Below are 144,179 nucleotides of genomic sequence, written 5' to 3' on the forward strand. Positions count from 1 at the left end.
AGGTCGGTGTTTTCTATGAAGCTTTTCAAGGAAAACTAAAATATTCACAATAAATTAGTATGTCACATATGCACGTATTTAATAAGTCAATATTGACTATAAGAAAGTGCGAGAACGGGTTGCACAGACCCGCCGCGCTTGACCTCCCTCCTGCCGCAGTGTATGGCAGCTGCCGCAGTGTATGGCAGCTGCCGCAGTGTATGGCAGCTGCCACAGTGTATGGCAGCAGGGTTGGCGTGTGTGTGTGTGGCAGCGGGTGGGCCACCACGGGTATATGGTCTCGTACTTTGGTCAGGAATTGAAACCTCGATGCACCGCGGGCTTCCTGTGCCCCCGTACCACAGCCGGATGTACCCATACCCATCCATACCAGATAGCCATAGGCATGGAAATGATGGAGTCAGGCTAGGTTTGAGCCCGAAACGCTGCGCGTACTAGTGGCTTTACAAGATTGTAAATACTATGCTATGTATTCTCACAAACCCACTGTACCTTCTTGTATAAAAATATAAATAAAAAAAATAAATTAAAAACAAGTGACCGCGGAGCGCCTCCAGTGTGACCGCCCGCCCGCACGCACGCACGCACGCACGCACGCACGCACGCACGCACGCACGCACGCACGCACACACACACACACGCACACACACACACACACACACACACACACACACACACACACACACACACACACACACACACACACACACACACACACACACACACACACTGTTGATCACTACGTTCAAAATAGTAACAGGAATCGATAAAATTGATAGGGAAGAAATCCTCAGACCCGGAACTTCAAGAACAAGAGGTCATAGATTTAAACTAACGAAACAAAGCTGCCGGAGAAATATAAGAAAATTCACTTTTGTAAACAGAGTGGTAGACGGTTGGAACAAGTTAGGGGAGAAGGTGGTGGAGGCCAAGACCGTCAGTAGTTTCAAAGCGTTATACGACAAAGAGTACTGGGAAGACGGGACACCACGAGCGTAGCTCTCATCCTGTAACTACACTTATGTAATTACACTTGGTGTGACCGGGAGTGTGGGAAGGTTAGCTCGTAAAAGTAATCAGGTGTTCGTGTGAGTCATTTCCGAATCCTGGAGGTCCTCTCACTCGTCATTTTACTTTCTTTACGACTAAACAGTACAAGGACGCTCCATTTACATTCATGTTACCTGAAGAAACGATTTTAAGTTGTGTTGTTAGTGAGCTCACATATATTGTCATTATCGCCGTGTTTTCTAATTGCATGATGTGGATATGTATGAGTATACATGTACTTATACATGCACACACGCAATAGGCAGGCGATGAGTCACAATAACGTGGCTAAAGTAATTTGACCAGACCACACACTAGAAGGTGAAGGGACGACGACGTTTCGGTCCGTCCTGGACCATTCTCACAATCGACTTGAGAATGGTCCAGGACGGACCGAAACGTCGTCGTCCCTTCACCTTCTAGTGTGTGGTCTGGTCAAAACACAGGCAATAGTTTACAGCAGGAGAAACAGAGAGGAGGTGTCAAATTAACGTGATGGAAAAGACAAGACAAAACAAGCAGGTTGAATATATGGAGAGAGAAAAAAAGGCATTTATAACACAACACAAACATGGATTTAGGAAGAGCAAATCTCGCTTTACGAATTTTGTGACCAGTTGACAAGATTGAGAACGGTCGGCTGACTTCATATTTGTGGATGGTCATAAAGTCTTGGACATGGGCGACGATTTCTTCAAGACTCGGTACTACACTTAATTGGGTCGATACTCTTCGTAAAATCTGTTAACTACCTATTGGAAGGGGCGAGTTTGTGCTTATCATGAAGAGTATTACAGAAAGGCACTGAAAAATCTCAGGGGTGGGAATTAAATGGCTGCTAGACCTCAACTCAGTAAGTGTAAGGCAATGAACACTGGACGAGAGCAAAGGAGGCTGGAAGGGAGCTACACTACGAGAAGTAAACCACGACCAAAGAGCCAGGTAGCCTCGGGAAGGTCAGCCGATTACTATTGACCTCGCTCGAGGCCATTAATCCTCGATACCCTTAACCCCTATCGGTACCTCGATAACCCTGATAGACTAACTATCCCCGATAATGGGATACCATAATACCAGCACTAACGAGGGAAGCGCACATGAACAAGATCACATCAATACCAACTGTAACATGGTTGGTTCCAGAGTTGGGCACAGATCGGACAAAAGTAATTTTTAATGATGGTATCAACAACCACTTCGTGTGGAGTCTGTCTTGTTGGCCTTCAAAGGCATAACATTACTGATGAACTAATTAAAGCATATGCTTTCAAAGTTGATAACGGCTATGATTATAACCTTTAGATGGCCAATATGCAACCTAAAAAACAAAAATACGGTAAGGTACACCAAGAACTTCCATAATGATACATTCCCTTCCCCCCGTCCCATCCTAAATCCTTATCCTGACCCATTCCTTGTGCTATATAGTCGTGATGGATTGGCTCTTTCCCCTGGTAGTTCCCCGTCCCCCTTCCATAATGATATAAAGTGGTCTAAATTTACTATTCCATCTATCATACTACCATGCAAGAAAAACAACATTCTTAGGTTTAGCTATAGGTTTAGCTTAGGTTTGCTGTTTTAATGTAATTTTCTGTAATAATTTGTAATTGTATTTGTGCTGTTTTTCAACAATGTTCCCCCTCTTTTACCTCTATTTTTATTTGTACTCAACGCATTTTTTTCTTTTTACCCATTAGTTTTAAGCTTTAGTCAGTAGTGTTTTTTCCCGCCCGAAACGCTTTGCGTAATAGTGGCTTTAGGCATTGTATGTACTAGCTCTTATCTATAAAGCCAACAAACTTTGTAAAATCTCTTTATGTATGTACCTTTGCCTAAATAAAAATTATTATTATTATTATTATTATTATTATTATTATTATTATAAGTATATTTAAGAGTTTTGCAACACTTGTGGAATGTGGATTTGGGTAAATGTAACGGTGCCAGCAAAATTATTCCCACGCCTAGTAATTGAATGATAAAAAATAAAATGCAATAAATGTCTAGATATTTGAACCAAATTCTGAAACAGTCGGGTTCGTTCTAGACTCGCGATTGGGAATTCCGGATCAAATCCAGAGCGGGACAGGACTGGTTGAGCGCGCCTATCACATAATGCTCCTGTTCACCTAACAGTAACTAGGTACCCAGGAGTTAGTCAGCTTGATGTAGGGCTGCATCCTGGGAAGGGAGCCGGTCGGCCGAGCGGACAGCACGCTGGACTTGTGATCCTGTGGTCCCGGGTTCGACCCCGGGCGCCGGCAAGAAACAATGGGCAGAGTTTCTTTCACCCTATGCCTCTGTTACCTAGCAGTAAAATAGGTACCTGGGTGTTAATCAGCTGTCACGGGCTGCTTCCTGGGTGGGGGGTGGAGGCCTGGTCGAGGACCGGCGCGGGGACACTAAAAAGCCCCGAAATCATCTCAAGATAACTCAAGATAACAGGGTCAATAATTAAGACCCTTGGGGGGGGGGGCTCAATATAAGCCTAACATGTATTGTGACTCAAGCCTAACAAAACGTGACTAACATGTGTTAGTCACGTTTTGTGACTAACCTTTCTGACATCAACCATAGAATGATTATTTTTTTCCATAACAAACTAATCAATCTACATTAACAGCTGAAATGAACGTATCTGATACATGTGACGTTGTGAACAGGTACTATTGAACAACGCATCCACCACCTCAACGAACTGGTAAGCGCGGCTGAGAGGCGGCGAGAGGATCTCGACTCGAAGCTCTCTGGGGGCGCGCCGCACGGGCGGGAAACAGAGCGCCAACGGGACCTCTGGGACAGACGGGTTAAGATGCTGCGCAACATGAAGATGGGGTTGGAACAAATGAGTAAGTTTAAATTCTAAATTCTTCTTTCTTCTTCTTTTTGATAGTAGGTGCAGTTTGCATGAAGGGATTCTAAATTCTAAATTTAGAATTTTGCAACATAAGTACTGTAAGAAATGGCCAATTTCCTAATGCTTTGTTTGTTAGCTTGTCATTAGGTTCTCACCATATTGATTGGGAGAAGGCTCTATAATAACGAATTGTCAAAGCATTTTCACTAGAAACATTATTGGATCTGCTTTAACATTAATAGTGGTTTGTATAATTTAGATCCATTTTTTATTGATCAGCTAATCAAAGCAAAATTTATTAGCTGATCTTGAGGAAATTCCTGTTTCAATCCTTGCTTTGTGGTCTTACATTGTCATTAATCACGAAAATAAACACGTGATTAAAAATGTGACAATGTCAGACCACGGAGGAAGAATTGAAACTGGCATTTCCGTAAGTACTTTCGTATATTAATACATCTTCATTCCTTCTGAAGATATATTAATATACGAATGTACTTAAGGAAATTCCTGTTTCAATTCTTCCTCCGTGATTTGACACTCACATTTTTATCGCATGTTAATTTTCGTGATTTACACACACACACACACACACACACACACACACACACACACACACACACACACACACACACACACACACACACACACACACACACACACACACACACACACACACACATATAGTGAACATATAGTATAGTTGGTAGTGAACTCGCAAGGGCTCATTGTAGATACTATAGGTATAATTTTCTCAAATCAATTTGAATATTTTTGAACATGGAATTTTATCTTGACAGAGCCACCAGGTCCTCCCAGCAGTGCGACGGTAGAGGTCATCGACAGCACACGAGTCAGAGTCACATACAGGGAACCTGAGCCACAAAACTATGCTATTACGACAAAAATCAAAGGTATTGTTAAAAGTCAGCGTAAGGTTAGCCAGATGTGTTTCTTGCTTACAAAGAAACTGATGTGGTCACACATACGTTTTCTATGTTTTGTTTTTAATTACAGTACTCTAATTTTGTTTCCAAAATTTGTATATTGGAGGGGGGTGGGGAACTGGGCTGTCACAGGGTCTCTTACCCCTGCCCCTTTCACACTGCCCCTCTCTCTTAATCTGCCCTTCTCTCACCTCTCTTTCTTATGGGCTATTCATGCCCGTGCCACTTTTTGGGTGGCTTAATCTTTATCAATCATCAAACTTTCCCTATCCCCCTTCCACTTACCATCTTCCTCCTTAAATTTAAATTTTGCCCCGAGGGGTGAGTTTATTGGGCAGCGCCACTCATCTTGTGAGTGGACATACCGCCATAGCAGCATGTACAACACTCCCCAATAGGAAGAAAACCCGCTGGGTTGTTTATCCTTCCTCCTCTCTCAACCTTCTCCTCACCCACTTCCCCTTCCCTCTCTGCCACTCTTCCACCCTCTCCTCCATTCTCCTCTCTCTCACTTCTTGCCCCTCTCTATCTTCACAACCAATCACCCATTGTCTCCTCCCCTCTCCACCTGTCTCCCCCCTCCCCTCTCTTCAAACATCACCCTCTCTTCCTCCTTTTTCTCTCCCTATCTGTGTCTGTATCTCTTTTGTCTCTTGTCTCTCATAAAATAATAGTCTACCATTGACATGTAAGTCGTCGGCCAGTGGGAGTAACCTAGAGGCATGAAATATTAAAGATACAATATTTACCTGTTTACTTTCAGACATGGGCAGGGCTTGGAAAGCCTTTGAAGCTGTGGGAGGATTGTCTGTTTTATGCTACTATGCCCAAAGTATGAATAGCAGAAACGTTATGTTAATTTACCATAGATCAGTGAATAATGGTGTATTATTCACTGATCTTGGGGAAAAAAAGTATTAGAAGAATATTTTTTTTCTTTAAAATATTCAGCTAGGTGTAGCCAGCAGGCAGTGCCAAATATGGCCATTGGGGGTCAGAATATGACCCTGGTACACTGTTGTCTCCTAAATTCTGGCAACCCTGATTAGCCTATGTCCATCCCATACCCCAGACTATTCCCCCTGCAAAGATGGGCAAGGCTAGCCTCGAGCATCTGGCTACCTTGTGGTGGTTTCAGGAATCAAAGGCCCTGTGGCCCAGTCTCCCAGTCCTCCCAGTTGGTCATCTGGTCAACCATGCTGTTGGACGCAGCTGCTCACAGCCTGATGTATGAATCATAGCCTGGTTGATCAGGTATTCTTTGGAGGTATTTGTCGAGTTCTCTCTTGAACACTAAGAGGCCCGCCAGTTATGCCCCTTATGTGTAATAGGAGAGTGTTGAAAAGTCTTGGGCCCTTTATATTGATAGAGTTCTCTCTCAGCGTACCTTTTGCACCTTTGCTTTTCAACGGGGGTATTCTGCACATCTTGCCATTCCTGCTGGTTTCATGCGATGTTATTTCTATGTTCAGATTTGGAACCAGCCCCTCTGATATTTTCTACGTGTAAATTATTATCTCTCTCGCCTAAACTCAGGCGAATACAGATGTGTGTGTGTATATGTATATGTGTATACACACACACACACACACACACACACACACACACACACACACACACACACACACACACACACACACACACACACACACACACACACACACACACACACACACGTGTTCTTACATTCTTGTAATATTATTCTAATTATTCTAATTATAATGTTTAATGTAATTATAATACATGTTGAACCCAGAATATTTAATTAATTTTCACTGTCACTTACAGTTGAATGGAGCATGGATGAATGGGCAACTATTGGAGGGAGTCTCGAAATTCACGACTTGCGTCGTATGTCTGTATTCGTGGATGGTTTATCACAAGGAAAAAGACATCATTTTAGAGTGAGTGCAGGAAACCTGAAGGATTATGGCCCCCCTGCAACAACTACCCCTCCAGCTGCAATACCTTCCAGTGAGTTACTTTTACCAATTCCTTAGAGTCTTCAGGACTTTTAAATGAGCATGCTAAATAAAGGAAATTTTATGCTGTATATATCTTGAAAAATTAACTGTACTCATTAGTTGAATTCCTTGGGTACACACTGTATCGCTTTATTCACCTTATATTTCATGGTCTTAAAATAAACATTTTAGGTTGGCGAGATGCAGACTCCCAGAAACCTCGGCTAGATGGACAAGTAAGCGAATTGGATAACCTTTTCAACCAAGTTTGTAACTCAAGACCACAGCATGCAGCAGAAATTAAAGCAATAGAACCAGGCCAAGAAACACCGCTCAATCTTAGAAAAGCACAAAAAAAGAAAAGTATAAAAAATCTCTTCACTCCTGCACCAAAATTTCATAGAAATTTAAAAAAGTATGATTTTGTTTTTAATGTTGTGTATGTTCCATTATTTTATATGTTACTTAATTTAACTTATAACATTTTCCAATGTACACATCAATTATTAGATAATTTTTAGAACCTATATATTGTACACTACTACAATATGTGCCTAAATGTACATTATACATTTACGTGGTTCTCTTCATTGAGTGATGTTCTTTTTTTTTTAGAATTCTTACTAACATACTTTTTCCTTCTAATTGATTTTACCCGTCACAACTCATCGTCACACTCAATTATTCATATACTGTATATATATTTTCAGGGGTTCGTATCTAGCATGCATTGTATACTGTGAAGACAAAGTGCTTGTAACAACAGAAGAGTTTCCTCCAGTTGTTGAAGTTGATGATGACTATATGGGGCAAGCAAGATCTCATTTTCATTGGCTTCTGAAGGTAAAAGCTTTTGTATGAAGTTGGTAATTACATTGCAGTAGAGTAATACTTCGTGGCATATTCACTTCATTAGTAAATAATAGATTGACTAATCATGTAGAAACATTATTGTGGCAAAAGTTGATGCATAATATAACCATACAGCTATACAACAAGGGGGATAGAAATAGCCTAAGCTACTCTATCCCTTTGAGATGTATTTCTTTCTTGTCTCAATAAACATACTTGAACTTGAACTATACAACTCTAGAGTTACAAACAACACAGCTACAGCATTCTTCCCACCATAGTCTCCTTGTTTATTCCCGCAAATGATGTTTTCAGGTAGCTACAACATGGGAAGATGTCAAATCTCTCAGACAAGACATGGATCGAGCAGGGTCAGCTTCTAATGTACCCTTCAGAATAAAACTGCTACAAGCTGCAGCCAATATGCAGGTATGAACAAAATGTGCTGGAGTGTTATCATTTCAATATACTGTACAGTATTAACTACACATTAGGTCTAAGTTGCTTTATTAAACAAAAAATCATCCAGTGAAGATAGATATAGATTGACAGATATAGATATAGATAGATTAATAGATATCCAATTAAAGGACAAATAAAAAATATTAAGGTACGTATTGACATTTAAAGGGTGCATAGTTAAACACAAATAGTAATTTGTCTACTCTGTGATACATTGCTATATATATAGTGCGATTGTTTCACTTAATGTTCTGTCTATGAAAATCATTAAAAATATGATTGGGGCCATATTAAGAGTTACAATTCATGGTGTAATATTTCCCATAGTGTGAGCAAAATTCACAGAACAAAATTGACCAATCATATGATGGGCAACTACCACAAGAACGTTTTTGTAAAGAGATTTCACCACTTCTAGAATATTTCCCACATCCTAGCTTTGGAACCTCATTTTCAAAGGAAGAAGGGCCCAAATTTAAGTAAATGAAAACTGTGGCAACACAAAATGAAAATGAAACATAGAATTTATTTTTAAATATGATCAATAGCTTCTCCAAGGCTACAACAACTTCCTCAAATGTTGCATCCATCTACAAAAATCATTGAAAAATGTAATTGGAGACATATTAAGAATTACCATTCATTCCATACATTTCCCATGCATTTTACATACATATGAGGGATAACTTCTACAGGTCTGTGAACTCTGGCCCTACTTCCTAAGTAAAGCTACACATCCCTCATTTTGCCAAATCTCCAAACACTTGTTCGGGGAAAATGGTCCCAAACATCCTTGTCCTGTTGTGGGAATTAAATCTGGGACCTTTTGGTTGTGAATCAACTGCTGACTACTGTATTACAGCACCGTGTCCTCCTCTGTGTGTCACTGCTATAGACAAAAGCTTTAATTCGTTTTATTCCAATATAGGTCAGCTTATTGCTGCCTCCCCTGTACAATAACCTCCCTTCTGACCATTCACTCCCACTCCCCACCCTCAACACACCTTATATTGCCCTGAACATATTTCTGCCACCCCCCCTCCCTATCTCCCTTGCTTTCAGCACACTCATGCTCTCAACATTCTCGTATCCTCCCTACCATTAGTATACTCCTACCCATAACATATTGCTCCTTCCCACAAATACACTCCCATCCTCCCCTGCCCTCAACATATTCTCTTCCACCTTCTAACTTCAAAACAAACTCTCCACCCTCTCCTGCCCTATGCACTCCTTGCCTATCCAACACACCCCAGTTGAGAGTTTATTCAATTTTACCCAATATAAAAGGTAAATTTTGCCACCCCTTAAAATGTTGCCGCAGGCATCCAGAGCCTCATAGAAAATATAGACATCCTATGCTGCAATCCAAGTAGGAAGACAGTTAAAGATACCGTGTGGGGTGCAACAGCCCATCACCTGAAGAGTGCCACCATTTATTTCCATTAATTGTTTTGTTTTTATAAATTTGGTGCCCATCAACTTTTGTTAAATTAAGGAAAGAGATGCACTTAAAAAAAATAACTGGTATACCAAGTATTATATACAGTACAGTATACAGTACTATTATATACTGTACTGTTTAATTGTACAGGTACTTAAAGTTATATTCATAAGAAATGTATAACAGAATGGCAGAGATAATTTTGACATATAGAAAAGTAATTTTTATGAAGTAGCAATTCTACTTGACACATTTTATTCAGGTACTGTATTTAATTTAATTGCTGAATAACACATATAATAATCGCATACTGCATATGCGATTATTATATGGTAGAAATAATCGCATACTGCGTATAATAGTTTATGCACTATATAATCTTCTGAACTATCGTCTGTTATAGTATCTAAATATTTTTTTGGTTTACTCTGTTCATTGTATGTGCACTTTTGCTTATTTCAGACAACACTTGGCATCCAAGATTTGGGTCAGTTTTATCATAAGCCCATTGTTGGCAGTAATGGAACGCTGGTGTTTTGTACAATACGACACGTAAAAAGCACAAAAGTCATATCGGCTATGAATGTTAAATGGATTCCACTTTCTAAACTAAAGGAGAAGAAAACTATAGCTTCAGGTGAGTTTACAAACGTTCTTCAAATATCTATTTAATATAATTCCCCACTGTTTTCCTGATTTACATGATATCCACCGTCTCCAGTGGTTGTGAGGGAACTGCCAGCTTGTGACAGATACCCCCATTCTTTATGAGGATTTTTTCTGAAAAACATTTTTGAAATGTAGTATTCCTCTTCTAGATCTTTGATGGATAGTTGGGTTCATGGGTATATTGTCAAATGGGTGAAAAAACATCTCTTATTATGTGGCCTACATTGAGTCTTGGCATACTTGACAGTGAGTCACATCATAATGTTTACAAAAACATGGTCTAAAATAATGTCTTTAACCTCAGTATTTTTAAGATGAGCTCTGTTATGTCTTATTTGTTGAATTGTTAGTCCTGAGGCCATCAGCCTTTCTGTTATGAGTATTGACTTACTTTAAGATGATTTTCATTGCTCTGCACTGAACTTTTTGCAGATAAAAAAAAAATAGCCTTTTTGTAGATTAGTTTTCTATTATCGGATACAGTCTTGGATGGGGTGCACAAGGGATCTATCTGTACAGCAGGATGACAGCATCCTTCCCTTAATTTGAAATTTAAGGGTCATTCAATTATTCTTAGGATTTGGTTGGCTATTTTTGTAGCAGCCCCTATTTGCTGAGCCATTTTCAATGATCAGTGGACTATTACTCTGAGGTCCTTTCATTTCTCACTGTGTTACAAGATCATTTTGTCACTATGTAAGGTTTTTCATTTTGTCATACGGAAGAAATATTTTAGTCACAAAACACATCATAAAATTTTTGGATGGTACATAGATTTGAAAAACTCAGCAGTGAAAATTATATTACAACCTTCCAAAACTATCTACACAAATTTAATAAATGGTCAGTTTTGAAAGTTTGTGTAGATACTTTGCAAAGGCTGTAATGTAATTTTCGTTTCTCAAGTTTTCAGATCTTTGTAACATCCAAAAATTTTATGATGTGTTTTGTGATATTTTCATCTGTGTTATGTAGAATACAGTAGGGATTAGCCCAAAAATAAATCTCTGCAGTATTCTGCTCACAATGTTTTTCCAGTCTGATTATATTCCATTATGGAACACTTCTTTTCGAGTTTTAGCAGTTACTTTATCCATTCCAGCATTTTGAATGATTCCATGTGCTTGTAGTTACACAGGCTAGTCTTTTGTGTATTGCTTCATCAAATGCTTAAAAGTGAACACCATGTTGACAAGGACTGAGTGCTCTATGTTGTTGGTTACTGTTTCCAGAAATGCGAGCAGGTTTGTTTAGGCAGGGTTTGCTCATCACAAAACCATGTTAGATTTTACCAGAATTGTGCATGAAGCCTGAATATCATAAAACATGGTTGCTAATAATAATACAGTAATAATAATAATGAAATGCAAAATAATAATAAAGCAGTAAAAGCAATACAGTAATTGAAACTTAAATAATATCCAGTTTCTCATCCACTAATTATTTAGTTTCTCATCCACTATTTCTTAAATAAAACTACTTGAATAATAATTTTTTTTGTATAGTTATTATTGATTCCAAAAGTAAATAAAATTACTTTCAAATATTACAGGGCAAAGTTCAACTCACAGCGACCCAGGAACATCAGCTGGTGACATTTTGTTGTCATCAATACAAGACCAGATTTTGTATGATAAAGTGAGTCGTGTACCCTTACGCAGAGGGCTGTATTTGGGTTACCTCAAATTACAAAGTTCTGTGGATGTTTTGCAGGTGTTAGTGCCAGAGAAAACACCCAATATGTTCCCTCATGTTAAAATCAGGGACAATCCACACGTGTCAAGGTTTGTAGTTTGGTTTCTTCTGTTATGCAGTATTTTGTAAATATTTTATCATGACAAGTATAATAATAATCATGGATGATTATATATGTATGCAGTAGAGAAAGTAAATTGAGCAATCAGTTGTCTAGATTTGCTAATTTGTTTAAAACACATGTTAAATTATGATTGTTTTTCAGAGAGGAGTGGGAGTGGGTGCAGAGCTTAGAGTTAGCAAGCACAGAGCAATGGCATCTAAATACTGGAGCTGAGGCTGGAGAAAATGAAAGTGAAAGAAGTTCTCCTCTTCCCAATGTTCCATCGCCAGCACAGCATGTGTGGCATTCTCAGCTTTGCCAAGCATCACAGAAGTTATTAAAGCAATTGCAGGTTGAAGATGATGCTCAGCAGCAACACAGACTTTACTGTAGAGAAGTGTTAGAGTTGAGCTCCGATGTGGCTCTTCTCCTTGTTATGCCACCTGTGGATGCTGTGTGTTCTGCTCCAGGACAGGAAGATGCACTTTTTTCTCAACCTAATCTTGCAACCTTGCCTCTCCAAATATTTGAAATGATACATATGGGCACATACCAAAGGGAGTTAATTGGAAGATATGCTAGACTCTCATACATCCTAGAGATGGATACACTGATGGCACAACATGCCAGTCGAGAGGCCTTCAGTCAGGACGAGATTAACTGCTCACGGTACCGTCTGTGGCAGCTTCAAACCTTTCAGGAACAACTTGATGCTACGTGGCGAGGCCTTCGGTGGGTTATGGATGCTATTAGCTATGCTCGTGATAAGGCAGCATCTGGTGCCCCCTTAACGAACTTGCTCTCTTGTTCATTCCCCTCTACAACACCTCAGCCAGCAGTGCAGCAGTCTACCTCACACATGCCTGCTTCAACTTCACCTTTACAGGATACTCATAGTTCTAGTGAGTCCCTTCAGCATGGTGCGGATAGTAAAAGATTAAGAAAAGATGATGACTTAAATTTTAGTGTAAAAAAGTCAGAAACACCAAGAATGCTAAAATCTAATACCTCAGAAAACATACGGGCTGCAGTCAAGTGTGAGACAAGGTTTCACAAATCAAAAACAGCAGAATGTTTAGTTCATAGTAGTGGATGTGTTCATAGTTGTATCAAATCCTATAACTCTCTAAATGATTGTTTATTAGACAGTGGAGAACAAAATGAAAATGTTCCATTGCTCTCATGGACACATGAAAAAATGGAATATAGTGGTGAGAGAAAAATGTACAGTAAAGACCTACCAACTTCTAGAAGTGAAAATCAGTTGCAACATTGTGTAGATAATGGTTATCCCCCTAGAAAGGCCAGTGCTCCTGCATTTTATGATACTCATGAGGTATGCCTAAAATCCCAGTGTTGTACTAGTGAACCAAAAATAAATCAGAGCATTTCATCATTAGAGTCTGTAGAACAAGGTAAGAGGAAAAAAAATAGTGTTGATCTCGAATATGAAGAGACTATGGCATGTAGTAAATCACCGACAAGTAGTTGCTTTGATTTACACCATCGTTATAGTAGCAACCTAAATGTTGAAATGCAGAGGGCAGGGAGTAGTCTGAGTCACGATTCCGAAGCCTCGTTCTCTAGTATGACAGCTAGTTTGCGGTCCTTGTCTTCAAATGAAACAGAAACAGACAATTTAAGTCTCATGTGCTCAGAGAGTGGGCGAAGTGAAGCAAAGAGTACAGAAGGTGAGGAGTTAGTTGAAGGAGCTGCTCGTAATGAGGATTTTACCATAATACGGGTGTATGCTGCATATCAGACTGGTATGGCATCTGGTACCTCGGTTAAAATACACATTACACCCAGAACAACAGCACGAGAAGTGATAGACTTGGTAGTGAAACAACTTAATGTAGCTGTTGTGCTAAAAGGAAAAAGTGGCCCTACCTATGGAAATGATAAGCTCAAAGATTTCTGTTTGGTGGCTGTGATTGGTATGCGTGAAAGATGTTTACGTGAAGACTTTAGGCCACTTCAGCTACAAAACCCATGGAAGCGGGGCAAACTTTATGTTCGACTGAAACAAGATGTTCTGGCTGCTCTTGAGCAGAGTAATTCACGTCACTCAGCATACCTGTAAAATCAACCTTCACTGTACATTCCACCACATTATACATTATCATTCTGTAATTTCAAATTATTTATATGTAAGAATGGATGGCTATATTCCTTCTTCGAGAAATTTCAATTCTTGTTATGTCTACCTTAACCGAATGCAGTACTGGAAAATTTTGGATTCGTACTTGGGTACAACAGTGTTATTAGTCATTTAGATGTTTTGTGCAATTTTTTTCAGTGCTTTACAAAAACCAAAAGTATTAAGTTGCTTTCAGGTTCTAAACACTCTTCTCTATGTGTTACCAAATTTTTTGGTACCCGTGTACAGCTCCTGCCTCAATGCATTATTGCAACAAGCCTGGGAATTAAGGGCATTTGAAGTTAAGCATAGTTTATGAAATAAAACAGCTATAAGTAACATTGGGGCTTACTTCAAGTAAGCATGAAGAATGTTTCAATACCCATGAAACTGACAGTTAATTTTGATTTCTTATAAGGCGGACTATGTATGCATTCACGATCGATAAAATTGGCAGTGTAGTTTGTCGAGGCACAGTCTGTGAACTTTGATATAACAAACAGTATTTCTAGTTATTAGTGTCACCCCTTTATTAAGAAAAACTAAAGGAAATAAGAGAGAAACCCAGTAGATATTCACCATAAATCTAAAATATGTAGTGACTTTAAAGCAACGATTTGTTAGCCAAAGGAAGGGGTAACTGACTGCACATCGATTTATATAGTAGCATTCAGTTCAGGTGGTAAGTTTTTTTTTACTTATTTAAACATCTATTTATGTGACCCCTAGTATATATGAAGTAGTTTTGTTTGTTAAGTGCATAAACATAACATTCCCTGTTGTTGCAAGTTTTATCCAAGTGTGACATGTTTCTTGCCTATCATAACATATTACCAGAAACCTACTTTTTTATATATATATACACCAAATGAATGTTGCTTCATTTCTTAAGAGTAAATGGAGCTGTCAAATTATTGAATTATTCTGATACAGTATCTAAGATTCTCTTGAGAGTGTTCTTACAGTACTGCCTTTTGTTTATAGTATTTTTGTAGTTGCAAGAATATATAATTTTATTATTTTTATGTAGACTATATTCACAACAGAAAATATATTTGAAATCAAACTGAAGAATAATTGTAATGTTATGACATTTTGAGAAATGAAATGACGTACAGTAATTGCTTCCTATTACTCTTGCTTCCTATATGATGTGTCATTCATTAAACATACCTAATCAATCCACAACTTAAAAGATCAGTAAAATTAATTTATATATATATATATATATATATATATATATATATATATATATATATATATATATATATATATATATATATATATATATATATATATATAATATATATAATATATATGATGGCAAAATACATTAACAGAAATCTGGTTTTATACAAAATTACATTATTGCAAATATAAAGCCAACACTTGGTGCAGCATTGTCAACTGTGCCTTACTTGCAAGATGTTTGCACTTTCTTCTAATAATTACTTTCTTCCATGATCAGACCTCATTCTTGAGCAAATAATAGACAAAAATTTAATTATTTGGCAAAGGCATTAAATTAAGATTTACTTGAATAACTTATACTCTACTTTGTTATACAAAACATAATTATTTTCTTGGTAAATTTTTTTTTATGAAGGCTATACAGGAGGCTAGCTTATGTTTTTTCATATTGACATTTGAGATTTTATAACAGCATATATGTTTTAATTTTGTATTAAATATACAGATTGCCAGAATTTCTGGTGAATACATTATACAGTGGGGCCTCGACTTACGACCCGTCTATGGGAATGGATTAAATTCGTAAGTCGAAAATTCATAAGTCGAAACAAATTTTCCCATAGGAAATAACGTAAATTGAATTAATCCGTTCCACATCCCCAAAAATATTAGTTTAAAAATACATTTTATACCGAATACCAGTCTTCTTGTACTAGCTATAATACAGTATGTACTGTATATCTTACCTTTATTGAGGACTCTTGTTGGCATATGGAAAATGGTGAGGAGGGAAGGAGGAGGAGAGGTGTTACTGTTTGGAAAGGGAATCCCCTTCCATTATAACATCAGGTAGTGATGACTTCTCTGGGGTACTCTCTCTCCTACGTTTTGCAGGCATACCACTAGGACCTGGTTGTGGCTCACTGCTTGCTTGTCTTACTAAGAATCTGTATAAAGACACTTGTTTTTCCCTACATTTTAACACTTGTCTTTAGTGAGACATCACATTGTCATTTAAAAGGTCAAGGAAATGGCCTGCTACAGCTTTATCTGGGTGATTTTTTTTTAACAAAACTTTGCAGTTCTTCCCATACTTCACACATTTTCTTAATGAGGAAGGAACATCCTCTACTGCCTCTACTCACAGCTATTTTCTTAGGTTGAACCTTACCACCATCTTTCTTGGGTTCCATGGCATGATATATAATAATTACTTTTATCATCATAAAACAAAAAAGCACAAAAACAATTAAATTCTTTACGAGCTCGATCGTCACTAAGCGGGCAGCTTTGGTAAACTGAGGTCGGGTCGGCCCCTGCCACAAGAACCACGCACTCGGTTGACCCAAACGTGCATCAACAAAGTCTCTAGTCGAGGCAAAGGTACTAAGTCAAGTCGCATTTTCCAACGAAATTTGTCGTAACTCGAAAAATTCGTAAGTAGGGGCAGTCGTAAGTCTAGGTGCTACTGTACTGTAAATTGCATTTTACAGATTACTTTATTCCCATGAGTATCTTGCAGTTACGGCAAGAAGAAATTTAACATGTGCAAATTAAGACTAGCTAACTGTGATTGATCAGTGTTTGTCATAATGCTGAATACGAACAGTACTGTATATCATTAGGTTTTCCTGAACTTTACCAGATTACAAAATGATCGTTTTGTATAACATTTGTATTAATTTCACAATTTTTTTTTCTGAAACAAATTAAACGGCTGTTACATCTACTATTGTATGTAATAATTTTCAAATCGAAAACATTTCCTCATTGCCTCATTTAGCCTGCAAAAAAATAATTATTATAGTGATAATATTTAAGACAATAGAAAGACAAAATTAGAAATGAAAGAAACGTTTCCCAGAGGAACTCGTGTGAAAAATTTAATTTAGAAAGATTTCAATTATACCAATTACTATGTTAACCTTTTCTGTAACCTATTTAATTTATGGTTTAGAATACAAAGAATTAATTTCAGTTGAGCTCTACCATATGAAGATCCATTAAATGTCATTGAAATCAAACATAATAGGCCTACTGTAGCTTGAATGATTTATTATAAAGGTATATATGTTGTTGTTAAAGTGAACTTAGTTTCACTAGTTATATTATTTAATGAATTAATTTTTGTTATTGAATACAAATGATGTTTATTGTACAGCAATTCTACATAATTTTTATATTTAACAAAGTTATAAACTTTGTCCTTGCAGACTTTAATTATAATAGTTTTGAAACAATGTAGTGTTCTGCCCAAGGCTAATAGCAAAACATTTTTTCCCATACATTCACCTACAGTTAAAAGCCAAGCTAACACCAGTAATATTGTCCCATGGAACATTTTGCACAGGTATCATCACTATTTATAGACCTTTATAACCTCTCTGTAATTATAACTTGTCTACAAACTTTTCTGGTGTTCATTACCTAACAAATATTTTTTTTATGGTAAACCTTATGAATGACCAAGGAATCCTTGTAAGTTTCTACTCTAATTTACATTCCTCATCTGGTCACCTATTTATTCCCATCCATTTGTGAATATATTACATATGTGAAAACTATTTCAGTGATTTTTGCACTTGGAATGGTTAATAATAATGCAATGTATTGCCCCCTACAGATGTAGCAAAAAAAAATGTCATTAAATATATAATCCATGGCACCACACAATTTTCATTGGTCTCATTTTTATGTATTTATAAGAGTAAAATAAATTTATACTAGAATTATTTTGTATTTATAGTGTACAGATTAGACATGCTATTTTAGTAGATGAACTATTTAATGTGATGTCCAGTGGACCAAAGTATGGTACAGTATATTGCGAGGCTGGTGTGGTGCCAGGGTCCCACCTCACCCTCACATCGCATTACCCTTTGGCTTTCATAGCACACTACCTGAATTTGTTCTCGGCTTGAAAAGACGAAGTGCTGTTATCTAATTTGCTATGTTGTGTAAATTATACATACGTACCTTGTAAATGGCATACCAAATTATGTAAATACTAAATAGTACAAGTATATTTGATGTTGAAATAAAATAATTTATCTGAAGAACTTTGTTTAATTCTTAAAAAAAAAAAAAAAAATAAAGTACTGTACTGTACTTGCAAAAATATCTGCATTTTCTTGGGAATAATAAAAGCTTAAGGGAAGGGCAATTGATAACACAATACTGTACAGTACAGTACTTGGGTCTCGAGGTTCATTAAAGAAATATATTCTTTCAAATTAAAACAGTTGAATAGGGGCTCATACAATATTTTTTTTTTTTTTTATAATATTACTGTTTCAGTCCAACCTGGACAATGATAATGGTCCAGCTCGAAACATCGTAGCTTTTCCATCTTCTGATGTGTGGCTTAGTCATCATATCTTCAGCTGCGTTATTGTGACTCATCATCTACATGTTACTGTTGTTTGAGTGTGGGTGTGAATGTGACTACTTGGAGCATCACTACTGTGTCATGGGTGCCTGCTAATATTTTAGCAGTGAAAGCTTGAGGTTTCTAATATTTGGACAGTAGAAACTGTTGGTACTGGAGGCTGCCAGTGTTCTATTAAGGCCAATGGACAGGCCATTGGCCAGGCCAATGTTGATGGCTCTGGCATGGGGTGTCAGAGCCATCAACATTGTTGTTGATTTGCCATTCTGAATTAGCAGGCACTCTGGGCACAATGGCATCACTTGCAGCCTTACTACAGGTGGGTGTCTAGCAGAGTGCATGCCTTGTTTCTTAATGTTCCAAAATTCTGCCACTCTTACTGGTTGCCTTCATGGGGGTTACAGTTCACCCTTGGAAGACAAGTAGGTACAGTACTGTACTTAGCAACTACCTAAGTGATGAGAGCTACACTCATGGTGTCCCATCTTCTCACCTGTTCCAACTGTCTGCAAAATCAGAACTTTCTATTGCAGCAGCTTTGTTTCCTTAGCTTGAGTCTATGACCTCTTGTTCTTGAGTTAGTTTAGTTCATTTATTATGCACCCCATACCCATGTTGTGGGCGGTAATGGAAAGGGTTCAAGAATTCAGTTCCTGTTACTATTTTCCTGGTCATATACCTTTTATTCTAATATCTTCTAGCTTTGGTATATTTAACGCCTCTAGCCTTTCTTTATACCTCGTTTTTCAGTAACAGAAGCCATTATCTGATCAGGGAGAGAAAGATACTGACAGTATGGGGCTTAAATTTTATTGATAAAATAAATTCTGCAGAACATGTAGATATATAAAGTAAGAATTAACAAAAGTAACAATTCCAAGTCCGAGGACTAGTATCTAACTTAAAAGGTACACCCGTAGTAAGTATGAGATAAGCTTAGCCTAGTGACATGGCAAACGAATTCTGCAGAAACCTAATAGCTTAACTGGTACTAGAATTAAGGCCGTGGGCAAATGTGTAGTAATTATATAACACTAGGATATAACAGGCAGGACACAAAGAGTAACTAATAAGTGAGCGACCACATAACACATAATGGACCCGACCAAGAGGCCGTAAAGACCTAATGAATAAGGAGAAGGGGTTCCTGACTAAAAGTAGGGCTTACTAGCACCTAGACTAGGCAAAGTATTAGCTGCGGACAGTGGGACACTTGGGGACCGGCGCTGCACCCCCACCGGTCATTTAGTTGCACCTACTGTACTTGCATCTTTTCCAATTTATTGATGTGCAGTACTTCTTGAAATATGGGCACCATACAACTACTGCACATTCTAATTTTGGTCTTGCAAAGGTCGTGAATAATTTCTTTAATATTTTCTCATGTATTTAAAAGTGATTCTGAGGTAGGAAAGCATAGCATAGGCTCCTCATATAATGTTCTTTATGTGGTCCTCAGGGTTGATTGCATCGACAGCTTGATTGATAATTTAACAAAGATTAATAGGCTGATTAATATGGTTCACTACCGCCCACTGGATGGGTATGGGGTCCACTACCACACACAGGTGGGAGATAGTGGACCCCATACCCTCTCCACTACCACCTGTTGAATGGGTATGGGGCCTAGAATCGCCCATAGGATGAGTATGGGGTCCACTACCATCCAGAGGATTGGTATGGGGTCCATTACCGCACACAGGTGAGCGGTAGTGAACCCCATACCCATTTTGTGGGCGGTAATGGATCCCATACCCATCCTGTGCGCGATAGTGGACTCCATATTCATCCAACAGTTGGTAATGGACCCCATTAACATCCTACAGGTAGTAAAGGACCCCATACTCACCCTACGGGTGGGTTGTGAACCTCATACATATCGAGGGACTATAGTTGTGGACCCCATACCCATCCTGTGGGCGATAGTGGACCCCATACCCATCCTGCGGTTGGTAGTATACACATCCTACGGGTGGTAGTGGACCCCATACACATTCTATGGGTGGTAGTGGACCCCATACACATCCTACGGGTGGTAGTGGACCCCATACCCATCCTGCGGATGGTAGTGGACCCCATACACATCCTACGGGTGGTAGTGGACCCCATACATATCGAGTGACTAGTTGTGGACCCTATATCCATCCGGAGGATACACTGGCAGTGTTGAAAGTAGCAATGTTCAGTGTACAGGTTCCCAAGTAGGAAGACTTGAGAGGCATCAACATCAGAGGGTGGTGTCACTTGACAGAAGACGTGGTGAGAGACAATGTCGTGTTATGTTATTCCGTTGTTGTAGATGTTCTTTAGTACCCCGAGACGGCCTTCGTTGCTTTCCTTACTATCTGTCTGTGGTCGTCTGAGGTGAAGGTTACGATAAGCTCATAAATCTCAAGGTAAATGTTCCGAACCTTAATGGAAACTGACCCATATATCAATCAGGTCAACCCATGTGTTGCGCTTCCAAAAGGGTCGCCCATGTTAGAATCGGTGAACGCCCTAGTAATATTTTTTTTTTTTTTTTTTTGAGATATATACAAGAGTTGTTACATTCATGTACAGCCACTAGTACGCGTAGCGTTTCGGGCAGGTCCCTGGAATACGATCCCCGCCGCGAAGAATCGTTTTTTCATCCAAGTACACATTTTACTGTTGCGTTAAACAGAGGCTACAGTTAAGGAATTGCGCCCAGTAAATCCTCCCCGGCCAGGGTACGAACCCATGACATAGCGCTCGCGGAACGCCAGGCGAGGGTCTTACCACTACACCACGGAGACTTGTTGAAAACATCTTAATAACTTATTAAACCAAAGGTCTTTTTATGTCAGAAGAACGGCAGAAACTGGATCTATATATGAAAACTCTTTCAGGACAAAATTTAAAGTAAAACTAAAGATATTTGTAGTTGTATAAAAGTTGCATTTTTCATCGGTCGTAGAGCCGGAAATCCGCAATATTCATCTCAGAACAATGCTTATTTCACGCAGAATCGTTAATAAACGTAAGATTTTTATACGTCTCAAGAAAGATAGAAACATAATCTTCATTTTAAATGCCTTACCATGGGCATATTTGTATTTAAAGCGAAGATACGTGTACTTTTATAATAGCCGAGCTCCGATCCCGCACAGATCGAGCAACGGAGTAACTCTCTCTCAGAACAATGCTTATTTCACGTAAATTCGTTAATAAACGCAAATGTTTTTATATGTGTTGAGAAAGATAGAAATATAAGCTTCATTTTAAATACTTTACCATAGATATATATAAAGTTCTAATAAAGATACATGTGTTTTAATAATCGCCGAGCTCCGACCCCGCAGACTGATCGACAGAGCAACTCTCTCAGAACAATGCTTATTTCACGTAAATTCATTAATAAACACATATGTTTTATATGTCTCAAGAAAGATAGAAATATAAGCTTCATTTTAAATACTTTAACATAGACATATATAAAGCTCAAGTGAAGATACATACGTTTTTATAGTGGCATTCAGTAGCTTGTCGGTCATGGAATGCAGGAGCCTACGCACTTGCCAATATAGTGTGTAATTAACAAAGATACCCTTATAAAGCCTAAAATATTATATGCCTTCAGAAAGACAGAGATATGCTCATTATTGTGAGTGCACCAAAGGAAATATATCTTGTTGGAGGACAAAGATATATCAATTCTAAAATAAGTTTCGACTCTCGCTCGGGCGAGAGATAGCGCGACTCTCGCCCCATCTATTGGAGATTCTGTTCACCTAATGACCCAAAGCTGCTCAAAGCCTCCTAGCATTACTTAAATAATGAAGAAATATGGTATATTTATTCACTATAATGTTGGTGCTTAATGCAGAACACGAGAAAACATATATTTACTATAAAATAATATACTTCCATTATGAAATAAGTAAATATGTGGCCTCATAGGAAGTCAACGGTCCAGGTGTCAATGTTGTGGAGCGACTTATCCAAGATATATTGTTGTCTGGAAAGTGTTTGTTGGCATATCAACCTTCTGTACACAGTGATCCAGTCGTCGCACTTCTCTCCTTAAATGATCGCAAATTTAGTTTATTATATTAACAAGTATAATACGTATTTCTAATAATATCTAACATAACTAGCCAGAAAATATTTAAGACATTGAAAAATACATGTCTGGAAGTTAAATCGACTTCATAGAACAATAGTGTTGGTCTATACTAATCGTTATTCGTTAGTATGCGTTCGCTACTTAAAACATTTACTGTACTGATGTAAAATCTCCCATGTCTCTTCGCACATGGAACACCGAACCTTACACACTCTCTGATATATTGTTTAATTAATAGAGATTCACAAATAAAGCTTATAATTGTATATGTTATCAAAAAAGCACAGATAAAGTCGTTCTTACGTTTTAGTCACAGAGATTAGATATTAGTAAAGTTCATTTTATTCAGGAAAGTACATAAATAGTCGATTTACAAACATAATATTGGATTTATAGATAGAGCTAGTACATACAATACCTAAAGCCACTAGTACACATAGCGTTTCGGGCATATTATTGAGAGAGGAAAGATATTTATATTTAAACAATTTTTTTTTTTTACCGACGCTCTCCCTATTGATGAGAACTACAACCTAATGAAGATAAATGTTAATTTTATGTAGATACTGTAATAAACGAAAGTTTTTGATGTCATCAGAGAAGCAGAAATATAGGCAAATTTTAAATCCCTTGTCATAAATATAACTGAAGTGAAAGCAAAGATATATGCATTTTGATAGTTACAAAGACAGCTCTTTAACACGGGTGGAACACGAACAAGGGGAACTTAGTACCCAAATGAGCCACAGAGATATTAGAAAGAATTTTTTCAGTGTCAGTAGTTAACAAATGGAATGTATTAAGCAGTGATGTGGTGGAGGCTGACTCCATACACAATTTCAAATGTAGATGTGATAGAGCCCAATAGGCTCAGGAACCTGTACACCTGTTGATTGACGGTTGAGAGTTGGGACCAAAGAACCAAAGCTCAACCCCTGCAAAGCACAAATTAGGTGAGTACAACTAGGTGAATACAGCTGAGGGGCGGGACCAAACAGCTGAAGCTCAATTTCCTACGCATAACTAGGCGAGTCCATAGGAATTACCGTTTGTCCTGGCGCCATCTATGTTTTGACAGCAGTACTACTAATGTTCCCACGTTATGTGATGATCGCTATACGGGTGTTACGGTCAGTTGCTCTTCTATATATGTTTATGGACAACGTAGGTGATTTGAGGCAATTTGCGGCCAGAGTGAAATAGTATCCACGCGGTGAGTGATGGAGGAGGATATATACTGCTGTGTACTCGACCAGCGGGTGAGAGGTAAGTTATATCGAACAATTATGGGGAATAGATGGGTTATTTTAAGCGTAGAATGTCGGGTAACCGGTAACTACACAGATGGGGTAGTGTTTTTTTAAGTCTTTATTTACTAAAGTGGAACATTACATTATGCCTTTAGCTGAACAAGTCTACTGGTGGGGGAAGTAGACGGGTTTTATGAAAGTATTTTACCTAAATATTTGTAGTTGGTTAACTAGTTCCTCCGTTACCAGGGAGGGTGTTCCTTTAATCTAATCTAAAAATTCTAGCCGGACAAAGTGATTAAATAAATTGAATAGAACGAAGTGGTTTGCCAGGGTGCTTAACATTTAGTTTAGTTCACTTACTATGCAGCCCATGCTTAAAGAATGCAAGTTTATCATATTGAATTTACCGTAGTTTTACTGCATTTAATATACCGTTTTTACCCTATTTAATTATGTCGGGTAAAGGCCGGTCGTGGAAAGTTCCTAATATAGCAAGTTTTAAAGGAAAAGTTTGAGTTGACTTTAACGCTTAAGTTAGTGACCAATTAGCTTAGTCTATTGTGAGGAAAGTTACTAGAATCGAACATTGAAAGTGCCATTTCTCTACTCTTTTTGAGAAACATGACTAGATACATGAATCGCATAGTTTTATTACTAAATGTTCATGGATTAGGTTGCATAGTTGAGGAAATGGTGATAAGGTTTGTGATTTTGTGTACCTTGACTTCAGCAGAGATTTTGATAGTGGCGCAAAATTGATAGGGGCTCGGATCATTGGGAATGCTGACTGAAGTTGATTAGGTCATGGCTATACCAAAGGAAATTAGTATAAATGGGGTTAAGTTGGGAGAAGTGTAAGTAGTGCCTAAAAGCTCTCCTTGGACCTCGATTATTCGCAAGATTATGGTTTAGACTGCAATAGTTGCAGAATTGGCAAATAAAAAATACCGATGCCCTATATAGTTTTGAAATGGTTGACTACCAGATGCAGTTTAATGCTGACAAATGTAAGGTTTGGGGGCTAGGTAAAGATGAGATAGATGGTGTAGATTGTTAAGAGTATTAAATTTTTTGCAGGTGGTAAATTCTCCCCGAGCTGGCACTGCTCTCCAGCCTGGGATGTTGATTGGTTAGTCTTCAACTGCCTCCTAACATGGTAGTGAGGTCCCGAGCTGATATGCAGTGAGGAACGTGGAAAGCTTCCTGAATTGGCACATGGTATGCCTCCCTTTCAAACCAGCAGCTGGCACAAATGTTCCAGCTAACATCAGAATAGTGGATGAAGCCCACACTAAAATGTAAGTGGTACAGTAAATGGACACCCCCTCTCCCTTTTGACACTGAACAGTTGGGAGGAAGTGTGGCTTATAGTTCTATTGCTACAGAATCTTTTGCCATAAGCCAGTGGCAGTGCCTATTGGCACTTGCTATTCAGAATCTCCCCCTTACATAGTTAATTAAAAAAGAAATGCTGTAGACAAGCTTGTTTAGTAACATTAAATGTTTTTTAAATAAGCTTTAATCTAATGATACTGACTGATCTAATGATACTACTGATTTAATGATACAGAGCAAAGACGCAACCCATACTGGGTTGCGTCTTGGCTCTGGTGGCTTTCGTTCGACTCCCGCCCTTAGTTTGTATGTTGACACTGGCTTTCTCTCTCTTCAGGACTGCCGTGATCGCTACTGTCTTCGCTATCTTGCGCGGTCCTTCCAACATCCTTCCTCTCGCTTCTGTCGTGCATTGACTTCTCCTCCTCCTGTGGTTCCTGTTCCTCTTCATTATCTCCCACTTTCTGTCCAGTTATCTCGCTTACAGGATTCTCTTTCTGTTCATATTTCTAATGTTTCTCCTCGTATTGTTCCTTCATTACCTCCGTGGAGAGCTAGTCCCCCTTCCCAAGTTTTCTACGTCCTTGACTTGTATTACTAAAGCCTTTACCCCTCCTACAATTCTGAAAAGCCTCTTCCTTGAGCACTTTTCTTCGCACTCCCACTCTATTTCCATCTTCCCTGATGGGTCTAAGTCTGCGGATGGTGTGGGCTATGTTGTTTTTCCTGACCGTACTTACATGTGTCGCCTCCCTTCGGAGGCTAGCGTCTTTACGGCAGAACTTTATGCTATTCTTTATGCTCTTCGTCTCTTGCTTTCTCATTCTCATTCCTCCTTTGTGGTTGTAGTTGATTCTCCTAGTGCCCTCATGGCTCTAGGGTCCTTTAATCTTGTCCATCCGGTGGTCATTGAGATTCAACATTGGCTGTTTCTTATTTCTAGTAAATTTAAATCGGTAGTTTTGTTGGGTTCCCAGCCATATTGGTGTTTCAATGAGCGTGCGGATGCTGCCGCTAAGGAAGCTATCCGTTCTTGTCCCATCTCCCGTAAAGGTATTCCTTATTCCGACTTTTATCCTGTTATTCATTCTTCCCCGTTGGCAGGGTTGTTGGTCCTCTGTGGTTGGTAACAAGCTGCGTACTCTCAAACTTATTGTCCCCGTGGCCTTCCTCCTACCACCGTAACCGGCGGTGGGGCACGGCTGTGGGTTGGTCATACCCGCTTAACCCACGGTCACTTAATGGAGCGCCGCCCTGCTCCTTATTGTCCGAATTGCGTTGTCCCTCTTACAGTTGTGCATATCCTTGTTGAATGTCTCGACTTCCAGGACGAGCGTGTGTCTTGCTTTCCGACCGTCCCTCGCAGTCACTTGTCCCTCGATAGAATTCTAGGTGAATCGGATACTTGATATCTTTCGCCTTATGCGTTTTTGTTCTCATATTGGCATTCTTTGTGATATTTAGCGCCCTCTGATTATTTAGCACTTTGATGGTGCTACATGGCCTTCCCGGTTTGGTGCCTTCTTTTGGTAATTACCTTACCTTCATTGTTTCATTTTAATGTGGTAGTTGTGATATGGATTGTTCTGGCTCACGTGCAAGGTCTTGGATTTTTTTCAGTTTTATATTAAGAAATTGCCAGTCTTGTTACTATTTGTAGTTAGAGATCTGCATTAAGGCCTCAATATTATATTCTTTATTTTTTTATAACATGTTATCAACAATTTTTGTGGTTGGTAATATTTAGATTAATGTCAGTGATGTATATGACAAGGGTTAAGACCCCTTGTGGTACGACAGCATTTTTCCCCAGTCATTTCTTTAACAAATGAAAGGGTCCTCGTAACCATTCTTGTCCTTTCTACCATGTACCTGTTTGTTGCTTCTTGGTCTTTCATTTGGTACTTTGGCTATTAAAACAATGGCCTTTGGTAATGTTGCAATTACCATTTCTAAAAAAAATGAGCAGGTTCATTAGGCAGGGTTTGTTTTTAGCAAAGTTTTACAAAAATTCCATTCCTTCAGGACCTTGCAGATGTTAGGTCAAACTAATTGACAGTAATCTGTTTTGCCCTTTCAAACAATGAAATATTTTACCTAGATTAAAACCATCAGAGTATCTGAAGTTTGGCAGACAAATCATTTAAGAGCTTTGATTAAATTTAAGTTACCAAAGACTTTGAAAACCATGTTGTATAGATGCTTCAGTGTCACTTTTCTAATGTTTTGTAAATTTACAAATGATCTTTAGTTAATTTAATCATAATTTGTACAAAGCTTAGGTGTTGCATAGCTTTAAATTTTCTTTCAAATATGAAAACAAATATTGACTAAAGTTTCTTCCACTTTAATATTTCAGACTAATTTGCAATATTTGTTAGTTTATGTAAATTGAATAGGTAGTCCACTTTTACATATTTTCAATGCATTTTGCATGCACCTATGTAACAAGTTACAAATAGGTGTAAATTTTACCAAGTATTTATTTTCAAAGTAAAAAAAATTTCAGATGTTTAAACATTGCATCAATAGTAGTAAACAATTTCCAGCATAATTTCAGGATAAGGTATATAAAGTAGTTTCATTAAAATTGTTTTATTAAATAAGTTTTACATATACTGTAGTATTTATAATACATCTAATATTTATTAGTTTCAGGTTGTGGGACAGATGCTCCTAGATGAACAGAAGATCCAAAAGGCCAAGACAACTCCAGAGACAATCACCTGTAAAAGAAAAATAAACATTAAACAGGGACACTACTTTTATTATCACCAATACCTAACAATAATAAGCCCAAAAAATCCTAACAGCCAATCTTTTAAGATTGTCTCAGCAAGGCCTATCCCTTCCTCTGATTTTAGTGCAGAGCTTGTTCCCTGAATGGGTGCATTACATCCACCACTTTAGTGCCCTCAACACATTGTACATATGCTTTACTGAAAGCACTGTACAATGCATGCCAGGCACTAAAGTTTTAGATGCATCCACCCATTCAGCAAACAAGCCCTGTGAGAATTAACAATGTAACCATTGTTAAGGGTCCCTAAACCTATGCAAATCTAGTCCATCTATTAGATGGGTAGTAGAGCAAAGCTCTGAAAAAGCCAAGCCAGGGAAATCTGCAGGACTGCCTGGTCCCCTTTTATGAAATGGGGTAGGATCAGTACAAACTGCATCATCCCCTGTGGGTTGTAACAGTAGGACATGGTTACACACCTATAAATGGACTAGATAAGAGAATTAAGATTAGGTCATTGATATAGCTAAAACATCAAATTCAAACTCGCCTCCTTTTGCAGAGTAAAGGAGCTTCACTCCCAGCCAGTCCATGCATCATAATCACTTTCACCTGAAAAATATTTCAACAAATTAATTTCATATTCAAAACCAATCTTGCTTTACTTTTCAAATTAGCATTCAGTACTTTACAAATTCAGATGGAAAAAATTTCTTTAAGGAATTTACCTTTCCTACATATTCTAGTAGCAGTAGTAAAGATCTAATTTAGCAATATAAATATATATGGCATCAATTTGCCAAGTTTCAGTAAATGTCATTTGAGAAACTATCCACAACTGCACTTCAATGGCAATTTACATTAATCTTTAGCCAATGCTATATTGTTTAAGTTATTACTATTTTTTTACTTTTTATGCAAATCTATTCAGATTAACCTTTACTACAACTCACCTGATTCTGTTTAAGCAATTAACTCTGACAGCGACTTCTGGAATTTCCAAACCACATTCTGGAAAACTATATAAATTTAAAACCAAGCTAAAGTAAACATTTAATATTTTTTTTTACTTTCAAGGGAAAAATACCATCACTTAGAACAAAACTTTTCCTGCCATTAACATTATTTGACTCATGATTACCCTTAACAGTGTTATACTGCAGGGGGATTTGGGCAAAATGTGACCCACCGCCTCGTTCAGTAATTGGCCTATTTTTGGTATAAAAAGTCGGAATTTCAAACTGCGAATAGGTGCAGAGAGCCAGAATTTTGCTCTAAAATATGGCTCGGGTATCGAAATTGGGATGTTTGGGATATTTTGAAAACTGCAGGGGGGTTTGGGCAAATAGTGACCCACCGCCGCTTTCAGTAATTGGCCTATTTTCGGTATAAAAAATCGGAATTTCAAACTGCGAATAGGTGCAGAGAGCTAGAATTTGGCTCCAAAATATGGCTCAGGTATCGAATTCGGTATGTTTGGGATATTTTGAGAACTGCAGGGGGGTTGGGCAAAATGTGACCCACTGCCGCTCTCGGTAATTGGCCTATTTTCGGTATAAAAAGTCGGAATTGCAAACTGCAAATAAGTGCAGAGAGCCAGAACTTTGCTCCAAAATATGGCTATATGTCGGGTAGCGGCGATTTTTGCCCGCCAGCTGCAAAAATCGCATGGTTTCTGGCCGCTAGCTTCGAAAATATCGCGGTTAGCGGCAAAAATCGCCCGATGTTGGCCGCTAGCGGCGAAAATCGCGCTATTTTTGGCCGAGAGCGGCGAAAATCGCGCTATTTTTGGCCGGTAGCGGCGAAAATCGCGATTTTTGCCCGCCAGCTGCGGAATCGCATGGTTTTTGGCCGCTAGAGGCGAAAATCGCGCGGTTTTTGGCCGGTAGCGGCGAAAATCGCGCTATTTTTGCCCGCCAGCTGCAAAAATCGCATAGTTTCTGGCCGCTAGCGGCGAAAATCGCGCGATTTTTGGCCGCTAGCGGCGAAATTCGCACGATTTTTGGCCGCTAGCATCGAAGTTTGCACGATTTTTCGCCGCTAGCGGCGAAAATAGCCCCATTTTTGGCCGCTAGCGGCGAAAATAGCCCGTTTTTTGGCCGCTAGCGGCGAAAATCGGTCGATTTTTGGCACGTAGCGGCGAAATTCGCGCGATTTTTGCCCGCCAGCTGCAAAAATCGCATGGTTTCTGGCCGCTAGCGTTGAAAATAGCGCGGTTTTCGGCCGTTAGCGGCAAAAATCGCCCGATTTTTGGCCGCTAGCGGCGAAAACCTCACGGTTTTTGGCCGCAAGCGGCGAAAATCGCGCTATTTTTGGCCGGTAGCGGCGAAAATCGCGATTTTTGCACGCCACCTGCGAAAATCGCATGGTTTTTGGCCGCTAGAGGCAAAAAGTGCGCTATTTTTGGCCGGTAGCGGCGAAAATCGCATGTTTTTGGCCGCTAGCGGCGAAAATCGCGCAATTTTTGCCCGCCTGCTGCAAAAATTGCATAGTTTCTGGCCGATAGCGGCGAAAATCGCGCGATTTTTGGCCGCTAGCGGCGAAATTCGCACGATTTTTGGCCGCTAGCGTCGAAATTTGCACGATTTTTGGCCGCTAGCCGCGAAAATCGCCCCATTTTTGGCCGCTAGCGGCGAAAATCGCCCCATTTTTGGCTGCTAGCGGCGAAAATAGCCCCTTTTTTGGCCGCTAGCGGCGAAAATAGCCCTTTTTTTGGCCGCTAGCGGCAAAAATCGGTCGATTTTTGGCAGGTAGCGGCGAAATTCGCGCGATTTTTTGCCCGCCAGCGGCAAAAACCGCCTGATTTTTAGCCGCTAGCGTCGAAAATCGCACGGTTTTTGGCCGCAAGCGGCGAAAATTGCGCTATTTTTGCCTGCCAGCTGCAAAAATCGCATGGTTTCTGGCCGCTAGCGTCGAAAATAGCGCAGTTTTCGGTCGTTAGCCGCAAAAACCGCCCGATTTTTGGCCGCTAGCGGCGAAAATCGCACCGTTTTTGGCCGCTAGCGGCGAAAATCGCGCGGTTTTTGGCCGGTAGCGGCGAAAATCGCGGTTTTTGCACGCCAGCTGCGAAAATCGCATGGTTTTTGGCCGCTAGAGGCGAAAATCGCGCTATTTTTGGCCGGTAGCGGCGAAAATCGCGATTTTTGCCCGCCAGCTGCGAAAATCGCATTTTTTTGGCCGCTAGCGGCGAAAATCGCGCGGTTTTTGCCCGGTAGCGGCGAAAATCGCGCGGTTTTTGGCCGGTAGCGGCGAAAATCGCGCTATTTTTGCCCACCAGCTGCAAAAATCGCATAGTTTCTGGCCGCTAGCGGCGAAAATCGCGCGATTTTTGGCCGCTAGCGGCGAAATTCGCACGATTTTTGGCCGCTAGCGTCGAAATTTGCACGATTTTTGGCCGCTAGCGGCGAAAATCGCCCCATTTTTAGCCGCTAGCGGCGAAAATAGGCCCTTTTTTGGCCGCTAGCGGCGAAAATCGGTCGATTTTTGGCAGGTAGCGGCGAAATTCGCGCGATTTTTGCCCGCCAGCTGCAAAAATCGCATGGTTTCTGGCCGCTAGCGTCGAAAATAGCGCGGTTTTTGGCCTTTAGCGGCCAAAATCGCACGATTTTTGGCCGCTAGCGGCGAAAATCGCACCGTTTTTGGCCGCTAGCGGCGAAAATCGCGCGGTTTTTGGCCGAGAGCGGCGAAAATCGCGCTATTTTTGGCCGGTAGCGGCGAAAATCGCGCTATTTTTGCCCGCCAGCTGCAAAAATCGCATAGTTTTTGGCCGCTAGCGGCGAAAATCGCGCGATTTTTGGCCGCTAGCGGCGAAATTCGCACGATTTTTGGCCGCTAGCGTCGAAATTTGCACGATTTTTGGCCGCTAGCCGCGAAAATCGCCCCATTTTTGGCCGCTAGCGGCGAAAATAGCCCCTTTTTTTGGCCGCTAGCGGCGAAAATCGGTCGATTTTTATCAGGTAGCGGCGAAATTCGCGCGACTTTTGCCCGCCAGCTGCAAAAATCGCATGGTTTCTGGCCGCTAGCGTCGAAATTAGCGCAGTTTTCGGCCGTTAGCCGCAAAAACCGCCCGATTTTTGGCCATTAGCGGTGAAAATCGCACGGTTTTTGGCCGCTAGCGGCGAAAATCGGGCTATTTTTGGCCGGTAGCGGCGAAAATCGCGCTATTTTTGGCTGGTAGCGGCGAAAATCGCGATTTTTACCCGCCAGCTGCGAAAATCGCATGTTTTTGGCCGCTAGCGGCGAAAATGGTGCGGTTTTTGGCCGGTAGCGGCGAAAATCGCGCTATTTTTGCCCGCCAGCTGCAAAAATCGCAACGTTTCTGGCCGCTAGCGGCGAAAATCGCACGATTTTTGTCCGCTAGCGGCGAGAATCGCCCCATTTTTGGCCGCTAGCGGCGAATATAGCCCCTTTTTTTGGCTGCTAGCGGCGAAAATAGCCCCTTTTTTGGCCGCTAGCGGCGAAAATTGGTCGATTTTTGGCAGGTAGAAGCGAAATTCGCGCGATTTTTGCCCGCCAGCTGGAAAAATCGCATGGTTTCTGGCCGCTAGCGTCGAAAATAGCGCGGTTTTCGGCCGTTAGCGGCAAAAATCGCCCTGCTATTTTTGGCCGGTAGCGGCGAAAATCGCGCTATTTTTGGCTGGTAGCGGCGAAAATCGCGATTTTTACCCGCCAGCTGCGAAAATCGCATGTTTTTGGCCGCTAGCGGCGAAAATGGTGCGGTTTTTGGCCGGCAAAATCGGCAAAAATCGCCCGATTTTTGGCCGCTAGCGGCGAAAATCGCCCCATTTTTGGCCGCTAGCGGCGAAAATAGCCCCTTTTTTGGCCTCTAGCGGCGAAAATAGCCCCTTTTTTGGCCGCTAGCGGCGAAAATCGGTCGATTTTTGGCAGGTAGCGGCGAAATTCGCGCGATTTTTGCCCGCCAGCTGCAAAAATCGCATGTTTTCTGGCCGCTAGCGTCGAAAATAGCACGGTTTTCGGCCGTTAGCGGCAAAAATCACCCGATTTTTGGCCGCTAGCGGCGAAAACCGCACGGTTTTTGGCCGCAAGCAGCGAAAATCGCGCTATTTTTGGCCGGTAGCTGCGAAAATCGCGATTTTTGCCCGCCAGCTGCGAAAATCGCATGTTTTGGCCGCTAGCGGCGAAAATCGCGCGGTTTTTGGCCGGTAGCGGCGAAAATCGCGCTATTTTTGCCCGCTAGCGGCGAATATCGCGCGATTTTTGGCCGCTAGCGGCGAAATTCGCACGAATTTTGGCCGCTAGCGGCGATATTTGCACGATTTTTGGCCGCTAGCGGCGAAAATCGCCCCATTTTTTTCCGCTAGCGGCGAAAATTGCCCGTTTTTTGGCCGCTAGCGGCGAAAATAGCGCTATTTTTGGCCGGTAGCGGCGAAAATCGCGATTTTTGCTCGCCAGCTGCGAAAATCGCATGGTTTTTGGTCGGTAGAGGCGAAAATGGCGCGGTTTTTGGCCGGTAGCGGCAAAAACTGCCCCATTTTTGGCCGCTAGCGGCGAAAATAGCCCCTTTTTTGGCCGCTAGCGGCGAAAATAGGCCCTTTTTTGGCCGCAAGCGGCGAAAATCGGTCGATTTTTGGCAGGTAGCGGCGAAATTCGCACGATTTTTGGCCGCTAGCGGGGAAAATCGCGCGATTTTTGGCCGCTAGGGGCGAAATTCGCACGATTTTTGGCCGCTAGCGTCGAAATTTGCACGATTTTTGGCCGCTAGCGGCGAAAATCGCCCCATTTTTTGCCGCTAGCGGCGAAAATTGCCCGTTTTTTGGCCGCTAGCGGCGAAAATCGGTCGATTTTTGGCAGGTAGCGGCGAAATTCGCGCGATTATTGCCCGCCAGCTGCAAAAATCGCATGGTTTCTGGCCGCTAGCGTCGAAAATAGCGCGGTTTTTTGCTGTTAGCCGCAAAAACCGCCCGATTTTTGGACGCTAGCGGCGAAAATCGCACGGTTTTTGGCCGCTAGCGGCGAAAATCGCGCTATTTTTGGCCGGTAGCGGCGAAAATCGCGATTTTTGCCCGCCAGCTGCGAAAATCGCATGTTTTTGGCCGCTAGAGGCGAAAATCGCGCGGTTGTTGGCCGGTAGCGGCGAAAATCGCGCTATTTTTGCCCGCCAGCTGCAAAAATCGCATAATTTCTGGCCGCTAGCGGCGAATATCGCGCGATTTTTGGCCGCTAGCGGCGAAATTCGCACGATTTTTGGCCGCTAGCGGCGAAATTTGCACGATTTTTGGCCGTTAGCAGCGAAAATCGCCCTATTTTTGGCCGCTAGCGGCGAAAATAGCCCCTTTATTGGCCGCTAGCGGCGAAAATCGGTCAATTTTTGACAAGTAGCTGCGAAAATCACGCAATTTTTGCCCGCCAGCTGCAAAAATCGCATGGTTTCTGGCCGCTAGCGTCGAAAATAGCGCGGTTTTCGGCCGTTAGCGGCAAAAATCGCCCGATTTTTGGCCGCTAGCGGCGAAAACCGCACGGTTTTTGTCCGCAAGCGGCGAAAATCGCGCTATTTTTGGCCGGTAGCGGCGAAAATCGCGATTTTTGCCCGCCAGCTGCGAAAATCGCATGTTTTTGGCCGCTAGCGGCGAAAATAGCCCCTTTATTGGCCGCTAGCGGCGAAAATCGGTCAATTTTTGACAAGTAGCTGCGAAAATCACGCAATTTTTGCCCGCCAGCTGCAAAAATCGCATGGTTTTCTGGCCGCTAGCGTCGAAAATAGCGCGGTTTTTGGCCTTTAGCGGCAAAAATCGCCCGATTTTTGGCCGCTAGCGGCGAAAATCGCACGGTTTTTGGCCGCAAGCGGCTAAAATCGCGCTATTTTTGGCCGGTAGCGGCGAAAATCGCGATTTTTGCTCGCCAGCTGCGAAAATCGCATGGTTTTTGGTCGCTAGAGGCGAAAATCGAGCTATATTTGGCCGGTAGCGGCTAAAATCGCGATTTTGACCCGCCAGCTGCGAAAATCGCATGTTTTTGGCCGCTAGCGGCGAAAATAGTGCGGTTTATGGCCGGTAGCGGCGAAAATCGCGCTATTTTTGCCCGCCAGCTGCAAAAATCGCAAAGTTTCTGGCCGCTAGCGGCGAAAATCGCACGATTTTTGGCCGCTAGCGGCGAAAATCGCCCCATTTTTGGCCACTAGCGGCGAAAATAGCCCTTTTTTTGGCCGCTAGCGGCGAAAATAGCCCCTTTTTTGGCCGCTAGCGGCAAAAATCGGTCGATTTTTGGCCGGTAGCGGCGAAAATCGCGCTATTTTTGCCCGCCAGCTGCAAAAATCGCAAAGTTTCTGGCCGCTAGCGGCGAAAATCGCACGATTTTTGGCCGCTAGCGGCGAAAATCGCCCCATTTTTGGCCACTAGCGGCGAAAATAGCCCTTTTTTTGGCCGCTAGCGGCAAAAATCGGTCGATTTTTGGCAGGTAGCGGCGAAATTCGCGCGATTTTTGCCCGTCAGCTGCAAAAATCGCATGGTTTCTGGCCGCTAGCGTCGAAAATAGCGCGGTTTTCGGCCGTTAGCGGCAAAAATCGCTCGATTTTTGGCCGCTAGCGGCGAAAACCGCACGGTTTTTGTCCGCAAGCGGCGAAAATCGCGCTATTTTTGGCCGGTAGCGGCGAAAATCGCGATTTTTGCCCGCCAGCTGCGAAAATCGCATGTTTTTGGCCGCTAGCGGCGAAAATCGCGCAGTTTTTGGCCGGTAGCGGCGAAAATCGCGCTATTTTTGCCCACCAGCTGCAAAAATCGCATAGTTTCTGGCCGCTAGCGGCGAAAATCGCGCGATTTTTGGCCGCTAGCGGCGAAATTCGCACGATTTTTGGCCGCTAGCGTCGAAATTTGCACGATTTTTGGCCGCTAGCGGCGAAAATCGCCCCATTTTTGGCCGCTAGCGGCGAAAATTGCCCGTTTTTTGGCCACTAGCGGCGAAAATAGGCCCTTTTTTGGACGCTAGCGGCGAAAATCGCATGTTTTTGGCCGCTAGCGGCGAAAATCGCGCGGTTTTTGGCCGGTAGCGGCGAAAATCGCGCTATTTTTGGCCACTAGCTTCAAAAATTGCATAGTTTCTGGCCGCTAGCGGCGAAAATCGCGCGATTTTTGGCCGCAAGCGTCGAAATTTGCACGATTTTTGGCCGCTAGCGGCGAAAATCGCCCCATTTTTGGCCGCTAGCGGCGAAAATTGCCCGTTTTTTGGCCGCTAGCGGCGAAAATAGGCCCTTTTTTGGCCGGTAGCGGCGAAAATCGGGCGATTTTTGGCAGGTAGCGGCGAAATTCGCACGATTTTTGGCCGCTAGCGGCGAAAATCGCGCGATTTTTGGCCGCTAGCGGCGAAATTCGCACGATTTGTGGCCGCTAGCGTCGAAATTTGCACGATTTTTGGCCGCTAGCGGCGAAAATTGCCCGTTTTTTGGCCGCTAGCGGCGAAAATAGGCCCTTTTTTGGCCGCTAGCGGCGAAAATCGGTCGATTTTTGGCAGGTAGCGGCGAAATTCGCACGATTTTTGGCCGCTAGCGGCGAAAATCGCGCGATTTTTGGCCGCTAGCGGCGAAATTCGCACGATTTTTGGCCGCTAGCGTCGAAATTTGCACGATTTTTGGCCGCTAGCGGCGAAAATTGCCCGTTTTTTGGCCGCTAGCGGCGAAAATAGGCCCTTTTTTGGCCGCTAGCGGCGAAAATCGGTCGATTTTTGGCAGGTAGCGGCGAAATTCGCACGATTTTTGGCCGCTAGCGGCGAAAATCGCGCGATTTTTGGCCGCTAGCGGCGAAATTCGCACAATTTTTGGCCGCTAGCGTCGAAATTTGCACGATTTTTGGCCGCTAGCGGCGAAAATCGCCCCATTTTTGGCCGCTAGCGGCGAAAATTGCCCGTTTTTTGGCCGCTAGCGGCGAAAATCGATTGATTTTTGGCAGGTAGCGGCGAAAATCGATTGATTTTTGGCAGGTAGCGGCGAAATTCGCGCGATTTTTGCCCGCCAGCTGCAAAAATCGCATGGTTTCTGGCCGCTAGCGTCGAAAATAGCGCGGTTTTCGGCCGTTAGCCGCAAAAACCGCCCGATTTTTGGCCGCTAGCGGCGAAAATCGCACGGTTTTTGGCCGCTAGTGGCGAAAATCGCGCTATTTTTGGCCGGTAGCGGCGAAAATCGCGCTATTTTTAGCCGGTAGCGGCGAAAATCGCGATTTTTGCCCGCCAGCTGCGAAAATCGCATGTTTTTGGCCGCTAGCGGCGAAAATCGCGTGGTTTTTGGCCGGTAGCGGCGAAAATCGCGCTATTTTTGCCCGCCAGTTGCAAAAATCGCATTATTTCTGGCCGCTAGCGGCGAAAATCGCGCGATTTTTGGCCGCTAGCGGAGAAATTTGCACGATTTTTGCCCGCTAGCGGCGAAAATCGCCCCATTTTTGGCCGCTAGCGGCGAAAACAGCCCCTTTATTGGCCGCTAGCGGCGAAAATGGTGTGGTTTTTGGCCGGTAGCGGCAAAAAACGCGCTATTTTTGCCCGCCAACTGCAAAAATCGCAAAGTTTCTGGCCGCTAGCGGCGAAAATCGCACGATTTTTGGCCGCTAGCGGCGAGAATCGCCCCATTTTTGGCCGCTAGCGGCGAAAATAGCCCCTTTTTTGGCCTCTAGCGGCGAAGATAGCCCCTTTTTTGGCCGCTAGCGGCGAAAATCGGTCGATTTTTGGCAGGTAGCGGCGAAATTCGCGCGATTTTTGCCCGCCAGCTGCAAAAATCGCATGGTTTCTGGCCGCTAGCGTCGAAAATAGCGCGGTTTTCGGCCGTTAGCGGCAAAAATCACCCGATTTTTGGCCGCTAGCGGCGAAAACCGCACGGTTTTTGGCCGCAAGCGGCGAAAATAGCGCTATTTTTGGCCGGTAGCGGCGAAAATCGCGATTTTTGCACGCTAGCTGCGAAAATCGCATAGTTTTTGGCCGCTAGAGGCGAAAATCGTGCTATTTTTGGCCGGTAGCGGCGAAAATCGCGCTATTTTTGCCCACTAGCTGCAAAAATTGCATAGTTTCTGGCCGCTAGCGGCGAAAATCGCGCGATTTTTGGCCGCAAGCGTCGAAATTTGCACGATTTTTGGCCGCTAGCGGCGAAAATCGCCCCATTTTTGGCCGCTAGCGGCGAAAATTGCCCGTTTTTTGGCCGCTAGCGGCGAAAATAGGCCCTTTTTTGGCCGCTAGCGGCGAAAATCGGTCGATTTTTGGCAGGTAGCGGCGAAATTCGCACGATTTTTGCCCGCTAGCGGCGAAAATCGGTCGATTTTTGGCCGCTAGCGGCGAAATTCGCACGATTTTTGGCCGCTAGCGTCGAAATTTGCACGATTTTTGGCCGCTAGCGGCGAAAATTGCCCGTTTTTTGGCCGCTAGCGGCGAAAATAGGCCCTTTTTTGGCCGCTAGCGGCGAAAATCGGTCGATTTTTGGGAGGTAGCGGCGAAATTCGCACGATTTTTAGCCGCTTGCGGCGAAAATCGCGCGATTTTTGGCCGCAAGCGGCTAAAATCGCGCTATTTTTGGCCGGTAGCGGCGAAAATCGCGATTTTTGCTCGCCAGCTGCGAAAATCGCATGGTTTTTGGTCGTTAGAGGCGAAAATCGCGCTATATTTGGCCGGTAGCGGCTAAAATCGCGATTTTGACCCGCCAGCTGCGAAAATCGCATGTTTTTGGCCGCTAGCGGCGAAAATGGTGCGGTTTTTGGCCGGTAGCGGCGAAAATCGCGCTATTTTTGCCCGCCAGCTGCAAAAATCGCAAAGTTTCTGGCCGCTAGCGGCGAAAATCGCACGATTTTTGGCCGCTAGCGGCGAAAATCGCCCCATTTTTGGCCACTAGCGGCGAAAATAGCCCTTTTTTTGGCCGCTAGCGGCGAAAATAGCCCCTTTTTTGGCCGCTAGCGGCAAAAATCGGTCGATTTTTGGCAGGTAGCGGCGAAATTCGCGCGATTTTTGCCCGTCAGCTGCAAAAATCGCATGGTTTCTGGCCGCTAGCGTCGAAAATAGCGCGGTTTTCGGCCGTTAGCGGCAAAAATCGCCCGATTTTTGGCCGCTAGCGGCGAAAACCGCACGGTTTTTGTCCGCAAGCGGCGAAAATCGCGCTATTTTTGGCCGGTAGCGGCGAAAATCGCGATTTTTGCCCGCCAGCTGCGAAAATCGCATGTTTTTGGCCGCTAGCGGCGAAAATCGCGCGGTTTTTGGCCGGTAGCGGCGAAAATCGCGCTATTTTTGCCCACCAGCTGCAAAAATCGCATAGTTTCTGGCCGCTAGCGGCGAAAATCGCGCGATTTTTGGCCGCTAGCGGCGAAATTCGCACGATTTTTGGCCGCTAGCGTCGAAATTTGCACGATTTTTGGCCGCTAGCGGCGAAAATCGCCCCATTTTTGGCCGTTAGCGGCGAAAATTGCCCGTTTTTTGGCCACTAGCGGCGAAAATAGGCCCTTTTTTGGCCGCTAGCGGCGAAAATCGGTCGATTTTTGGCAGGTAGCGGCGAAATTCGCACGATTTTTGGCCGCTAGCGGCGAAAATCGCGCGATTTTTGACCGCTAGCGGCGAAATTCGCACGATTTTTGGCCGCTAGCGTCGAAATTTGCACGATTTTTGGCCGCTAGCGGCGAAAATTGCCCGTTTTTTGGCCGCTAGCGGCGAAAATAGGCCCTTTTTTGGCCGCTAGCGGCGAAAATCGGTCGATTTTTGGCAGGTAGCGGCGAAATTCGCACGATTTTTGGCCGCTAGCGGCGAAAATCGCGCGATTTTTGGCCGCTAGCGGCGAAATTCGCACGATTTTTGGCCGCTAGCGTCGAAATTTGCACGATTTTTGGCCGCTAGCGGCGAAAATTGCCCGTTTTTTGGCCGCTGGCGGCGAAAATAGGCCCTTTTTTGGCCGCTAGCGGCGAAAATCGGTCGATTTTTGGCAGGTAGGGGCGAAATTCGCACGATTTTTGGCCGCTAGCGGCGAAAATCGCGCGATTTTTGGCCGCAAGCGGCTAAAATCGCGCTATTTTTGGCCGGTAGCGGCGAAAATCGCGAATTTTGCTCGCCAGCTGCGAAAATCGCATGGTTTTTGGTCGCTAGAGGCGAAAATCGCGCTATATTTGGCCGGTAGCGGCTAAAATCGCGATTTTGACCCGCCAGCTGCGAAAATCGCATGTTTTTGGCCGCTAGCGGCAAAAATGGTGCGGTTTTTGGCCGGTAGCGGCGAAAATCGCGCTATTTTTGCCCGCCAGCTGCAAAAATCGCAAAGTTTCTGGCCGCTAGCGGCGAAAATCGCACGATTTTTGGCCGCTAGCGGCGAAAATCGCCCCATTTTTGGCCACTAACGGCGAAAATAGCCCTTTTTTTGGCCGCTAGCGGCGAAAATAGCCCTTTTTTAGGCCGCTAGCGGCAAAAATCGGTCGATTTTTGGCAGGTAGCGGCGAAATTCGCGCGATTTTTGCCCGTCAGCTGCAAAAATCGCATGGTTTCTGGCCGCTAGCGTCGAAAATAGCGCGGTTTTCGGCCGTTAGCGGCAAAAATCGCTCGATTTTTGGCCGCTAGCGGCGAAAACCGCACGGTTTTTGTCCGCAAGCGGCGAAAATCGCGCTATTTTTGGCCGGTAGCGGCGAAAATCGCGATTTTTGCCCGCCAGCTGCGAAAATCGCATGTTTTTGGCCGCTAGCGGCGAAAATCGCGCGGTTTTTGGCCGGTAGCGGCGAAAATCGCGCTATTTTTGCCCACCAGCTGCAAAAATCGCATAGTTTCTGGCCGCTAGCGGCGAAAATCGCGCGATTTTTGGCCGCTAGCGGCGAAATTCGCACGATTTTTGGCCGCTAGCGTCGAAATTTGCACGATTTTTGGCCGCTAGCGGCGAAAATCGCCCCATTTTTGGCCGCTAGCGGCGAAAATTGCCCGTTTTTTGGCCACTAGCGGCGAAAATAGGCCCTTTTTTGGCCGCTAGCGGCGAAAATCGCATGTTTTTGGCCGCTAGCGGCGAAAATCGCGCGGTTTTTGGCCGGTAGCGGCGAAAATCGCGCTATTTTTGGCCACTAGCTTCAAAAATTGCATAGTTTCTGGCCGCTAGCGGCGAAAATCGCGCGATTTTTGGCCGCTAGCGTCGAAATTTGCACGATTTTTGGCCGCTAGCGGCGAAAATCGCCCCATTTTTGGCCGCTAGCGGCGAAAATTGCCCGTTTTTTGGCCGCTAGCGGCGAAAATAGGCCCTTTTTTGGCCGCTAGCGGCGAAAATCGGTCGATTTTTGGCAGGTAGCGGCGAAATTCGCACGATTTTTGGCCGCTAGCGGCGAAAATCGCGCGATTTTTGGCCGCTAGCGGCGAAATTCGCACGATTTGTGGCCGCTAGCGTCGAAATTTGCACGATTTTTGGCCGCTAGCGGCGAAAATTGCCCGTTTTTTTGGCCGCTAGCGGCGAAAATAGGCCCTTTTTTGGCCGCTAGCGGCGAAAATCGGTCGATTTTTGGCAGGTAGCGGCGAAATTCGCACGATTTTTGGCCGCTAGCGGCGAAAATCGCGCGATTTTTGGCCGCTAGCGGCGAAATTCGCACGATTTTTGGCCGCTAGCGTCGAAATTTGCACGATTTTTGGCCGCTAGCGGCGAAAATTGCCCGTTTTTTGGCCGCTAGCGGCGAAAATAGGCCCTTTTTTGGCCGCTAGCGGCGAAAATCGGTCGATTTTTGGCAGGTAGCGGCGAAATTCGCACGATTTTTGGCCGCTAGCGGCGAAAATCGCGCGATTTTTGGCCGCTAGCGGCGAAATTCGCACAATTTTTGGCCGCTAGCGTCGAAATTTGCACGATTTTTGGCCGCTAGCGGCGAAAATCGCCCCATTTTTGGCCGCTAGCGGCGAAAATTGCCCGTTTTTTTGGCCGCTAGCGGCGAAAATCGATTGATTTTTGGCAGGTAGCGGCGAAAATCGATTGATTTTTGGCAGGTAGCGGCGAAATTCGCGCGATTTTTGCCCGCCAGCTGCAAAAATCGCATGGTTTCTGGCCGCTAGCGTCGAAAATAGCGCGGTTTTCGGCCGTTAGCCGCAAAAACCGCCCGATTTTTGGCCGCTAGCGGCGAAAATCGCACGGTTTTTGGCCGCTAGTGGCGAAAATCGCGCTATTTTTGGCCGGTAGCGGCGAAAATCGCGCTATTTTTAGCCGGTAGCGGCGAAAATCGCGATTTTTGCCCGCCAGCTGCGAAAATCGCATGTTTTTGGCCGCTAGCGGCGAAAATCGCGTGGTTTTTGGCCGGTAGCGGCGAAAATCGCGCTATTTTTGCCCGCCAGTTGCAAAAATCGCATTATTTCTGGCCGCTAGCGGCGAAAATCGCGCTATTTTTGGCCGCTAGCGGAGAAATTTGCACGATTTTTGCCCGCTAGCGGCGAAAATCGCCCCATTTTTGGCCGCTAGCGGCGAAAACAGCCCCTTTATTGGCCGCTAGCGGCGAAAATGGTGTGGTTTTTGGCCGGTAGCGGCAAAAAAACGCGCTATTTTTGCCCGCCAACTGCAAAAATCGCAAAGTTTCTGGCCGCTAGCGGCGAAAATCGCACGATTTTTGGCCGCTAGCGGCGAGAATCGCCCCATTTTTGGCCGCTAGCGGCGAAAATAGCCCATTTTTTGGCCTCTAGCGGCGAAGATAGCCCCTTTTTTGGCCGCTAGCGGCGAAAATCGGTCGATTTTTGGCAGGTAGCGGCGAAATTCGCGCGATTTTTGCCCGCCAGCTGCAAAAATCGCATGGTTTCTGGCCGCTAGCGTCGAAAATAGCGCGGTTTTCGGCCGTTAGCGGCAAAAATCACCCGATTTTTGGCCGCTAGCGGCGAAAACCGCACGGTTTTTGGCCGCAAGCGGCGAAAATAGCGCTATTTTTGGCCGGTAGCGGCGAAAATCGCGATTTTTGCACGCTAGCTGCGAAAATCGCATAGTTTTTGGCCGCTAGAGGCGAAAATCGCGCTATTTTTGGCCGGTAACGGCGAAAATCGCGATTTTTGCCCGCCAGCTGCGAAAATCGCATGTTTTTGGCCGCTAGCGGCGAAAATCGCGCTATTTTTGGCCGGTAGCGGCAAAAATCGCGATTTTTGCTCGCCAGCTGCGAAAATCGCATGTTTTTGGCCGCTAGCGGCGAAAATCGCGCGGTTTTTGGCCGGTAGCGGCGAAAATCGCGCTATTTTTGCCCACCAGCTGCAAAAATCGCATAATTTCTGGCCGCTAGCGGCGAATATCGCGCGATTTTTGGCCGCTAGCGGCGAAATTCGCACGATTTTTGGCCGCTAGCGGCGAAATTTGCACGATTTTTGGCCGTTAGCAGCGAAAATCGCCCTATTTTTGGCCGCTAGTGGCGAAAATAGCCCCTTTATTGGCTGCTAGCGGTGAAAATCGGTCAATTTTTGGCAAGTAGCTGCGAAAATCACGCGATTTTTGCCCGCCAGCTGCAAAAATCGCATGGTTTCTGGCCGCTAGCGTCGAAAATAGCGCGGTTTTTGGCCTTTAGCGGCAAAAATCGCCCGATTTTTGGCCGCTAGCGGCGAAAATCGCACGGTTTTTGGCCGCAAGCGGCTAAAATCGCGCTATTTTTGGCCGATAGCGGCGAAAATCGCGATTTTTGCTCGCCAGCTGCGAAAATCGCATGGTTTTTGGTCGCTAGAGGCGAAAATCGCGCTATATTTGGCCGGTAGCGGCGAAAATCGCGATTTTGACCCGCCAACTGCGAAAATCGCATGTTTTTGGCCGCTAGCGGCGAAAATGGTGCGGTTTTTGGCCGGTAGCGGCGAAAATCGCCCCATTTTTGGCCGCTAGCGGCGAAAATAGCCCCTTTTTTGGCCTCTAGCGGCGAAGATAGCCCCTTTTTTGGCCGCTAGCGGCGAAAATCGGTCGATTTTTGGCAGGTAGCGGCGAAATTCGCGCGATTTTTGCCCGCCAGCTGCAAAAATCGCATGGTTTCTGGCCGCTAGCGTCGAAAATAGCGCGGTTTTCGGCCGTTAGCGGCAAAAATCACCCGATTTTTGGCCGCTAGCGGCGAAAACCGCACGGTTTTTGGCCGCAAGCGGCGAAAATAGCGCTATTTTTGGCCGGTAGCGGCGAAAATCGCGATTTTTGCACGCCAGCTGCGAAAATCGCATAGTTTTTGGCCGCTAGAGGCGAAAATCGCGCTATTTTTGACCGGTAGCGGCGAAAATCGCGATTTTTGCCCGCCAGCTGCGAAAATCGCATGTTTTTGGCCGCTAGCGGCGAAAATCGCGCTATTTTTGGCCGGTAGCGGCGAAAATCGCGATTTTTGCCCGCCAGCTGCGAAAATCGCATGTTTTTGGCCGCTAGCGGCGAAAATCGCGCGGTTTTTTTTTTGGCCGGTAGCGGCGAAAATCGCGCTATTTTTGCCCGCCAGCTGCAAAAATCGCATAATTTCTGGCCGCTAGCGGCGAATATCGCGCGATTTTTGGCCGCTAGCGGCGAAATTCGCACGATTTTTGGCCGCTAGCGGCGAAATTTGCACGATTTTTGGCCGTTAGCAGCGAAAATCGCCCTATTTTTGGCCGCTAGCGGCGAAAATAGCCAAAAATAGAAAAAATGCGTGAAATAGGCATGGTTCTGAGATGAATGCTGCGGTTTTCGAGTTTGACGAGCGATGAAAACTGCCACTTTTATACAACTACAAATATTTATTTATTTATTTATTTATTTATTTATGCATATACAAGAATGTACATAAGGAATGTGAGGATACAATTATGGTAATTACAGTCTTGTAAAGCCACTAGCACGCGCAGCGTTTCGGGCAGGTCCTTAATCTAAGAAAATTTTAAGGAGGTAAATACTTGCAAAATTTATAGACAAAAAAATGATAACAGATTACATGGAATGAAAAAAAAAAAGATGAGAGAAAATTATAGGTACAGTATATTAAAGCACATAGGTAGCTATGATTGATTGCAATGACAGCTTAAAATGGTAGTTGACAACAAATTGGTAGGCACAATACAGCAGAAACAATATAAGATTGATTGCAATGACAGCTTGAATGGTAGTTGACAAAAATTGGTAGTCACAATACAGCATATGGCTAGCACATAAAAGAAGACAGCAATGAACACAATGATAAGGTTGTTTGATATTACATAAAAATTAGGAGATTGGGTACCACTAGGTACAGAGCAAATTTAAAGCTCAGTGTAGGAAACTAAATAGATGAAGTTAGGTACTTTTTGGTTTTGCTTTTAAATAAGGCAAAAGTTTTACAGTTTTTCAATTCACTAGGGAGTGAGTTCCATAGACTAGGTCCCTTAATTTGCATAGAGTGTTTACACAGATTAAGTTTGACCCTGGGGATATCAAAGAGATATTTATTTCTGGTGTGGTGATAATGGGTCCTATTACATCTGTCCAGGGAGAGTTTCAGATCATGGTTTGCATTTAAGAACAGGGTTTTGTAAATGTAGTTGACACAAGAGAATGTGTGGAGGGAGTTAATATTTAGCAAGTTTAGAGATTTAAACAAGGGAGCTGAGTGTTGTCTGAAAGCAGAGTTAGTTATTATTCTGATAGCAGATTTTTGCTGTGTGATGATGGGCTTAAGGTGGTTTGCAGTGGTAGACCCCCATGCACAGATACCATAATTAAGATAGGGGTAGATTAGTGCATAATATAGTGAGAGGAGAGCAGAGTTAGGAACATAATATCTGATTTTGGAGAGTATACCAACTGTCTTAGAGACTTTCTTAGTTATGTGTTGAATGTGGGTGCTGAAGTTGAGTCTCTTGTCTAGGAATAGGCCAAGAAACTTGCCATCATTTTTATTACTGATGTTAATGTTGTCTATCTGTAGCTGAATTGCATTTGATGATTTGCTTCCAAATAAGATGTAGTAAGTCTTTTCGATGTTTAATGTTAGTTTGTTCGTTGACATCCATAAGTGGACTTTTTTTAATTCATTATTCACAACATTATTTAGTGTATGTGGGTTGAGGTTTGAGTAGATAAGGGTAGTATCGTCAGCAAACAATATAGGTTTGAGAATATTAGAGACATTAGGCAGATCGTTTATATATATAAGAAATAGAAGAGGTCCTAAGATGCTGCCCTGTGGCACTCCAACGGTAATTGGTAGAGTGGAAGAAGTTGTATCATTGATGGTTATATATTGGTGTCTGTCACTAAGATAGGATCGGATGTAGTCAAGGGCAAGGCCTCGGATTCCATAATGCTGGAGTTTAAATAAGAGGTAGTTGTGATTAACAGTATCAAAGGCTTTTCTTAGGTCAATGAAGAGTCCAATCGGAAACTCATTTTTGTCAAGGGCTGAGTAGATAATGTCAAGGAGACTAATGATTGCATCATTGGTACTCTTTTGGGACCGGAAGCCAAACTGGCAGGGGCTGAGTATGTCGAATTTTACGAGGTAGGAATAGAGCTGTTTGTAAATAATTTTTTCAAATATTTTTGATAGAATGGGTAGATTTGATATTGGTCTATAATTGTTTATGTCCGCCGGATTGCCTCCTTTATGGACTGGCGTTACTCTTGCTTTTTTGAGGATATCAGGGAAGGTGTGACACTCTATAGATTTGTTGAACAGTAGTGCTATGGGTGGGGCAAGGGCATGGGAGGCTCTCTTGTACACAATGGACGGAATTTCACTGGTGTTCCCTGCCTTGGTTTTTAGAGAGTGTATGATGGACACAACATCTGCCGGGCTGATTGGTGAAAGGAGAAGAGAGTTTGGATAGCTGCCTGAGAGATATGTGTTAATATGTGTCTGAGTCTGTGGGATTTTACTGGCAAGATTAGCACCAACCGATGAAAAGAAACTATTAAATTCATTTGCCATTTCTAAATCAGTTGACGGTATATCCCCATCCTTGTAGAGTTTTATTTGATTATGTGAGTGTTGTTTAGTTCCTAGGATACTAGAGATAGTTTTCCAAGTGTTTTTCATGTTGCCTTTTGCTTCATTGAATCTATTCACATAATATGCAAGTTTTGCCTTTCTTATGATACTGGTAAGCATTGATGAGTACCTTTTAGCTACTTCCTTTGAAACTAGGCCAATCCTAACTTTCTTTTCATATTCATGTTTCTTGTTGATTGAGTTGAGAATGCCATTTGTGAGCCATGGATTGTTTAATCTTTTGTCAGTTACTTGCTTTGTAAGAAGGGGACAATGAAGGTTGTAGAGGCTTAGAGTTTTGGAGAGGAAGAGGTTAGCTAATGAATTTATATCATGGGTATTATTGAATTCAGAATCCCAGTTAATATTGTGAAGTGCCTCTGTAAGATTGTCTAAAGCTGATTCACTGTGTAGCCTAAATGAAAATTTCTTGCTTTTTGGTGGTGTTATGTCCATGTTCGCTATGAGAAAGGTAGGATAGTGGTCAGTTGTTCTGTCGTAGATTATACCAGATACAAGGGGAGCTGTTATGTTTGTCCATATGTGGTCCAAGGTAGTGGCTGATGTTTGAGTGACTCGGGTAGGTTTGGTGATAGTGGGGATTAGCATACAGGAGTTCATGCTGTTAAGGAAATAGTCAACTTGAGAGCAGTTTTGTTGACCCAGGTCAATATTAAAGTCTCCTCCCAGAATGATGTGGTTTTTGTTGAGATTGTTGTTTATAATAAGATTCCTTAGGTTGTCTGAGAAAGAAGCTATGTTAGTATTGGGAAATCTATAGATGGCTCCAATAGTCAAAGAGGATTTAAGGGATTTAATTGTAAACTGAGCAAAAGTATATTCACAGTAGTCATCTCTGTCACTAATAACACTGTTGCAGATAAATGTATCTCGGTAATATATAGCTGTGCCACCACCTTTTTTATTAGGCCTACAGTTATGAATGGCTTTATAACCAGCTAAGTTGTAGAGTTGGGTATAGTCTTTATTTAGCCAAGTTTCTGTTAAAATAATGAACGATAGGTTAGTACCTAGTGCTGTGAGTAGTGCATTTAAATCGTCAAAATGTTTACCAAGTGATCTAACATTTTGGTTATAAACTGATAGATAGGTGCTATTTTGGAGTTTGTTTTTAGCCTGGTGTGCTGTGAAATACTTACAATAATGATGATCAATGTGCTGGTTGGTATAGATATGAGACAGAAGATTTTGATCAGGATCAATATCAGTGTGCATAGAGATGCAGAGGGATCACGATACAAGATACACGATAAAGCAAAACACAAGAATAAGAGCAGATACAATAAAATAGTAACAATTTAGAAGTAAAATAAAGATCCAATAGATAGCCAGGGAGGACACAGAAGTTACATAAAATAAAACACAAAAAATCAGTAGAGACTGACAATATAAATGTAAAATAAAAAATAATAAGAAAAATAATAATCATAAAAAAATGATCTTGAAGATAATTAGCTTAGTAATGGTTAATTAACAGGGTAATAAAAAGCCCTAGGTTTAGTGACAAGGGGATTAACTAAGAACAAATAATTAAGAGTATAAAACAGGCAAAGATGACAAACAAAAAAAATAAAAAACAAAAAAATAAAAAAAAACAAATAAAAATAAAAATAAACACCTTTGGAAAGGAAAGGCAGAGCTTCAGTACACTTTGGTTGTATGTGAGACTACAAATTATGTTCTGGTTATTCAGCTGATATCCCACAGTCATCCAGGAAAGAAGTGAGGTGTGCTTCAGTGGTTATGACATAAGTTTTTCCAGAGTCAGTCTTCCTAGCTATTATTTTACCATCGCGCACAAAACAATGTTTAATAGCAGTGGATCTATTGCGAATTCCACGTAGTTTAAATAAGAGATTTTGTCTGAATCTGGTAAGACATTCGTTCACATAAACCTTGGCTTTCCTAGCGACTGCAGCAGTGATAAGGTCTGACTTGCGGGAGCAGCTATCCAACTTCACGCGTATCCTTCTGTTGTTTGCACCAGATGATTTGGTACCCACTCTATAAGCTGACTTAATGTCTCTTGCTTCGATTGAATAATTCAACTTAGTACGCAATTCCTGGATCACGATGGCAGTACAGTCTTCTCTGTCAGTTTCATGGGGAAAATCCTGTGATGAGATGATGACAGAATCAAGGAGCTTAAGTTGGTCTGATTCGTCTTGGGTTGCAGTTTGTTGCTGTTGTAGGGAGTTAAAGTGGTTCTCTAACTTTTGTAACATCTCTTCTTGCTTCTTAGAGGTTTCTGCTGGTTTAAAGTTAGTAACCGAGATCCGAAGAGAGCTTAATTCATGTTCGAGGTGGCCGACTCTGGCAGACAGATCTTGGTTAGCCTTGTGCATTGCCAAAGCATCACTCTGAAGCTTCATTATCAGGTCCGACTGCTCTCGGATTATAGACTTTTGGTCATCATGTATTTGAGTCAATAATCTGAGCCATGGATTATCAGCGGGACGCTTAAAGTCAGTACATGGGGAGGCAGCTCGTTTAAGTTGCTCCATATGGTTACATAACTGTTGTAAGGCTCGAGTCAGTGACGACGCTTCAATCAGCTGGGAAGGTTTGTTATTGTTGACGCAGGGAGGGTCGGTACTCCCCCCGGTAGCCCCTAAGGGGGAGACAGCCGCATTATTCCTGTTGCTAGCTTGGCTGGTTGGGTTCATCCTGATAGGTGTGCTATCATTCTTTACGGCCTTGCCGAGCTTAGAATTGTTTAGCATGGTAGCAGCAGAGATGTATACAGCAGATGGGGTAGACTTGTTGATATGGCAGCAGCAAACGTCAGGTTAGCTTCCTCCAGGGAGCAACACTAATGAGGTCGAGATGAGGTAGTAGGTTAGGTTTTGTCGAATATTTCGGTCACATTTAGGTCACTGGGTACTTAGCTGCCTTCTGGGGTTGTTACATCATGTTAGGGATGTTGTGGGCTCAAGGAGCAGCTGATAAAGTTGGAGGGGGAGCAGGGTCGTCAGGAGCGGATGAGCGTTCGAGCGTGAAACCGAATATCTTCGGTTTTACTTAAAATATTTGTCTGGTAGAGGTTTTACATATAGATCGCGTTTCTGTCTTTCTTCTGACTAATAAATAATTTTGGTTTAATCAGTTATCAAGATGTTTTCAACAATATTCTTTCAGCGTTCGTCTTTTCCAACTTGGGCGACCCTTTTGGAAGCGCGATACTTGGGTTAACCCATCCTATAGTTGGGTCTGTTTCCAACTGGAGTTCGAATTTCAACAAGGACAGTTGGGTAATTACCTAAGTGTAGTTACAGGATGAGAGCTACGCTCGTGGTGTCCCGTCTTCCCAGCACTCTTTGTCATATAACTGACTTATATGACAAAGAGTGCTGGGAAGACGGGACACCACGAGCGTAGCTCTCATCCTGTAACTACACTTAGGTAATTACCCAACTGTCCTTGTTATTATTCGAACCCCAGTTGGAAACAGACCCAACTATAGGATGGGTCAAGCAGGCGCTGTGTTGGTGAAGCGGGAGTTCTTTGAATGACGCTGGCAGGCGGGTTGTGGCAAAATGGAATTCAGATAAGTGCCTCATTTCCTTAATTTATACTTGAGACACCATTCTTAATGTATTTATATTGTATTGCTACTCCAGCGTAGGGTAGAGCTATGCTTATGGTGTATAAACCTGCAAGGGGAAGAATATTATTGTGTGCTGGGTAAAGGGGGAAATGGTTCAAGTGTTGTCCTCGCTGAGACTAGTAGGACTACCTCTAATTCTTGCCTATGTAATTCATACTACTGTCTATCTTGAGTATCGGCTGTAATGTAAATGTTACTGTCCTGGTGGGACGTGATAGGTGAATAAAGTAGTGTTAATTTGTACTAATCATGTTACACCAGTGATCATTCAGCATTCATTAAGGACACCAGTGATCATTCAGCATTCATTAAGGGCTGATCAAGTAATCCGCTGATTATTTAATTCAGCCTGATGTTACACCAGGCTGATTAACCCTAACCCCTAACAGGTTTATTATTATTTATGGGAGTAAGTTCCCAGGGGGGCCGGGCCTTGTCTATCTCTCGCTGGGGCTTTCCAGTGTTAAACACTACTTATAATTAGGCCCAAATTCAACAAAGGTGAATAACTAATTACTTTATAGCTTTATCACGGCCACCATAACAGGGGCTCATGACAACAACATCAGATTTTTTTATTTTGATGGTAAACTTCACACAATATAGACGGGGCAGCAATGTGATCAGCATAGGGCCCATCTTTTGCTAATATTTTCCTATGTAATTATGAGAAAATGTGAATAGTTACTTGTCCTGCGGAGTTCAAGCTTATTCTTTTATCATTGGTATGTTGATGACTTCTTCCTTATCTTTAATGGTCGTTCACACCTTGAGATGTTTGGTATTTAATTCTAAACATTCAAACTTGACGTTTACTTGTGAAATTTAGGACATTTCTACAATCTTTCCTCGACCCAGTAGTTACTAACAGTTGGAGGTCAATTTGTTACATCAGTTTACCGCAAACTCACATTCACAAGATTGAGTTTACATTATCCTAGCTTGTATCCAAAACTATATAAACTGCATACAATCAAAACTTTGATAGAGCTTTTAATGTGTTCAGTATCGATCAATAACTTATGATTCGAAGTTAAATTAGGTTACCAGTCATCATTCCTTCCCCCATCCCATTCCAAATCCTTATCCTGATTCCCTCCAAGTGCTATATAGTCATAATGGCTTGGCGCTTTCTCCCTGATTTTGCCACCTTTCCCTTTTTAGTAAGATGTTTTACAGATTTCTGAGGATATTCTTAAATACCAAATTTAATCCTATTGTCGAGGTTCCCAGAGTCCCTAAAGACTTACATTGTCAAATTTCCATACCATGGCAATGCAAGCTATTATATTAGGAACTTCTGAATATTCTTAGACATACTTATCGACAAGTTAGTTTCCAATTCGTGTTTACTAACAACAATACAATTGGAAGCTATTTAAAATGAGGAAACTGAAGGTAAAGGACTCTTGTACTTTCACTGCATTAATTTCAATGACAAAATCGGTAAACCTAGGAGTAGCATGGAGACTGGTGATGAAACAAATTTATTTATTTATATACAAGGTTCATTGGGTTTGTGAGAATACATATCATGGTAATTTACAATCTTGTAAAGCCACTAGTACGCGCAGCGTTTCGGGCAGGTCCTTAATTAATCTAACATAATTTTAAGTAGGTAAATTCTAGAGGAGAGGAATGCAGAAGCCATAGCTAGGCAAAGACAAAAAAAAACTCATTATAAGAACCCTAAAAAATAAAAGGCAGGAACGACCAGGAAATCATTGAGACAAAGAGTTAGTTTAGTTCATTTATTATGCACCCTGTACCCATCTTGTGGGCAGTAGTGGAAAGGGTTACAGAGACCCATTTCTCTGACGTCGTGCATGTGTACTCGGTACACATGCTCAGCGGCTCGGCTTGGCTCGGTACTACCATTGCAAGTAAGTACAAATGTAAAATTAACTTCATGCAAAGATACTGTACGTGAAATTTGCATAAATCAGCAAGTAATACATCATAGTGCAAAAAAACATTTGTCAGGAAGTCGTCATCTCTAGTGGCTTTGACAGTGGACAGAAGGACCTGTGAAAGGTCTCTTCATTATTGCTGAATTTTTCCTCAAGGTGTACAGTATTTTGAACGGACGTAATAAACTGTACTGAATTGATATTTACAGCTTTGATGGGTAGACAATTATATAGGCTCATTATCCAATGGGTGAAAACCATCTCCCTTTCTTTCTTGCATTATTTCACAAACATCAAATAACATTATTACTTTTGCAACAAAATCTGCTAAACATTTGATAGTTGGTAACATTAATTTTAACTTAAAACACATTTATTAGTACTGTCATTGGTTTCAGATTCAGGTTAATTTGTGTCAGCACGACAACTTATACTATAGATCAAATTTGTACCGAATGTAAGTTTGTGAATTTTACAGCAGTATAGCTTAAGCTCTTGATTTGTAAAGGAAATTTTGTCACCTGATTTAACCAGTTTAAGAGGGTGATAAAGAAACAGACAAAAGTGCTAAGAAATGTTTAATATTGACACTAGTTTTTAAAATATTATAGGACTGCCTCAGATAAATAGCAATTTATATTTAAAGTTTGAAGTTGGGTATTGACTAGCATAAATTATATAAGACAAATATTTTAAGATACTGATATACATATTATAGCATTCAACTTAAATGTATCTTATTTGAAATGATTAGTGAATACGTATTGAAAAGTTTATATAGTATTGTGATCTTATGTGGACCTTGTACAGTTTAAAAATTTAACACAGTATTACAGCACCTACTTCAGTTACAGGAAGGTAATTATAGGCACTTTGCCAATAGTGATCCTTGTATTAATTAAAAGATATGAAATATACATAAACATGATACATTATAAGCATATGTGAATACTGTGAACTTTGGCAAAGCATTTCTTTTATTTAGTTAGGCTTATACAGTTTGATTTTTCCTCACTTGAGTACATTTTAAAATACTGTACTGTACCAACCCATCCTCCTAACAAGGCGTCCCATTTTGACGCATACTTTACCTAAGGCCAAAAATTGTCATACTAGCAAATGGTAGCAGCTCACGAAATTTATATACTGTCCCTGTTTTCTGTTCTGGGTCCTCTGGTAGGTCAGGATTTTAGTAGGACAGTACATACTAAAACACTAGTCTGACAGTTTCTTGACGTTGAGAAACCTTAGGACGGGCTGATTGTACAGTACAATATATTAAATTCCATACATTAATCATCTAATAAAATCTATACAGTATATCACTTGCTGTATGAGAATTACCTCTTTATAATGTGGGACATGTCAAAGTGTTTATCTATGGCAAATATGTTGTAATAATATTTACTTACGATTGTCACCAGACTATCTCTACATACAGACTAGATATATTAATGTTAAGCTGATCTGTTATCCTACTCCTCTTTAATATATGATAATATTTACATAATAAATATTCTAGTTTCTTTCATTTCTTAGTTTGGTGTAAGAGGAGAAGATAATAAATAAATAAACGGTCAAGAGAAAATGTACAAAATAAAGCTGATTGATGAGGCAAGGAAGCATATTGTGCAGAGGGTGGAGGTACTACATACACATTTATATGTGAAGGAGTGCCATGACATTGATACAGTATTTGGGGATGTTTATGCAGAGTCCTAGTTTGTTTTTGAACAGAAAAATGCAAGAATATTTTCAATGTATATATATATGTCTTAAAAATATACTTATTTTATTAAATTATCATTGGAAGCACTAACATAGGAAAGATGTAATAATTTATAAATTGCATCTTTTCTCCCAATAATTACTAAAACAAATTCGGCCTCAACCACTCTGCAGTTTATCTGGTTATCTTGAGATGATTTCGGGGCTTTAGTGTCCCCGCGGCCCAGACCTCGACCAGGCCTCCACCCCCAGGAAGCAGCCCGTGACAGCTGACTAACACCCAGGTACCTATTTTACTGCTAGGTAACAGGGGCATAGGGTGAAAGGAACTCTGCCCATTGTTTCTCGCCGGTGGCCAGGATCGAACCCAGGACCACAGGATCACAAGTCCAGCGTGCTGTCTGCTCGGCCGACCCGGCTCCTTAAGACATTTTCTTTCCAACTGGGAAAGTTTTTGACATCTTACTTTTTTTAGTTCATTAATGTTCAACGCTTAACCCCCACCAAACATGCCGATGCCGCCTCCAGTTTATGATGGCATTTTCTCAAGGCTTTATTTGCATGCAGAAAGTATGTCTTGTATAGTGCATTTAGCTGTGTGATAAACAATTGGGTTTGGACATAGGCAAATAAATGTTTAATCCCTATATGTCACTCTGCTCTAAGTTATAAGCACAGGAACCTACCACTATCATAACTGACTTAAACAATATATTGAGTACAAATATACATACTGTATATATATTTTTTATGAATAAAACATTTGAGCTTGATATATAAATATATGAAACAAATGCACTTGTTTGAGTGGAAATTGCTTCCTTGGATGTTACAAAAATTAATATGCACCATTATGTTGCATTAACATTAAAAGTTCTAAGACCTAGAGATGTGGCTCATACTGTTGGGTATCTTAAATTGTTGTTATTTTTTAGGAAGGTTCAGCAAGTGCCACCTAAAATGAAGAAGCAAAAATGCAACATGGAAAATGTATTAAGAGAAATACTGTACTGTATTTTAATTTGCTACATTAAACTTAAAAAAATATTTAACATGATTTCTTTATCAACAATGCTACTGTTAATCTATAAACATTTTATTTATCATGTTTTATAAATAAGATGAATAGCATTCATTTACATCTTTTGGAGGGGGGAGAAGGGAACAAAACATGGGATAGACTATTTTAAAGTAGGTAATTAATAAAATATATCTGCTTGGATAAAAAGAGACGTTATATAATTAATTATTGGCTTAAATTTCATTCTCATGCAAAACAGTCATTGCACTATACTATACAGTATATACAACTATACTGTGCATTGTTCCTTCATTCTTTACACGATCACTCTTCCATCCCTGTTCTTATAGTTTGGTCAGAAAACCGAGTTTTGTTTTGGGAGGAGGTGGGCGAGGTGGAGGAGCCTTCTTAGATGTGCTGCTACAGGTGGAAGCGGTTGAATCTCTTCTGGTGTCACGATAAGCCAAAGGTGATCCTCTTGGTAAGCTACCACCATTAGGTGCTGGTTGTTGGCCATTTGTTGAAGTACATGATGCTTGAGGACTCTGTAAAATTCAATTTAATTTAAATTTAAATACTGTACTTGTCTTCCAAGGAAATACAAACTATTGACATACGCAACTGTCTGCAAATGGAGTTAACGGTAAGCAAATGCAGGTAATGGAAATTTGTCAATGGCTGCCTTGGAGAAAGTACATCACCAGGCAACAAAAATCATTCCAGAATTAAGTCAACTCTCATACCAGGAACAGTTATGGGCCACAGGGCTAACAATGCAAACCAGGCATGACAGGGCAGGTCTCATCAAAACTTTAAATACTGAACAGTTTGGAGGAGGTTGATCCAGACAATTTTTTCAAAAGGTAAGATGTAACAAAGAGCAACGGTTTCAAGCTCAAGAAGCCACAATGTAGGACTGAGAACAGGAAATGTTTTTCACCCATATGGTTATTAACCCATGGACCTGCTTACCTGCCAAAACTGTAAATGCCAAAAAACTCCTAATTTTTAAATAAAACAAAGTTTATCAAGACAAATGGGGGGACCTTTGACAAACCGCAGTCTTCCTATTCTCATCGAGGCCACTAGAGTGTTAGTGTCCCTCGGGTGAATTCGGGAAAGGTAGTAAATAAAGCAAAAGTGGAGTGTGTTGATAATGCAGTGTGGCAGTGGTACAAACAGAAGCGTGAGGAGATGAAGAAACCAGTGGCAGGCTGGCTGCTTGTGGAAAAGGCACATGATTTTTACCAGCCATGAAAATTCCTTTGAAATGTTTATACAGTACAGTGAAGGATGGATCAGAAGCTTTAAACTCCTCCATGGCATTAGGTTCATTAAAGTACAGAACATGGTAAAAGGCTGACACTAGTGGTGTTGATGAGTATTTTAAATAAATCTGCAGAGATGATGCAGGAACAAAATTTACCTCCAGAGCAAATTTATAATGCGGATGAGACAGGTTTGTGCTGGCGTATGTTATCCACAAACACGATGGCTCATAGTGATGAAGACCATCCTTCGGGTGGTTATACGCTGAACAAACAGATTTTCTATGTTGTGCTATGCTAATGCAGCTGGTGCGCACAAATTTAAATTACTGCTGTACTTGTGATTGGGATTAGCAAAAACCCCAGAGCTTTAATGTCAACTAGGTGCCACTCTGTGATTAGTAAGCAGTAGTCAAATGGGTGGATGTCTTGAGTAATATTTGCCGAGTGGTTTAATAAGAACTTTGTACCCGAAGTAAAGGAGCATCTGAAAAGTGTTGGTCTCCTGGAAAACAGTAAGAGTTGTGCTGCTGCTAGATAATAGTACAATGCATCCATGAGGTGATTAGCAAGTACAGTAAATGGCAATATCATTGATACGTTCTTACAACCCAATACAAGTTCACTGATCTAATCCGTGGATCAAGTGAAAATTAAGCACCACTAAAAGAGGGTATTTGCCAGACAATCTTAGTAATCAGCCAGGAACAATTAAAGACTATTTTTTAGAATAAAAAAAAAAGTTACAATCTGGACTATAGCTAGTTATCACGTCTGTTTTCTAAGGAAGATGATGAGGCAGAGTTTGAAGGATTTGGGGCCAAGAACGTTAGCAAGAAGAAAAAATTGAGAGGAATTCATAGTCTCTGTTAGGGGGATTAAGTCCCAGAACTGAAAGCAGAACTGGTGACAGAAACAGTAAAAGATGGTTAAGTCCCTGAGCCTTTTTTTGTGCCTCTGTAACTCTTTCCTCTACCGCACACAAGATGAGTATGGGATGCATAATAAATGAACTAAACTAAACTCGCATTACACCACCTGCACCTGACTCGTCACATGTTGACCGAAATGTTTTAACATTTGAGGTTACCTCACCACCATTACTTCAGTCAACCCAACATCTAATTCATCTCATATCCCCATCTCGCAGGACGATAAGTCATACATGGAATCGGGAGAGAACATGAAATGTGAGGCTGATCTACTAGTCTGCACTAGCAAAATCTGGGTAGAGCACAAGAATATCTCCTAATATTCGTGTATATGAAGTACAGTAGTTACAGAGCTCAATGTACCTCATGCCAATTGGTCTGAAATCATTGATAACAGGGCAATCACAGATAAGTGTTGGAGAGTATGCCATATCACCTAACAAGTGACTTGATATTGTCACCTAACACCAATTAGAAGAGGTCCACAATGATTCCGTAGTTGTAATTGGTGCACGGTTGAAGCCTACAAGAAAACTTAAGACTTCTTTCAAGTAGAAGATTATTCTTGTGCTAGTCACAACCAGGAAGTGGCATCTCTAGATTTCATGACCATGAAAATAGGGTTTCAAGATCTGTTAGGGTGTTAAATTACTCGGTTAACAGACTGGGGAGTGAGCTCAAGCCTAGCAAGAAGTACAATTACAGTTTAAATGTTAGGATATCTATGTGTGAGAGCACATACTTCCTTGGATTGCCACTCACCCTTTCTGTTGACCACCAGCTCTAAACCCTGAGAGAGATGGTGTTATGTACCACACCAGACACACTGACACCTGGTGTAATAAAGACATGTCGGGTCCCTCAAGGCAGACATGTGAAGCGAGGACTTGGGACACAGCAGCTTCATGTTTAGTGGTGCCAATGAAAGCTGCGAGGGTCTTATGAGGCCACAGGTTGTTTAAAAGAATTAAAATTAGAACTACTGTAGTAGGAAGAGAGGAATAATAATAATACATTGACTGGTGATCAACCTGGTAGAAGAACAAGCAAAGAGATACCAAAAATTTGTCAGCCACCAGATAGTATTGGATGCTTGATCAAAGATGTATGTACAAGATGAATCCTTTGTTATTTGTCACCTAGGTAAGATTAGTAAGGAGTCCTATGACATGAAGCTCCAGGGAAGAGAAAAGTACAGTTTGCAATACACTGTATTTTATATAAACAAAATTGTAGAGTTGTATCATTTCAAAAATGAGTCATAAAATGTTGTGTTACTATCCTTGTGAAACTGTATGTTAATGGTGCCTGCTCTCTGACCATAATAACTTGAATAAATATATTTTTTTTTACTTAAATGGTGCAGTAATTCACAATTTTACTATTATTTTACAAATATTTAAATAAAAAATTGTATAAGCATTTTATTGTAGGCCTTCTGTCATATGATAATTTTAAATATTCCCTTAAATTATAATTGTAGTGAAAAAATAATGTTCTTACCTGACCTGGAGGCAATGGTGCTTGTCTCTTTTTTCTTCCTGTCCAGAGTCTTGCTGTAGGAGGTAAAGATGATCTTATTACATCTCGGTAAATGGGGGTTGAACTTGTTACAGAAAAAGACATGCGAGACGTTGAGTCTCTAGTGAATTCTTCGTGCATGTCTTCATCATCATCTTCATCAAATGGATTTGTTGAGATTGATTCACTTGCTACCTTAAGTGATTGTGGGCTGAGTAACACCATGGAATCATTTATATGCAGCGGTGAGAGCGATGAACAACTAGAAGACATAGAATTAGGTACTGGAGAAGAGGCTATTCTTGGCTTAAACTCCTGCTCTCTGAATCTACTTCTTGTTTCATGGCAACTATTTTTATTTACCTCATCATCATCATCATCATCAAAAGGATTTTTTGCAACATCTTCTGTTATTTTAGAAGGTGTGTAAACTGCCTTTGATCTTTCTTCCTCTAACTTATTTTCATCCTCATCACTGTCAAATGGATTCAGTGAAACATTCTTTCGAGGCTTTGCTACTGGAATAGGTGTTGATGGTAATATTTTATTATCTTCGGTTCCGTCATCGTCACTGTCAAATGGATTTAACGATATAATTTTTCTGGGTTTTGGCACTGGAGGGATGGGAGTCTGTTCAGTGTGTTCATCTATCTTTCTAGCTCTAGGAGGCTCTGGAGGTTCCTTAGGTATATTACTTGCTGGTGTATTACCTTCTTCTTCAGAGATAGTAACAGTCATTTTTGAGGGAGCTGGAAATAAAGTATTGTATGAGGTTTTAAATTTATATAGCATATACAGTATTTATATTGCCGTAAATTTTTATAATCTCGTTGTAAAGAAAATATTTACTGTACGACATAAATTTTATAATGATATGAAAACTGGACTCATTCTGTGACAACTACAAAACAAAGCACATAAACAATTGTCATATGCCCAGAAACTATGAAAGAAAACTTGCACAAAACAGCAGCAAAGATCCCAAGTCATAAGCATATGCAAGGAGTAACAACAAGCCATAATGTATGCAAGACCCTTGAAAGATGAGACCAAGTTCATCACAGGATATAAGAAAGAAACTGATACTCTGGATGAATACCTAACATCAGTTTTTATGTATCCTTGAAACAATGTGCAAGATTAGAGACTTAATAAAAAATATATATCTATGTGTTCTTTAATTTTGTATACAAAATATTATTATTATTACTTAATATATTATTACAGTATTATTATTAGACAATGCAGATGTTTGAAGCAGGAGAATGTGATATGGTGGGTGGGTGTGAGTATGTGTGTGTGTAATTACCTAAGTGATTATCAGTTTATTTACCAGTCTCCATGGTGTAGTGGTAAGACACTCGTCTGGCATTCCGCGAGCGTTTTGTCCTGGGTTCGTATCCTGGCCGGGGAGGATTTACAAAATCCTATGTTTGCCCTTTTGCATATATCTGCTAAGATTCCTGTGCACAAGGATGTCTGGAATATTGGAGTGGAATGCTCGGCTCAGTTGCACATTCTTGCAGCACCCAAGGTGAAACTCCATCAGGTCCAACTGCTTTATTTCTTCCTAGCCTCGTGAATAAATTTTCCATTTCGTCTTGATATACCTCTATGCAGGTATCTCAATAGGGCGTGCTCTGGAATTGGTATTAGATTCGGTTCTATGAAATCCTTATTTTGTACAAACACACTTTGGAACTGTTCATCTCTCACATTTCTTTTTTGTTTCTTGGTAGTCCTGTTGCTGTAGGGAGCCGGTCGGCCGAGCGGACAGCATGCTGGACTTGTGATCCTGTGATCCTGGGTTCGATCCCAGGCGCCGGCGAGAAACAATGGGCAGCGTTTCTTTCACCCTATGCCCCTGTTACCTAGCAGTAAAGTAGGTACCTGGGTGTTAGTCAGCTGTCACAGGCTGCTTCCTGGGGGTGGAGGCCTGGTCGAGGACCGGGCCGCAGGGACACTGAAAAGCCCCGAAATCATCTCAAGATAACCTTCTCTGTTCTGAATCTCTGAATTTTAGCCTTTGCATGCAACTTGCTTTTAATTTATAGAAAAGGCATACATCTGTTATACATTTGTCTGCTATACCTTTCTCAAAGTGACTTTCTGCCTCTCTCCTCACTGTGGTGCAATATGATTCTTGCTTGCTTGTAGTGCTGGTATGTTTGTAGGTTAGGCCTCTTCCTATATTGAACCCATTTTTTTTTTTTGTCTTTTTCCTCTTTAGCCCTCTCACAATTTCTGTTGAACTAATCATGATCTCTGTTTTGGTATGAATGTTTGTGTGCCTTCATCGTATATTTTGCAAAATTTGGCATACTCATTTACTTCCTTGCCTAGCAACAAGTCTGTCCAATTAAACTCGTTAAAAAAATTTCTAAGTTCCCCATGGTGTCCTCTTGAAATCGAGTTTATCAACTGTTTCAACGTCTCCATTCTCTTCTAGATTATATCGCAAAGCATATTTATTTTTCAACAGGACTACCAATTCCTGGCCCATTTCCCCATTTCAAGACCCCGAACCAATGCAGAAGCTAGACCAAATAACCCTGCAACAGAAACAGCTAGAAAAACATAAGCTGCCAACATGTCACACTCTATGTTGATACATTTAATACCTTATCAATATCCCCTATGTAATGTCATTCATGCATATGTTTCCTTTTCATCCGTATGTTACCTAACCACCTCACCATAAGAGGATATAATCCAGTGCTAAGCACAGAAGAATTTGTCTTTGAGAATGTGAGGCGTGACCTTACGAAACGCATCACTAGACATCAGACCCACTATAAGAAAAAATGAACTTTGGAGATTCAATTTCTCAACTTCCTGCTTCCGTGAAGAAAAACATAAGAAATATCAAAAAGATTCGTACCAGAATCATAAATCTAAAACTCATTTTCAATGAAATAAATAAATAAAATAAATGTACAACAAGTTGAAGATTTTATAATGTCCATGTATAGGTGGAATTTAGTTAAAAAATGTAAAAGAATTATTCGATGGGCTGGGTCACATTACAATTCAGAAAATCAGTAGGCCAAGGAAATGACTGCTCAAGATTGGAAATATTTAAGTCACTTCTATCTCCAAGAAAATTGGAAGTACTGTACATCTGTAAACTACCAATTAATCAGCCAAACCTCACAAGTCTACAAGATCATGGAGAGAATCCTGGTGAAGAAATCATTCATCATCTCCAGTGCACACCCTTTGACAAGCATCACAACACAGTTTTGTCAAAAATTAATCCTACCTAACAAGCCTGTTAACATTTCTGGAAATAGTAATCAACCACAGACAAAAAGACTTTCAGTTGACATAGCATACATGGACTTCTCTAAAGCTTTTGACAAAATACAACATAAAAGGTTTGCATAGAAACAACAAGCACATGGAATCAACAGTAAACAATACTGTGATGAATAAAACAATGGTTAAAACACAGGCAGCAAAGACTCATCCTAAAATCAAAGAAAAATTCACTTGAAAAATTTTTGAGTAATGCAAGGTTTCATAAGGCCAGCCCCTTTTTTGTAATACACATCAATGACATGGATAACAATATCATAAATCTTTGTGGCACAGATCTCTTGGAAAAGTATTTTACTTAATTTTGATAATTATGAAAAGTTATGTATATGGCACTTACATGAAAAATTAATGGATTTTTGTTTATACTGTACTGTACTGTATATTAGTGAACTTACTGGTTGTGTCGAGAGTCTGGAGGGAGCGTGCAGCAGGCACTGGATGAGGTCGTTTGTTCCGTCGAGGGGTAGAGGGAGAGGTTGGTAATGATCCACCTACAGCAATGGACAAAGGAGCGGCAGAAAATGATGTTTTGTGGTCAACATATTTATCACCACTTTCATATGAAGAGCTCATTAAAGATGACTGTGAAACATTAGGATTTATGACTTTATCATTTCCACGGGAAACACGACATGCTGGGGTAGGCAGTGCAGAGCCTGTTTCAGCATCACTTTTACAAGGTTTATTGAGAGAGGATGGCAATGATCCCTGGAACCTTTCATTTGTTTCACTGTGTAATGCATCAAGTGAATGGGGAGCAGATCCACCAGACTTACGGTAACTCTTAGTTGGATCCCTTTTTATTGTTGGAGTCTCTCTTTCATTTGCACTGTGTTGTGCAATAAACTTATCCTCTGTTGAGTCCCTTAATTTGATATTTGCATTATCTTTATCCGTTATGAAAAATGGGGAAATAGGTAATGGCCGCTCTAAAGTAATTTTATCAATATTGTTTTTTAAGATCTCACTCTTTGGAGGTAGAGGGGGTTTCTCACTTGCGTCTAACACTTTCTTCTGTGGAAGTGGTGGAGATATATTATCCTCTTCTGTCTTATCCTCTTCTGGTGGTTTACTCTCAGGAGGCAGTGGTGGTACATGACTCCCCATTGGAGGCTTACTAAGTGATGGTGTACCCGAACTCTCTCTTTCTTCACTGAATGAAAGTATAGGGGGCTTTTTGTTTTCCTTTACTAGATAAATCTTTAAAGATGTTGGGGATTTTTCATTACTTGTGAGAAGTAATTCATGTTTAATTTCATTTTTCATTTTAGCAGAGGTAATAACCTTGTCATTTGCAAGGCCATTCACTGCATGTTCTTCACCACTTGCTGGAAAAATACTCGAGGAACATGGTATAGCATCCTCATCTTTCTTTGGAAAATCTTCTATTGAGGGTGCCTCATTATTTTTTGACGAATCTCTCATTTGAATCCCAAATTCCTCTTTGCTCTTCAGAGTTTCACTTTCTGAAGTACAGTATTCATCATTCTTTACTTGATATATTATTGGAACTAGAATTTCCTTGATGTCTTTTCCTGAATAAATAACTGGAGGTGTTGGGGGATCCTTAACATTCCTGGTATCCTTACATGACTCAATGTGTTGAGGATCTTTACTATCCTGTGTTGGACTATTCAACACTAATGAAGAAAGTTTACCCTGAGTCATAGCATCACTGTCCTCATCAGGATGTACAACAGGTTTCCTTTGGTCTAGTTTAACATGAAGTTCACCATCAGAAGAGTTGCTTAGTGACTGTTCCTGATCCTTTTTACTGTTGGAAATATGTAGCACAGCCGGCTGCACAGCAGCATCCCTGTTGATTATATTATAAATTAGTTTTATAGAAATAATAATAATTATTTTTAATTACTGTATACAGTATAACATGTGAAACATGATGCAATAGAGTATTCATAGGTACACAATGTAAATTATATAAAGAAACTAATATGTGGAGCATTTATGGAATAACTTTTCAAAATTAGGTTATTTATGAGCTTTATGGGGGTAGCACTTAATGTTAAATGTGAATTAAGCATACATATGAAGAAAAGAAATTTGTTAAAGAAATTTACCAAATGATTTACAATTTTCAAGTGATATACAATAATTAAATTACTGCATATCACTAACATAGAAACTGTAGTTTTAGCAACAGTACAGATATAATGTTTAAGGATTCACAATAACAAAATTGGGAAACATACATTACATTGACTTTCCGGGTACTTACTTCGTACCATAATGTAACAGTCTGGGAGAGAATGTAATCATTATTTTTCTTAAAACCATCAGAGAAATATGCCATGTACAGAAAACTAATTAAGCACTAATAATCATATGTAAGATAGGGATAGATGAGCGCATAGTGTAATGAGTGGAGAGCGGATATGTCATATACATATACAGATGGCTGTCATATACATCAATGACATAGATGAGAATATTACAAACCACATCATCAAATTTGCAGATGTCACTAAGATTTATGGCAAAATAGGAAATGATAATGCTATTGAAACCTTACAAACAGATCTACATGAACTCCACAAATGGTCAGAAGACTGGCAAATGCTTTTAATATCGAGAAATGCAAGATCTTGCATGTGGAGCATAGCAACCCACGCCACAACTGCCAAATTAATATTACATTACAGCAGATTAATGAAGAAAAGGACTTTGGAATTAAAATCCACCATTCACTGAAAGTTGCACAACAGGTAGGAGCAGGGCTAACAACACTGCAAACTAGGCATGACAGGGCGGATTTCATTGAAACTTTTAAAAAACTTAAAAATTTGGAGGATGTTTAATCCGGACATATTCTTCAAAAGGTCAGATGTAACACGAACAAGGAGCAACGGGTTTAAGCTCAACAAGCCACAATGTAGGACTGAGAAAAGGAGATGCTTTTTCACCCACGGTTATAAACCCATGGAACCGCCTACCCGTCGAAGCCGTAAAATGCCAAAATGTACCTGGAAAAGATCATTAAGCAAAGAAAGGGGGGGGGGAAGAGATCTTCGACAAGTCACCGGCTTCCTGTCCTCGTCGGGGCCACTAGTATTGGTGGCCCTCAGGTAAACTCCTCTGAGTCTCAAATTTCGACTTGGTGAAACTTTTAAAATAAACGAAAGGTTGGCAGATGGAGTTTAATGCCGACAAATTGGTATTCTAAGCCTAAAATATGAGCTACCAGATATCAACTGGACAACCCTAAAATTGTAAGTAGGGATCTCAAGTCAAGGGATCTAATGCTATTCTGCTGCATTATCTTGTCCTTGTTGGGCAGCCTTTAGTTATGCGGTTAAATTTGAGGCACCGCATACTTAAAGTATCTAGACAATTTGCTAAGAAGAATAATAAGAGATAATCCTGCGCATTAGGAATTTTAATTGTTTTGAAGAGATTGAAAAATCTTAACTTAAATTCTCCAGAAAGGCCAAGAATAGGTATACAGATGAATAAATCTGTAGCGTACTTTTTTTTTTTTTAAGGAAAGGAGGTAGTGATTCAATTGTATAAATCTGGTGCGCCCCCATTTGGATTACTGTATCCAAGCATAGAGAACTTATCTTCAGAAGGACATGGCTGTTCTGTAGAAGGTACAACACCGGGCAACAAAAATCATTCCTGAGCTAAATCAACTCAAATAAGAGGAACGGTTGAGGGCCAAAGGGTTAACAACACTATAAACCAGGCATGGCAGGGCGGATCTCATTGAACCTTAAAATACTGAATAATTTGGAGGATGTTGATCTAAAAAAAAATCTTCAAACGGTCAGATGTAACACAAACGAGGAACAAAAATTTCAAGCTCGACAAGCCACAATGTAGGACAGAACAGGAGATGCGTTTTCACCCACAGGGTTATAAACCCCTGGAAGCGCCTACCAGCCGAAGCTGTAAATGTCAAAAAAACTTAACTTTTAAGGTACAGCTGGAAAAGAACTAAAGGCAAATGGAGCGACCTTCAGCAAGCCGTCAGTTTCCTGTCCTCGTCGATGACATTAGTGTTAGTGGCCCTCTGGTAAACTCAGGCAAATTAATACTATTGGGATAATACAGGGCATGTATTTCACCTAATCTCATTTAGCCAGTCAATTTTGTTAATATTCAAAACAAAAAATATTACTGATTTCGATATAACATCCTGAAAAAAGGACTGTAGTGGGAGAGATCGTAGCTTTATGTGCCTTGTAGAAAGACCAATTATCCCTGCCGTCTACTGACGAGTCTTGTGAAGTGATGTGTTGTGTCAGTGACAATGATGGTAGTTAATGCAGGACACTCGTCCTACTCTCGCTAGCTCGTCTTTGTCCTTCGCGGTGAGCAACTTTTGAGTTTAGTTCATGTAGTGGATTTGCCCCGAAGGAGGAGTGGGGGGCTGGGGCGAAGAGTGTACACTAAAAGGGGTCAACTGACACTTGTACGCAATTTACATGTTATTTTTTCTAGTTTTTTATTTTTAAACTTAACAATCAAGAAAGCTTTGTTTCCATTGCGAGATAGATGTTCTGCGGCTATATTATGAGGCGTACTTTGACGTAAATTTGACCCATAAAAGGTTGACGCCACGCTCGGCATACAGGACTGGCGTCATGAGACCCAGTGTTCATGTGTATTTTTCTAGCATAAACGATAACACTATGAAAAATATCAATATGAAACGATGAATACTACATCAAACTGAAAATAATATATGCTGAAAATTCAGACGGCCGGGCTCGACACGACTAAAAATGTTCCCGAATTATATCGTTTTATTTATTGTACTTAAATACTGCTAAAAATAAACAAATGATTATACCTTAATTTCAAATACCACCTTTAAATAAATTAATTAATTTGAATAAAGATATGACGCTAGGTATATCTCAAGATTGGAGATCGATCAAGATTGAGATTATTTGGCTTCGTTCTTGCAAGATATCAAAGAATTGGGCAAGTTGTGAATCTTGCATGGTCATGCACTGCCAGTGACGTCGCGCAAAAAAAAAAGTTCATACACGATGCTAATCTGAATTAGCCGATTTACTAGCTAGGAGCAACAACACAATTCTTACTATGTTGACAAAAAATATATATATTTTAAACGGCAGGGGTAGAAGGCCTAGGAGTTTTTATTTTTATTTGCATTTATGCATCGGAAAAATCAATTAATCTTCATTTCCAAAAACACATGTAATGGATAGAGGATGGTTTGACGGGCGTGAAGGAGCGAACGAAGTCTGGGGTGGAATCTGCCAGTGGTTGAAGAATATGAAAGAATAAAGATCTTGAGTGAAGAATTGGGAGCAAGGACAAATTAGATCATTGTTATGGAGAGACATACTTCAGGGACGAGCAGTGGTGCCAGAGTGCTCTTCGTGCACTCTATTGTGTTCACTGGACGAGGCTTATTCCAGTGTAGTGTTCCCAAGTCTTCGTATCTCGGGGTGTAGAAGAAGTTATATAATGAGTACAAGAGGTACCTAAAAGTACCTAAAAGTACCTAATTTCATTCTCAAAGTTTCCTATCTTGTGCTTCAAACTCGCATTGTATCCTGTGCTACCCACTTACCTAATACCAGTATTTAAGACAGCAACATCACCAGTATAATCAATACTGTCAATTTCTATTGTAGTTATATTGAAATCAAATTCTGCTACAATGTACCTATTAATACTCTTACTTTTATCTGTTAGCTGAATTTGTACTTGTCCGGAACACTTTGGGGGTTAGTGGCTTTGCAAGAATGTAAGAACACCAATGTTATGTACTCTCAACCTAATGTACCTTCTTGTATATAAATACATAAACATATATATAAATTAATACCTTCAAATGTTCATCAATATCAATACTTTCACGATGTTATCCTAATCAGTACTATCAAATTATCAACATTTTCACGACGATCTAATTATAATTATGATATCATGGTCGAGGAGGCCTGGTCGACGACCGGGCCGTGGGGACACTAAGCCCCGGAAGCACCTCAAGGTATGGTGTTGTTAACTAAAACCTTTACGATATCATAATTATCAACACCTTCATGAATAACATTTTTGGAAAATGTGCACACAAACTGTTTGAAAACGTTGGGAAAACAAATGATATTAGGTGTCATTTAAGAGAGCATTGCCTATAGCCCAATGTACGGATGGCGGCAGCTTGAACCCCCTCTGAGGGTTAAACTCGGTTGTGAACTAATGGTTCAGAACCACAACTACTGCTACAGGTTTAGAAGTAAATGCATGTCAAGTGGCTTGCAGATAACTATCCCCCAAAACACCCAGGGTTCGGGAGGAGACGAGTAGGGTGGAGGAACGTACATCTTGACACCCTCATGGTGTTGAACCTGCTTCTTGTCCTTATTAGGCTACCAGTCTTCACATGTGAGGCGAATGAATTATTGGGGTATGCTGTAGTGTGCGCATAGCTTTCACTTCCGAGAGACAGTGTCTCTCTCTGAGAGAGAGACTCAAAGGAGACCTGACCCCTTTGTATAATAGGATCTCTCTCTCTCTGAGAGAGAGAGAGAGAGAGAAGGAAGAGAGAAGACTCCATATATAAACACGGAGCGTTAAGCGGACGTGATGGCTGCCGCCCCCGGCCGTCACCTGACACATTTGCATGGAAACCGTTCTTGTTGTGACCATAATGGTAGGAACTCACCGGCCCTCCCCCAACCCCGCTCTGAGTGATGTAACACACCATACACATTTAGTTTTGCATATTATATCGCTCACCATAGATAATACAGATGGGTTCGTTCTCGACTCGCAATCGGAGATCCCGGACGGGACAGAAATGGTTGGGCAAGTTTTCTTTCGCCTAATGCCTCTGTTCACTTGTTGATTTATTGCAGGGGTCGCGGGCACCAAGAGTGAGAGCGTCTGTGTGATGGAGATTTTTTAGCATCACGTAGTTAGCTTTTTAACACATTGTACTCCCCTTCATATAGCCTAGGGTAGCTGCACAAATGCAGATGTACCTAATGTATTAATAAAAACAAAAAAATCGCTGTTCACCAGTGTGCCCGTGGATGACACTATTGGAATGATGATGGACAGAGTTTATCGGGATAAAGTTTGTACAGCCCTCGACACCCCAGAAGACACACTTGGGAAACTACTCGCAGCATGTACCGAATAGGCGCTCGTCGTGGGTCCTGATGGACGCATGTATAAGCAAGTAGATGGCGGGCGATGAGTCACAATAACGTGGCTGAAGTATGTTGACCAGACCACACACTAGAAGTTGAAGGGACGACGACGTTTCGGTCCGTCCTGGACCATTATCAAGTCGATTGTGATAATCGACTTGATAATGGTCCAGGACGGACCGAAACGTCGTCGTCCCTTCAACTTCTAGTGTGTGGTCTGGTCAAAGTAGATGGCGTTGCTCTGGGTCGGGGAATGTCCTATTGGTGTTTTTGGTGCCATATTACTGCCCCTTGGTGTCCTATTTGCTAATTTTCACATGCAATTCCGTCGTCTTTGTTGACATGGGCCAAAAGCCAAGTGTATACTATAGCTACGTAGACGACATATTCCTGCAGGAACCTGGGGCCAGATTCACGAAAGCACTTACGCAAGCACTTACGAACGTTTACATCTTTCCTCAATCTCTGACGGCTTTGGTTACATTTATTAAACAGTTTACAAGCATGAAAACTTCCCAATCAACTGTTGTTATTGTTATAAACAGCCTCCTGGTGCTTCGGAGCTCATTAACTGTTTAATAATTGTAAACAAAGCCGCCAAAGATTGACAAAAGATGTACAGGTTCGTAAGTGCTTTCGTGAATCTGGCCCCTGATATTTTGCACTTGCTGCAGCTTAAGGATGCATTCGAGCGAAGTTCATTGCTAAGCTTTTCTTATGGGGATTGTGAGTGAAGGTAGACTACCTTTCCTAGACGTAAGTCTCAGAAAGGAATGGCGACTTTCACACTGGAGTCTACCATAAGGAAACCAACATTGGAATGTGGCTTAATGCTAATAGTAGGTGGCCGCTAGTGCCTGTGTCAATCGTGCCCCTCACACCCAGCTCCAGTTGGAAGCAGATTGATGAGAAACTCGGCAAAGTAAAAAATGGATACTATAACGGATATGTCGAAGAAATTATTTAAAAGGTGATTCGCCATGCAACCTCAGACGGAACAATCAACTGGACATTATCACTTCCTCCTACTAAAATATTCTAAAAAAAAAATCTCTACGACTACCAAAATATACTATAATTCTAACAGTCAGGCTACGAACACCCACAATAAGAGAGGTTCCGAGTCTCTGGTCGTGGGTTCGAGGCTCCGATGGTGCAGGTGAATGATATATATGTACGTACGTGTGTTTTAGGGTAAACAGTGTATTACATAGACCAGCTGTACATCATGATACTTAAAGCTTACAGTTTTAATGAAATACAAAGATGAAACGAGCCGGAGTGCTGGCCACCACACAGACATGACCGCCCACCCCCCTCCCATGATCGGGGGATATATTCTCTTCAACGAAAACCAACCAGAAATTGACAATTGATCTAGTGCATTTTATTTAAATTTTGTTTAGGAAAAGTTGGTCTATATTTGTGTATAAGTCTGGCCATTCCCAGAACGGGTGGCTGTGTGCCTGCGGCCTCACAGATCGTGATGATATTGCTGAAAATAAATGTGGATAACGACGTAGAGTTGCCGGTCTAATTTCAACCTGGCACACAGGCTTGGACGGTCCTGCCAGACACGTGGCCCAACTGGTGCTCGTCGCGGTTATGAGCACACCTGGGCACCAGTTCCTCTCAATGTGTGCACATACACTAGTACATTGATAAAAACACCACAATGTGCACTTACTAGCGCACGCACTCAACCAATCAGCAGCGAGAATGCACGCCCTCGTGTGCATGGCAGTATGTGTAAAATAGCCCCCTTTGAAATGTAGTGTGCAATAGATACACGCTTTGATGTTGATTGAAAGAGCTCAATCAACATCAAAGGCCCATCCAATCTGTTGGACGCGGTTGCTCGCAGCCTGATGTATGAATCACAGCCTGGTTGATCTTAATCCACGCCTAAGTCATATAAACTGTCAACCACAATAAATGTAGATTATAATATTTAATTCACCTGGGCACTAGGAGCCTGGAACCACAGACTCTAGGCACGGGAGACGGTCGCTCTATCAACCGAGCTACTGGCCAAGCCACAGTAAGGAAGGATTCCAGGGGTACAGCGAAGGCTTTAAGTTCCAGCTGCCCAATTGAAAATTTAAGCCTTCCCTGGGCTTCAAGTTCCCTAGAGCACGGGGGGAATTAGATCACGTCCCGATGACACTCCACCGTTCATGCTCACGTCTGCTCAATATACCCTTCCCCAAAAAAATATTTCAATCCCTCATAGTTTGCTGAATGTAATAAACCTGGTGTCATAGAGAACGTAGAGAAAAGACAGCTTTCTCTCGCACAATTTTTCCGTGGTAAGCTGTCTAATTTGTTTATGATCCCTGGAGGTAATCAACTCAACATTGTTCGTTTGTTTTATCGAGCCAGATGATTGTGAATAAGCACATAATAATGCAGGATGAGCACATTAACGAAGCGTGAACTAACTTGAAGTGTTCCGTATGGATTTATGGACACAATATGGATTTATGTGTTCCGTGTGCACACGCAGAACACCACCACTAGAGCGAATGAAGCCACAACAGTCTCTAGTATATCGGACATCGTAAAAAAAGAAATCCCATATGATCATCATGTCGTAATATCAAGTACTTCTCTTACCTTAGGTGACCTGAAGTGTTGACCTCAGGAGGCTGGCAGGCGTCGCTGGCCCTCCGCGCTGTCACCACTGCCTTTGTGTGCTCCTCAGACTCACTACTCGCTAGTTCCTTGTTGCTGCTGCTACTTACACTCTCCGGGGGAGCGTGTACTCTCTCGCCACTAGTATCACCTCCATTTTTGGGTTCATTTATATCTACATTTAACAAATAACTTGACTTATTTGTTTCTTTGTTTTCAGTACTAAATGGGCTCAAGTCGTCTGGTTTCACTTTACAAGCCATGTTTTTCAACTCATCAGATTCACTGACCACTTCACCGTGCAGATCTTTGGTGTTAATTTGTCCTTCTAAAGCTGTAGATGTGTCACGTTTTGAGTCTCTCTCGGGGCTGTGATAGCTCTTACGGTTCTCGTGTATTTCCGGAGTCGTGGATCTCTCTGGAGTGGCGTATGTCTCTGGAGTCGCCGAAGTCTCCGGCGTACCGTATGTCTCTGAGGTACCAGATATCTCGGAAGTGCCGGACCTTTCTGGAGTTCCGGCTCTCACAGGAGTTCCGGCTCTCACAGGAGTTCCGGCTCTCACAGGAGTTCCGGCTGTCACAGGAGTTCCGGAGCTCTCAGGAGTGCTATAACTCTCTGGTGTTGCACGTTGCTCAAGAGTGGTGTTGCTGTAAGAGCCTCGTGCTCCACCAACCTTTAGGTCCCCCTCAGAATCTGACTGAGAGACTTTGATAATGGGCTCTATTGAAGGTTCTGTGTGATTTATGCTTTCGCATGGCTGCTGGTCTGATGCGGTCTTCGCCTCCGAACTCGAGCTCACGATGGAACTTATTGTAGGTGATCTGATCGCTGCTGTCTCCTTGGGTGGCTCTTTCGCTGGACTGCGTCGATGATCTGGGCTCTGCTGTCTCTCAGGAGTGGTCGAATCGCTTGTAGGATAGGAGTTGGTCCCAGAATGACCGTTCGTGTCTGCTGGATATCTCGTCGTCTCAGGACTTCGGCTCTCATCTCTCAGTTCCCTTTCCGAACTTTTGCTTTTGCTTCTCGATTTCTTGTCTGGGCTCTTCCTGTCAATGCCCAGCTTCCTGAAGGAGGCGAGTCTTCTGGCAAAACTGGGAGTCCTCTTCTCTGACGAATGCTTTTTCTCTGGACTTAATCTATTCTCTGACGAATGTTTCTTCTCTGGACTTAATCTCTTCTCTGACGAATGCTCTTTCTCTGGACTTAAACTCCTCCCAGGACTCTCCCTGTCCGAGCTCTGTTCTGACTCTGAGTCTTGCTGATCATGGGCGTGTTTGTGTTTATGTCGGACATGTTTCTTAGCCCAGTTCAGCATTTCGAGTGTGGCGTGAATGGTGGCGTTTAGTGTATCACAGCTGTACTACACTCTGCCTATCCCACTTTTGATCTATGAACTTCTTTTAATAATGTGAAATTTCTTTGACTTTTTATTCGTTGTTGTATACGAATGTGGAGGAGCAGCAGGCGACAGTGTACCTCTGAGGGAAGCAGTTGACTACGGTGCTTCTGTGGAAGAAAAAGCAAGTTAGATCAGTTATACATCGTACACAAGCGTTTATTATTATTAAATGCTACAGTGCTGCTATTATACAGACGCCAAGTCGTCGTGCTTTCACAAATCAGTTCAGCTGATTTCAACACCTCCGAAGAATACCTGCTCAACCGGGTTGTGATTCTGTGCTAATGACTTCAGTAACAACTACAGTGCTAATGGCTTCAGTAACAACACCCCACGACCTGAGTGACACAGAACAGCACCCCACGACCTGAGTGACACACAACAATACCCCACGACCTGAGTGACACAGAACAACACCCCACGACCTGAGTGACACAGAACAACACCCCACGACCTGAGTGACACAGAACAACACCCCACGACCTGAGTGACACAGAACAATACCCCACGACCTGAGTGACACACAACAACACCCCACGACCTGAGTGACACAGAACAACAATACCCCACGACCTGAGTGACACAGAACAACAATACCCCACGACCTGAGTGACACAGAACAACAATACCCCACGACCTGAGTGACACACAACAATACCCCACGACCTGAGTGACACAGAACAACAATACCCCACGACCTGAGTGACAGAACAACACCCCACGACCTGAGTGACACAGAACAACACCCCACGACCTGAGTGACACACAACAACACCCCACGACCTGAGTGACACAGAACAAGGAGGATGAGACACACAGTAAGGGGACACCACCAGAGCCTGATACACGGCTTCCTCCTGCCTCTACAAACTGGTTTCTTGAGACAAACGTGATACCTGTGTGGTGTAGGAGGGGGAGGAGGTTTGTAGCAGATGTGTAAACTCAGCCAAATTCAAGCAGACACATGTACTGCAGAGTGAACACGATGGTGGGATATTCACTGAACGATTGAACAAGATATTCACAAATTCACAAAGATGTTGAGATGTTAATTGAATTAATATGATGGTATTTTCAGTGATTAGTGGAATAAGATGTTGGGATCTTTAATGAATCATTAAATACGATAATGGAATTTTCACTGAATGATGGAATAAGATGTTGGGATGTTCACTATACGATTGAACAAGTTTATGGTATATTCACTGAATGATTGAACAAGATTATGGTATATTCACTGAATGATTGAACAAAATGTTGGAATGTTCACTATATTACCGAACATGATGCTCATTGAATGATTGATCGAGATGTAAAGATGTTTTTTGAATGATTGAACAAGGTGTAATGATGTTTATTGAACAACTGAATAAGATGTAGGGATATTCATCGAATGACTGAACCGGATGTATGGATGTCAACTGAATGAAGAAAGGTCCATTGGTGACTTTTACATTGGTGAAACTATCTACAGGAGGGTGTGGCATGTCGAGGCTGGGAAGGATAGGGAATTGTCAGGGGGAAAGCGCCAAGCCATTACGACTATATAACACCGAGAAGGAATCAGGATAAGGATTTGGGATGGGGCTTGGAGGAAAGGAATGGTGCCCAACTACTTGGACGGTCGGGGATTGAACGCCGACCTGTATGAAGCGAGACCGTCGCTCTACCGTCCAGCCCAAGTGGTTGAGCGGAAATGTATTCCCATTACTTCCACTCTGCCTAGTTGCTCGTGATCGGTCGCCATAGTGGAGGGGGGGAGAGAGAGAGAGAGAGAGAGAGAGAGAGAGAGAGAGAGAGAGAGAGAGAGAGAGAGAGAGAGAGAGAGAGAGAGAGAGAGAGAGAGAGAGAGAGATATATATATATATATATATATATATATATGCTTGTTGTAGGAACTCTCTCTCATTACCAATAATGTACAAGAAATGACGTAGTGTGAGAAAGAGTGACAGATAACAGATACAGAATATTTCATTTAGGGAGAGAAAGAATGAGTGGAGAAGAAATGAACCCATCTTGTTATCATATAGGTACACAATGTTGTAAAAACACTCCTCTGCGGAAAGGTGGGGCTCACCATCTTGCCCGCCCTCCTCAGCGCGCTGGAACAGTCACAGGATCTAACCTGAACACATCCGGCATGAATATCCACCATGGGGTCGACAGAGGCAGCACACAGCCTGAGAGCATACCTGGAGAATACCTGAAGAGGGTTTCGGGAGTTCTTCTACTCCCCGAGCCCGGCCCGAGGCCAGGCTCGAAGCCACAGATGCGAGTAATGGGACATTCCAACCATGGCGAAACTGACTGAGAAACAATGGACTCGAGAGAGCGGGAGGCCAAACTGGTAGAAGTTGAATCAATTATTTTCCTAACACAACACATCAAAGAGGAAGCACGGAGGTAGAGTATCACAGAGGGACACGCGAGGCTGCAGCACATGATGGTGTTGTTGCTGCCCTTGAGAGGTCACCAACATAACCTTTCAGAGGTCAGCCACGTGACCCCGGAGAGTGCAACAACTGACCTAAGTGGACCCCGAGCCCCGCCTTGTGGCGGGGCTCGGGGATCAGTGATCCTGAAACCCCGGGATCAGTGGCCCAGGGCATGCAGACCACACCAAGGTCAAGCCTTGGTATCCAGTGATCAACACGGTAATTGAGCTGTAGCCACATATAATCTAAAGACGCCTATGTATACACAAAATAAACGATACTTGCAAACACACAGAAACATACACACGCACACAGACAGGAAGTATATTGTCTCCAGGTCGACGTTATCAGCTAGGACTGTCACAACACACTAAGTGACAGTAACGCGGACAGTCAGTCACAACAACGGGGCTGAAAGTTAAGACACCCAGCCCACACACGTGAAATTAAAGAAAGTGACCTTTACGTAAGAGCAATGTTCCGTACATTTTTAACGACAGCACCGCTCCTGTGCCAGGTAAGTCCACTACGGGCTCACCATAGCCCGTGCTACTTGGAACTTGTTCCGAGTAGCTGAATCTATAACAACAACAACATCATTTTTAACATCAAAAGGGTGGAGATAAAGCTCACAGCTCGCCAAGTCACGCTGATCGCACTCATGCTGTATTAAGTCATTTTAAGTGTCATCGCCTGCAACGTCTCGCTATTTACAGAGTTGACACAACATTTATACACTGTCACACTGTTAATTACCGCTAGCTGGTTCAACTTTGGCCAAGGGCAGACGAGGGGAGGTACAGTGAGGTACAGCACTCAACGCGAGCAGCGCGTCTCATCAATATATAACACAAAATATATAAAATAATACATTGACTCAAATAAGACTGAAGAGTAATGGACACAATGTGTAACAAACTGTCCGAAATTCGGTTATTTCAGGACTAGTCAAGTCCGCATCAGGGTCACGTGTATGACCCTAGGGGCCGCTCCCCTCATGGCCGCCATGCTTTCCCTTCTTCAGATAATTATTTTCCCCGCCTGGAGCAGTAGCCTTGTAATCCGGCTTACCAGCGCCGACTCGAGAACACACCAACCAGGAACATCACCAGTAAAAGATGCAGTACAGTGACGTGTACGATTCTGACAAGTAATTATGTAATTGATTTACTGGGAAAGTTCCAGAGTGGAGCGGGTTGCTGGGAGCTCCATTAGCCTGTGGTCGTCTGACACCCTTCCCCGGGCACACTGCGCACTCCATAATTGTTTTTTAACGTGTTCTGTGCATTGTTCTCATCAGCTACAATTAAATTAGAGATGAGAAACAGCATGCCAGTAAGAGTCAAGAGCCCGGTACAGTCGGACTGTTCAGCTGTCGTCATTGCAGGATAGTTTATGAGTATCCTCTATCATCATGTTGATCAACAGCACAACTCTTTAGGAGTCCTGACGCAACTTCTCACAAGGATATGTACACTGGTGCGCTCTCCAGTGCTTGTGGCCGCACGCTAAACACTACACTGTACTCATTGGTACACAGGCTACCCAAACACAGACTCGCAGGTACAGTATTCACACTGCGGTACACCCAACTGACCCTGGGTACACACCATATATACACCCAATCGCCAATGAGTACATACTTGCCGGTACAGCATACACACAGGTACACTCAACAGCCCCTAGGTACACTTGCGAGTACCGGTAAATACACCAGACTTTCAAATGTTCATAGCTAATAATATATCAGGAGAAAAGGAGAATCTCAGCAAGCTTAACGTGTCATACGCCCTGTCCACCGCCGGGTTATCTGTCCTGACGGGGACCTTCACACCCCCCGGCGTGGGGTACCTGCAGCCTTGCATTCACTATATTAATTCTCGTGTTCTTGATGATATCCTCATAATGCACCCACAGTTTGCCAGAGTAGAATACCGATAACATGGCCTGATATGACTGACCACCCGGTGTGGTGGGGATCTTCTAGCATCACGTAGCTAGTTCTTGATTCCGATTTATTAAGATAAGCCACCACAAGAGGTGGCACGGGTATGAATAGCCCGTAGGTGGTAGATGTTTGGAGTGAATATAATCTTATATAATGCACATGTACCTAAATGTGTTAATAATAGAAAAGAAAACGGTCTGGATGGAGGAGGCGGGCTTCAGACATCCTCTGCTAGCTGTGTACTGTCACTTTACATGGACGGCTCCGTAAAGCAACGACCTCGCATCAGCAGGTCGGCGTTCGATCCCCGACGGTTCAAGGGGTTGGACAATGGTCCTTCCCTTTGTTCTCATATCCCAGAGAGCAAAACATTTCGAGTAATGTTAAATCAACGTCATCGACGTTGATTTAACGTTGAAAAAACGCCGTTTGCTCAGCATGTGCCCACTGGGATCCTGTCTTTTCCTGATTGGTATGTCTGATCATTAGGCTCTAATACCACTCTCTTCTTAACAAAGCAACAATACGCAATTGCTTTGTGAATGTGTTAGTTTGCGTAGAAACGGAAGAACGATACAAATTTGATCCCCGACGATTATTTGGAAGTTGACGAGGCTGCTTCCAAATTGCAGCGGTTAGTGCACGTTAAAACGAGGCCTTGTAAAGATCCCCGGGTCGTTGATCTCGTCCCTCACGCTGGCCTCTGGTTGGTAAGGCACTTCACCTCCTTGATGTTACTTCATGGGACATTGGTATTCTGATAAGACGCTCTAAAGTGTCACTTCACTTTCATTGTGAACCAATAATAACGATGCAATTGGTGAATCTTTACTCTCGTTACTTGATAGCGTCAATCCTATGTTACCTCAACGCTACTTGTGCAATCCTGCCCGCTAGGAGCTGGAACAGGAGCACGCAACACCGCGAACCTGGGATATTAGTCTGGTCGAGGCAGAATATTTGTTTTATGCGCTAGGCTCCACTAAGTCAAAAATGTAGCGCGTTCAGCAAGAGGACAGGCTGCGCCCCTCCGTCACTCTTCCTCTCTGCTGGAGGAAAATAAAGAGTTCCGACTTTGGCCCGAAATATTGCCTATATATTTCTGTGAAGTAATTATCAAAAGAGGGGGACCAACTCTGGAAGACTATGTAGCCTATGAAGACTTTGTATATTTTTTGTTTTTGTGTAAATAAATAAATAAGTAAATTATATATATTTATATATATTTTTTTTTTTATTTGAACTGATCATTTTCTCTCGACTGTGAATGGCACTGTCCTCCATTTTGTTTGGGTGTGAAAGTGTGAACAAAAGCACCAAAGTCGCCTGGCATCGCCTTACCTCTCCTGCCATCATAAAACTAAAAGATTAATTAAACACCATTCATTGTGACTAATGAAAATATTTGTAAATGTAATGAAAATATTTGTAAATGAAATCATAAAACTCTGCCAAGGATATTCAGTCCCCCCCCCCCGGGCAAATCTGCAGAAACCACGTTGATGACGTAAATCCAACGTTAATAATATTACGAAAATCAGACGTTAATAACGTTGATCCCGTTATTAACGTCCCATATTTGTGACGTTATCACAAATGACCAACTGAGCGTTGGTTCGGCGTTGAATAGTCATGGCTCTACGATAGTGTGCCACTGGGTGCATCAACGTTACTCTATCTCCACTAATCAATAGGTTTACTTAGTTTAACTGCCTTACTAGTGTCTAGAGCTATACTATACTACTTTATTGTGCATTTTGAAAACATGTGCAGTGTACACGTGAAGCTCATTTGACCTCGCGGGTAGGCATAAATTCTATTAGCGCAGCTGGGATAGCAGCGGGAAGGTGGGGGGGGGGGAGACGTGACTCATACACCCACCACCACCTCTCCCATCCCTGATAATCTCACTCCTATCCCCCTTCCCCCCTCGCTACTCCCGTCAACCACCCCTAAAACAACCTCCACCCCATAGGGACACCCCTATAGGGACACCCCTATAGGGACACCCCCCAGACACACAGCCCGCCACCAAGGCCCCGGCGCCTGCAGGTCTGCCTGCCCTACACAGTCTCGACTTTCGATTAATGTGTGGCCTTGAACTTCAAATTCCTGATGTGCTCCTGAAGTGTTCCCTGGAACCCGTCCTCTCGAGTTGTCACGTTACAAAAATTATTTACACAATTGCTCAAACTTAACCTAACCCAGGACTCACGCATAGACAATGCGAGTCCGTCAATTTTGCGAGCCGCTATGATTAATAGGTCAAAATGCGCCGCTGTACTATGCGAAAGGACAGGTTGGCTGTTGACTCGTAAAGACCTGGTGTGATGTCAGTATACTCTCAGGAAGACTGGATCTATGGAGCAGCATTGCCAGCAAGACGGACAACAAACCCACAAGAAGACGGAAACTCTCATACAGCCATACAGCAAAAAGCCTTTTCTCCCCTGTGACCGGGTCGCCAGACATTCATGGCTGTTAACGTCGACGTTAACACTTGGTCGACGACCCGGAAGTGAGTGCCAAGTGGTTACCCCATTTCCACCGCTGCAGTGACGGGACAGCAGCGCGTATACGGTGCGGACTGTGGACCAGATCAGTGGAAGACTAGTCAGGAGGACAGTGGATCTCGCCTTACATCTACCAGTTATCTGACCTTTCCCTCCGTAGTCACTTAGGAGGGAAGATGAACTTTAACTGGGCGACTTTACCTCCAAAGTTACTTTAGAGAATATATATATATATATATATATATATATATATATATATATATATATATATATATATATATATATATATATATATATATATATATAACTGAAAACTCACACCCCAGAAGTGACTCGAACCCATACTCCCAGAAGCAACGCATCTGGTATGTACAAGACGCCTTAATCCACTTGACCGTCTTGTACATACCAGATGCGTTGCTTCTGGGAGTATGGGTTCGAGTCACTTCTGGGGTGTGAGTTTTCAGTTGCATATGTCCTGGGGACCATTCAGGCTTGTTCGCATATATATATATATATATATATATATATATATATATATATATATATATATATAATGTGTGTGTGTGTGTGTGTGTGTGTGTGTGTGTGTGTGTGTGTGTGTGTGTGTGTGTGTGTGTGTGTGTGTGTGTGTGTGTGGAAGGTTGGAGACCAGATGATTGGGGCTAGCCTCAGCAAACATGTGTGTCATAGGCCAGTTGGAGTCTGCCCCAGTGCCACCCTTTGAGATATATCAGCATCTGTGGTAACCCCCCTACCCTAGTGAAGTCTGAAACTGTGGATGTGTTTTCCAAAGCCTGGCAACTGTTTTCTTGCCAGGCAAAGTCTGTTGGTGAGGAGGAGGAAGAGGAGGAGGAAGAGGACAATGTTGGGGGAGGGGGGGAAGATGGAGGGGAAGGAGGGGTAGGGTAGGGAGGACAGAAGATAACTCATTACAATTCACATCATAGTGCTGCTTATGTAATAATGCTACATTGTTGACGCAGTTATAATTGCACAATACACCGAGCACAACAGTGACTTAATAAATATTATAAAGCTGTAAAGCTGCAAGAGAACACGACACAACATAAAGGTTACAACATAACACTGGTTCCTTGCATGTGCACTTTGGTAGTATTTAAGTTGTAAAACTACATGTTATTCTGAGCGTAATGGTTAGATGAAGATTCCTGTAATAATCAGAATCTTGTAGGTCATATTACAGCGACCAAACTATCATTCACTTCTTTTAAAACACTCCATATCGCAGATAAATCATATAATATCTACAGAAGGATCATGTAGTTCCTTCAAAGCTCTCCATAATACAGCTAAGTCGTGTTCTTCAAAGAGTCCACTTAAAAACTTCTCAAAGAGTCCATTGAAGTCAGAATAGTTTTACTATGAGTGACTGGTCGGCTGGACACATGTGGGCCTAGCTGTCAGTGTGACGGTCCGTGGTAACTGTCAGTGTGACGGTCCCTGGTAGCTGTCAGCGTGGCGGTACGTGCTGAGATCACGTACAGGGCCGTGTCGGCTAAGTTGGTACTGGAGGAAACGACTCATCACGTATTAAGATCTACTGCTTCCTGGCCCACACGGAGGAAAGTGACAACCCTGATTTACCTGAGGACCACTTAACACTAGTGTCCTCGACGAGGACAGGAAGCCGGCGACTTGTCAAAGGTTCCCCCTCCCCATTTTTGTTAATGATCTTTTCCAGTTTGACTAAAATTTAACAGAGTTTTAGCATTTACGGCTTCGGCAGGTTGGAGATGTGGTATTATTAACAAATTACTATACGTAGCCTTGATGCATTCAGCATTCTAGATATTGTGGAGGCTGACGCAATGTTATGTATCCTGCGTGTCAGGGGTGAGGGAACACATGCTAGTGCCCGTATCATGTGTGATCTTCATATAAATGCTACACTTAAAGAATATAATTGTAAGCTATTGTGAAAACAAATGTATACCTGACGGTAAATACATCAAATCAGTTCATCATAACTTCTTGTGTACGCAGCAGGAAATTAAAAATTACAGTCGAATGTCATTTTTTAACTTGAATTAAGCACCCCGAGTTCTTGGTTGTTTGATCCTTACTGTCCGCACCCTGGCACTCGTGTCACTACTGCCTTACTGTCCGCACCCTGGCACTCATGTCACTACTGCCTTACTGTCCGCACCCTGGCACTCATGTCACTACTGCCTTACTGTCCGCACCCTGGCACTCATGTCACTGCCTTACTGTCCGCACCCTGGCACTCATGTCACTACTGCCTTACTGTCCGCACCCTGGCACTCATGTCACTGCCTTACTGTCCGCACCCTGGCACTCATGTCACTGCCTTACTGTCCGCACCCTGGCACTCATGTCACTGCCTTACTGTCCGCACCCTGGCACTCATGTCACTGCCTTACTGTCCGCACCCTGGCACTCATGTCACTGCCTTACTGTCCGCACCCAGGCACTCATGTCACTGCCTTACTGTCCGCACCCTGGCACTCATGTCACTGCCTTACTGTCCGCACCCTGGCACTCATGTCACTGCCTTACTGTCCGCACCCTGGCACTCATGTCACTGCCTTACTGTCCGCACCCAGGCACTCATATCACTGCCTTACAATAAATTCCCTGCGTGGAAGCAATCCTAAGACGGGCAACTCGAACTAAGCCAAGGGTGTGTTCATTGGTCCAGTAGGCCTACGTCGTCTACTGGTCGAGTAGGCCTACGTCGTCCACTGGTCCAGTAGGCCTACCTACGTTGCCCAATTGCTGATGCTTTTATTTAATCTTTCACCAAGAGCGCCACTTGGGGCCCCAGCCGTTAAAATTATACGGTTTGAGACGGGAGCACTTTCCTTGATAACTTTCCAGAATGTGAGTCGCACCACTTCCACCCTCGCCATATCTCATCCACCACAAATGGGACATGATCCAAACACATAAAATACTCAGGAAATGTTTATGTACAACAGCAGGATAGAGAAAGGACGTGCATGAAGGATCAACGGATTTGTTAAAGGACGGAATACAGTAAATTGTATAGGTAATTACTTAGCTAATGACACAACTAAGAACTCTGTATTTGTTGACATCAAAGGAGCCCTCGGTAAAGCACAAGGAATTGCGATCATAGATGAGCTTGCATGCATGGGTGTCAAAGGGAGACTCATGGGCCCAGTGGCCCAGTTTGGGAAGAGTGATAATTTCCTGTCACGTTCCACACAGGCCTATAGCATCGCCGACTTCCTAGCCATGGACAGCACCACTGTGCACCTAGCCGTGGACAGCACCACCGTGCACCTAGCCGTGGACAGCACCACCGTGCACCTAGCCGTGGACAGCACCACCGTGCACCTAGACGTGGACAGCACCACCGTGCACCTAGCCGTGGACAGCACCACCGTGCACCTAGCCGTGGACAGCACCACCGTGCACCTAGCCGTGGACAGCACCACCGTGCACCTAGCCGTGGGCAGCACCACCGTGCACCTAGACGTGGACAGCACCACCGTGCACCTAGCCGTGGACAGCACCACCGTACACCTAGCCTAGGATATGATCCCCTTCAGTTCTGCACAAATTGGTAGCCTACAGACAATTTCCCAATATTAAGGAGATGTTTACGCCACTTTCCTACGAGTAAATAGTCCCAGTGTTCATAAATGTGAATCTCATTTTGGAATGCAACATTTAACATTTTATCTTTAGCCTATAAAGGCGACCACTCCTCATCCAGTTGATTTATTTAGGCAAAAACATTTCCTCTGATTAGACGCCCAGCCATTAGCCTAATCACCAGGTACAATCATCTCCATTTATTCACTTGCTTACTACCAGCAATTATATGTTTATATTTGAACATTTTGTTAACATTTTTGAATTAGAATTTAAAGATAATTATAGAGAGCAAGTCATTAATGGTACTGTTATTCCTCTATTATAACAAGTGACGAGCATGACACCACAAGTGTGACGTCACTGGTAAGAGGGTAGGCAAGCTGTCATCCGACGATGGGTTCCATGGGCGTGAGGGCGGCTATCAGGTGAGGTTGATGACAGTGGGAGCTGTTATCAGCTTGGGCACACACACACTTGACTGGCACACGGGGCCCCGCCTCTGATGACACACACGTGTATAGTTTGACGTGCACACCTGCTCACAAACGTTATTATCTCAAGTGACGTGGTAGAAGACTTACACACACACACACACACACACACACACACACACACACACACACACACACACACACACACACAGTCCTATTTAAAGTGTGCGAGTATAAACCATCAACAACTAGGCCAGTTGTGACCACAGCTGATAAAAGTAGTATCCACGGGCCGTCATATCTCGACATTTGCACAAAGTAGTGTACTGAGTCACCTACAACATGTGCAGTATGATGTGATCCTAAAACGTAAACAATCCGAATACAAATCATAGGTGGGGCACCCGGCGGGGCCCGGGGTCGACTTACGGCCCCCCACCTCCCAACTTGGGTACCAGGACCGTGCTTGCTCCAGTACTTTTCCTCTTCACATCAGAAATAGACAAAAACACAAACTATTGTATCACAATTTGTTGATGTCACTAGGATTTTCATGGGAGTAGACAATATAGAGGACACAGCAAACCTCCAATCTGACGTTAATCAAGTCTTTCAATGGGCCACAGATTATAATATGAAGTAATAAAAACGGAAACCGTATATAAAACGCAGTCAAATCATACTACAGAACGAAAAATCTATGCAAAGGATCTAGGAATGTATGAAGAGTAACTGGCCGACCTCTAACAGTATTTGGCCGACCTCTAACAGTATTCAAGAGATTGGCTCTTGAACACTTTTCAAGAGCCAGGAGTTGAAACATCAAAGGATACCTGCCCAAACGGTTGTGACAACAAGCCAGGGTTGACAGTGGGGGTGTGACAACAAGCCAGGGATGACAGTGGGGGTGTGACAACAAGCCAGGGTTGACAGTGGGGGTGTGACAACAAGCCAGGGATGACAGTGGGGTGTGACAACAAGCCAGGGTTGACAGTGGGGGTGTGACAAGAAGCCAGGGTTGACAGTGGGGGTGTGACAACAAGCCAGGGATGACAGTGGGGGTGTGACAACAAGCCAGGATTGACAGTGGGGGTGTGACAACAAGCCAGGGACGACAGTGGGGTGTGACAACAAGCCGGGGATGACAGTGGGGGTGTGACAACAAGCCAGGGATGACAGTGGGGGTGTGACAACAAGCCAGGGTTGACAGTGGGGGTGTGACAACAAGCCAGGGTTGACAGTGGGGGTGTGACAACAAGCCAGGGATGACAGTGGGGTGTGACAACAAGCCAGGGATGACAGTGGGGGTGTGACAAGCCAGGGTTGACAGTGGGGGTGTGACAACAAGCCAGGGTTGACAGTGGGGGTGTGACAACAAGCCAGGGATGACAGTGGGGTGTGACAACAAGCCGGGGATGACAGTGGGGTGTGACAACAAGCCAGGGATGACAGTGGGGTGTGACAACAAGCCGGGGATGACAGTGGGGTGTGACAACAAGCCAGGGATGACAGTGGGGTGTGACAACAAGCCGGGGATGACAGTGGGGTGTGACAACAAGCCAGGGATGACAGTGGGGTGTGACAACAAGCCAGGGATGACAGTGGGGTGTGACAACAAGCCGGGGATGACAGTGGGGTGTGACAACAAGCCAGGGATGACAGTGGGGTGTGACAACAAGCCAGGGATGACAGTGGGGTGTGACAACAAGCCGGGGATGACAGTGGGGTGTGACAACAAGCCGGGGATGACAGTGGGGTGTGACACCTGAGCACGGCAGTATTCCTCTCCCACTGGGATGATTATTTTTGTCTTTACATTCCTCACTGTTTATTTTACCAGCAAGACGCGCGAGGTGGCAGCGGGTACTCACCTCTTTGTACCTGAGGAATCTGGTATCAGCTCTTGGACCCCGCCTTTCTAGCAGCGAGTTGTCCAGACTAATACAGTGTTAAACTATTTGCTGTGTTGGCTTCAGCTATATAGCGGGGATGTCACTGTCAAGGTAAAGAACGGAGCGAAATCAATAATAATAGAAACTGAGGAACATTCTTGTTGTAGCAGATCAATCGATGGGAAACGTCGCCTGGCTGGTTCCGCAACGCCATGGATGGGTGTGGCTCTTGCTGGCTGCCTCCAAGGGTCAGGGGGACCTCACCCCCTGGCTGTGTCCAGGGGTCAGGGGACCTCACCCCCTGGCTGTGTCCAAGGGTCGGGGGACCTCACCCCTGGCTGCCTCCAAGGGTCGGGGGACCTCACCCCTGGCTGTGTCCAAGGGTCGGGGGACCTCACCCCTGGCTGCCTCCAAGGGTCGGGGGACCTCACCCCCCCCCCCCTGGCTGCCTCCAAGGGTCGGGGGACCTCACCCCCCCCCCCCCTGGCTGCCTCCAAGGGTCGGGGGACAGCTTCGTTATCACTCCTCCGGGCTACCTCCAAGAATAAATGAATCATACCTGAAAAGTTTGAATTTGCCAGTTTCTTTGTCAAAATGTGTATTCAACAAGTTGACGGTGATACACTCCTAAAATCCGTTCTCTATTTTCATTTGATGGTTCATCAATTCCGTGTTTTATGCTGTTCATTTGAGTATTTATATAATGATGTCATAAAGTATTATGGTGAACGTTTTCTTCATAAAGGCCAGAGGACGAGCAAGACGAGTCGTGTTTCAAGCCATACTACTGAGAGATTAATGACGTCAATAGCCTCACAGCTTAGGCTACGTCATCTTCAGAGGCGAGGACTGAAGACGGCCATTTTTGTTTATCCAAATTTCAAAATTTCCGCACTTATTGCCAAGAGTGGCATCGCTAGCACCAAGGGCACTCGTACGGTGGGCGAAGGTGTCCTTCACTACCGCTAAGGGACAGCTCCTGACGGTAGTGAACTCGATACCCAGGCAGGACGAGACGTTTGGGCATGTTTCCTTACACCTGATGCATCTGCTGTCCAAGCAGTAAATAGGTACCCGGGAGTTAGGCAGTAATGTGCATCGTATCCCGGAGGTCAGTCGTTGACCTAAGGCGATCTCAACAAGCATAACAGGCGTCCTGTCCACGATAATGGGAAAGACTAGGTGGAGTTGGTGAGTCTGTCATTAGGCCTAGTGCCAGAGAGCGTCACAGCACCGGGTCCTCTAGCTGGTGGCACAGGCGCCGGGGACCACAGCGTGCGCCACCGGCAGTCACAATTGAATTTTTTTTCGTTTCCCCCGAGGGGCGAGTTTATTGGGCAGCGCCACTCATCCTGTGAGTGGACACACCGCCATAGCAGCATGTACAAGTCACCTAACTTGGGGAGTTCTATCGGACGCCTCGTGACCAAGGAAGAGACGCGAGGAATTTGGAAGACGGGACGTGAAGGATGAAGGGAAGGACGAGGGGAACTGAAGGAGGGAAAGAAGGGGACAAGGACAGAGGGGGAGGGTCTGGGTAGCACAGTCGGGTTCGTTCTTACTCACAATCGAAAATTCCGGGTTCGAATCGCGGACGAATCATAAATGATTGGACGCGTTTCCTGTCACCTCATGCTCCTGTCCACCTAGCAGTAAATAGGTACCGAGGAGTTAGTCAGCATGGTGTGGGGTTACATCCTGGGCGGAGTCAGTAATTCGACCCTGAGCGGGAGGAACCTAGGTATAAGCCTAACATGTACTTTATGTATAACCTGGCTTCCTGTCCCCCCCGACACAATGAATTATTTATATATAAGAGGAGCTAGAAACAAAAAGCAATAAGCAGCTGGCATGATAACCAAATGCCAAGAACAGGATGACGAGTTATCGAGTAAGGAAATGCGATAAGTGGAAGATTTTTTTTCAAACGTTACCAGTTGGGGCTGACTAATTCATTTTTTTTATTTTGCCCCGAGGGGCGAGGGGCTAGACCATGGTTTTGACTCATGATTCATTCTTCTGGTATAATGTCGGGTAATGGTATGTCTTCTGGTGGTTTACCATCTTACAATATGCAAGATGTATTCAGTAGAAATAATAAGACATATCGGAGATGTATTATTTACTGTACGTAAAGTCAGGGCTTCAGGAGGGTGGACGAGGAGTCACTGGTCTCTCGCTGATGGATGACGCCTAACAGTGGCAACCTGCGGGGCGCCATCCTAATGATCGTCCTACACTGGGCTAGAGGTCGCTTGCAAGCAGCCAGAGGTCGCCCAAAATGGGACAGGGGTCGCCTACACGGAGCTAGGGGGCGTCTAAATGGAGCTAAGGGCGTCTACAAGGGGCTAAGGGCGCCTACAAGGGACTAAGGGCGCCTACAAGGGACTAAGGGCGCCTACAAGGGGCTAAGGGCGCCTACAAGGGGCTAAGAGCGCCTACAAGGGGCTAAGGGCGCCTATAAGGGGCTAAGGGCAACCTACAAGGGGCTAAGGGCGCCTACAAGGGGCTATAAGGGCACCTACATGGAGCTTGGGGATGCATACAGTAAAGCCACCCAATCCAGCCTAATTTATTTTAACTTAACCTAACCAAAATAAAATACAAAATGTTGTTTTATATATAGATATATGCACAAGGTATGTGACGTCACTATGACGTCGTCATTTTCTCCCGGCGCAGGTGGTGGTACTCCAGCAGGAGGGAGGCGGCGGCGGCGGTGGGTCGTGTGGCTGTAACACACACGTGTCTGGGGTTTAATGGGCGGCGGTGGCGGCCCTCTTCCACCCTCACTCTACCACAGATTTTGATTTAGGATTGGACTTAAAGCCTATCAACCGCAGAAGGGTTATTAAGGTCACCATAATACCTTACTGAGCACCTTAGTCATGAACATAGTCCAGGGGCTACAGTATACACTCTACATGCACCAGGATCTCTTGTACAACTCTTGTAGCTCTTGTATAATGTTGTGGGGGCTGCCTCCAGACATCACTGCAGTCTTCAATAATTATGTTTTATATGTTGTTGTTATAGATTCAGCTACTCGGAACGAGTTCCAAGTACCACGGGCTATGGTGAGCCCGTAACTTACAGGGCACAGGAGCGGGGCAAGTAGCACGGGCTATGGTGAGCCTGTATGTTTTATAATGGTCAAGATTGATTGATAAAGATTAAACCACCCAAGAGCGGGACACGGGCATAAAATGGTCAAGATTCAAATCAGTATTTTGTATTATTTATTTAATGTGTCATGGCAGTCTGGCAACAAATCCCATTAACTAGTTACGAGGAATCATAACATCACTCAAATGTCAATTCTAAGAATACGACTTAGGGGTTCCCCAAGAGTTGTCGAGTGTGGATACCCTCGAGTCATGCTGGCACCGGCCGCTTCCTCTCATTTCACCCTCACAACACACACGTTCCTGAGTCTTTCCGAGTCAACAGCAGCAATTATATGATGGGAATCAACTTTTGTGACGACTCGGCGAATCGTATAAGTGGCATCAGACGTGGTCTTTGACAATGTCTGTCCGGAAGTTAGGGCGCGATACTTGGGTCATACGGGCCGCGTTAATAAAGGTCACGAGAGAGAGAGTCGTCCCTCACTCAATGTCGTCCGTGGCTTTAAATATAATAACCTATTATATACACCCTCCGTTCACTTACCTAACACTTTGAACCATCTGAACCATATCTCGAATGCAAAGCAATATATATATATATACTCGAAGATTATTATTGATGCTAAATATCAGTAGCAATGTGTTATTCTAAAGGACACCCTTGAAAAGTCTTAGGAAACTTACACGAACAAAAGGAAGGTGATTGTGAAGCCTGTTTGACAGGAGGTCTGGGTACTGTTATTATTAGTCTCTCACCAGCACCAGGCATGGTAGGGTGGTCAGGGTGAGATACAGGATTACCCTCAGATAATAATAAATAATACACATATTATCTATATTAAAAATATAATTTAAAATAGGATTTTAGGCCTTTCCAGCTGAAGGTTCAGTAATTGTGCACTCTGCCAAGAGATCTTTCATGAACACTATGGCACAGCACGGGGCTCCCTGTGCTCAGTGTGCCTATACGTTAAGATGAAGATTAAGCTACCCAAGAGGTGGCACGGGCACCAGTAAGGTTAAGAGGGTACTGACGGCCGGATATATTGGAGATACGAGAGATAAAACCATAGCTCACGGCCACCACTAACATTACTTGCATCCTGTTAAAGCAAAGCACAATTGTAGCCGCTAACGTTACTTGAAACATGATAAGCAACAGTAGCCATTAGCGTTACTTGGCCTGTTGAAGCAACAGTGAACAGATCAGAGGCCGGTAATGCCAGCGAGCTTTACTTAACAATGCGATTAACTTTTACTCACTTCCATTCTGAGATTTACCAGCAAGTATACTTTAGTTCTGAATTACCATAGTCAACGGTGGAGGTAAACTCAAAGTATATACACCGAGATGGGTACACCCATCAGTGTATACATTTGTTGGCATAATAAATTAATATATATATATATATATATATATAATATATATATGTATTATATATATAATACATATATATAATATATATATATATATATATATAATATATATATATCCCTACATAATTCACACAAAAAAACATTTAGACAAGATACAGGGGTACTCACCGAGTGACACAACTGTAATAAGCGATATCAATTAATCCAAGTACCAGGTTATATTGTATCCAGCAAAATCATGTGAACTTTTTCTTCAAGACTGCTAAGGAGAGCAGTTGGTTCAAGTCGCGACCAGCGGAGCAGCACCGGCACACGACCACCTCAGACCACTGACACACACACACTGAATCTGATCGAGCCTACCGTGCTGAACCTCAGAAAACGAGATTCTCACCTCTGGTGTAACTCTTCCCACTATCATTCGTGTTCAATTTAACTTTGTTTCGCCAGCCGCCGGGAACATGCAGGTGACGCAGATGATGAGGGAAACTCACTTAATCCTTTTCCTGACGAGTGTGATTAATGGCAACTTGATTGTGTGTGTGTGTTGCTGTGCGGAGGAATGATGTGGTTTAGTGCCGGGGGGGAGAGAGAGAGGGTGTTCGCCAAGGCATGGTAGAGCATTGGCGATGAGTCAAATCAGTATTCAGGATGAGTGTGAGTGATGCAAGCGGAGGGGCGAGGAGTGTCCCCGGGAGGGTGACTACCACACTCCTCGGTATAGGGTGACGCTCCTCACCTGATTAGTTTCTTTAATCCCCCGGTGGAGTTCCTGCTACTTGGCCCCATGCCCCGGTGGAGTTCCTGCTACTTGGCCCCATGCCCTGGTGGAGTTCCTGCTACTTGGCCCCATGCCCCGGTGGAGTTCCTGCTACTTGGCCCCATGCCCCGGTGGAGTTCCTGCTACTTGGCCCCATGCCCCGGTGGAGTTCCTGCTACTTGGCCCCATGCCCCGGTGGAGTTCCTGCTACTTGGCCCCATGCCCCGGTGGAGTTCCTGCTACTTGGCCCCATGCCCCGGTGGAGTTCCTGCTACTTGGCCCCATGCCCCGGTGGAGTTCCTGCTACTTGGCCCCATGCCCCAGTGGAGTTCCTGCTACTTGGCCCCATGCCCCGGTGGAGTTCCTGCTACTTGGCCCCATGCCCCGGTGGAGTTCCTGCTACCTGACTCATGCCCCGACTTGGTTTCTGCTACAATGAAATAGCTAATTACGTCACAATAGTACAAACTCACCAAGTACCTTACTACCTAGAAGTACAACTATCCACATAATTTCTCACTGTCATCATCTTACCCTGATGCTAATACAGTAATTATGTAAACTTTAATTTCTCACCCTACTCTCTTAATGTGTAATAGTTCTTATAAGGTCAAAATATCCCCGATAATATCAGGCCAGGCACAGGCGCGGCATTTAAGCCAGTCGATATACCTGAATAAAATTAAATTTTATAAACCCTGAGATGTAAAGTAAATGGGTTACTCTTAACCCTGAGATAAAAATAAATGGGTTACTGAAACCACACTACAAGACTTACACACCGCGTGTGTAAGTGGGACGCGAACAAGGGGACACAGGTGGAAGCTGAGTACCCAAATGAGCCACAGAGACGTTAGAAAGAACTTTTTCAGTGTCAGAGTAGTTAGCAAATGGAATGCATTAGGAAGTGATGTGGTGGAGGCTGACTCCATTCACAGTTTCAAATGTAGATATGATAGAGCCCAATAGGCTCAGGAATCTGTACACCAGTTGATTGACGGTTGAGAGGCGGGACCAAAGAGCCAGAGCTCAACCCCCGCAAGCACAATTAGGTGAGTACACCAGAAACAACAATAATAATATACTGGTGAAACAAAAACAAAACTGGGTTAGCCAAAATTCTGAGCCAGACATTACCTTTCCAGCCAGCAGGAAAGAAGGGTGTTAGGCTGTTGTTGAGAGCCTTAGCTAAGTGTATCTTCCTCCCGACACTTTCATGTCACACCTACACAGTCCTGGAGGTTGCCACTTTGCTACTCTTCATAGTATTTTATTAAATTAAAATGTTAAACATCCTTCATTGATAATATCATTAATAATACTTAGGGAAGCCTCATACTTGGTTTCACAAAATGAGACTATTAGAATTTTGAATTTCCTTTATTTTTGCGTTCTTGTCTTAACTAGGGCTGGACCAGATGGGATGGGACCCTCTCGGGAGTCTCTACCTTTGACCCGCAGTTGGGATTACAAAGGATTAATCCGATAATTGGCGCCGTCACGGTCAGGTGACTTACCTTTTCCCGGAAAACGTTTCTAAAGTCCTCAGTCATGATCTCTCATGATACAAATCGAACCCGAGATTCCCCGAATATGAGTCGAGATATAAGCCAACTGTAAATACGTAGGCTATAAATAGGCATCGAAATTTATGTATATAAATAAATAAATAAATGTTTATTTAGGTAAGGTACATACATACAAGAGATTTTACAAAGTTTGTTGGATTAATAGATAGAGCTAGTACATACAATGCCTAAAGCCACTATTACGCAAAGCGTTTCGGGCAGTACGGGGTAAGTACAGTACAGTAAGTATATATTTACGGGTTATTCATGCCCGTGCCACCTCTTGGGTGGCTTTAAATTTTCAGCCACCTTGGGTGGCTTTGAATTTTTTCAGTGAAGAAAAACTTTGAATTTTCTGGTTGAAAATAGTATATAGTGAGGACATTCCTGCAGCGGATTTCATGGGGTGTCACTCGTCGTCAGCGACAATATGTACAGTATTATGATAGGCGCCAAGCGCTCGCGCGAGACACTGAGCTGTCTGCTCACCTCCCTTGTTTTATTTAGCCTTGGTTGGTTATGATCCCTAGTTCGCGCAGCCTAGATGACATGGAGCATTGTTGTCTCGCTCTCTCTCTCTCTCTGAGGCTGTGTGTGTGTGTGTCTGGTGCTCTCTCTGGCTATCCCTGTCTGCTTCCCTGCCTGTCTGATTGCATGCCTGTCTGTCTGCTTGTCTATCCGCCTTTCTGCTTGCTTTCCTACCTGCCTGCCTGTCTGCTTCAATGCCTGCATGCTTCCCAGAGTAGCTTAGAACAGGTGTCTGGGATCGATTCACCAGAACACAGGTTCAAGTCACTCCATTGCCTCAAAATTATTTTTATTGATATATCACGCCATTGTGATAACATACCGTAGACCAGTGTGGTCCAGTCGACTGTAAAACCCTGGTTGGGCTCCGGTTTGGGGCCTCCAGAACCTCCCAATCATCAGAGAGAGAGAGAGAGACAGACAGACAGATATTTGAAGTGGCATTGTAATTGCCAGAATTAGGCAGGAATATCGATATCTGGCTGCAGGTAATGAATTCCAATGGTGAATATTCCATTTGTGAACATTTGCTGGGACATACTCTCCAACACTATATCTGCGATTGTCTTTTTTTGCAGGGATAATCCTGCGCGGGCCCTAAGCCTCTGGCTGGCCCACTAAGTGTTGCTTGTTTCTGTTTTACTTGGGCGGAGTATGAGTATTTATTACTCGTATGGTCGCTTCAGTAAGATTTCGTCCCATGTGTTTAACAACTTCTGCTCTGTTGAATCTCAGTTGAAATCTTAATGGGTTTGTAACTGCACTGTGTTAGATAATGTTCCAGTGGTCTGTTGGGCATTTCTCCACAGTGCTGACATTTCCTCTCATCTTCCGGAATCGGTAAACCTATTTCCCATGCACTTGGGTATCCAAGCCTGATGCGATGCGATATAAATTGCCTTGTAATTATCTAAGTGTAGTTACAGGATGAGAGCTACGCTCTTGGTGTCCCGTCATCCCAGCACCCTTTGTTATATAACTTGTACTCACTTAGTTGTGTTTGCGGGGGTTGAGGTTCGGCTCTTTGGTCATGCCTCTCAATAATGACTAATAGACTAATAACAATGAATGTTATCTATGGATAAGGTCAGAATCATATGAGGTACTTTGAGCTCCTCAACTGCTTACCTGGAGCATACTTTGAGCTCCTCAACTGCTTACCTGGAGCATACCTTGAGTGGGTTTCGGAAGTTTCTACTCTCAAGAATATTGGAAGATATTTTTGTGCTCTACCCAGATTTTGTTAGTGCAGGCTAATAGACCAGCATCGCATTTCATGTTCTCTCCTGATTCCATGTACAGTATGACTAACCATCCTGTATTAGATGAATTTGTAGCTAGTTTTTTATCTACACTCTGTACTCCTTTATATATAATAGGGTAGCAGCACATTGCTGTGTATACCTAAGTTTGTCAATAAAACAACGATAAAAACATTTAATTATTTGATAAACGAGACAATAACTTTTATAAATAGAGGATTTCTACATAACTTACAATGGCTCATCTTTATTTTATGCAAGATATACATGGGTAGCATTAATTTTACACACTGAGACTAGTTTGATAATTTGATGTGTGACTGGCAGACTTGGGTGGCAGCGACCACACCAAGTTCCACACCAATTAGTATTAAGTTTTAGTCATTAATGTTTTTCCTGCCCGAAACGCTTTGCGTAATAGTGGCTTTAGGCATTGTATGTACTAGCTCCATCTATAAATTGATCAAATTATGTAAAATCTCTTGTATGTATGTACCTTACCTGAATAAACATTTTATTTTATTTTATTTTAAGTGTTGTCCTAGCCACGACTTACTACCGTAGTCAGCACGCCATCTATTGTCCAGCTTAATAACTACTTGTTTGTTTACAAAATTTAACGTAGGAGCAGAAGGCAGCGCTGGGAATATCTTCAATCATCGACGTCGCCATGGCTCCTGAGAAGGTTTGAATCACACACTCACACGGTCCAGTAATTCAATCTAGTTTATAGTAAAGTATCGGAGTAATCCACGCCTGGATTAGACTACAGAGGTGGATTTAGCGAACCCATATTCTTCCTCTAATGGATGTGTTTGGGCGGGAAAAGCTCAACTTATGAATGATCCTCCTACGACGTGAGAAATCAGTGACATAACCGCTCACCGTCGCTAAATTAACCCGGGAGGGATGGTACGTAGTGTAGAATGGTGGGAGGTGGTGGTGAAGTGTGTGGAGGGGCGTGAGGGCTGCCTGACGGGGGGTAAACCTGCCGTCGGTGGCGAGTTTGTGGGGGAAGAGACGGCACCAACATGGCCTTGACCGCTATGCTCGCTGATCACCACACCTCGCCCACACCCCACACACCTCGCCCACACCTCCCACACCCCACACACCTCGCCCACACCTCCCACACCTCGCCCACACCCCACACACCTCGCCCACACCCCACACACCTCGCCCACACCTCCCACACCTCGCCCACACCTCCCACACCTCGCCCACACCTCCCACACCTCGCCCACACCCCACACACCTCGCCCACACCCCACACACCTCGCCCACACCTCCCACACCTCGCCCACACCCCACACACCTCGCCCACACCCCACACACCTCGCCCACACCCCACACACCTCGCCCACACTGGTCTCTTATTTTTAACATGACTTTCACATGGTGAAAGACTCTGGGTGTCGGGACGCGAGAGACGTTTATTTTCGCATTTTGTGTTTTTAAAGGAAATTCCATGGAAAACTTAGGCAAGGTATTGAAAGTGTACCTTTTAAGCCGCTGGCTTACCATATGTGGAGAAGTTTGGATTAGAGGATAGCTATTTTAAAAGTCAAATAGATAATTTATTAAAGCACATGTAGACAACATTTTAAAATGACAGTATTGTAGTTTGTCACAGGTGACTTACTAGCCCTGTGTTCACTGGTGCAGCTTTGTCCATTAATATCAAACTCGTTTCTAACTTGTCTAAGCTGACGGTGACAGCCTTCGCCTGCCGCACCTGTCCTGACGTGTGTAGCTAGCTAAAGGGAAGTGTTAAAAAACTGTCTAGATGCCTCGGACAATCCAGGATTTCGCACCAGTGACAAATACTGTTTACTGTACACATTGATGTATGCTTCCTGTCTTTTATGGTGTTGTAAGGAATATGTTCATAACCTTTTAGAATTCACCGTATTGTATACATTGTGAACATTAAATCTCTTGCCTAACTAAAGGAGTGTAGATATGTTGTATAATGACTGATAGATGTTGCACCATTTGAATGTATCAATGTGCATTCATTTATTTGCATACAGATGCAATTCACATTAAAGTGTGTCAGCTGCTAGAGATGCAAGACAATGGCGAATATAATCAAGGATTTCAAAAGGGTTAAAGGCATAGACAAGGGAAGTAGACCTCTTGGGACAGGTCAGAACCTACAACAATTTGTACAAGGTTTAGAAGTGTAATTTTAGGAGAGAGATTAGGGAAGTACTGTGGTTTGAAAATTGGGTAGTGAACAAGTTCAATTGACTGCCAGCTAGTATTTTTGACATGAACAGGTTTCAAGAATTTTAAATGGAACCCACCTAAAATGGGCTAGTGAACCTGCTGCTGTGCTCCCAAATTTTACTTCTTAACCAACCTAAATGTTCTTATTTCAGCACAGCCTTACCCTGCCTAATCTAACATTGCAAACAGATTTTACAATTAGAGAACAACCCTTGATGAAATGCCTGTGTATAATTTGATTGTACTCCTTTGGTTATAGGCTTGTATGGTGCTGTGCTGTTGAATACTAGATAACATAATGTAACAGGCATTTTCAGCCTGATATTAGCAAGAGCATTTTTCTGGCAACGTAACATCACTGATAATATCACCTTTTGAAAATAAGGTTTAGGAAGGCTTGGGCATGGACAAAACTAAAGATAAAGGTGAAACGTCTGTAGAGTTAGTCAGATAAATATCCATCAAGTGGTAGCTTGAAATGAAAATATTTGCTTGGTAGAATTTGCCCTGAAGTCGAACCAGGGTTTCACACAATTCCCCAATGCATTCTGGCTCTGTTGTCCAGAAATCGTGGTTCGGCTTTAGCGGAAGCCTCAAGAACCCTTGTGGATTCAGTAGAATCCCAAGTTGCAATTACTTTCACCATGTCGTGGTCTAGTTGTCTACGACATATGCTTGGGAGTATCCTGAGCCTAAGTTCGAATCCTCATTACGGCTCCTACTGATTTTTCTCATTGATATATCATGTTAATGTGATTTATCTGTGTGGTTTAGCCCATGCCTGCACCGGATGCAATGGCATGCTGTTTGGCAATCCAATTACCCAAAGCTACACAAAGCTTCCTACCATTATGTGAATAATGAAAAAGAACTATAATACAGGTACAGTATATTTACTCACTATTGGTACTGAATGTAGAAGAGAAAAAAAAAATTTACTCTGAAATAATGTAATTTTATAGCAAAATTGGGTCCATCCAATTACCCAAGGTCACAACATTGTCGCTAGAAGCGTCGACTTCCTGTGGCGTCACCTGCCATTTAGTTTCGTCTAATTTCGTCATAAAATTATATTATTTCAGAGTAAAAATATGTTTTTCATGTTCTACATTCAGCACCAACATTATAGTAAATATATCATAGTTCTTCATTACTTACGTAAGGCTAGGAAGCTTTGGGTAGCTTTGAGTACATTTGGGTAATTAGACAGACCGCTGTATGGGATTGAACTGCAGGGCATATCCTATTAGCCCATTTGAGCAAGAGTAGGCTACAGCTTATTGTATCAAAACAGTATTTGTTATTTTGTGTAGTGTTTTATTGTTTGTTTTCCTCACCACTAGAATTGCAGAGAAATCTCTTGGTAAATCACTCATTGTTCAGCTACAGTCAAAATATATTTAGTTATTACTTAAACTGTTATTAATAATTTGCATGTGGTGGTGTAGGCAGGTATAGTTACTAAATATTGGTTTTGAACTGTGATGAGTAGGGTTCAAATAGAGCCCCAATAGTAGTCATTCTAAGCCTTTGCTGCTCGTTAACAAATCAAACCTAGGCTAGTCTTGGGAAATGAGATAAATTATTGTTTTGAGATGTATAGTATATACTACAGTAAGTGTGAGATGTGACATCATGGGGCTGTCTCCAGGAATCTTTTTGGATACTAGGTACTGATTTTGATTGCCAGTACATGGCTACCTTGTGTAGCTTCAGGTGATCAATGGCCCCACGGCCCTGTCGAAGGCCTCCCAGTTGGTCATCTAGTCAACCAGGTTGCTGGATGCGGCTTCTTGCAGCCTGATGTATGAATCACAGCTTGGTTGATCAGGCATTCTTTGGAGGCATTTGTCAAGTTCTTTCTTGAACACTGTGTTGGCCACTTATGCTCCTTATATGTAGCAGGAGTGTTGAAAAGTCTTGGGCCCTTAATGTTGATAAAACATTAATGTGCTTTGATACATGCATTTAATATTGGTATCGTTGATGGTAGCCCTTTTATGGATTTCTGGGGGTGGCTGTAAACTGGTTAGCATGGCAAGGAGGTTATCTATAAAAAAGGTTGTTTTGCTTGTTTTAAAACATTGTGTTGGCAAAGGTGAATGATGCAAAATTTATACAGTATTTGTTCAGTCATAAATTAGGGTGGAAGCCAATAGTTTTGCATCCTAAATAACATGATTTTGAAATGTTGGTACTGCAACTTTATTCACATTTCTTGTTTTCCTTGTACTGAAAAATGTTTAGGGCCTCTTAACATACATGGGTTATTGGTTTGAGTATGAGGTCTTGGCTGCTGTTCATGCTGGACCAGTTGCCTGGTTTTGACAAGTGCAAGAAATAGTTGTGTGCTGCCATTAAAATAGTATATGACAATAATAAGGATATCTATGCATTTCTTTGATGCTTCATTCAACCAGTTTAAATACGTTTTCAATGAAATGCTGCTATTGAAATGACTAGCAAGGATGTTTTTTCATAGCCTAATATGGATTATACAAACGTAACTCACAATTTCTCTTGTTTTGATGCAACTTGTATCAAAATTAAATTTATCCTATACTATTTTTGCATATGAAATACTGTACATGTGAATATTAATTCAACAGACAGACCCTGATGGTGAGACTGCTGCTAATACCAGTAATGTGTCTGAGGATGCTGTAGCAGCCACAGAAGGGGATCATGACCCATATTTTGAGCCGGTGGTGACACTTCCGGAAATTCAAATAAAGACTAATGAGGAAGAGGAGGAGGAAATGGTTAAATTGTAAGTTAAATAAATGTCTTTATTTTGTAGAATCGGAATGCAAGGACTTTATTTCATGGAAGAGCTTGAAATGCAGTTAATGGAAGTCCCTCAATATAACAAAAAAAGTGAAATGCATATCGAGTAAAGTCACTGTAAATGGCTACCTAAGTTATTTATGTTCAATTTAAAGTGACATTATTTTCACAAACACTGATGTCATGTATTTCACAATGAGATGTCTCTAAAATTATACCACAGACATGACTAGGTGTAATACATTATACTAATTTTAATATCCAAGATATGTAGCTGGTTGGCTACATGACACGTGCCATATGTCAGGTTCCTTGAGTGACATTATCCAGCCAGATAGTTGTATCACTAGTTTGAATGGGAATTTCACTGGTAAATCATGTATTTTTTTCTATCTACGGTATACAGTATATATTATGACTACTTTCCGTTCAGTACCAATAGGCAACATTCTCATAACATAATTGTATCCGCATGACTTGCCTTCCATATTGGCTGGGCACATCGTGAGCATTCCTCCCCCCCCCCCTCCTCCCTCCTCCCCTGCTTGACACAGGCATCGACTACTACAATGTTTAGCTCTGCTGGTGTTTGTCTGGATGATTGTGTGGATGGGCTGTAATGCAATAAATAAAGTGAGGTACTGTATTTATATTAGGCCTATGTATGAAGAAACAATGCTTTGACTCGTCTTCACATTGGCTACCTTTCCTTGCGGTTACCATGCGATGATTTCGGGGTTCAAAGTCCCATTGGCCCAGTCTTCAACATTAATGTGGCCCTGTGACATTAATCACAGCTTGGTTGATCAGGTATCCTTTGGAAGTGTTTATCAAGTTTTCTTGAACACTGTAAGGAATTGGCCAGTTATGCCCCCTTATGTGAGGTGGAAGTGTGTTGGAATAGTCTTGGGCATCTGATGTTGATAGTTCTCTCAGCGTACCTATTTCACCTCTGCTTTTCAATGAGGATATTTGGCACATCCTGCCATGCCTTCTGGTCTCATGTGGTGTTATTTCTGTGTGCAGATTTGGGACCAGTCCCTCTAATATTTTCCACGTGTACATTATTATGTACCTCTTCCGCCTATTCTAAAGAGAATACTCAAGTTCCTCTCAAAGAGGATCCTAGATCGTTTCCTCCAAGGAGTACTGGACCAACCGGGCTGAGCTGGGTATGTGGGCCTGCAGGCCGCTCCAAGCAACAGCCTAGTGGACCAAACTCACAAGTCAAGCCTGGTTTCGGGCCGGACTTGGGGAGAAGAAGAACTCCCAGAATCCCATCAACCAGGTACCTACTTAGTCGTCAGGCTCTTGACACAACTGATCTGCTTTATCTCTAATTGCTGCTGCAAAGATTTTTTTGGTACCATCCTTCCATTAGCATGTTATATCTTCTCATCTCTAGTTACCTCTTCACCCTATTTTCTTTAATTCAGAAAGAGGGTAACTATTAGGGGAGAAGGTGAACAAAATGAAGATAAAACAATGTAGTGTGTGTGTTAATTATTATTTTCTCTTCCAGGAGATGCAAGCTTTTCCGCTATCATACTATCGAGTCTCCTGCAGAGTGGAAGGAACGAGGCACTGGGGATGTAAAGATTTTGAAAAATGGCTACAAGAAGACTGTGAGTTGTTGCCATGGCTAATTTAATCATCAGTTGAGATCATAAAGCATAAGCTTGGCATTAGAACTGATCTACTATAGTATATTTATACATTTTATATTTTTTATAATTGTCCATTCAAATTATTTTTTTTGCCCTCCCACTACTACCACCATTTAATTACTATAATCATAACCTAAACTCCTTATACTTCCTGTAATCATTGCATCCTATTCTCATTTCACCACACTTTTCATACCCTTATGTTGTCAGTCTGTGGATGCCTTTCTAGGTTGTCCTACTATGGTGGAAACAATTAGTTACCATATATGATGTCTTGATTTTTCCTGTTTCTGAACAGTGTTTGTATTTTAAATAATTTAAATTTTTTTATGTGCTTATTCTGTACAATCAGGTTCGCTTGTTGATGCGACAAGACAAGACTCTTAAAATTCGTGCAAACCATTACATTACACCTTATATGGAACTCAAGCCAAATTGTGGCAGTGACCGAGCATGGGTGTGGTCAGTGGTAGCAGATTTTGCTGATGAAGAACCGAAGCAAGAACTTTTTGCCATCAGATTTGCAAATGCAGAAAGTAAGTTTCATAAGAATTGTACGTTTTGTTGCAGAGAATTATTCCTCTGCAACCTAACCCTTGCATGTAACCTACAATCACCTAAAAGGTCAAAGACTGTGAACGAGACAAGATGCAGACATAAGAAGGCAAGATAACCAACCCTGTAACTCATTATCCAAGGAATGATGGAGCACTTGCTCATGCAGCATGTGGCTGAACTGTGTGTGTGTGTGTGTAAATATGTGAAAAGCTGTGTTTATTTTGTCAATACTCTGCAGGAATTTAGTGAATAACAAAAAATATTGTCTTTACAGTGCTGTATTGCTCAAAATAGCAAATGTGGGTTACAGTAGAAGGGTGTGGTAAAAATCTGTTTGAATGGGGGAAGCTCACTTCTGGATGTACTGTATATACAGTATAGTATACTATATATAATATAGTATATAATATATATAATATAGTATACAATATAGTATACAAAAATATTAGCACTACTGTATATACATCCTAATTTACACTGTAATAAGAAACCAGATTAATAAAGTGAAGTATAGTGCAGTACTGTACTGTAATAGGAGAATTTCTCTCTATGGTAAGTCCTACATAATTTTGCCTTGACTGATAAATAATCAAGTGGATTGTAATCATATCCTTTTATTTTAAAACAAAATTACGTGAGGTAAGTCGGTGTAAAAAAGATTACAGTGTGTACTGAATCTATACTACTTCCCTTTCTAGATGCCCGACTCTTTAAGGAAGTATTTGATGAAGCTCGAGGTATTGTGACTGTGGCAGAGGTTAAGACAAAGGAGGATGAGGAGAAGAGGAGGAGTGATGAGCTAAAGGAAGAAGTGGACACGAAGACAACTGACCCGACTGACAAGTCTAAGGCTGAGGATAAGACGGCAGATGATGTTTCCAAACAACTGGAGAAAATGACTGTAAAGGGGGATCAGACGAAGGAATAAAACACAGGCAGGTGTTTGTAAGAAAATTATCATCATGGTATCTTGTTAATATTGCAGAGCTTTGCTTGTCTCATTAACATTCTCATTTTTTAATTGCATTATTTTTGTGTAGATACCATCATTCCATATTTTATTTAGATAGTTATTTACAGGTGATCATTATCGAATTGTATTTTTTGTTTCAAAATGATGTGCCTTGGTCTTCATTGGTGAATGTTCTCTAGAATGAGCTGTGATCAGTATGCATGGTGATCTGCTTCAGTGTATGTATTGAAGATGAAATAATGATAGACATGATGTAATGAAGTATATAAAATAGTGAATGTTTATTTTTAATTAGTATAAAAGAAAGTTACCCTTCATAGGAAATTTTGTTGGCAGCCATAGATCTATTCTCTTGGTTATTGAGAACACAAACAGGAAGTATCTCGACAAGGTGATGTGGAAAAGCAATCATGACACTTTTTCATTAACTACTGTCGTGTCTGACATATTGAATGATTCAGATTTGCTTTATACAGTATAGTGATAAGGATATTTGAATTCACTGTAAAGAATGTTCTGCATGTGCACAGGGTTCTAAAATGAAAAACAAAAAATATCATTGGGGCCATTTCCCACATTTATGGGGTGAGGGGCACTTGACAACACAGAACCTGGGGGCCCCAGCCCCCGTCTCTTCTTCCTTACTGTAGGGTCTGCCAGGTTGTTGTGCACTGCTAAATGGTTGGCAATCGGCTCTCCACATTTCTATGACAATATTAAAGAGCAGAAAATGGACCAATGTGGTCTGCTTTCATAGAATTTATAAAAATGGAGACTAGGAATATAGACTAATATATATATATATATATACACATGTTTATTATTTTCTTACCAGATCAGCTGTCTATGATCCGGTAATTTGTCCCAACACTTAAGCATTTTGTAATGGCCCGTCTATACAATTTTGTTTTAATGCATGTAATCTTACATAAGAATTATTAATTTGAGTTTGTTTTTGTAGTTGGCTAAGTGAAATTAGCATTGTAGTAAATTCCGCACTGGGACATTCATTTAAATATCACCTGGCTTTGATTATTTATATCCAAGATTAATACAGCTTTAATATCTGTAGTTAGGCATTTGTCCTCCTTTTATAGTCTATTCTAGATGAAGGTTGAGGACGAAGAGAAATTTGTTGGGTGGTCAGTTTTGGAATTTGTTGTTTAATGACTATTGAGAGAGATCAGATTACTACAGTTAACTGAAGTTGGTGGTACGCTCTGTAGTTTTGATCACGAGCAAATGCATGATTTTGAAATTAGCTAAGTAGCCATTAAATTTTTTAGTAGCCTGACATTAGAATACGTCACTCTGACATGACCATTATATTATTGATTCCTGGTATATAACAAAACAGGTGTAGGTTACTAGATAATCTCTTTGTTATTTTACTGGTTTACTGTAAATCCAGTGTATAAAATTTGCATGAGATGGTTCAAGGAATGTATGGATTAGATGAGCATCATTCAAGCACTGCCTTCATTGCTTGCACAGTTTTCCATAACATTTGCCTATACTGTATCTCTTAGTTGCTCACTTAATGGCATTGACAGATTATTCACATTATTAAATAAAATTAAAATCTATTTCACGATTACAGTATATTTAGCAGTTGGTGATAGAAATGTGATGTTCTTGCACATAGGTGGTTGTTTTCTCCTCCTCTCTCCATTCTTTTCCCTCACCCACCCACCTTCTTGATATACTATTTGCACAATGTTTATTTAGTGTGTGTGATTTTGAAAGTTCCTAGATTGAATATGTTGAATTATGCATAAGCAATAAAGTTTGCAGTATTGGAGGCATCTGATTGCAGGTCTTGTATGTGATCACTGAGCACCTCTTTAGCGTATTGCATTAGTTTATTTCTTGGTCAGTCATTGTAAGTGGGAGAGGACAGTCATTGATGTGGTGTAGGCTGCATTTTGCAGTAAAGACCCAATGCACCCAATCTTTATATTTTTTTCACAAGGTCACTCTGTCTTCCTGAGTTTTTGTTTTCAGATAAATGGTACAAAAGAAAATATGGTTGCTTGTGTGACCTTTTGGAAGAAATTCATAATGTACCAAACCTTGATTGTAAAATACTCCACATACCACTATAAAGACTAGTCTCTCCTGCCTGCTATTCAGCTGTGTAGAGAGATAGTCAGTATTCCATGCGGGACTAGCCACGAGACACTCAGCTTTGCGTTTACACAGTACTGTGTATTCATTTTGGCAACTTTGATCACACCTCATATATACAAACATGCTTGCACATGTATTCATGTGCACACACACAACTCTTTGTTTCTTAATATATGCAGTATACACTGCTGTCTATAATATTGGGCAGAAGTCTATATTTTTTGTAAGGAAAGGCTTATCCTTACCAGGATTTTGCATTCCTTTCTAGTTTGCCTTTAATTTAGAATGTGGAAAAAAATGAGGACAATTGATAAAAAAAAGGGACATAATAGGCATCTCATACATTGGATGTGGAATGTATCAAGGTGGTATTTTAAAATCTATACCTTTAAAATTGTGCACTCTTTTTGAGAACTGAATTGCTGAATTACCAGTAGAAATGAAGTATAGGTAGTGGTTAGTCATCAGAAAAAAGTGCAAATGCAGACAGTTATTATTACTCACCTGTTTATTGTACACCAGATAAGAATGAATGTCTTAATGTTGTGATGTACGTAGAGTGTGAGTTTGGGTTTGTTTCGTCAATTTCCGTGTTGTGCAAATGATATGGCCTAATATATATAGCACCTTATTTTGTAAATACAGGTGGTGATCTTGTTTTGTGTGTGCATAAGAGGACTGGAAGTCTCCACAAAATTTATTTTACTAAATGTACTTTACAGAAAGCAATGTGGTAAGGTGTATGATAAATTGGATGGTGGTGATTTTACTAAATTTTTTTTTAAATGCCATTTTAACTTCCAATTGCAGTGCCTATGAAGTCTTAACTGTAAAACAATCTCAAAAGTATCTTGGGTCATAGTCATTAAAGTAGATTTAATCAAGCTGACTCCTGCTGATGCAGCTGCCAGTTGGGCACCAGTATTATTGCTCACTAACATCTAAGAATAACAGGCTTTTGAGTTAAAAAAAATTTCACCTTCATATTGTTTTGAAGGCATTTGTGAATACCACAGAAAGTCATAGCATCATATGTAACTATTCTCTTGGTGTGTTTTATACAAGATCCTCATATAGACCATATCTTCATATGTTAATTGGTACTAAATAATGAAAGATAATTGCATGTTGCTTTGAAGCTGTGATTGGGTTTGGTGCTTAAGAGAGGCCAACCCCACTTAGGGGCATAGAGTAACCTGCTATTAAACAAAAACAAAGACTTTGGTCTGTCATTCCCCCCCAAGTATTTGATAAAAAGTGGACCAAGACCTCTAAAGACTGTATATAACCCAAGTGAAAGATTGTGGTTTGGTGAGTGGTTACTTAACCCTTGTGTTCCCCAGTTGCCTCCAGCTGCAAGTCAATTCCACCCAAGAAGCTGTGGTTGCAGAGGAAGGAAAAAGGAGCAACTCATAGAAGTGAAAGTACTAATAGTCGAGTGTTGCCGTGTCAAAACAGGCATGCAGGCCGTTCCAGGTAACAGCCTGTTGGACTGTTCCAACAGTCACAAGTTTAGCCTGGCCCCAGGCCGGGCTCGGGGAGTAGAAAAACTCCTGAGACCCTCTCCAGGTACAGTATACTCGAGTCAGCTGGACTAGTGTCAACTGGGCCTCAAGGAGTTAACACATCTGATGGTTTTTGGAGTGTTGTTTGGTTACTCAATGATAATGTCGCTTGCATACACTATCCCTGCTACTCCTAGGGTTCATGTGGTGCATTGCCCTCTACTTTGTTTGCTCTAGTGGGTTTGGGAAGTGAAGTGTGTGTGTGTGTGTTATTTATGGCTGTCTCATCTTCACCCTATGAGACTTGTGGTGACCAGACCCTCGAGTCTACTTTCCCTAGAAGATCCACCTTAACACATTCTGTAACAAAGGACCCAAACCTTTGCTACCAGACTTTTTACTTTAGGGTAGTTTTTTTTTCTCCATATAAAATGTCATGCAGTAATGAAAGTTTTTAGCTTATTACATGTTCCATAATGTTTTTGAATTTGATTAAACAAAACTGGTAGTTGTCAATTTAAAGTGACTATATTCCCCCACCCCCGTCTTTTGAAGGATTGCTTTTCTATCCTGGACAGTGGGTGCAGACTCTGGCTCTGCCTGGGGTCCCTGTGGGGGGACTGATATAGGTACTGTTTGACTCTCAAAGGGTTAGTCGAGCTTAGTTGGTTAGCTTAGTCGACCTGTTTCGTATTGAGGAGGATCTCCTTTTGCAGGGGATAGGGTTTTTGTATCCTACCTAAGTGTAAAATTTGTATGTACAGTGTATGATTTGAGTGTGGCTCCCCCATGGTTCAGTTTCTTGCGCCATTGGGCCCATTGGGATTGTATTTCTGGAGACTTCCTTCCTCTCCGGACCTTCCTTCAGTGGCTTGGAAGGCACGTGTTCTTCACGTACCTCCTGAAATACCCAGGGTTATGCCTCGTTCATGGCATAACTCCTTTTTGGTTGCATCGAGGTTCTGGAGTCTCCCAGCGAGTGGACAATCTTTTGATCACACTTGGGGTTTGGTGCAACTTTCATCTTGTTCCTCTCCTCTTTCTGGAGAAAGTTGTCAGTTTGTCATCTGCTGCTGGTCTGCCTATTTCAGACCTTTGTTCGAAGGAGGAAAACGAGATCCCTAATATGTGGATCTTGTTTTCAATGTTGCTGGTGTCTACTCTATTTCCTGTCCTCTCCAATATTTTGAATACCATTTTAACCAGTTACAAAGTACTCCTTAGTCTACTCGCATCCATACATGAAAATGCAAAACAACGGATTGAAATGGTGAGCAATTGATTTAAATTTGGTGAGTATTGCACCAAAAAGTTAAGTTAATCTTTAGTACACCTCTGTAGCACACTTAGATTTATATAGTTGGTTAACTAGTTCTTCAACCAAGTTTTTATATGGAACACTTAAGATATAAAACCACAAAATCCCAATATACAATGTATTAAAATAGGACTATATACTATAGTACAGTACTACTAATAAAATACATGTTTCATTGTAAATGAGACATGCACAGTAGAAAAGGGCTGCCAGTTGAAAAGCATTTGAAGGTATCTTGTAGGTATAAATGTTATTCTCCTACCCAACACTACCCCCATTTTTTCTTTATTTACAACATATGCTATGACCCATAACCCAAACTATGTACATGTTAAGGTATACTGGCAAGACCCTGGTAAAATTTTGTACAAATATAATAATGGCTGTAAAAAATTTAAGAAATGTATTTCTTAAATGTATTTTCTCAAAGGCTAACTATGCAATAGGATTGAAATGGAATCTCTGAACCCCTACAAAAAACAGTAACTGGTTACTGTAGGGGTAAAAACTACCCCTACAGTAACTGGTTACTTTACATTACTAGATCACTAAAAAATTTAATACTTATAAGTAATAATAAAAACATGTTATCCCTAATGCTCAGTGAACAGTCTTTTGACATTTAAATTACATACTGTTGTGGGTAACAGACGAAGTGCTTATATGCTCTTTAACTAGCCCTTTCTTGAAAAACTTCTTCTACACTGTTTATATGGTAAGGGAGGACTGCATGCTTTGATGATCCATAGGGAGAGCAGCTTAACATTCCAATGACACATTTTAGCATTATTCGTAAACGTTTTGAAGATACTGAAATGCAGTGATCAGAGAATTTCTGAAAATCATTCTGCATTTTCAATACAAAATTCATGAAATACAAGAGCCCAATGTGGGCAGATCTTATAAGGGGACCATCCAGATATTACCTCAACCACATCATTAAAGACAGTAATTGCTCTGCCAGTGTGTATTTTCTCTTAACTCATGCTTTGGGCAAATTAGGCAAAATATTATTATGCAAATCTAACTTTACATGCATGAGTATACAAGTTATGTTCACAGATATACAGCAATTTATTTAACCCTAACAGTGTAAAATGAGGCTTTTCTTCAAGAAAATTTTCAGAGAAATGTGACAATTTATTCTAGAGCTTTGCAAATACTGCCTTGGTCTTCCCCTTGCTCATTAGAGACATTGCAGATATACGTAGATCTTCACTTTGTAACATTGTCATGTTTATATTTGCCTGGAAAGAAGCAAAAAGTAAAATTTATAAAAGGATACGAAACATGGAATATTTGCAAAAGCAACAAAGACAGATGAGTAACATGTTTGTGAAAAAAAAAAAATGTTTGATAATCAACTTAATTGGTAGGTGACGACGATCGTGGGATCGGATGCGCCTATGGTGTGATATACCCTGTATAATAATTACTTTAATGTTTATAAACCAAAAAAGCTGAAAAAAACTAAATTCTTTAAGAATTATTCAAGGACGATCGTCATTACGAGGGAGGCACTGTTAAACTGAGGTGCGGTCGCCCGTTCCACCAGGAATCACACCCTCGGTCGACCCATGTGTTTCATCAAACTCACAACTCAAGACAAAGCTCGTAAACTGAATCAAATTTTATGAAGAAATTGAGCTCGTAAACAGAGGTTACACTGTACTACTGTATTACACAGTATGTTGCAATCATGTCCCATATGTAAATTGTCATCCACACTTCCATGGAAATAAACATTCCATTCACCTGGGCTCTAGTTGACTCCAATGATCTAAGGTACTCATTATATGCAAGGTAAGATAATTATCAAGAGAAAGTGCTATCTTGATAGTGCTAAGCCAGTACAACCATATAGTATTTGGAGAGGATATGAGGACAAGGAGTAGGGATAGGAACGAGGAAAGATATGGTACCCTGCTACTTACGGTCAGGGATTGAACGCTGACCTGTAAGAAGCTAGGGCTTCACTATCATCCAATCCAAGTACAGTAATTGGACTATTACATATAAATTTATGCACCTTGCAAACCACTAAGCAGGTCTAACTAGAATAATAATCATGCAATCATTAATCTATGAAGAGCAAACCAACACATGCTTGCTCATTGCAATTTACAAAGCAAAGTGCTGTCCAATATACTATACACGTCACTTCTCTAGCCAAAATGCTTGCCAGAATCCTGGCCACTAAATCCTGAATATGAATTTTTTTTCACATGTGCATTTTCTAAAGGAACATGGAGGTCCTGTTGTATAATGTGCAGAGGCACAAAACTGTGGCTTTGGTTGTCTACCTTGCTTTAGGAAAATCATGACCAGCCTCTGGTTTACTGATATTTGAATGGAGGATAGAAATAGCCTAAGCTACTCCATCCTTTTGAGATGTATTTTACTGTCTCAATAAATGTACTTTAACTTGATATCTGAACCATGTACCTACAGTAATATGTATCACTATCAGGGTCTTTTACATCACTATCTTTGATATATAATTACAGCTACTTATTTATTTCCTCATCATTGTGATGCTCAGGGCATGAGCAGTGTGGTGCTGTGTACTGTTGCTGCATGTTACCCATAGTTGCTGTCTTACTACTGAGGCCCTCACACCCAGGAGGGGTGCCTATGACTTTTCCCAAGATGATGTCTATTTTCTGGAAGCCTGAGGAAGTGGATATAAGCCTTGTGTATCCGTGGAAATTTTAAATCTTATGCTAGACCTACAACCAACTCTGGTTTACACACTACCGATGAAAGGACTCTGGTTAACAAGTGCAGTTGAAGGGCTAAAATTGAGACAAACTTTTTTTTTTTTTCATGTAGGCAGAGAGGAAGGGGGTTGAAGTACCTAAGTGTACAATGATACTTACAAGGTTGTCTAGTCCTTCTTGGACAGAATGGTCCCTACTATGCACCAAGGCAATTTTTGTAGTTTGGACAGCAACAGGAGACTTGCTGGCAATGGTGGAGGCCATATCTAGAGCTGCTTCTAACAAGCTGTAAATAAGAGGGGTAAATTAGGGAAAATTACTTTCTTACAAAACTGCAGAAGGCCTATTGGCTATTTATATTTGTCTAACCTATATTGATATTAAAAAACAACCTGTTCCATAAATTTACAACCCTATATCCAAACTAGAAACAAAATCTATCCAGTTTAATTCATGGCTTTAAATAACAGAATAATAATACATAGAACTGCTGGCATTTGGAACTGCTGAATTTTGGCCTGTGATCTCAAGTATGCTTACAATGACTCAAGAGCTTGGCAAGGACTGACTTGTGTGGAGCTCTCCAGGTAGTCAGCAACAAGGAGCCAACTTTCAAATCCTCCCAGAAAAGAACCCTTACCTGTCCTTGTCATCGAAAACTCTTGACACAAAACCACACTGGAGCGCCTCAGAAGAAAAGAACTTCCTGGCTGAGAAACATAACTCACGAACAAGGCTTTGATTTCCTATGATCTTTGGGAGGCGTTGTAGTGTCCCAACATCAGCTGCTAAGCCTGTCAGAAACAACAATTTATTCAAATAATTTTACCTCATAGCATACTGTAGGTGTAATGTGAAATCTGACCAATGACTAAACTACATATTGTAAACAATTATAAATGTAAGAATGCATATGGATTAATCTTTACCATTATTACTAATTATGTTATTTTCATGCTGTGTGTGCGTGTATTACATTATTTACTTTATCACTAATATTTTGTCTATTATTAAATAAATTATTAAAATCCTTTACCATCTTCGTTCTCTTATCATCATTCTTCCTCTCCCCAGCTGCCTCACCTTTCCTTTAACACCTATCCTCCCATCCCCTCATCTTTACATTACCTTCTCACCTATCTCCCTAATCCATCCCAACCTTCTTATCTCATTTTTTTTCTTGCAATGTATTTGTTATTTTATTAATTCTGCTAGAATTTACCTACTTAAAATTATCTGTTAGATTAAGGACCTGCCCGAAACGCTGCGCGTACTAGTGGCTTTATAAGATTGTAAATACTATGCTATGTATTCTCACAAACCCAATGTACCTTCTTGTATATAAATAAATAAATAATACATTTTCTCCCTTGCTCCTTAACCCTTGGGTTGCCTTTATAATGGGCAACATATATATATATATAATTAAAAAAATAATAAATCTTCAAGCATTTATAAAGGTATACATCTTTAAATTGCAATAATGACATTCAGATTTTAATATTAAAACTTCTATTTGGATGTGAGAGCAAGTCAGACTATCACTTTTCATAACTGAAATGAAAAATCAAATATCAGTGTCATATGACTTACCAACATCAACTTCCTTTACTTGGAACCAGGCATCAGAGGAGCAATATCTTATATCTGCTGAACAAATCAGATCCACTCCTGCACCAATACAGGCATTATGCACAGCGGATATGACTGGCTTTGGACACTAGATTTCAAGGCCATCAAGGTCCAAGGTCCAAAAAGGAAAATAAAAATTATATTGTACAGTATATGGACACCTACATTATCATAACCCATTAGACCCCCGCCCCCCCCCCCCAAAAAAAAAACAGCGTTGAATGTAATGATACGCCTATTTCCGAGTCCCAGTGACTCTCTGAAGCTACTGTCACTGATAGTGTGCCAACTACCAGGGCCAACTAGGTTGCATCAGATGCAGAGTTCTATAGGTCTACTGAGAACCAGGGCAAAAACCTGGCCCTCTTGCAGAGGTGCAGGGAGCATTGGCATTTATTTATGCTATTATCGGGGAAGCAACCAGAAAGTCAGTGACACAAAACAGACCATTACTTACTGACTTAGAGAAAGACTTTAGCCTTGAGAGCTGCAAAAAGAACTCCTCTATGTAAACAAATTATCGAAATCTCTCTTAACTAGTGCAAGCTCGTTGGCCTACCTCCACCACTCATTTGGGGGAAGGAGGGAGGTAGCTCATGGTCAGCCAGCTAAATTACCCTCAGTTCTATGGCAGATGTAACAAAACCCTGTGACAACATGGAGGGAAAGAGAGGTCAGGGAGCCACAAGAGCTAACCCAGAAATTGGCTTTTCATTACATTCAACACTGGTTTTCTGGGATGAGCAGCTTGTGGTTCCCTGGAACTAACTATCTATGGAGAAGAACAGCAAATGGGACATTCCAGGAACATAATGTCCTGCAAAGCTAAAAAAAAAAAAAAAGAAAAAAAAAGAGAGGCAGCATTGACACCCCACTCTGTGGAAATGGGAAGGAACCGGGACAGACTGTCTGTCTGTCTTAGTCTTGGGGGTCACGTTGGATACCCCAGAACATGATGAATGGCAAGGAGAACCCAGCAGAAGAGCCACACACAGTGCCCAGCTCCAAATAGACAGGGACTGAAGCAAATCCCCCAGACCATGGTGACAAGGAACTACAGGGAAACTCCCGGACACACCAGTGAAGATAAATGATTGTGCAAAGACAGTGTTAGTGGGCACCCAGAGAAGAAAACCCTGAGTGCATGCAGCCCAAAGTTCAATGAACACCAATCTTACACAAGCAGGCTTGGCTTTCCTTTAATAAGAACAATACAACAAGCAAATGGCCCCTGCAGGACAAAGTACAAGGATGGCCAGCACTTAGCTTGAAGCAACAGGGCTAGCCCATTACTGGTGAACCAGAACACTACAGGCAGAACTATATTCCACCAGTTCAGCAACGGAACTGAGCTTGGGAGCTGGTTGAGGGCTTGGATCAAGCAACCTGGGGGGGTGATAATTGGAACTACAGTAACAAGTTTCAAGCCAGTTTTGAGTAAATCTCTTGTGTGATTATTCGGACAGTTTCAAGGCTTTGCTTTCTGTGAACCATCCAGTTGTGTGTAAAGCTTTTCCGACTTTCTGGAGTTTTTTTTCCATTGGTGTGGCAAATTGTCATTCACACTGTGCACCTCTGTGAGGGGGGCCAGGCTCTGGTCCCTGGTAGATCAATCAGAATTTCCATAACTGATGTGACCTTTTAGTATGGAGCAACCTCAGCAAGAGAGCTTCAGAGAGCCACTGGGACTCCCCCCCTAGAGAAAATCAACTCGGTAATCATATAATAAAAGTTTTTTCTACCAATACATTTGAAAATATAATACAAGAGCTTATATAATCTTCAAATTTCAACAAAAAAATGATCATTTATCATTTATAAAATGCAATACATAATCTATTAAAAACTTAAATCTATTAAAACTAAATACTGTATGAATACAGTATTTAGATACTTTACTAAATAAATGCATCATCTCTAATGAGATGATGCATAAAAAAAAAATATTTACCTTCTCTATGGCAGTGAAAGACTCCTGATAACTTGATATAATTTTCCGTAATGCGCGACATTTACGAGCCACATCATCATCGCTCATAACAATGCCAGCCATTTGTGTTAAATCACCAAGGTCAATGCCTGTGGTAAACAATTTGCCAGTACCACTCAGCACCACTGCCCTGCAGTCCGGGTCCTCGGCCAGCTTATCAAAACACTCGCCTACTTCCCTGTATACAGAAAAAAGTTATGCACATCATGTGCTTAGTGTACTTAGCATTTAAAGAAAGAAAAATGTTATGTAAAATAATTGCTAGTACTGTAATGGTAATATAGTGTGGTCATCAATACTGTAATGGTAATTCCTAGCAAAGTGTAATTGAGAAATAGAAACACCACCACATATCATACATGTTTATGGTGTCAACATGTGGATCATGTGAGGGGTTTTGTACCACTGACATCATTGACAATAACAAGTCTCCATGGCAAGCAGTGGCAAGACACTTGCCCTGCACTTCGCCAGCAATTTGGCCGTGGAGCATTGACCGGATGCTAATCCTTAACTGTAGCTACTATACTTAAGGGACATAACTGGCCGACCTGTCACAGTGTTCAAGAGAGAACTTGACAAGCACCTCCAAAGGATACCTAATCAACCAGGCTGCGAGCAACTCTGGTAAATTATCTGTGGTGAGCAACAAAAGACAGTCTACAAAGACAAGCATCATAATCTCCTTAAACTTTGACTTCTCATAAAATATATGGTATGTAGATGCATGTTTACCATTGAAAGCCAGTTCCAATATTAATAACATCTGATGTACATCAAATGCAATAATAATCATATTTCTCACATTTAACTATGTATTATTTTCCAAATACATTCTGTAAATTGATGAAGACGATGAGTCACAATAACCTGGCTGAAGAGTTGATACCCAACCTACACATTAGAAAATGAATAAATGATGATGTCTCAGTCCGTCCTGGGCCATTATCAAGTCGAGTAAACTGACATTTATCTCGGTAGGTATGGCTGATTAGTCAGTCTGTCCACCATGCATCTACAAATTGATTACAAGCAAAAACTACTATAGCCCCATTTCGGAGATACAGTACTGTACTACTGTACTACTGTATATATTTAGTGCCTGCCAAGAAAAGATAACTGAAAATAAAATTTGAAATAGAACATTTTAATCACCATATACAGTATATAAGGATTAAATAGTACAACCAATAAACCCACTGCAAAAGTGATGTAAAACTAAGCAAACTTTACCTCCACATAATTTTATTCAACGCATTAAGCTTTTCTGTTCGGTTGAGTTGGACATGGAAGACGTGATCTTTTGGCACAGAAACTGCCAGTGTCTCGAAGGTGTATCCATCGCCTGGTTGGGCTGACATTGCACGTACACTAAGCACTGATGGGCTCAACCGCAACAACCCTGGGATGTGTAAAAATGTATTTCAATTACATACATAAGACAGGGCACAGAGTGTGCTGAAATCATTGTGCAAACAAATATTATACTTTACTGTACTGATTTAAACAAATAACATCTCACTGATTTAAACTAATATCCCCATATTGTTTTAAACCAATATCACAGAATTTTATAACACTTTCACTGCTGTCTGGTTTTGACCCAGAACCTAATAACTGTGTGGGGTGAGCCTGCAGGTATCCAGCCTGCACGCAAGTTGTATTCAAATCAAATTTAAAAATACAAATAATAACTTTACAAATAATCTATAGTATAAGTAGCAAGGGATATTTTTCTATACTTTACTGTACAATTATACTACAACCTGATATGCAAACGCAATATTTATGACCTTAATACAAGCATGTAGCCAGATGGCTTTATGGTGCATGATAGGTGTTCTGCCAGATATTCATGTCACCTATTTGCACAGGAATTTCACCTGTATATTTATATATTCTTTCAACGCTATTGTAAATCATTCCTGTAATAATATACTGTACTGTACTTGGTACCTACAGGTCTAACCTCTTTACGTATGGACACAAGCACTGCATATTGGTTGGCCACAGGCACTGACCACTCTAATATTTGGTGGCTCATTCCTTTCTAACCAATGAGTAACATGATCTGATATTACTGGACAAAAAAAAGGCAAGGAAATTACCACTTATTTATATCTGTATGTGTTTTTAAAATACTAGTCTAGAATGGATAAACAATGGTTAAGACAAAGAAAGCAAAGGGTCATTTCAAATGGAAATCAATCTGATTAGAAAAACGTGATGAGTAGGGTACCACACAATTCCATTTTAAGGCCATCCCTTTTTTTGCCATATACATCAATGACAGATATCGACATGGTAGTGTAGAAGTAAAAATGATATTGAGGCATTACAAACAGATCTACATGAACTCCATAAGTGGGGCATAACAATGCACATCATAACTATAAAATGAACAACATCATTATGCAGTAGACTGATGAGGAAAAAGACCTAGTAATCAGAATCCACCAGTCACTGAAGTGGCATAACAAAAGGGAGCTGCAGTAGAAAATACCCATACAAACCCTCAGAATATTCAAACAAACCTTTGATTTCATGGAAAAAAAAAAATAATTATTTATCTGTACAAATCCCTGATATTATTGTATTATGGATTACATGTGGACTTCATCTTCAGAAGGGCATAGCTGTTTTGGAGAAAGTTCAACACATGAGAGTGAGAAAAGTCATTCCAGAACTCGGTCAACTTTTACACCAGGAAAGGTTGAGGGCCATAAGACTAACAACACTGCAAACCAGACATGACAGGGCTGATCTCATTGAGACCTTTAAAATACTGAACATGTTGGAGCATATTAATCCAGACCACTTCTTTTAAAGCTCAAATGTAACAAACAAGGGGCAATAGCTTTATGGTCAACAAGATAATGTATGACAGAAAACATGTTTTTCACCCATGTTGCCTAACAGTCAATAAATATCTAGGAGTTTGGCAACTGTTCAAATTCAAATGTTTATTCAGGTAAAAGTGCATACATAGAAGATGAGTTACAAACATAATGTTGGATTTATAGATAGAGCTAGTACATACAATACCTAAAGCCACTAATACGCACAGCATTTCAGGCAAGGTGTGGGGAAAACACACATTTAGACTAAAATTTAATACTAATTGAGCATAAATTGAGTTGAAAAAGAGGAGAGGGGGGGGGGGGGGACATGGCAGAAATCAGCAGTTATACAAGTTGGTCAACATACAGTATTGTTTGAAAAAAGCAAGACATGGGTTGACATTTAGGGGGTAAGGTAGGTTACATGGAGTTTATTAGGTAGTACTGTACTTAGCTTTTCTCTTAAACGGGTTGAGAGGGGTACATACAGCCTTTGACCTTCCCAATGATTGGGAAGGTCATTCCACATTCTGGGTACCTTGATTTGTAGAACAATTCTAGTATGGTTAAGGCACACTCTTGGAATATCAAATAGGTATTTGTTTCTGGTGTGGTGCCCATGGGTTCTGTTACAACCTTCTAGGAAGCATTTAAGGTCAGGATTGGCATTACAGTTCCGAGTCTTAAATATACACAGTATAGAGTACACTTGAGAGGATGTGCAATGACTTAATATCTAACATATTCAAAGATTTAAGTAAGGGTACCAAGTGCTGTCTGGGGCCAGAGTTTGACATTAGCAGCTGTGTATTGAGTAATTAGAGGATGTAGATGATTTTGGGTAGATGAACCCAAGCACAAATATCATAATTCAGATAAGGATAGATGAGAGAGTAATAGTGTGTCACCAGGGCAGGGGGAGGTACATAATATCTGATCTTAGAAAGAATGTCAACAGTTTTAGAAACTTTTTGCTATATCTTGAATGTGATACTGCAAATTCAGCTTGTTATCAATGAGAGTTATGGGTATCATCCAGGGCACAGTGAATTGTTGGCAAAGAGACCTTCATAAGGATAACAGGCATCCTGTCCCTGACTACAGGAAATCATCTCACCCACATTTCAAACATGATAATAATAAATCACCTCGATGGAGCACTTACACTGCATGTGAATTCGGTTAACTGGTGGAGCCAATTAGAAACATTTTCTCTACCTTCGCAGGCTTCATGTAATTCTACCTACATTTATGTGGACTGAGTGGATTGGTGGAGTTTGTAATGCCTTAAATTGCCCCAGAAGATGGGTCCAGCCACTGGTGTAAGTTTATTTATTTACTGTATTTATTTATATATATACTGTATATACAAGAAGGTACATTGGGTTTTATGAGAGTATACTGTATAACATTGACGTTTTTAGTCTTGTAAAGCCACTAACACGCATAGCATTCTGGGCAGGTGCTTAATCTAGCATATAATTTTAAGTAGGTAATTTGTAGCAAAATTGAAAAATGTCAACAGGTACATTGCATGAAAATCTGAAGAAAATTAGTGGGTGCATTATGGTAAAATTTGAGAATTATCAACAGGTACAGGTACATAATTTGAGGATATTGTAGTAAAATTTGTATTCAACATAACATCCATGATATAAGATGATAGCAGTGATTACAATGGTGAAAATGTATGGCTAAGGCACATATGTGCATACTAGTGGCTTTACAAGAATGTAATTACTATGCTATGTATCCTCACAATCCCAATGTACCTTCTTCTATATATAAATAAATAAATAAATAAATAAATATATTGGAGGAGTGGGTAGCACAAGATACAGTGCAAGTTTGAAACACTAGGCAGGAAACTATGATGATGAAATTAGGTATTTTTTGGTTTTACTTTTGAATAATGCATAGGTTGGACAGCTTTCCAATTAATTAGGGAGTGAGTTCCATAGACAAGGTCCCTTTATTAGCATGGTGTTTTGACAGACTTAGATTGACTCTGGGGATATCAGATATATTTATTTCTGGTGTAATGATTATGGGTTGGTTCTATTACATCTGTCAAGGAAGAGTTTCAGATCAGGATTTGCATTTAGGAACAAGGTTTTGTACATGTAAATGGCCCCATGAGAATGTGTGGAACGAGTTTATGTTTAGCATGTCAAGGGATTTAAACACAGGGGGCTGTGTATTGTCTGAAAACAGAGTTTGTTATTGTTCTGATAGCAGATTTTACCTGGGTGATGACGGGCATGATGTAGTAGTCTTATATAACCTATACTGTAGTTAAAAAGTCTTATATAACCCCCTCCGCCGACTACACAATTCACCGGAGCCTCAGGTGTCTAGTTAACAGAGCTTGTCATTAGGTCTAAACAGATATATACATTACCTGACATAAACCTGGCACTCAACATGGTGGGTGAGGTAGACCAGAGTGAGATAAAGAGAGAGAGTAGCAGGAGAGGGCCCGGGTACACCAAGTGCTTGACCTCCACACCCTCGCCTCCACAACACACTGTGAACCACAACACATAGCAACAACAAACACGACTCAGCGACCCCACTAAGCAACCGCCGAATATAATTCAATATATTTATTAATAATAAAGCAATTTGTTACATGCTTATATGCAATATATATATTGCATATATATCTCGTAAATAAATGTGTCTTGAATATTTGTACTAAAGCAGGCCAAGACGAACGAGATATCCCGGGAGAACGTCCCAGACAGGCTATAGCACATTATTTATCTTTAGTTGAAATAGTTATCTTGTTGCCACCAGCCACAGCTAGTTTGACTTAACTTTACCTGAGAGCCACTAACACTAGTGGCCTCGACGAGGACAGGAAGCCGGCGGCTTGTCGAAGGTCCTCCCATTTGCCCTGATGATCTTTTCCAGTTGTACTTTAAAACTTAAGTTTTCACATTTACGGCATCGGCGGGTAGGCAGTTCCATGGGTTAATAATCCTGTGAGTGAAAAAGCATCTCCTGTCGTCAGTCCAACATTGTGGCTTGTTGAGCTTGAAACCTTTGCTCCTTGTTTGTGTTACATCTGACAGTTTGAAGAAATTGTCAGGATCATCACCATCCAACTTGTTCAGTATTTTAGCAGTTTCGATGAGTTTCTTAAATGCAAACCCTGTTCTAAAACTCTTCCTGGACACATACAATAGAATCCATAATCATCACACTAGAAATAAATCTCTTTTTGATATCCCCAGAGTCAAACTTAATCTGTGTAAACACTAAGCAAATAAAGGGACCTAATCTATGGAACTCACTCCCTAATGAATTGAAAAGCTGTCCAACTTTTGCCTTATTCAAAAATAAAACCAAAAAGTACCCAATTTCATCTTCATAGTTTTCTACCTATTGCTTTATCTTCGTACTGTATCTAGTGCTACCCAATCCCCCAATATTTGCACCTAAGCCATATTACTTTACCATTGTTATCTTAGATATCATGGTTGTTGTATTGAGTGCATATTCTATTGCATTATTCCTTGAAATGTTATCCTAATGTACCTAGTAATCCTTGTTCATTATTGTGTATTATTCTAATCTGCTTTTGTATCAAAATTTCTTGCAATATACCTGTAAAAATTTTTTGTCAATTTTACTGTAATTATTCTACTTAAAATTATCTGTACCTGTAAAGCTGTAAAGTACCTGTAAACATCTTTTGTCAATTTTACTGTTAATTATCTAAAAATTATCTGTTAGTTTAAGGACTTGCCCGAAACGCTATGCGTGCTAGTGGCTTTACAAGAATGTAAATTCAACTTAATTTCTATGTTCTCTGTTAACTCCCAATGTACCTTCTTGTATATAAATAAATAAATAAATAAATAAATAAATAAATAAATAAATAAATAAATAAACATTGATGTTACTAGCGAATTAAACTCACCGCCTGCACAACGTCCTTATCTAATCCTTATCATAAATGGTAAAAATCCTTATCATAAGCGAAGAGATTCAGTGTTTAAAGGGAATTCGGAAGTAATAATGATACAGCTGATGCCATCTGTCGGCAGACGAGAACACTATCAACTGGCAGGTTAATAGTGGCCATAAGGTACAGCTTACGCCATCTGTTGACATCAAATTACACTTATAACAAATTACCCCACAAAATACCACTAACGCCATCTCTCTTTTTTCCAACTAACTATAAATAGCCAAACAGCAACCCATAAGGCGAGTTGTTGGGCTCGGGTAGGAGGTTCCAAGCTCCGCCCACAAGATGGGTATGGGGTGCATAATCAATGACATATCATTGGTAGAAACTCTTTGTTGACATTCACACAACAGCCAATCACAGAAAGGGATCAGTTAAAGGTGCCATCCACTTAGTAAATCATCTTAGTTCAGCCCACCAGTCCCTGCTTATGAAATTCTGCTTTAACTTTAATTTACTCAAAAAGTGAAGTGTTAATTGCTTAAAGTGTTAATAAAGTGATAATTAAATATTGTAGGATATAACGGGTGTTATATAAAAGTGGGCTGGCTGGCTACCTAACTTGTGACGTCATTATTGGGGGAGTTGCCTCGACAGAAATAACATTGAGGATACGATGCTCTGCCCTCTTATTCGACTAAGTAATTCAGTTAGATGGAAATTTCTGTCAGGTACAAAACAGAAATTGTTGTTCTTTTCCACAACAACCTTGTTGTTGTGCACAAAGACCTATTTTTTAGTTTAAATTTTATTCATAAAAGAGTGTTGGCATTCCCCGCAACAGCCAATCACAGGAAGGTATTTCTGGAAGCTCCGCCTCCTTATGGACTCCGTACATTGATCTAGCTCATGGCTCTCTGTTTCATCTCTTGTATATACAAACTATGACTTTTTTAGTTTACTATTATAATTAAAATATGAGACATAGAAGTTTTTCCACAAAATGGCTAAATTCTGCCATTAAATAGACTTTGTCCGGTATACACACAACTGTACATCAATTTATTACCATTCATCCATTAATAATTACAAATGTTATGTATACGGTCTAGTATTTTCTTCTAGCCCTCACTTGATGCAATATTTGAAAGTTGTTTATCTATTTATCGATCAATCTATTATTTTGTATTTATATTTACAAGAGTTTCTGTGCTTGGAAGAAAACTCTGCATTGACTTGGGACTAATTTATTAAATAATATTATTTAGTATTATTTAATAATTACAATTAGTTATAGCTTAGTTACTTGCATGTACCTAGCAATCGTACATTCTTCCCGTAACTTGTTTGTGCAGTGTGAATTTAATCCTTAAGTAAACAATAACCATAGTCTTAATTAATTATGGGTTAAATGAGTTCAATAAGAATAAGGACAATTTCTTCAGAATATCATATGTAACACAAACAAGGAGCATCGGTTTCAAGCTCAACAAGCCACAATGTTGGACTGAAAACAGGAGATGCTTTTTCACCCACAGGGTTATTAACCCATGGAACCGCCTACCCGCTGAAGACGTAAATGCCAAAACTCTGTTAACTTTTAAAGTACAACTGGAAAAGATCATCAAGAGAAATGGGGGAGGGGGGGATCTTCGACATGCCACCAGCTTCCTGTCCTCGTCGAGGCCACTAGTGTTAGTGGCTCTCAGGTAAATTTAGGTAAACTCAGGTATCTCCGAGCGAAACGTTGTTGACTCGTATTTTATATTTTTAATACAACAAAAAATGAATTAATATAATGTTACGATTATTTATGATGCCCATTATTAATGAGTTGCCCCAGAAATTTATTCCCCTAAATAAATAAACATTATTATCATTATGATTGACTAAATCAGGTTAGTTTAGTTCATTTATTATGCACCCGATACCCATCTTGTGGGCGGTAGTGGAAAGGGTTACAGAGGCACATAATGGGCTCAGGGACTGAACCCCACAATTCACTAAATCAGGTCCCAAGTAAATGTGTAAGAGCATCAATGCAAACCGTATTATTTGTCATAAATATATTGTTGCAAACTGTTCATGACTAGAGGTTGCCATGCTTGATTTAATGTGGATATGGGGTCCACTGTCTCCCACAATATGGGTATATCATATATACTAAACGAACTAAACTAATTACACACGGAAATCACAATAGCGTGATGCATCAAATGAACAAATCCACAGGGGTAAAATCAGGATGATTTCCGGGTTGCAATTCTTTTAACCATGTCGTAGCTCAGTCGTTTAAGGCAGCGTCTGGGATCCTCTTGGACGTAGGTTCGAACCCTCGTCACGGCCCTTGTGGATTTGAACTGAACTAACTCACCCGACCCGGTATGAGGGTGAGCGAGCATGTATTGTGGGGTTCAGTCCCTAAGCCTATTGTGTATCCTCTGATGGATGGATGGACATACAGACAGGTAAATATATGAATGTATGAATAGATGAGTAGATGGATGAATAAATACATGGATGAATGGATAAATTTAGAATCAGATGGTTGAATCAGATTCAGATTCAGATGTTTATTCAGGTAAGGTATATACATACAAGTGATGTTACATTAATGGATTGATATATAGATAGAGCTAGTACATACAAAGCCTAAAGCCACTATTACGCAATGCGTTTCGGAATATTGATAGTTGGATTTATAAACAGATGAGAGACAGAATGACAACGTTGGGAAAATGTGTGTGTACTCACGAAGTTTAACTCAACTAGTTGTGCTTGTGGGGGTTGAGCTTTGGCTCTTGATTCCGCCTCTCAACTGTCAAAATCATCCAAAATCATTGTATGTATGTACCTTACCTAAATAAAATTGTATTGTATTGTATTGTATTGTGTGTGTATGCGCGAGTGTGTGCGTGCTCAGACGTTCATTACAATTGGTTTTCTATGAATTATTAGCAGAAAACGTCTACAAAGAACTGTTTTTATACTTTTGACCCCAAACTGTGGTAAATGTCTTTGCGGATGTGCTGTAAATAATCTTTTGTTAAATAGTGCGTGTCACTGTTACCTGAGGCAGTACAGTGCGTGTCACTGTTACCTGAGGCAGTAGAGTGTGTGTTACTGTTACCTGAGGCAGTACAGTGCGTGTCACTGTTACCTGAGGCAGTAGAGTGTGTGTTACTGTTACCTGAGGCAGTACAGTGCGTGTCACTGTTACCTGAGGCAGTACAGTGCGTGTCACTGTTACCTGAGGCAGTACAGTGCGTGTCACTGTTACCTGAGACAGTACTTTGCGTGTCACTGTTATCTGAGACAGTACAGTGCGTCACCAACACGACACACAGTGGCCTGGGTTCTACCCATGAGCTGGAGGAACATTCACAAGAGTCGTCATGAAAACAATCAACAGTCGAAGGCGACAGTAGTCGAGGAAAAAAATGAACCACGAAGCTCCTTCAGCCAAGTCGAACGGTTAAGTATAAAATGCAGACATTAAAAATATACTCAAGCAGGAAATAATATTAATTTCAAACTCATGAGTGGACACTATTCACAGGGTAGACTCAGAGGTTTGTGACCATCACGACCTTTGCTACGGAATATAAATATGATAATGTTGGTCTGCCCTATACACTTAAATCAGCGATATAGAAAGATGTTAGTAGATATGATAGCATTGCTGGTCAGTATGTTTTCTTCAGCATGGGTCTTGGGGGTCAATACGTCACGACAAAATTCTGGAAATATACCATAATTTGTGGTGTGTATTGCCCGTAGCTGTAACCAAGGCGCGGGGATAAGCCCGGTCGCTTTTTATGGTAATTAGAGCAAACTGGATCGCCTTGTTAAAATGGGCACGTTGTGCGTGATGAAGGCCGAGTGAGTCGACAACACTGGCGACCTCTTGCAAGTCACTGCCTAGAGGACGACCCCCGTACCTTCCTGCCTGGTGGTGCAACGCGCCTCCAACACCAGCCTCGGGGCCTCCAACACCAGCCTCGGGGCCTCCAACACCAGCCTCGGGGCCTCCAACACCAGCCTCGGGGGCTTCAACACCAGCCTCGGGGGGCTTCAACACCAGCCTCGGGGCCTCCAACACCAGCCTCGGGGCCTCCAACACCAGCCTCGGGGGGCTTCAACACCAGCCTCGGGGGCCTCCAACACCAGCCTCGGGGCCTCCAACACCAGCCTCGGGGCCTCCAACACCAGCCTCGGGGCCTCCAACACCAGCCTCGGGGGCCTCCAACACCAGCCTCGGAGCCTCCAACACCAGCCTCGGGGCCTCCAACACCAGCCTCGGGGGCCTCCAACACCAGCCTCGGGGGCCTCCAACACCAGCCTCGGGGCCTCCAACACCAGCCTCGGGGCCTCCAACACCAGCCTCGCGGCCTCCAACACCAGCCTCGCCGCCTCCAATCGGAGTCTCAGCACTTGTTTATGCAACATATTGCATCAATATATTGATAACTACATAGACTACCCAGCTGTGCCCGGGTCTCTCTCATCTCTCTTCCCCCTCTCCCTCAACATCCCCAATCTCTTTCCCTCTTCACTCTTTCCTGCCTCTCTCCCTTTCACGTCCCCTCCCCATGCCTACCCCCGTCCTCTTCTGCCATCTTTATCTCTCAGAAAATTTATTACAAAGCACTGAAAAACTTTTTAAAATCTCTACGGAAAATACATTCGTGGTTTCATTGCTGACATGATGAAAATTGTGACGGTCTCTATAGATGGCGATACTTTTTTATAAAGGGTGGCACATATGCCGGCCCTGACTGGCCTACGACACTCCCATACCCCAAGTGTTTCATCTTGGAAAGTTGAGTGAGACTAGCCCTAGCGTCTGGCTTCCTACTTTGGACAGGCAGCCAGACAGACAACGAGTCTGGTAGACAGACAGACATTTTATTGCAGAGATATAAATTCAAGAGCTAAATATCTTCGGCCTCATTATTTTTTACCAAAGTTTTGTTGCATTATTGATTTGGGTTGCAGAGCGATGTTCTCATTCTTTTGTTTGCTTCTTCTATTATTCTTGTTCTCTCACTTTTCCTCTATTTACCTCCAATTTATCTCCGTCAAATCTTTCTCTTCCCGCGTCTCATTTTATATCACTTTTTTGTGGTCTCTTTGTCTCAATTCATATATTGCTATTTCTGTCAGTTTTTTCCTTTTTTCTGTGTATCTATTTTGTATTTGTCTTTTTTCTTTCTCTTTCTTTGTCTTAGGTACTGGTTTCGTCTCTCTTTTTTCACTGTTTCCATTTTCCATCACCATTATCATTATTCATAACATAATTTTTCACCCCATTAATTAGCATTGCCATCATAAATAATTGCCACCCTAAATCCTTCTCACCAGCATCATCCCCCCAAGATCAAGAGTAATAACCACCACAGCCTCATATCCCCATCCGCAAAACAAGCAAAAACTACCTTCCTCCTGGAGGAAAAAAACTCACACAGAGGACAGAAGTAGTTGACCTAGAGAGGCTGGCGGCTGGCAAGTCGCCCTGGAGGCGTCACCCAGCCTACTTAACGGTGTTTGAAGATCACCTTAGCCTAGGCTCCACCAGCCGGAGTCTAAGTTTCGTTTTTATTCACAGGGTGATGTTGCGTGTCCGTTCCTACGAGGTTCGGTGTATTGAATGTCCGTCCCTACCACGTTCGGTGTATTGCATGTCTGTTCGTATGATCGGTATATTTCACATCCGTTCGTACGATCGGTATAATGCGTGACCACATCTATGACATTCTATATATTACGTATGTAGCAGGATAACTCTGTATTTTGAGCGTCCGTTCGTACGATCGGTTTATTGCCTGTCCACTAATGCGGCATTCTGTATATTGCGTGCCTGATCGGAAATCGTTCTGTATATTGCGTGTCCGTTCGTACGACGTTACGTAATCGTTTCTTTATCCTATTTTTTTTAGCATGTGACCTTGTACATTATATCAGGGTTTTGCCATTGAACCTTGTATACCTTTAATTAGTTTTTGTTGCTGTAACATTGAACTTTGAAGTTCTATGAGGTCTTGCTATTGAACAATTTCACGTTCATAGGTTTTTTGCATTTTTATGAAGTTTTAATTAATGTGGCATCTTTCAGCTTTATAAGCTTATACCACTGAATCTTAAAACTTTACGATATATACCTTTATCATTATCAGATTCACGTGTTTTAACTAAGTATTGTAACTAAATCTTGCAGCTTCATGAGGCTTTGTCGCTAAGCTTTCGTTCACTACGATATTGCGTTTTATTCGCTTCGTCAAAGATCAAACGTCAATCGGGTTTGAGTATTTTCTTTGGCAGACTGTTGTAAATTGACGTCACAGTTAAAACTGGTTTATAATGTATTTGTGTTTGTGTTGCCCGGGCATATTTGTTGCTCGTGCAGGTGTGCTATATGTGTGTTTACCTTTGGGATCTCCAATATTATGGTTGGGACTGGAAGATGGATCAGCGCGACGGAATAACTTAGTTGGGTACGGTAAAGTAAGGTAATTATCAGCAGATGGGGATAACACAGATTCTGAATTCAACTCGTCTACGAGGCAATTCAGGGATCTGTTGATGATTTTAGCTTTTACCTTTCTGATAACAGAACGTTCTGATAACCTGCCCGAAACGCTTTGCGTAATAGTGGCTTTAGGCTTTGTATGTACTAGCTCTATCTATAAATCCATCAATGTTTGTATCTCACCTTGTATATATGTACTTTACCTGAATAAACATTTGATTTGATTTGAACAGTTTGGAGTTCGTCCAGGGTTGATTTGCGCCCATGAAACTTAGCGGAGACGGCGTTCCACTGTCCCTTGTAAATATCTTTCTTTAAAGAGTACACGTTTTGAGAAATCTGCCCGGTTCTCTCTGCTGGAAACGTGATGGAAAATTTAGTCTTTTTTAACACACACGTATTTATATATATATATATATATATATATATATATATATATATATATATATATATATATATATATATGAAAATGAAAACTCACACCCCAGAAGTGACTCGAACCCATACTCCCAGAAGCAACGCAACTGGTAACTACAGGGCGCCTTAATCCGCTTGACCATCACGACCGTCAAAAGGAAGTGATAGCCGAGGCTATTTGAGCCACTTCCCCGACGGCAACTCGGATGGTAATCTTGGGCATAGCATTTCACCAAATCACCTCATTCTTTGGGGCACACGTGAGGAACACAAATGCGAACAAGCCTGAATGGTCCCCAGGACTATATGCGAATGAAAACTCACACCCTAGAAGTGACTCGAACCCATACTCCCAGAAGCAACGCAACTGGTAACTACAGGGCGCCTTAATCCGCTTGACCATCACGGCCGTCAAAAGGAAGTGATAGCCGAGGCTATTTGAGCCACTTCCCCGACGGCAACTCGGATGGTAATCTTGGGCATAGCATTTCACCAAATCACCTCATTCTTTGGGGCACACGTGAGGAACACAAATGCGAACAAGCCTGAATGGTCCCCAGGACTATATGCGAATGAAAACTCACACCCCAGAAGTGACTCGAACCCATACTCCCAGAAGCAACGCAACTGGTAACTACAGGGCGCCTTAATCCGCTTGACCATCACGGCCGTCAAAAGGAAGTGATAGCCGAGGCTATTTGAGCCACTTCCCCGACGGCAACTCGGATGGTAATCTTGGGCATAGCATTTCACCAATGAGGTGATTTGAATGAAATGCTATGCCCAAGATTACCATCCGAGTTGCCGTCGGGGAAGTGGCTCAAATAGCCTCGGCTATCACTTCCTTTTGACGGCCGTGATGGTCAAGCGGATTAAGGCGCCCTGTAGTTACCAGTTGCGTTGCTTCTGGGAGTATGGGTTCGAGTCACTTCTGGGGTGTGAGTTTTCATTCGCATATAGTCCTGGGGACCATTCAGGCTTGTTCGCATATATATATATATATATATATATATATATATATATATATATATATATATATATATATATATATATATATATATATATAGGAAGCAGGTTTTTTAATACACATGGAATTCAACACAACAGCCATACCTGTCGTTCTTAATAACAAAGCGTCTCTGATTATTGTTTTTGTTGTATTCAGTGCTAAGGGATAAGAAATACATCAGTAAGTTATACAGTTGCTTTATTATACATTCGTCAGTAGAGTAAACCCTGTGTAGGAAACTGGATTCTTGGTAAAGAGTATATATATGGAAAGCACAAGGGGCTTCCTTGCATCTTCCTTGTATTGCGTATCCACAATGTGAATCTTTGCCCTCGTGAGTAACATGCACGTAGCGGGAGGTGTTGACAGTGTTGCTGGAAGGTGTCTGGCTTGTCCACCAGCGACGACCCAGCTACTTGTGTTGTGTGTCCACCTCCTGCTGGAGCGGGGCAGCTAGTTCCTGGCGTCCACTGTGGCTAGCTGTCCCCTCCTGCAGGTTAATAAACGTCGAGTGTGACTAGTAGCCTCTCCTGTTGGATAAGTGTAGAGTGTGGCTGGGGGTCTCCTGCTGCTGGTGAGAGGTGTAGAGTGTGGCTGGGGGTCTCCTCCTGCTGGTGAGAGGTGTAGAGTGTGGCTGGGGGTCTCCTGCTGCTGGTGAGAGGTGTAGAGTGTGGCTGGGGGTCTCCTACTGCTGGTGAGAGGTGTAGAGTGTGGCTGGGGGTCTCCTGCTGCTGGTGAGAGGTGTAGAGTGTGGCTGGGGGTCTCCTGCTGCTGGTGAGAGGTGTAGAGTGTGGCTGGGGGTCTCCTCCTGCTGGTGAGAGGTGTAGAGTGTGGCTGGGGGTCTCCTCCTGCTGGTGAGAGGTGTAGAGTGTGGCTGGGGGTCTCCTCCTGCTGGTGAGAGGTGTAGAGTGTGGCTGGGGGTCTCCTGCAGGCGAGAGGTGCCTCGTACGATGCGTCAAGAGGTGTTTTCTGCTTCTCGGTGTACATGCAGTTAAAGTTTACTTCAGACGTGTTTTATGTCCAGGACTAAAGTATACTTCATGGATGGTCTGTACGCTCTCGTGGTGGCCTTACTAACTCTCCAGCGGTTGATAGGCCTTAAACCCAACATCAAATCAAGTGCTAAATATTTTTTTTTACATTATCAAACACTTGGAATAAACGTTCGTCAGCACTTCAGCAAACTGAAGTACTGAAACAGACACGCAAATGTCTGCTTCCGTATGTACTTACTATTTCTGTTAAGTCCTGTATTGCATACACGAATATTACTTATTCGCGTATGTTGCTCAAACTGGTCTCACAGGGACTTATATTCTCTTCGATTTAATTTCCTTTTTTAATCCTGTTATGGCGCGAATGTTGTCTCTCGCAACACCGCGTTTATCGTCAAGTATCTCCTTGACGGCGCTTGAAGTCGTCTTGGACTGGTTATCCACCAGTTCTTGTCCAGCTTCAGCATGTGCGATGACATTTTTAAAGAATGCCGTCTTGAGGTCATGAAGAAGGCGTCCAAATGCGCCGAGGGTATCAGAGACCTTGTCAAACGACGCCGTGACTGAGTCGTCTGCAAATTCTCCTAAGTTCTGCACTGTTCCTGATGCTAAGCTGCCCAAAGAATCTTTTGTTTGCAACACACCACGGTACGTATTTTGTCCAACAGCCCCGACCGTTCGACCTGCTTGCTGGACACCTCTAAGAGCGTGTTTTAGTCTTTGTTGACCCTGAAACTCAAGCTCATCTCCTAGAAGCCTTAGTCCAAAATTAGTTTCACGAGCGATGTCGTCGGCAGACGAAGACGCTAACTGAACAAATGATTGGAGAGTTTCCTGCCCCAGCCCAAGTGCACTCAGTGGGTTCTTATTTACTTGCGTTACACTTCCAGCGCTGCCACTAAGCAGCGATGACAACACATTCAGGATTCCTCCTCCACCGGACGAAGACTGCCCACTACCACTAGATCCTTGCTTTATAATACCGACGAACTTTCCTAGGTCACCTCCTCCACTACTTTGTGGACGACTAACAAAAGAATCAACATCTACCTTTACGGAAGCTCCCGGTGAAGGAATTTCAACCCGCAAGCCTCCCTGACTGGAAATGCCCTGCGTACCAAAAGTTCCAGAACTACCGGATACAGCTGACGCCAAGGAAAACCCGCCTCCAGTGCCAGTAACAGACGAAACTGCTGAGGGCGTTGCACTCCCGGCCCCAAACCCTCCTGAGGCTCCGTCTGACCCCGCCCTAAAATCAGGGTCAGATCCTCCTACAAATCCGCCTGATCCTGTCACAAAAGGTGGATCAGATCCTCCTGGAAACCCGCCTGATCCCGCCCCAAAGTCCGCACCGGATCCTCCTTGAAAGCCTGTGCTAGATCCTCCTGGAAATCCACCTGATCCAGCACCGAAGTCAGCACCAGATCCTCCTTGAAAGTTTGCGCCAGATCCTCCTGGAAATCCACCTGATCCAGCCCCGAAGTCAGCACTAGCTCCTCCTTGAAAACCTGCGCCAGATCCTCCTGGAAATCCACCTGATCCAGCCCCGAAGTCAGCACCAGCTCCTCCTTGAAAACCTACGCCAGATCCTCCTGGAAATCCACCTGATCCAGCCCCGAAGTCAGCACCAGCTCCTCCTTGAAAACCTGTGCCAGATCCTCCTGGAAATCCACCTGATCCAGCCCCGAAGTCAGCACCAGATCCTCCTTGAAAACCTGTGCCAGATCCTGGAAATCCACCTGATCCAGCCCCGAAGTCAGCACCAGCTCCTCCTTGAAAACCTGCGCCAGATCCTCCTGGAAATCCACCTGATCCAGCACCAGATCCTCCTTGAAAATCTGCGCCAGATCCTCCTTGAAAATCTGCGCCAGATCCTCCTGGAAATCCACCTGGTCCAGCCCCAAAGTCAGCACCAGATCCTCCTTGGAAACCTGTGCTAGATTCTCCTGGAAATCCACCTGATCCAGCACCAGCTCCTCCTTGAAAATCTGCGCCAGCTCCTCCTTGAAAACCTGTGCCAGATCCTCCTGGAAATCCACCTGATCCAGCCCCGAAGTCAGCGCCAGCTCCTCCTTGAAAATCTGCGCCAGCTCCTCCTTGAAAACCTGTGCCAGATCCTCCTGGAAATCCACCTGATCCAGCCCCGAAGTCAGCGCCAGCTTCTCCTTGAAAACCTGTGCCAGATCCTCCTGGAAATCCACCTGATCCAGCCCCGAAGTCAGCGCCAGCTTCTCCTTGAAAACCTGTGCCAGATCCTCCTGGAAATCCACCTGATCCAGCCCCGAAGTCAGCGCCAGCTTCTCCTTGAAAACCTGTGCCAGATCCTCCTGGAAATCCACTTGATCCCGTCCTAAAGACAGCACCAGATCCAGCTGAAAGTCCTAAAGATCCTGTCCCTCCTGCGGACAAGGCGGGCAAGTTCTGGCCGAAGTTTGGACCAGGATCTCCTGCAGATAATCCAGAAGATCCTGGCCAGGCGCTAAGACCAGTCCTTTTGTCCACCGACAGTGGTTGAGGTTCCGCCTGCTTGTCAACGGCTGGTTCGTCTACAGCTGGTACTCCTCCTACTCGTACGTCTACAACTGGTGTGCCATCGAGGATGAGATCTGGGCCCTCTACACCGCTCGAGGTGGGGACATGGGCGATGTCACTGGGTTGGGAGGTCTGGGGTCGTGCTGCTGACGGCTGCCACACCGCTAACAGCGCCACCACCACCGACGATAACACTCTCGCTCTCTGTAGGAAGACACGTCAGTTGTAGATCATCTTATGGAACAGTATGTACTAATAACAGTTTTATATACTTATTGATGCATAATTTGTATACTTTAAAATTATGTAAAATGAGAGACAAAGATTTGAGAACTTATTAATAGACTGTTGGGCAGGCCGCCTGTAGTCAACTTCCACATGATAATCTTGTTATTAAACAATGATGTTGTTACTGTCCTATAAACATTACCAGGGAGCCGGTCGGCCGAGCGGACAGCACGCTGGACTTGTGATCCTGTGGTCCTGGGTTCGATCCCGGGCGCCGGCGAGAAACAATGGGCAGAGTTTCTTTCACCCTATGCCCCTGTTACCTAGCAGTTAAATAGGTACCTGGGTGTTAGTCAGCTGTCACGGGCTGCTTCCTTGGGGTGGAGGCCTGGTCGAGGACCGGGCCGCGGGGACACTAAAGCCCCGAAATCATCTCAAGATCATCTCAAGATGTGTCAGGATGCCTTAACAAACTCACGTGTGTACATTGACAAGTTCCTTTGCTAGCCGTACAAGGATGGAATTATTGTTTTGTATGAGAATAATATTTAATCTTAATGCGTAAAACATTTGTTATTCACTCTAAAGTGTTAGTACAGGGGACCCACAAGCTTTGCTTTTTAATATTATCCCCGAGGTCATGAAACTTTTCCCCTTGGTGTCCTTGTGTCCTTAGGAAGAAGAATGGGTAAATCCGGCCCATCGCCTTGGGCGGTCAGCACAGTATCATTATTGTCATACTGCAGCGCTATGGAGTCAGAGGACACTCCCTTCAGTACTTGCAATCTTTCTTCAGTAACATACAGCAGGATGTTTCTGGGAACGATGCAACGTCGTCCACTCTACCAATAAACATTGGTGTTCCATATTATAATATACTTGGTCCGCTTCTTGCTATATTGTCTCCTAGGCTTGTGCCTTTTTTTCATAATTACTTGGTCCACTCCTCTTTTTCATTTAAATTAATGACCTTCCAAATGGCAATCAATACAAGAGGCTAGTTCATTTTCTGATAACACAACATTCATATTTTCCAATACTAAATCATTTATTCTAAATGACACAGTGAATACAGAACTAAAAAAGTTCATATGTGGCTGACAGCTAACAACTCACCTTGAATCATAAATCAAGTTGACCTAAGAATTAATAATACCCAAATTAAAAACGAAAGATGAGAAATTCCTTAGTGCTCACTCTGACAACAAGTTAAATATTATATATATATATATATATATATATATATATATATATATATATATATATATATATATATATATATATATATATATATATATATATATATATATATATATATATATATATATATATATATATATATATATATATATATATATATATATATATATATATATATATATATATATATATATCGCAATCTCTCCAGCATCAGATACTATGTACCTCCTTCTGCCCTAGTATCCCTTTATTATTCGCTCATTTATCTATGATAACTACGGCATCTATGCCTGTGGATCTACAACTCAAAATTACCTTCGACTCCTAATTACTCCTCATAAATACAGCGATAAGAACAATATCAAATAAATTCCTGTCCCAGACAGCAGCACTCTGCTTCCTTACTGAAATCATTGAATATGTCAAATATTACATCGCTGCACATCCTCTCAAGTATACTTTATATCTATAAAATTCTGAAATGCAGTGCTAATCCTGACCTTAAGCGCTTCCTAGGCTGTAACAGAAGCAACGGGCACCACACCAGAAACCTCTTATCAGCCTACATGTCAACCTGTGTTTTTCTGTTATTGTCAATAATAATTACTAAATTTACACTTAATAAACACTCCCATGCCTAATTTTCATAATTTATGTTATTATATCAAATTTTAATGTCTTCTACAATTCTAAAATTATTTACTATGTACTATGGCAAAAAACTGCAGTCTTCAAATATCATGTTAAAAATTGTCAATAATTTTCTAAATCTCTTCCACAATTAATTTTGTTTATGTTGTAAACAACAACAGCACCGTCACTAACACCAACACAAGCATCACCACCAACCAGCACCATCATTAACACCACCACTACCACTACCAGCCTCGAGAACAGCCCCACCAGCACTACCACTAACACTGCTGACATGAGCACTACAACCACACGACTACACCACGTATTACCATTGTTCCGGTGGACGTCGTACTCGTTAACGTCGCCACACAGGATATCTCTTGGTACCTGCAGCTGCCCTCTATATATATCCTCGTGTCTCCCTGCCCCCTCCCTCGCTGCCCCACCCAACCCAAGGTTGGTCTGGATTAGGCTTCCTCTGAAGGACATCAGTTCGAAGGTCCTCTTTTTTTTTCCTGCTTTGGATGAACTCAAGTTTATGTATAAATTTGGCAAGTTCTTTTCCCCTCAGAAATTCAGGTTTTATAATTAATCTTACCAGATTCGTTTGATAGTTCGTTTATAGAGAGTGTAACTAGTACTGTAGTTAGTTCATGCAGGTGATTGTACCTTTCCACCGACGCCCGCTGGATGGGTGTGGAGCGCATGATTGGAAAATGTAAATTGGATATTATTGGTTCAAATAACACTCTTACTCTTTGTGTTAGAGACTCTCGAGGTCGCGGAGATGTTAGTTTGATAAACTATGATGGTACTATTAATTTAGTAATGTTAAATAATGTAAATAACTCATAAATGAGCTAAGCAAACTTAACTAAGCAACTTGCTTAACTAAACAAATGTTTGGATTTAGTTCCGGAGCCCATTATGTGGCTGTGTATTCTTTCCCACTATTTACTGTTCACAGGATGGGTATGGGGGTTCAATACCGATCACCGGATGGGTATGGGGTCCAATACTGTTCACAGGATGGGTATGGGGTCCACTACCACTCACAGGATAGGTATTGGATCCAATACCGTTCATATTGAGTAATGATGTTTACTACCCCTCACAAACTGTACAAAGAGTCCAATAGCGACAATAACTGGATGAGTATATGGTCCGCTACCGCTCACAGGATGGGATATGCGGTGCATAATAAGTAAACTAAACTAAAAAACTGCTACGCACTTCTGAAGACTTGGATTTTATTAAGAAGAGCGCTATAGGAGGTGATCACTGTACGTTAAGTTAACAGTGGCTGCTAACCTCAGTCATAATCAGGCTGTCAGCTCAGTCGGGCGATGATGTCAGCATGAGAGCTACGAGTCAGACCAATGCCACCTGTAACGCCGGGCAGAGTCGCCAAATGACCTTAAAGGAGGCTCCGAAGCTTTATAAAAACCCCACATCCCCAAAATGACCAGCGGGAGGAAGGGGGCAAAAAACAGAGTTAGCCTCGATCGGGCACTGGAAGATGCCCAGTTACATAACAGGCTTATATATAAGGCTTATATATAAGCATTCGTATATCAGGCTTTGCTTGTTATAAGTTCGAAGTAGAGCGAGTATAATGAATCGTGGGCGAGGGAATCGCCCACGATTCGGAAGGTGACGTTACGTCACGCCGTTCGAGGGCTTGTTCTCATTGACCGCGCACCCGACGGCCAGCCAATCACAATTTCAACTTTCCTGGAGACCTAGTGTCCTCTCTTCTAGTTTGCTTTCGGCGGGAAACGCTTCCTCCTGAGCCTGGGTATCTCAGCCATCTTTCCTCCCAGGTCGGGCCTCTTACCCGCCTTGCAACCAACACAACACAAAATCCTGGGTTCATTCTTTTCCTTAAACGTAACCAAATAAAACTACGAATGATTCTAGACTATTTACAGGGTGAAGGGTCTATGACTTTTTATAGGCGAGAGAGGCGTGTATCTTGCCGGTACTCGTAACACAATCTTGTAAAGTTAGTTAGACAATTTATTGTATATATTAATATTCTTTTATATCACAGCTAGATAGTTCAATAAATAACCCACAGTAGTTTCTGAGTTGAGCATTTTTACAGCTGTGTTGAGCCGGTTACACAGTAACCAATGGTGCGCCTCGCACCCATTCTGTAGGCCGCAGCTGTGGAAAGCCCAGTCATGTACGTGATCGCACTACGTCCTAGTAGCCAACTTCAGCAGGTATTTTGCTAAGATTTCTTGCAATATATCATTTTGAAATAAATACTTGCACATTAATTGACGTTTGTTATCTCTGAATTGTGTAATTTTTCACATTATCTGTTCAAGATGAACAGAGAATCACTTACAATTAACGCGACAAAGAAACAAGTAATATTTTATTTTAGTGACGTAGGGTATGGTGAATAGTTCTGTTGACTGAGGTTACATTTGGTCAGATCTACTCCAGCAGGTGGTGGAGACTCTTGAGGAACTTGTAGCCGATTCCAAGTCTAACAGTAGAAGTTTGCTAGCCTTACTGGATGATCCATAGATATGTGGCTCTTCCTGTATAATATTATGATGATAGATGAAATAACTGGTGTGAATTTACTTTGTCATAGGTAAACTAGATTTTGTTTCAGTTCTCGGTATTGCTGCTCTCAGGCTGCTTTTAGACAATCCAAGATGGTAATCATCTCCCTATTTAAGAACTCATGCTTTGCCTAACTCATCAGTTCTAGCATACATTCGGAGGCCAATATATGGGATGAGATCCACAGGAGACAAATTCAAACTACATCGTTGATTATTTTATTATATCTAGCTTGACTCAGATAAGCACGTCACAGTCATGTCACTAATATGAGTTGAGTGCAATCAAGATGAACAGAGAATCACTTACAATTAACGCGACAAAGAAACAAGTAATATTTTATTGTCATGCAATGTAGGTTGCAAGGAACATTTCAGTTTTACTAGTTCAAACCCATTACAAAAATATTAATAACATCTGTACAAGATTCGCGCCAGTCAAAGACAGAAGGTAATGATTATTGTAATTATCTGCCGAGTCACAACTGTTGCAGAATTGTTTTGGAACCGGTATAGCATTACCATCAGAAGGCCTCTCCAGAGGCGAACACATTGATATGCTTCACCGTCGAAGTGTACCCCTACCCGTGCCTTTGATAACATCCGCCTGTTTATGAGGTAAACAGATTCACCAAAACCTGTTCTGATATTTTTATCGGTAAAAAATGTGTTACTAGGCTGTAGATCATAGTTCCTCCAGTTTGTGTAACTTCACCTTGGAACGAACATTTATCACAAAGGAACATGAATTCAAATTCAAAATTCAAATGTTTATTTAGGTAAAGTACATACATACAAGGGGTGATACAAATATTGATGAATTTATAGATAGAGCTAGTACATACAATGCCTAAAGCCATTATTACGCAAAGCGTTTCGGCCAGCCGGATGAATATGAATGATAATCTCTCATTTCAAAACGTATCATTGGTTACGATATACTCACACTGAACCAGGTACAGTTAGTTAATATACAAACAACGAGTTAAATGAGTACTGAGTACGAAAATTTCCCAATTTTGAAATAAATTCAAAATTTGTTTTCATTTGAGAGTTGGTGGTCGTATATTATACCTTTGAGGGAATTAAATATTTGTGTTTCCAGAAGGGAGCCTTGGAACCTATATTTGCATGTCCATGTGGGTATGTTTGTGTATGTGTATGGTGAGCGGGTGGGTGTGTACACAACTAGTTGCGTTTACAGGGTTGAGCAACAGCTCCCTAGCTCCGCCTTTCCTTCTCATAGCAGTCGCCATGGGAGTAACGGGGCTGACCACGACCAATGTTGGTCACGTCTGTCTCTCTGGTTACCCTGCAAAGTTGTGTGATGATAGCTCCAAGTATCTGGCCTCCCGCTTGAGATAGACTATATATTATAGTCTCGCTTATAGATATAAGATATACCGGGAAGGAATAGTGTGGCTGCATTACCGTACAGCCCAGAACTGATAACAATAAGAATTTACCAGTTCCTAAGTGTCCTGAGCTGGCCATTACATGTCTGGTCGTTCTTAATAACAATGCGTCTCTGATTCTTGTTCTTGTTGTATTCAGTGCTAAGGGATAAGAAATACAATATCAGTAAAAATACAGCAGCTTTATTACACAGCGATGAGCAGGGTGACAGTATCCGGCACAGCAGATTGATTGATTGATGAAGATTAAGCCACCCAAAAGATGACACGGGCATGAATAGCCCGTAAGTGGTGGCCCTTTTGAGCCATTACCGGTATCAAGAGCTGATACTGGAGATCTGTGGAGGTGCGACTGCACCCTGCGTGACGGGAGATGTCTCCAGTCCCGGCACAGCAAACTGGACTCTTGGGAAATAGTTTATATCTGGGATGTACGAGGCGCGTATCAACACTGTGAACCACAGCAAGTTGTCGGCCATTTCCCAGCCATTCGGTTAATCTTAACCATCTTTGCCCTCGTGAGTAACATGCACGTTGCGGGAGGTGTCTGGCTTGTCCACCAGCGACGACCCAGCCTCTTGTGTTGCGTGTCCACCTCCTGCTGGAGCGGGGCAGCTAGTTCCTGGCGTCCACTGTGGCTAGCTGTCCCCTCCTGCAGGATAATAAACGTCGAGTGTGACTAGTAGCCTCTCCTGCTGGTGAGAGGTGTAGTGTGGCTGGGGGTCTCCTCCTGCTGGTGAGAGGTGTAGAGTGTGGCTGGGGGTCTCCTGCTGCTGGTGAGAGGTGTAGAGTGTGGCTGGGGGTCTCCTCCTGCTGGTGAGAGGTGTAGAGTGTGGCTGAAGCCTCAGGTTAGGTCCTCCTGCTGGTGAGAAGCGTCTTGAACTAGACTTTGAAAGCCGCTGGCAGTCCCCTCCTCAATCTGTCCAAACGCCAAATGCTGTCATCAGCCACCAAACTCCTCTTATGAATAACAAACACTTTACACAACTGTTTTTCTCGAGCACTGCTTCGTTCACGTCCCGAGCATGAATCACACGTCTGTAAACCGCTTTATCCACGTACTGCAAATACCAATAGTTGCCTAACCTAGCCTAAGTTTGGTCTAGCTATTCAACACAGTCCAGGAAATAATAATAGTTTCCTATATGTGAAAAAGTTTAAGCTTTGAATACGCAGTAAGTTAAAATTGGCGAATGCTTCTTTCGTATTGAGTGGAGGATGGACGAGCCAAGACTGAAAGCTGGTTACCTTCCCTCAATCACTGACCAGCACGCCAGCGGTAGTTTCTTCTACCAAGTTATTATAGGTTCTAACTATATATTAGTTTCTTTTCACTTAGATTAAAAAATCAATACTTTAACACATGTCTTGAAACAGACACGCTAATGCAGACTAACTGCCCCTACTATTTCTGTAAAGTCCGGTATTGCTTATTCAAATATTATTTATTGAGTTGCTCAAACTGGTCTAATAAGGACTTATATTCTCTTCGATTTAATTTCTTTTTTTAATCCTGTTATGGCGCGAATGTTGTCTCTCGCAATATTACGTTTATCGTCAAGTATCTCCTCGACGGCTCCTGAAGTCGTCTTGGACTGGTTATCCACCAGTTCTTGTCCAGCTTCAGCATGTGCGATAATATTTTTAAAGAATGCCGTTTTCACGTCATGAAGAAGGCGTCCAAATGCGCCGAGGGTATCAGAGACCTTGTCAAACGACGCCGTGACTGAGTCGTCAGCAAATTCTCCTAAGTTCTGCACTGTTCCTGATGCTAAGCTGCCCAAAGAATCTTTTGTTTGCAACACACCACGGTACGTGTTTTGTCCAACAACCCCGGCCGTGCGACCTGCTTGCTGGACACCTCTAAGAGCGTGTTTTAGTCTTTGTTGACCCTGAAACTCAACTTCATCTCCTAGAAGCCTCAGTCCAAAATTGGTTTCACGAGCGATGTCGTCTGCAGACGAAGAGGCTATCTGAACAAATGATTGGAGAGTGTCCTGCCCCAGCCCAAGTGCACTTAGTGGGTTCTTATTTACTTGCGTTACACTTCCAGCGCTGCCACTAAGCAGCGATGACAACACATTCAGGATTCCTCCTCCACCAGACGAAGACTGCCCACTACCACTAGATCCTCCTTGTTTTAAAATACCGACGAACTTTCCTAGGGCACCTTCTCCACTACTCTGTGGAAGATTAGCAAAAGAATCAACATCTACCTTTACGGAAGCTCCCGGTGAAGGGACTTCAACTCGTAAGCTTCCTTGACTAGAAATAGGAACGTCAATGTCCTGCGTACCGAAAGTGCCGGAACTACCTGATACAGCTGACCCTAAAGAAATACCGCCTCCAGTGCCAGCATCAGACAAAACTGCTGAGGGCGCTGCACTCCCGGCCCCAAACTCTCCCGAGAAACCAGCTGATCCTGCCCCGAAGCCAGCACCAGTAAGTTCACTTGATCCTCCGCCGAATCCACCTGATCCAATGCCAGATCCACCTGGAAATCCGCTTGATGCAGCTCCAAAGACAGCATCAGATTGTACTGTAAATCCAGAAGATCCTGTTCCTCCATCGGATAAGGCAGGTAAATTCTGGCCGAAGTTTGGACCAGGGTCTCCCGCAGATAATCCAGAAGAGCCTGGAAAGGCGCTACGACCAATCCTTTTGTGCACCGACAATGTCTGGGGATTCACTGGGACATCTACAGCTGGTACTCCTCCTACTCGCACGTCTACAATTGGTGTGCCATCGAGGATGAGATCTGGGCCCTCTACACCGCTCGAGATGGGGACATGGGCGATGTCACTGGGTTGGGAGGTCTGGGGTCGTGCTGCCGACGGCTGCCACACCGCTAACAGCGCCACCACCACCGATGCCAACACTCTCGCTCTCTGTAGGAAGACAAGTCAGTTGTAGATCATCTTATGGAAATATGTGTAATAATAAACATTTTGTACATTTATTGATGCACAATTTGTGCAATTTTAAAATTACGTGAAATAGACAGAGATCTGAGAATTTAAATATACTGTTGAATAACTTTTTGTCACGGAATAAAATATCGAGAGACTGGAACAGATTTCTGTGTTGTTGGACACTCTGAACTACACGTTCAGCCCATCAGAGCAGTCTCAATAGCTGTTGGCAGGCCGCCTATAGTTAACTTTCACGTGATCATTTTTTTCTATTTAACCATATTAATGTTACTAAACTGCAAACATTCGTCAGGATGCCTTAACAAACGGCCGAGTTTACATTGACAACTTCCTGTGCTAACCATACAAGGATAGAATTACTGTTTTGTGTCTGAGAAAAGTATATAGAAATAAGCAGACGATGAGTCACAGTAACGTGTGTAGATCTGAAGACTAAAGGATCTACACGCTATCTTTAGGATTACACTATCTTTAGGTCTATCTAAAGGATTAAATTTGAAGACTAAACCGTACACCAGAAGATGAGTTTACAGATAGTTTGCCACATTTTCTGCCCTTATCGACCCTTAAATAAAAGCTGGAGTACATACCTTACCTTGAGGTTACCTAGAGGTGCTTCCGGGGCTTAGCGTCCCCGCGGCCCGGTCGTCGACCAGGCCTCCTGGTTGCTGGACTGATCAACGTGCAATTACCTACGCAATTCCCCTGTCGCCTGTCGTACCGTATCGAACACCATTTGATGCAGTACCACACAGGAGGTAACTTGAAAGGCAGACAGGAGTAGACGGAAACGCACTGACATGGATACGGAATTACCTAACAGACAGGAGATGTCAGAGAGTGACAGTGAGGGGGTGAGGAGGCGGCTGGCGTAGAGTAACAAGCGGGGTGCCTCAAGGATCGATGCTGAGACAACTTGAAAGGCTGGTATGATAAGGAAATAGGTCAGGAGTCATATTTCATTAGACAATCTTCGGCTAGAAAAGCGGGGTCCAAGAGCCAGAGCTCGACTCTGCGGCACTAATAGGTGAGTACACACGCACACACACACACACACACACACACACACACACACACACACACACACACACACACACACACACACACACACACACACACACACACACACACACACACACACACACACACACACACACACACACACACACACACACACACACACACACACACACACACACACACACACACACACACACACACACACACACACACACACACACACACGACACTAATTGTCGTGACTAAACATTAATGGGGGAAAATAATTGGATATTGGCAAGTATCAGCCCGAGATCAGCATCACCTAAGGTCACCAACAAGTCCTGCCGTTACCTCCTTGACGCACTTCCTGGGTCATGCTGATAACGGACGCAACTCCCACATGCACACGCACTCACACGCACGTGCACGCACTCACACGCACGTGCACGCACTCACACGCACTCGCACTCTCACACACACGCACGCACACACCGGGGCTGAAAAGGAGAAATATGCCACAGTAACGGGGCCAGAACTGTGAAACATGCCACAGTAACGGGGCTGGAACAGAGGAACGAGTCACAGTAACGGAGCTGGAATAGAGGAACGAGTCACAGTAACGGGGCTGGAACAGATTAACGAATCACAGTAACGGAGCTGGAATAGAGGAACGAGTGACAGTAACGGGGCTGGAACAGATTAACGAGTCACAGTAACGGGGCTGGTACAAAGGAACGAGTCACAGTAACGGAGCTGGAATAGAGGAACGAGTCACAGTAACGGGGCTGGAGCAGATTAACGAGTAAACAGTAACGGGGCTGGAACAAAGGAACGAGTCACAGTAACGGGACTGGAACAGAATAACGAGTCACGGTAACGGGGCTGGAACAAAGGAACGAGTCACAGTAACGGGACTGGAACAGAATAACGAATCACAGTAACGGGGCTGGAACAGAGGAACGAGAATCACAGTAACGCGACTGGAATAGAGGAACGAGTCACAGTAACGGGGCTGGAACAGAAGAACGAGTCACGGTAACGGGGCTGGAACAGAGGAACGAGCAACCTCAATAGAGACATTCCCATTACTATCAGGAAGTCAACATAATCATGCCAACATTAACATACTTATTCCAACATATTCAGGTACACATTATTAGCAAGTCCACATCAACAGACTTCAAAGTCATAAATTACATCATAAAGGCAACACACTTTACAAAAGGTCAATATTATCGTCAACTCAACACCACCAAGAGGTTATCAATTCCACAATGTTAACCTCACCACAAATGAAAGTAAGAATGCATCACCACACGGCGAAATTCCAATCTTCAAGTAAACATCTCGGCGACAAATATCACCATTAGGCTGACACCATCTGTAAATAAACATCACATCCTGAAAAAAAATCTTCAGTATAAACATCACCAGGCCAAGCTCACC

The 144,179-nt window shown here is 42.1% G+C and overlaps 6 protein-coding genes and 2 long non-coding RNA genes across 10 annotated transcripts in view; 3 read left to right on the forward strand and 5 right to left on the reverse strand.

The window, feature by feature from the left end:
• Positions 1-3,646: 3,646 nt before the first annotated feature.
• On the forward strand, positions 3,647-18,436 carry LOC138370641 (ankyrin-repeat and fibronectin type III domain-containing 1-like). The gene is made up of 9 exons (XM_069335258.1): positions 3,647-3,902; positions 4,711-4,824; positions 6,646-6,831; positions 7,014-7,236; positions 7,532-7,664; positions 7,989-8,102; positions 10,042-10,216; positions 11,801-12,032; positions 12,209-18,436. Exons 1-9 carry the CDS (start codon positions 3,866-3,868, stop codon positions 14,127-14,129), a joined length of 3,135 nt encoding a protein of 1,044 aa, XP_069191359.1. The 5' UTR covers positions 3,647-3,865; the 3' UTR covers positions 14,130-18,436.
• A 5,412-nt stretch (positions 18,437-23,848) lies between these two features.
• Positions 23,849-28,197, forward strand: LOC138370643 (uncharacterized). The gene is made up of 3 exons (XR_011230187.1): positions 23,849-24,118; positions 25,183-25,403; positions 28,093-28,197. It is a non-coding gene; the product is annotated as an uncharacterized lncRNA (long non-coding RNA).
• LOC138370644 (uncharacterized) lies at positions 28,020-49,269 on the reverse strand. Its single transcript, XR_011230188.1, has 4 exons — positions 48,653-49,269; positions 29,134-29,191; positions 28,731-28,792; positions 28,020-28,166 (listed from the first exon to the last, which is right to left on the reverse strand). It is a non-coding gene; the product is annotated as an uncharacterized lncRNA (long non-coding RNA).
• Positions 49,270-52,378: 3,109 nt separating this feature from the next.
• Positions 52,379-91,436, reverse strand: LOC123759472 (nucleolar protein dao-5-like). Its single transcript, XM_069335259.1, has 5 exons — positions 91,035-91,436; positions 72,113-73,637; positions 62,738-64,158; positions 59,004-59,770; positions 52,379-55,845 (listed from the first exon to the last, which is right to left on the reverse strand). The coding sequence occupies exons 2-5, from the start codon at positions 73,444-73,446 to the stop codon at positions 55,645-55,647; spliced, it is 3,723 nt and encodes a 1,240-aa protein (XP_069191360.1). The 5' UTR covers positions 73,447-73,637; positions 91,035-91,436; the 3' UTR covers positions 52,379-55,644.
• A 4,089-nt stretch (positions 91,437-95,525) lies between these two features.
• On the forward strand, positions 95,526-106,550 carry LOC123759471 (ran-specific GTPase-activating protein). Of its 3 annotated transcripts, none has more exons than XM_045744574.2 (5): positions 95,526-95,669; positions 99,826-99,986; positions 101,526-101,628; positions 102,023-102,206; positions 102,927-106,550. In XM_045744574.2, exons 1-5 carry the CDS (start codon positions 95,655-95,657, stop codon positions 103,154-103,156), a joined length of 693 nt encoding a protein of 230 aa, XP_045600530.1. In that variant the 5' UTR covers positions 95,526-95,654; the 3' UTR covers positions 103,157-106,550. The 3 variants fall into 3 exon arrangements, with proteins under 3 accessions (XP_045600530.1, XP_045600531.1, XP_045600529.1); XM_045744575.2 differs by lacking the exon at positions 95,526-95,669 and adding an exon at positions 95,732-95,896; XM_045744573.2 differs by lacking the exon at positions 95,526-95,669 and adding an exon at positions 96,359-96,470.
• Positions 106,551-108,258: 1,708 nt separating this feature from the next.
• Positions 108,259-119,896, reverse strand: LOC123759469 (delta(3,5)-Delta(2,4)-dienoyl-CoA isomerase, mitochondrial). The gene is made up of 7 exons (XM_045744572.2): positions 119,738-119,896; positions 115,730-115,898; positions 114,458-114,674; positions 112,468-112,594; positions 111,515-111,668; positions 111,034-111,160; positions 108,259-109,401 (listed from the first exon to the last, which is right to left on the reverse strand). Exons 1-7 carry the CDS (start codon positions 119,760-119,762, stop codon positions 109,300-109,302), a joined length of 921 nt encoding a protein of 306 aa, XP_045600528.2. The 5' UTR covers positions 119,763-119,896; the 3' UTR covers positions 108,259-109,299.
• Positions 119,897-129,391: 9,495 nt separating this feature from the next.
• On the reverse strand, positions 129,392-135,198 carry LOC123759467 (loricrin). Its single transcript, XM_045744570.2, has 2 exons — positions 135,131-135,198; positions 129,392-132,941 (listed from the first exon to the last, which is right to left on the reverse strand). The coding sequence occupies exons 1-2, from the start codon at positions 135,131-135,133 to the stop codon at positions 130,521-130,523; spliced, it is 2,424 nt and encodes an 807-aa protein (XP_045600526.2). The 5' UTR covers positions 135,134-135,198; the 3' UTR covers positions 129,392-130,520.
• Positions 135,199-139,654: 4,456 nt separating this feature from the next.
• The window catches only part of LOC123759546 (uncharacterized), a 12,680-nt gene continuing 8,155 nt past the window's right edge, over positions 139,655-144,179 (reverse strand). The window contains exon 4 of the mRNA XM_069334915.1: positions 139,655-141,686. Within this exon, the coding sequence (XP_069191016.1) occupies positions 140,277-141,686 (1,410 nt within the window). The 3' untranslated portion in view covers positions 139,655-140,276. The remainder of the gene's footprint in view (positions 141,687-144,179) is intronic.

Source organism: Procambarus clarkii, chromosome 32, assembly GCF_040958095.1.
Source record: "Procambarus clarkii isolate CNS0578487 chromosome 32, FALCON_Pclarkii_2.0, whole genome shotgun sequence".
Lineage (NCBI taxonomy): Eukaryota > Metazoa > Arthropoda > Malacostraca > Decapoda > Cambaridae > Procambarus > Procambarus clarkii.

Bases quoted from the DNA above. Each gene is read 5' to 3' on its own strand.
- LOC138370641 (XM_069335258.1), top strand. From the start codon at position 3,866: ATGCTGCGCAACATGAAGATGGGGTTGGAACAAATGA. The intron at 7,665-7,988 runs GTAAAAGCTTTT...TGATGTTTTCAG, and splicing joins ATTTTCATTGGCTTCTGAAG to GTAGCTACAACATGGGAAGA. The intron at 12,033-12,208 runs GTTTGTAGTTTG...ATTGTTTTTCAG, and splicing joins GACAATCCACACGTGTCAAG to AGAGGAGTGGGAGTGGGTGC.
- LOC123759472 (XM_069335259.1), bottom strand. From the start codon at position 73,446: ATGCTGAACTGGGCTAAGAAACATGTCCGACATAAACACAAACACGCC. The intron at 59,771-62,737 runs GTAAGTTCACTA...CTTTATTTCCAG, and splicing joins CCAGACTCTCGACACAACCA to CTCCCTCAAAAATGACTGTT. The intron at 55,846-59,003 runs GTAAGAACATTA...TGAATTTTACAG, and splicing joins CACCATTGCCTCCAGGTCAG to AGTCCTCAAGCATCATGTAC.
- LOC123759469 (XM_045744572.2), bottom strand. From the start codon at position 119,762: ATGTTGAGTGCCAGGTTTATGTCAG. The intron at 112,595-114,457 runs GTAAATATTTTT...CTTGAAATCTAG, and splicing joins CTTTCACTGCCATAGAGAAG to TGTCCAAAGCCAGTCATATC. The intron at 111,669-112,467 runs GTAAGTCATATG...TGTTTCTGACAG, and splicing joins AGTAAAGGAAGTTGATGTTG to GCTTAGCAGCTGATGTTGGG.
- LOC123759471 (XM_045744573.2), top strand. The intron at 101,629-102,022 runs GTGAGTTGTTGC...CTGTACAATCAG, and splicing joins AAAATGGCTACAAGAAGACT to GTTCGCTTGTTGATGCGACA. The intron at 102,207-102,926 runs GTAAGTTTCATA...TTCCCTTTCTAG, and splicing joins CAGATTTGCAAATGCAGAAA to ATGCCCGACTCTTTAAGGAA.